Here is a 123198-nt window from a genome sequence, read left to right on the forward strand (position 1 = left end):
AAAATTCTCCTTGTGACAATGTGAGGACACCTGTGTCTACAATTAAGAACAGTGCAAGTTCCCAGTCTACTTCTCTGGTCTGCCAATGGAGAGTGTTTGCAAAAACAGAGAAGGCAAAGACAAACAGGAGAAAAAAAACCCTGTCTGGCTTTCTTTATCCATCATAGCAAAAAACAACCAAACAAAAAAGGTCATAAGCCCAATTTCCTTGGCAGGCCATCAGGAATGGAAGAGAGTGTACTGTCTCCACTGAAGAGCTAAAGGTCTCCTCAGGGCTCATTCATAACTAAAAGTGGGCCCAAGCCATAGCAGTGGCATCTTGACTTCAAACACCCCCAGATCCTAGGGCGATTGGACTCTGGGTTTGCAGTCTGCTCTTTCCACACCCAGAAGCCAGAGAAAATGTTCAGTTTGGAGCCATACTTCCCCAAAGGGTGAGTCATCCCCCTGAGTTTATAGCACCCCGGTCGCATGAGCAGAGATTCAGAGATCAGACCGCCCGTCGGAGCCACAAGGTTCACCGGCTGCACAATGTGGGCCACAGAATCGCACTGAGGAGGAGCTCCTGCAGCACGGGGCTTGTGCGTTCTTTCTACAGAAGTGACACTCCCCGGCCCAGTCACCTGTGGCTGAGCTGGAACTTGCCTTTTGGAAAGACACCCGCTTAGAGGCTCCGAGCGACGATCCATTTTCCGCTTCCCTGGAGAAGCCCTGCCTGGACATTACCCACTTGGGTCTTATTTCCAGTGTGATTGCTTGACTTCAGCTGGATGGCGCCGGATTGAAGAGCTCTCCGATGGCTGCCCTTGTCACGTCCTCCTTCAGAGCAACGCAGACCTGCATTGTGCTGCACAGCGGGGTATTCCCTGCAGGGTTGTCAGGGGGCTGAGCCTTTGGTCGAACGATGGCAAACATCTTCTGTTGCCCTGAACCGAGACAGTGCATTCAGCAAGCCGGCCAGGCTCCATTCCTATTCCTGTTTGCATTCTTGTAACATCTAGAAGGCCCCGTTGTGTTAGGCGCTGTACATGTGGGATGGCTGCTATTTTGCCCAGCACTCCAGGGACTGAATCAGGGACCTCCAGAGCGACCACCTGAGCTAATGAAGCAGGCCCAGCAGCTGGGGCTATAACAGACTGGGGACATAGGACATGCACCAAGTTGCCCAGACACAGCGAGAGCCCATCCCTGCTGCCAAGCGCTCATAGACAAATAGACAAAGGCAGGATTATTAGCCCCATTTCACAGACGGGACCCAGAGGGAGAGGAAGTGAATTGCCTGAGGTCACACAGGGAGTCAGTGGAAATGCCAGGAGCTGAACCTAGATCTCATGAGCCACAGTTTAGCGCCAGAATCGTAAGACCAGCCTTCCTCACTAAGGCTACGTCTACACTGACCCCCCTGGCAGCACCACACCGCCGTGAAAAGCAAGCTGCTGCATCCCCACTCCGGTGTGTTAGCTACACTCATCAGTGAAAGGTTCTGGCAGGGGCGAGGCAGCAGGCCGCGACGTTGATAAAAATGGCAGTGTAGACAGGCACGTAGAGAGCTCTGTAGGGTACACAGCCAAGGGTTCAGGCATGTCTTTACCCTACTCACCGAAGCAGGTGTGTCTTTACCCTACTCACCGAAGCAGTGGCTCCCCATCTACACTGCTGGGGGGTGAGGGTGCAGTGAACGTACCCGACACGCCGCCCAAAGGGGTGTACAGTGGAGACACGCTATAAATGAGGCTGTGCCAGAAGGCACTGAACTTAGTCCACTGGACACCGTACCCAAGGGCCTGATCCAAAGCAGAAGGACTTCCATATGGGCTTTGCATCAGGCCCCAGGTGATCAGGGACACAGGGCCGCCTTCAATCTCGGGGAACGTACAGATGGGCACTGGCCCAGGCCATGGCCATCTGAGCTGTGAGTTAATCCATCCCTGCTTTGGTCCCATGTGCTGCAGTGCACCCAAGGGGATGGTAAGGGTGCAGCGGCCTGTGACACCCTGGAGGGCCGTCACGAGGCAGAGAGAGAGAGAGAGAAATAAAGGAATGGAGGGAGAGAAAGGGGCAGGTGGAGCCGAGGAGCAATCTGCCAGGGCCGAGGGGTGAGACAGGTGCTGTTCCCTCTTTCATGTTCCTTTTCCATTCTCCTGCACACAGAAACGGGGCCCCACCTTGAGCCAAGCCCACCACTTCGCTGCAGGCCCAGCGCACGAGGCCAGTCCTGCAGAGCACACTAGGGCAGGGCTTCTCAACTGCTCCCAAACCGCCACCCCCGCTCCACAGCAAGATCCAGCCAGCCAGGACACCCATCCCACCCCCCACCCCAGCTAGCGGGGACCCAGCCAGGACCCCCTCCCAATAAGCAGTACAGGAAAGGCGGGGTGGCTAGTTCAGAGCCCCTGCTCTCGTCTAGGTTTAATAAGGGTACCTCCTAATTCCCCCTTGTGTCACCACCGGCAATCAAGGTCCCACCGTATGAATGTCGCTGGGAGCTGCCGACGCACAAGGCAGAATAGACTCCTGGAGCGGTGCCGGTTCTGAAGGATTAGCAGGAGCATAGGTGCTGGAACTAGGGGTGTGGGGGGGCGCTGTAGCACTCCCTGACTTGAAGTGGTTTCCATTATATACAGGATTTACAGTTTGATTCAATGGCTCATAACACCCCCGCTGTAATCATGGTTCCAGCCCCCCTGAACAGGAGCGCGAACTTGTTTGTGTCAGGGAAGCTGAGGGCCTGTGACTCAAACACACCCAGAGAACAGACCTGCGGAGGAACGAGGTGCCACTTTCTCACCCACTCACTTTTCTGACCATCGCTGCCTTTTCAGGAGTGTTAAAACCAGACCCTCGACGAACAGGTCGTGTGCAGCCCAAAATAAACAGAAAGGGGCTTTTCGACACACGTCAGCTCAGTGGCCAAGCCCTTCGCTTTTTCCCTTCCCGACAGCCTCACGACACTGAATCTCCTCGAGGGGGAGGCTGAGGACGTGGCGGGAGCCCAGCTCTGCACGGCTGTTTGTGTGCGTATATGAAACTGGTAGGGTAAACTCAGTGCTTCTGCTTCAAGGAACCGAGAGCTTCCCTGCCGCGCTCCTAGCTCTCGATTGTCACTATTGTTTGTGATTTAGTCAGCACTGGGCAGAGCAAATAAGAGACGCCGGGGGCCAGATCCTCAGCTGGTGTAGTCACTTGGAGCCAATGCAGCTTCCTCCGGCTGAGGATCCAGCCCAGAGCCATGGACTTTGTGCCATCATGCGCACAGTGAGCATTAAATGTTACCTGATCAGGTAACATTAACACAGGTGCGAATCACGACACAAGGTGCCAAGCAAGGGAGAATCAGCTACTCTCACTTGCTGGGGTGGCTTCTCAGGACCACAGGCAGCTGGGCACAAGTTAGGGCAGCCCCAAGACCCCTCTACACTGATCCAGGGACCAAAGCAGTCCCTCCCCTCCATCAGTCCCAGAACAGGGGACCCCCTCTCCGGTCCTGTGCGGAGCTCATCTCAGGTACAGCGACGACTCCCGCCCACCGTTTCCTTCAGAACAGTGTCCCAGCTGCTGGCAATGGACTCGCGGTTCCCTGATGGAGCCCTTATATTCTGGGCATCTGTATCTGTGCTCCATTCCTGCAGGGTAGACTGGCTCTGCAGCTGCCTTCCCTGAGTACAGCAGAGGACTCCAGGCCCCAGAGTCACTCCAGCACCCTCTGCCAGCACTACACGGCATTCAACCCTTGAAATAGTTACCAAGCGTCTCCCTCTTCTAGGAGCTGCTGGGAGAGCCTGGGCCACGGGACTAAGTGAGGGACAACTGCTGCTCAGGAACGGGCCAGGGGGGATGGGTAGAGGAAGATGGAAGATAAACTAGCTACGAGTCTCTCTTAAAGCTTATGTCAGTAAATGACTGATTTAAGCCAGGCTAAATGCGTCTCCAACTGGGGGTTGCATCCGTTTCAAATCTATCTAAACCAGACACAACTTTTCTCCTACAGACAAGGCCGGCGGCACCAAGTTTGGGTCTGAATTCTGCCCAAACCCACGGCTCTTTGGAGTGGACCTCAACCCACTATGGACGCGAGAGCCAGATGCAATGAGAGCCAAAGCCTGGGTGGCATTCACAGCCGGGATTTTCGTTCCTAAAGATAGTGGCTGAGGGATTTGGGGATGTTGGTCAGTGCTGAAGTTCGAATCCAGATCCCAAATCCCCGGATCGAACTGGGCTCTGTCTCTGCCATCAACGGAACAATAAAAAAGGAAGGAAGGAGAAAATTTGAAGAGAAAGGAAACGACTACAAGAGAGAAAACGAGCTAGCAGAGGCAACTGGGGGCGGGGAGGGGTGAGAGGAAGGTTGGACAGTGAAGGGCTCCAGGCATCTCATGGAAACCGCCTGGCACTTCTGCAACCTTTGTCTTCTCATGTGCCTTTCCCTTGGTTATCTGCATGAAACAGGAACAGGGTCTGCCATGTCTCATGGGACCTGCCGGTGCCTCGTGGGAAACTGTTCACTTAGACACTGCTGAGTCAACAACAGGGTTTGTTCTTCCCCTTTTTTCTTGGACATGGCTCAGGCTGTTGCCATGCAAGGGACTGGGTAATGCTGGAATGTCTTTTTCACCTCGAAGTCGCTGGTTCAAATCCAGCGTGGGTTGGTAGGGCCTGAAAACTGTCACTATCTGAAAGCATTCAGTGTCAGAACACCCCCTTCCCTTTTGTTGCATGGCCTTCTGGGTGCCAATTCCACGGCTCCCCGAAGCAGTGGCTGGTGGGAGACCTTCTGGAAGCCCAGGTGAATTGTGGGAGAAGTGACGGCTGCACTGGGGGAGGAGTAACTGAAGGCTGGGGCCTTTATGCCTGCGCTTTCTGCCAGTGTCGGCGCTGTGCTGGGGAGTGATATGCTCTGAGCAAATGGAGGAGTGCAGGCGTGCCGTGGAGGGGTGGGAACAGTTCTGTGTGCGGAGGCAAGGAGCTGCCGAGGCTGGTTTTTGCACCAGTGCAGACAAGGCCTATATGAGAAGAGCACGGGGCTCTCCACCAAAGGGAACGGGACCTCGAGAGGGCAAGGAGAAAGCTGGGGAGCTAATGGGGAAAGCAAGAGCTGGAGGCAGAGAGAGGGATGGATGTGGCGGGGGAGCAGGGCCGAGGAGATCAGTGAGAAAGGCAAGCACACTGAACCACAGTGGGAACTCACCACTTCCTCCACTTCAAAAGGAGAGCGGCGGGTGTGCTTCCCCCGCCCGCGCTCCCCACGCGGCCAGAGAACAGACTCAGCGCTTTGCTCGAGCACCGGAAGGACGGCTCGCATCTGACTTTGGGCAACCGTCCCATCAGAAGCCTTTCAGCAGCTGCAAGGAGCCTGCTGGAGCCTTTGGCAGGGCCAGGCGTTCCTACTGCCCCCGCTGCCCCTGCGGGGTGCTCTGGCGCCCGTCCTGCGTTGGCAACGCGCCGGGGATTGGAATCCTGCATGCTCCTCTCCTCACACCCTGGGCCTGGCTCCCCCAGGACTGTCCCTCTCACACCTAAGGACCAACCACAGAGCTCCAACGCACTGACCCTGGCCACTACCAACTCGCAGAGGCCTCGTCTAGTTCGTGCACGCATTCGCACCCGAGGCACACGGTGCGTGTCTCTGAAATAAAGGCCTGCTGGGCCCTGGGCAGGTGGCTGCGTCCTCCAGCCGTTCCCTGTTCCCTTTTACAGTGCAGGAGGATCCCCAAGTCTTACTGTGCAGGCATCCAGTGGTGAAGGGGTTACATTGCTCCCCAGTGAGTTAGAGAGAGCTACAGCAGCTGCAGAAAGAGCTCCTAGCCCAACCTGCACGGAGCCCTCCAGCACTACCTGGTCTGTGGTTCACACCTACAGTGCAACCTGCATTCACTCTCTTATCTCTCCTCCTGCCCCGTCAGGCTGCAAGAGGTGGTAGAGAAGAGAAACCAAAGTCAGGAGGTAAAGAAGATGCTTTCTCCAGAGAGACAAACCAAATGGCAGAGAGCCTCAGCATCTCCTCTCCAAAATTTCACGCCTACCTTACCAGAACGAGATAGCTCGAGATAGGAGGATGCCCTCCACGGCAGCAGCTCGAGAGCTTCATAAGGTGCAAGCCGCAAAAGAACAACAGAGTGAGAAGCACGGTGTCCCTCACCAAAGAGAAATGGTGTCAAGTAACATAGCTGGATCTAAAAAGCTACAGAGAAATTTAGCACCAAGCTACAACACCTTACCCAAGGATATGGTGGATTCCCCATTATCTGACATCTTTAAATCGAGCTGGGTTCTCTTCCGATCTGCTCTAGTTCAACCGCAAGTTATTGGGCTCAATGCAGGAAGCACTGAATGAAATTCTTTGGCCTGCGCGATGCAGGAGGTCAGACTATGATCACCAGGGTCCCTTAAAATCGATAGGACCATTTGTAATTGCACATGCTAAGGCCAAGCCACTCTCATGTTTCAGGGTGTATCTCGAGCATCTGCAACGGTCAGGAAGGAATTCGCCCCCATATGTTTATCATTGTACAATTGGTTAATGGCCTGATTTTCAGAGGGGTTGAGCAAGCACAGTTCAGGTATTGGCCACCATCAGAGGCAGGATAACAGGCTGAGTGGGCGAGGGTTCTGATCTAGCAGGTGTTCCAAAACAGAGCAGTGTCCCACTTTGACAGTAGAGTCCACCCAATAAAACCAAGGAGATGCCGGAAAGCACAGGCAGAGGGGCCCAGCTGAGTGGGGATTAGCTGGTGTTTGTTAATCATCAGAGTGACATTACTTGCCACCTCCAGTCCATTGGGGAGCAAGCTGACTGGAACATGCCTTCCCCCAGAGGAGAAGTGTGCTGCCTTTCGGCCTAACTGCATCATTAGTTACCCTCTAATTGGGAGCAAGTCATAAGAACATCAGAACGGCCATACTGGGTCAGACCAAAGGTCCATCTAGCCCAGTATCCTGTCTTCTGACAGTGGCCCATGCCAGGTGCCCCAGAGGGAATGAACAGAACAGGTAATCATCAAGTGATCCATCCCCTGTCGCCCATTCCCAGCTCCTGGCAAACAGAGGAAAGGGACACCATCCCTGCCCATTCTGGCTAATAGCCACTGATGGACCTATTCCCCTGGAATTTATCTAGTTCTTTTTTGAACCCTCTTATAGTCTTGGCCTTCACAACATCCTCTGGCAAAGAGTTCCACAGGTCGACTGTGTGAAGAAATACTTCCTTTTGTTTGTTTTAAACCTGCTGCCTATTAATTTCATTTGGTGACCCCTAGTTCTTGTGTTATGACAAGGAGTAAATAACCCTTCCTTATTTATCAGCGAGGTAGCTGTGTTAGTCCGTATCCACAAAAACAACGAGGAGTCCGGTAGCACCTTAAAGACTAACAGATTTATTTGGGCATAAGCTTTTGTGGGTAAAAAAAAACACTTCTTCAGATGCACTTCCTTATTTACTTTCTCCACACCAGTCATGATTTTATAGACCTCCATCATATCCCCCCCTTAGTCATCTCTTTTCCAAGCTGAAAAGTCCCAGTCTTATTAATCTCTCCTCATACGGCAGCCATTCCATACCTCTAATCATTTTTGTTGCCCTTTTCTGAACCTTTTCCAGTTCCAATATATCTTTTTTGAGATGGGGTGACCACATCTGCAGGCAGTATTCAAGATGTGGGCGTACACTGGATTCAGATAGAGGCAATATGGTATTTTCAGTCTTCTTATCTCTCCCTTTCTTAATGATTCCCAACATTCTGTTCGCTTTTTTGACGGCCGCTGCACGTGGGTCAATACAAACTCTCAGTCGTTTCCAGAGGGTGCTCACGCATGAGATGGACAGCCCCAGCCACATCCTGGAAGGTCCCCACTTAGGAGGAAGGAGCTCAAATCCCAAGCAGCTCATTCCCAGGCCAGCAGGGCCTAGCAACATGCCCTGTGCAGGGGGAGGCATGACCTTACTCTATAGCGATGCTGTCCGGCCAACGCATGGGGTGGGGCAGGTACATAGTCTTGCAGCCCATCTCCTGCCCTGGTCAGTTCTTTCAAGGGTCTGGAGACGTATCAATTCTGACTCAGGGGCCACCGCCAGTCCCACCCCACCTTCCAAGCCAGCTTGGGTTATTCATACAGGGCTTCCAGCTGGAGCTTCGCCCCTTCCCCAGCCCTGCTCTTTGGGCCAGCGGAGAGCAGATACGGTCAGGGCGCCGGACAGAGATTCCTTACAGGCCGTCTCTCCCTACCTCTCAGAACTTGGCCTCCAAGTCTCGTTCCCACCCATTAGAGACACAGGATCCACTCGCACTGTTGGGATGTGGCTCCAGGCCGGCCATGGAACCACCTGCTGCATGGAGGAGCATGCAGGGCTGGGGCCTGGGCTGTTACCCATTCGTAGCCAGGGCTCCTGGCTCCCCGAGAGGGAAAGCCATGCAGCGGAGCCCTCCGCAATCCGCTGGGACGCGGAGCTGGCACAGCTTCCTCAGAAGCACCAGCGCTGGCTGCTGCGGTGGGCAGGCCGCCGAACCAGCTGGAGCACTTAAGCAGGGGCTTAAATTAAGCAGGTGCTGAAGTCAGGTCAAGGGGGAACCCGTGCAGCATGCTTTGATGAATTGGGGACTCGGGCTCCCCACCCTGGGCCATGTAACTAGTTCATCAAAACGCTTAATCAGGAAAGCCAGAGCCCTTGGTGCTTTCATGAGCCCCCAAGACCTTTGCTGTCACACAGGCTCTCTGTTCTGGTTGCGCTTCCTACCACGCGAAGAGCTGTGTGTGGAGAAGGCTGCATGCCTGGCTTTGCACACAGCCTCAACTTTCACTTCAGGCCCAGCGCACCCTGAGGTCATGTGGTTTCTCTCACCGGGGTTTCTCTTGCTGACACAAGCGCATCATCCCACCCCAGTGACTGCAGGGCAGGTCGAGGGGGGGAAGGAGAGGAAAAGAACATGTTACCTTTGAAAGTGAGACTGTCTCTGCAGCCAGCGAAGCGAGCGGTGATGTGCGAGGGTGCCTTTCAGAAACGCCCCCAGCCCTTCCCTAAGCTTTCTCAATTCTCTCTTTCTTGGGGTTTCCAGGAAGGGCCCCAGCAGTTTAAAAATAAAACCATGGGGTTTCTAAGAAAAGGCTCCTGGGCCCAACCACTCATCAGCCACGTGCACAAGAGAGAAACGCTAGTGACCCTGGAATTTCTCAGTGTGGTGCTGTTGGGAGATCAGCCCACGGTACAGGCCTGCTCTGGGGGCACAGAGACCCCCCCGGTCCCCAGACGCTGTCTCCATGGGGGTGGCATGATTATTATTATTAACATAGCTGAAGTGCAAACCAAACTCAGGACTGATCTCAGCAGCAGCTCCCACCCAGCCCCCTGGTGCCGTCAGCTATACGGATGGAAATCTGGAATGTCCATTTGGGGTTACACCAGCGTATCTGAGAGCAGAGTTTGCCGAGGGAGGCTACATTTACTTAGCTCATAAGCTCTTTGGCACTGGGACCGTCTTTCCATTCTGTGTTTGTACAGTGCCTAGCACAGTGGGGTCATGGTCTGTGACTGGTTGCTACTGCAGTACACACAAACAGCAGTAATGTTCCACCAATAGATCTAACGCACTTTACAAAACATGTCAGTATCACTATCCCCATTTTACAGATGGGGAGACTGAGGCACAGAGAGGAGAAGTGACTTGCCCGAGGCCACTCAGCAGGCCAGTTGCAGAATTGGGAATAGACACGTGGGCTCCCGACTCGAGTCCCATTCCAGTGCACTATCCACTAGGCCTTGCTGCCTCCCTTACTGCCAATAGCTCTGTCAATATAAAAGGCCCTTTCCCTCTGGCGTTTCAAGGCCTTGATATTTCTTGGGGGAGGCCTGGCTGATGCAGAAGAAAAGAAAGATGGACACGGTGTAGCTGGTCAAAGGAGACATACTAACCCTGGAGCAGAATGAATGTGGGACAAAGGGACGCTCTGTGCTAGATATGGGACTGAACCAGAGCTTCAAATTCAGCCACCCTGGGATTTCCAGGGATGCAGATTCAGGCCCCTGAAGAAGCCAAGCCATCTCCTACAGTCCTGGCTCTGAACTGGACCCTAACCCAGAAAGGGCCTATCGCCCCTCAGCCAGGCCCAGCTGCCACTCAGGATGGTGGGAATCTCACAAGAATGACTGCGCTGATAAGATTTCTGGCATTGTGAGGCCAACATCTCAGGAGAGTTTGTCTCCATCTAATCTGGACCCAGATCTGAACAGTATCCCCTCGGCCTGCCTCTACTCTCATAGCCTGGCCCACCCCAAGCAGCATCTGGCCGCCCACTCTTGTGGGGAGTCAGGAATAGCTGCCGGGGTCAATCCTCCTGCCTGTAGGACGGTCAGTACACGGCAGGGAACCATCCCGCGCCGGTGGAGAGATGGTTTAGAGATGACTGAAATGGGTCTTCCACACCTAGCGAAAGGGATTTGGCCACTGTGGGAGCAGCCAAGGACAAAAACCAAAAAGGTTGAAACACTTACACTGCCTTGAGAAAGGGCCTTTGGTTGGAGGTGGTGGGTACCCTGTGATATTACAGGGAAGCGGTGCCCCCTGCTGGTAAAAAACCAAGCGCGCAGTCAAACCCAGCGGAGTGCCCAGACTCCCAGCCACGTTGCACTAGCTGCAGATTCCAGTGTTAAAACAGCCTCCCGGGACAAGCCCATCAAACTGTTTCAAAGCCCCTCCGAGCCGCGAGAAATGTAAATACAAATAAAACCAAACAATAGGCCATGCTGGAGTGCTGCCTGGTGCCCCGGGGCAAGCTAGCCACGGGTGCACTGAGGCCTATGGCAAGTCTATGGCTCAGTCCAAATTAGAGTTAATATCCTGCTGGCTTGCTCTGGTATAGTTTTCCAGTCCTGACTCACAGACAGATCATGAGGGGCCCTTAAACCTTTCCTTAATCTGAAGCTCCCGAGGCAGCTCATCCCAAACCCCTCGCTCTCCATTTCCTCAGCTCGGGAGAGCAGCTGCACAGACAGGGAGCTGTAACAAGCAGGCTGGGCCAGCTGTTAAGACACAGGTGTGGGACTCAGGAGGCCAAGGGTTTCTTCCTGGCTCTGCTACTGACCTGCTGCGGGACCTTGGGTAAGACACTTCCCCTTTCCCGTGTCTCTGGTTCCTCTGCTGTATAATGAGGGTTAGTGGTGCCAACCCACCTGCCAGGGGCACTGCAGGAACGTACTAATGCTTCTGACTGGCTCTGGGAGACGACACAGATGAGCCACCTCGTTGCGGGTTATTGTTACTAAAAAGAGGGTGGCAGTGGGCTGGCTCCCTCCCTGCAGCTACACAGGGTGTGAGGAAAGCAGAATCCCAAGGAGGTGACAGACCTTGTCCCAGACACTTGCCCTTGTCAGCAGCTGGAATGCCATGGGGAGGGGGGGGGGGTTGATCCCAGCTAGTTAATAGGAGGAAGGGGATATTTAGCATCTCCTTGGCAGGCATCAGCGGGTCAAGAGGAAATATTTCAATCCCCTCCAAGGGCCGGAGGGACTGCTGGACAAACAGAATCTACCCGCACATAAACAAAACTCCACCCTGGCCCTTTCACTCTCTCTTTAAAGTGCCACTTGGAAGTCACGGTGGGGGCGGGAATATCTTTTACTGGACCAGCTACTTTTGGTGAGAGAGACGAGCTGTCGGGCTTACACAGCAGTCTCCCGCTCGTCTCTCTCACCCACAGAAGTCGGCCCAATAGAAGATGTTCCCTCCCCGGCCTGGTCTCTCTAATATCCTGGGACCGACACAGTTACAGCAACACTGCCTGCGTGGAAGTCACCAAGCAGCAAAGTGCTAATTCTCTTCCTCCAAACGGCCTACACACCCACTTTCCTGCTGGCTCTGCAGCCATCAGCCAGGGCAGCTTTAAGGCCTCGGCTTCCTCTAATATAAGGCATGTCAACTTTGCTCCACCGAGCCAAGGGAGAACGGAGACAGCAGCTCACTAGAGAGGGACATTGCATGGAGAGAGATCTGTTCACCAGCTGGCTGTATAGGGAGGGGGCTCTACAGTACTAGACCCCGGGAAGTATACTGCATAGTGGAACACGCAGAGGGGGTTATATCTGGCTCAAGAAGGGGGTGCATACGTGGAAGCTGAATAGATGAGCCCACATGTCACAATTCAGAGCAACTGCACCTGTCTTCCCCCACCAAGGGCACTTACTTAAAGATTTCCAGCTCCCAGCCATCACCTTTCTTGGGAGGAGACCCGCATCTCTCTCCCACCAGACCAAGGTTTTTCTAAGCTACACAGTTGCCTGCCTACACTGTAATATCCCCAATAAGCCAGACTGCATTGCCCCAGGTATAAGATAGCACACAGCTCTTTCTAAGCAAGCACCTTTATTCTTAAGGTGAAAGCATTACAGAGAGAACAGCTTTAAAGCAACAAAAGAACCTACACACATGCTAAAAAGCTCCCGTTCAGTGCAGACGGATTGGCCTAGTGTGCAGCCTGACTCACACCCTCCCCTAGCCTCAGCTCAGACAACAGCCCTGTGCTCCCTGTACAAACACAAAGACTTGCAGATCCAGACTGGAAGAACAGAAGAGGGAATTCAGTTCAAAACACGGTCTGCATCCCCAGTTCATTCTGTTCCCTCTTCCCCCACTCTTTACTTCACCCTCCCTCCACTAGCCTTCCTCCCGATTTCTTCTCCTTGCAGACCTTTTCCTTTCCCCACTCCTCTTTCTCCTGTCAAAAAGGTATTGCCTGTTCTTGGGTGATGTATTAAGAATGTGCCTTTGATCTCAGGCTGGACAGAGTAGACTCATGTAAGCAGGTGGCCTTCTCCCTCTGCTCCAACATGATCACCAGATAGTAGCAGGTCAAAACTTATCCCTTCTTAGGGTTTGGACTTACTCATAAAAGGAGCTCAAAATAAAGCAATGCACAGCTACTCTCCAGGCTGGGTTGATCCTCCCTCAGGACTGCTTAGCCCACACCCTAGATCCTCTCTTCCCAGAGAAACCTTCTTATATCCAGGTGGGGCAATGAGCCATCTGCAATGGTGAGTCAGAAGAATATATGTAACAATTTTCAGCAGGATCATCCTGTGCAGACAAGGTAGGGTCTTCAGGCAGCCTGTTACAGACGGAGTAGTCCTATGCTTGTTTGGTGACAGCAAGTCTAGATTGTAACGTCTTCGGGGTAAAGACTGTCTCTGATATGTGTTTGTACAGCGCCTAGCATAATGGGGCTCTGATTCCTGATTGGGGCCTCTTGCCGCTGCTGTAGTACAAATAAAATCATCATAATAAAAAGTCACATGAATGGGAACCTGCAAGGACTGGTTGGGGTCATGAATGGTCCTAACAGACCTTCTCCACCAACTTCCTCACTAAGCATCATCCAGATTTGTCAGCCAGCTAATCCCCCTCCTCACAGGGTTGTGCCAAGCGGTGCAGTAAACGGAGGGCAGTCATCTTGCATGAGACGACACTTGTGTTCAAGAGGCTGGAGGTGAAGAGTGCAGCCAGAGGGGTGGGCTCCAGGCCATGGCAAGTTTAGCTCACCTTCCCGGGCCGCAGGATGAGTGATAACAGGTCATGTCTCAAGACAGGTGGGTCATGTGCCTAAATTGGGCCTTCTGGGACAGAGATAAGGACAGAGGCCTGTGGAGGAGCCAAGGGAGGCCAGACTCCAGGCAAGGAGCCTGGGAGCTGCTGCTGGATAGAGAGCAGGAAGACATAACTTCAGGGAGGAGGCGCTGGGCCAGGCCAGGCTGGGCTGGGCGGAGACTGAGCCGAGGACTCTTTGTTTGATATTTTGTTTTGTACTTAGCTGCCCCCACGCAGGGACGGACCTTTTGTTAATCTGATGAGTTAGCCAGAGGACCAAGTCCCAGCAGCAGCCCAGTGCGGCTGGGGACATTCTTGTGAAGCCCTTAGCATGGGGAAAGTGAGGCAGGGACATCCCATGCCAGAAGGGCTAGTCCGGAGGCTGATCCTGCGACACTCAGCACCTGCAATAAAGGCAGTGCTTGCTGCGTGACATGATTCAAGCACGGATGTGCGTGCACCCAGCAGGGCTGGTCTCAATCTGCACCAGCTAAGGAGCTTGATTCTGTATTTATAATACAAGGAGGAATAGGGATTATGATTATGCTCCATCCTTGCTGGGCTTTCCCACCTAGATATAGGGTGGCCATATGACCTTTTTTGGCAGGGACAGTCCCTTTTTTAAGCCCTGTCCCGGCCGTCCCAACGTTTTTGGCAAAAGTGGGCATGGGCAAGAGGAAACGGGACAAATGCCCCGTTTTGTCAAAAGAGTGGGGTGCGGAGGAACATGCAGGGGAGTGAGCGGCGATGCCAGCCCTGCGCAGGGTGGGAGGCAGGGTTTGGGCGAGCAGCAGCGACGCCAGCCCCAGCCCCACACAGGGGGGGCAGCCAGGGTTTGGGGAGGCTGGGCTGGGGCCAGCCCCATGCGGGGAGGATGGGAGCTTGGGCTAGCCCCACATGGTGTCCCGTTTTCCTTTGGGAAATATGGTCACCCTGCCTTGGTACCCCCTCCCCTCCCCTCCCTCCAGGAGAAAGGATACCCACCCCCACGTGCTAGGATCGCCATTTTGCTGGCCATCGAGCTGACGCAGGCGGCCATGTTGAATGTTTCTCAAGCTTCTGCACCAGAAATCCTATGGCTCCAACATGGCTTCCCCCACCAAGCCTCCTGCAAGCAATTTTCCCTTCTGCAGTGTCTGGGTTTCAAGGTCACTGTAAGGGGGCTGGAGTACGGGGGTGGGGGCGGTGAAGGAAAGATTGCGAGCTGCGCCTGTGAGCTGCCTGAGTAAATGGCAGGGAACTTGCAGCCAGGCCCTGGGACTGCTGCGGCCAATGCAGAGGTTGGGCTGCCAGGAATCCCTCCTCCAGCTATTGATCGCCTTTATCAGTTAGCAGGGCTACGCTTGGGACAGAAATCCTGATCGATCCCTGCTCGTCTCCCAATCAATCCTCCTTCGCTGGCCAAGAGGCGTGGGATTCCACGGGCGCGCACCGCAGTCAGGAGCGGCCCTGCATCCGGGCTGTGTGGTTTGTTCCTCCCCAGCCTGTCCCACCCATGAAGAAGTGGTATGAAGAAAGGGAAAAGAAGTAACATTTCTACACCACGTTGCCAGCTTCTCGGCCCCGCTTGGGCCACTGCCCCACCCCCATCCCTACCCTTCTCCACCAACACTGCCTTCGATCGCAACGAGTCTGTCTCCCAGGAAGGGTCACTGGTGATCACGGCAGGATAGGACGTGCCTGGCTGGTCGGCCGGGGCCAGGGGTGGAGCTGTAGAATCTCCAAAACCAAATGAATGAGGGAAAATTCATAACAGCCGCAGGAAACCGCTGTCTCGGTCAGAGTAGCAGCCGTGTTAGTCTGTGTTCGCAGAAAGAAAAGGAGGACTTGTGGCACCTTAGAGACTAACCAATTTATCTGAGCATAAGTTTATGCTCAAATAAATTTGTTAGTCTCTAAGGTGCCACAAGTCCTCCTTTTCTTGTCTCGGTCAGGGGTTCTCAAACTTCATTGCACTGCGACCCCCTTCTGACAACAAAAATTACCACACAACCCCAGAAGGGGGGAACCGAAGCCTGAGCCCTGCCATCCCAGGGAGGGGGCAAAACCACAGCCCAGGGGCTTCAGCCCCGGGCAGGGGGCCTGTAATCTAGCCCTGCTGCCCAGGGTTGAAGCCCTTGGGCTTCATCCCCAGGTGATGGGGCTCGGGCTTCGGCTTTGGCTCCAGGCCCCAGCAACTCTAAGCAAGCCCTGGCGACCCTATTAAAAGGGGTCGTGACCCACAGTTTGAGAGCCTCTGGCCTAGGTGAATCAGCGGAGTGGGAACAGGTCCTTGGGCCAACCAGAAGAGAAAGGAAGTGTTTGCAAGGTGGCGGAAGTGGAATTTGAGTTGGGAGCCGGTGGGTGTGGGGAGTAAAGCAATGGGCTCCTGGCTGAGTGTCACATCCAGAGGACCGTATGGGGACACACCTGTGTCTCTGGCGGATCGATACATCAACTCCAAACCATTTCCCCTGATGGTGGGAGGAGGTGTCCACCTGACAGTTCCTCAATCACTGCCGAGGCTCATTAGAGACACTGACCAGCACACTGGTCACTCAGGGCCTCCCATGGGATAGGGGAAGTGAGACCATGGCCTCGGATATTGATCTCCTGGCAGCCAAAGGTCAGCAGTGGGCATGGGGATCAGGGGAGGTAATGAAGGGAACAACATCAGGAACTACCTGGCGGGGGGGATGGAGCAATCCAGCGTTTGTGCATGAATGCACAGCTTTTGAGGGCAGGGCTGGTTAGAATATAGATGAATTAACCAGGGCGGCTCATCAAAGAAACCAGGACAAGCCACTGCCTGTCAGCCTCCTCCCCAGCTTTTTTCAACTTAGACCCCTGCCTACACCAGGCAGCTGTGTCTTCGGTAGACAGCATGGTCCAGTGCACTGGCCTTGGAGTCAGGAGCTCTGCCGCTCACATGCTGGGTAACCTCGGGCAAGCCACGTCCTTACCTTGTGCCTCAGTTTCCCCATCTGTAAAATGCAGCTAATGATACAGACCTTGAGATCTGTATGGATAAAAAGTGTGATCTAAGCATCACATATTATTCTGACCAGTGTCTGAGTCTGAAAGGGGGCATGCCGTTGTTTATTAGTACGCTGCTTGATCTTATATATGGATTGAGAGACATCTGTGGTTTTGTGGATGTACCATTGTGTTTGTGAGTGCATTTCTGTGGCTGTTTTCCACTGGCCGGCCCAGAGCAAGATGGTAAAGACACAAAATCACATTTTTTACCGATGAACCTTTCAGTGAAAGCAACAGTAGTCACAATTTTGGCAAAACCTGGGATTTTTCACCAGCCACACACGCTATTGTTACACGCTGCTCGACAACAGCCTGGCCACTGATCCTGCTGGGATCCAGCCCCTGCTACTTGCTACTTTTCAGGACTTGCCCCGCTGTTAGCTACAGTTAGACACCTGTCCCAGTCGGCCATGACCCACTGCCAGCCACTGTTCAGTGAAAGCTGGTGAAAGAAACCAACTTGCTCATCACGGGCACTGTCAATGCAAACCTCCCTCTCTAGCCATCGAATCTATCTAACTACGTTCTTATATGGCGCTCATCAGGGCCACCTGGGGAGGGGAGCCCACGGAACAGTTTTCCCTGGGCCCCCCATTTGAGAGAGCCCCCAAACCTGACTGGCACTGCGACACCACTCACTGAAATTTGTCCCGCAGCCCCTCCATCGTGAGCCGGACAGAGGGGCAGCAAGGCCAAACCCAAGTGACACTGAAACCCTGCACGCCAGGCTGCAACGCCCGCAGCAGGGAGCCAGGCCTAGCTGTGCGGGACAGGAGCCACTGCTGCAGGGTAGGTGTGGGGCTGGTTTGGCCTCCAACCCTGCCCTCCCCTGCCCCACAGGCCTTCCCTCAGAGGTCATTTTTTTGGAAGAGTGGAGGGCTTGGTTTCAGATTTACCATGGGCCCCCCAAAACCTCTGGGAAGCCCTGCCTATCACTGGGATATTTGAGTGCTGGCCAAGATACCACGACCCAGGTGCTGCCTCTCAGAGGGGAGGGGTATCATCTCAGGCCTTAGGCCAGGGGTGGCCAACCTGTCTCTCCGGAGCCCCATGCGGCTCTTCAGAAGTTAATATGTGGCTCCTTGTAGAGGCACCAACTCCGGGGCTGGAGCTACAGGCGCCAGCTTTCCAATGCGCCAGGGGGTGCTCACTGCTCCACCCCTGGCTCTGCCCCCACTCCACCCCTTCCCCTGAGCCTGTTATGCCCTCGCTCCTCCCCCTCCCGCTCCGAGCCTCCTGCATGCCATGAAACAGCGGATCGGGAGGTGTAGGGCGGGATGGGGAGGCGCTGGGAGCCGGGGGGGAGCTTATGGGGGGGCTGCTGAGGCCTTACTGTGGCTCTTTGGCAGGGCACATTGGTAAATTCTGGCTCCTTCTCTGGCTCAGGTTGGCCGCCCCTGCCTTAGGCTGTCTGAGAAAGCCAACAGGAGCACCAGTGAAAAGCCAGTGAGTTCTGTGATACGGACACCCTCCTGCCGGGAACTGAGCTCGTGGTTGATGGGGCGCTGAACAGTCCAATCAAATGGCAACAACCTCTGGTCAAGGGCGAGATTTAAACAGAAAACCTAACGGTGAAAGGCTCCAAATAGCACCTGCAATTCCCCAGAATTCCCTCCAGCCCGTTAGCTGCCGTTAAGCACCGGAGGGGGTAGCTGTAGCTTTGGGAATAGCTCAGTGCCACTCCAGCCGCCAGACACCACCCTCCCCGGCGGCTGCAGACTGGCACCAGGAATGTTCCTAGACGCAGCTAGCCACCGAACCCTGCAGTGGTTACACAGGAGCGAGGAGTCCGAGGCAGAAGATTTAGAGGCTGTCAGGGTGAGGGCTAAAGGTCAGCTGGGGTCAGAAAGTCCATTTCAAAGAGGTCACTGTCCACTTCTTTCAATCTAATGAAGCCATTATTTGTGCAAGTGACCGCTTGGCTTCCCGGCCCCTTGAAGCCGGGCAGCGCGCAGTGACCAGCCCTGAAAGAACAGGAAGGAGCCCCCTTCCCTTTACATTTGCCATTCTCCAGCCCAAGAAAACAACTACCCCACACACGAAAGTCTTACTTGGGGCCAGGCTTAATTTTATTAACCAAGGCCTGTGTCCAAAGCTCCTAGGGTTTCATAGCTGGATATTAAAGGGAAAGCTGCAGTGGGCTAGAAAGAGACCCTTGTCACTGTGTCAAATTAAGAAGAGCAAGACACTAAGGCCTGGTCTATAGGACAGAGTTAGGTCAACACAAGGCAGCTTACATCCACCTAGCTATGGAGGTGTCTACCCGAAAATTTTGCTCCTGCTGACGTAACCACCCCACTATGCCAACTCAATAACCCCACCTCCACGAGCGACGTAGCGTCGACGTTGACGTAGTTAGGTCAATGCAGCGTCAGTGCAGACCCTGCGTGGCTTACATCGACTGTTACTGGCTTTCAGGAGCCATCCCACAATGCCCCACACTGACAATACAATCGGTACAAGCATGCCTGGTGCGGACATGCCCAGCCGACACAAGAAGCAAAGTGTAGACATGCACAAGCGATGTGATTACTGCAGCAGCTATATGCCGACATATCAGAGAATATCAGGGTTGGAAGGGACCTCAAGAGATCATCTAGTCCAACCCCCTGCTCAAAGCAGGACTAATCCCCAACTAAATCATCCCAGCCACGGATTTGTCAAGCCTGACCGTAAAAACCTCCAAGGAAGGAGATTCTACCACCTCCCTAGGTAACCCATTCCAGTGTTTCACCACCCTCCTAGTGAAAAAGTTTTTCCTAATATCCAACCTAAACCTCCCCCACTGCAACTTGAGACCATTACTCATAAATTAGGTTGACTTAATTTCAAAGTGTAGACATGCCCTGCAATCATGCCAGGATGGTGGGGACAATCCTGTCCCCGCTGAAGTCAATGAGAATTTTGCCATTGATTTCAGCCAGGCAGGATTTCAGGCCTTACACATAGTTACAAGAAGAAATACCCAGGTTGGCAGCCCGCTAATGAAGTCTGAGCCTCCGGAAATGTGTCTGAATGCAGGAAAGCGTAACCAGACTTCCCCATCAGTGCAATGGATGATGATATTTCGTGGGAAGAGTGGAGTGATATATTTGATGCCCCCCTCCCAAATGTTCTGAATGTATGTTACCGAATCTTTGGAAATCTCCTGCTGTCCCTGCACAGTCAAGGGATGCCCTGTATATCTCGAGTCTCAGAATCCATCAGCAGGCTGGATTCCTTGCTGGGATGTAGTGTTAATGCATCAATTCTCACACCGAGAGACGCCAGCCCCACTTACAGCGATGGAACTGACAAAACAGTGACAGGCACTTCTAAGGACTGGTGCGAGAATTCTGATTTCATAGATTCTGAGGGACTAATTCTGCAAGCAGCCGCACTCTGGGGTGACCAGATGTCCTGATTTTATAGGGACAGTCCCGATATTTGGGGCTTTTTCTTATATAGGCTCCTATTACCCCCCACCCTCTGCCCCGATTTTTCACACTTGCTATCTAGTCACCCCACCGCCCTCGGAGATGTATTAACCAGTGCAGTTCTTCGGAGAGCCCCAGTGAGTTCAACTACGTACGTAAGTATGTGTCTCTGGAATCAGGGTTTGGAACCAGTTTGGAACTTTTCCTTTCCAACATTGGTAGAAAAAATGGAAGGAGAGAAGCTGAATACACAGGTTCGCCCACCCCAGCTGCACACAGTTCTTGTAATTGTTTTAATGACTGTCACTCCTTGACAAGAAAAGGAGAGTGAAAAAGAGGGAGCCGGGAAAGGAGAGTAGGAAGGAAAGATGCACTGGGGTTTGAGACAGAGAAAGAGAGAAGGAGACAGAGAAAGAGAACTTCCTCCCCCTGAAGTTTTTCTTTCATTTGGAATATGATGCAACTCACAAAATAGCAGCAGAAAATAAATCCACGCTTCAGACATGTCTCCTGATGACCAGAAGAGGTCGCTGTGTCCAGCATAGCTCTCACACAGTCACATCCCTATAGGGAATGCAGGTTGTCAGAGTCCACTAGGTATTTACAGGGCCAGGCAAGCATGCTGGGGGGAAGGGGAGGCAAAGGAAATCAATATGTTCGCACTCTTTCATGGCTGAGAGTGATGGTACTCCTCAAACGGTGAGTGTGCGAGACAGCCTGTGTGTTAGTGTGAGTGGGTGTGAGCATGTCAGGGTCAGTGTGAATGTGCGAAGATGTGAATGTGCATGGGTGTGAGAGAGAAATGAGCGTGTATATGAATGTGTGTGCGTGAGAGGGTGTGAAAGTGCATGAGTGTGGTTCCCTGGTCTATCAATTTCTTTCTCACCAGCGGACGTTTTCAGCCTCATGCAGCTTTCACGTGGGATCTCCTCATCTTGCGCTCTCAATCTGAGACATGTGGCATTTTCCTGCACCAATAACGATCTCTGCTTCGGGCCTGAGCTTGTCCTCACTGAAGTCAATGCCAATGCTGATTACAATGAGAGCAGCATGACCCTGTGGCTGGTGGGAGAGTGAGGTTCGGTTCCTACTGTGCACCATCTCTGAACTTTAGCACAAATTCCTAAAGGAAAAGCCTAATTCCTTAAAGGCGCAAATCCCTGCCTTATGTCCTGGGGGATGTCACCAGGGCAATAGACTCTTGTGCACATCTCTGGACAGAGCCACGCACCAGAAGCAGGCTCTAGTGTCTACTTGCCAATCCTTGTTCTGCATCATGGACTTAACTTTCTAATAATTTTAGCCTAGGCTAGGGTCCCCCCCATCCCCACCCTGAATTCAGACAATGGACATTTAACTGCTAATTTATTTTGTTCCCCTGGGAAATCCCTCACTGAGCTTTTATTAGCATGATTCAGGCCGTTGTTATCATTGTATGTCCACCGTATAGCAGGCCTGTTACTGCAGCATCTGAGCACCTAATGTGTGTATCTGCACAATGCCTTGGTGAGGTAGGGCAGTGCTATTATCCCTGTTTTACAGATGGGGAATCACAGCCCAGAGAGACTGTGTGACTTGCCCAAGGTCACACAGGAAGTCTATGGCCAAACACAAAATCGAACTCCCGTGTCCTGAGTCCCAGGTTAGTAGCCTACCACTGGGCCAGCCTTCCTCCTGTTGCATACCAGAGCACCCCTGGCAAATCTGCAGACACAGCCATTACTGGAGGGGAACCCTGTAGCTTTTGCAAAGAATCTGCTCAGCTGGGGCTGCATATCACTGAGCTGAGGTTGCCTGTGGCCTAAGGTTTAGGAGCCACACATATATTGCACACATATATAGGGACTGAGCACCCAACCACTGAAGTCGATGGAGATGCCGGCATTCCATACCTCACAATCAGGCCATCAATGGGTTGACGAGATGGGTCCAGGCCACAGCATTCAGATCCCTCTTTGGATTCTGATCAGCCTCCAGTTTGGGGTGCTCCGATTAGGAGCTGTGGTTCTGCCCGTCTAGATGGAGAGGGGCCATTTGCTAAATCTGGATTTGGATCTGAGTTCTGAGTTTCATTCCCTACCTGGTGCCAGGTTTCAGTTTGGATCCCTCTCTGCTTTAACAGAAGGGGAAGTTCTCAACAGAGCTCCCCAAACCCCATCCCACTGCATGTCTACAGTCTACTGAGTGTGGCTCTGCTCTGAGGTTAGTTACTTCCTGAAGAGAAACTGAACATGACGCATGATGCAGAAGGGGAGGAGAACCATGGTCCTCACGATAATGCTTTGACTGTATGAAGCACCCTTTAGAGCTCAGTGAATGAAGCCTCACAACATCTCAGCAAAGGAGGCCTTCTCAGCCCTGTTTAACAGACCTGGAAATTGAGGCACAGATTGGTTAAAAGCCTGATTTCCAGAAGTGATGTGTCCAAGGTCACACAGTGAATAGTGTCAGAGACAATAGCAGAACCCAGGAATCCTGACTCCCAAATGACTACTCTAACAACTAAGCCACAGTCTCCTTTTAAGCCTCTTGGGTGGGGTTGGGGGTGGGAGATGATCTGGAAACGGACTTCCTAGCAGACACTGTAAAGCAGCCGTAGAGAAGATATGGTGTCTGCTGGGCTCCAGGACCAGGGAAGAAGCTGGAGCAGGTGGAATCAGGTTACTCCAGTACATGGTTTGCAACAGACAGTCCCAGAAGGCTGTGACAGGCACTTGTCCAGTTCAAAGATGGCTCTTACAGTTCAGCTGCGCACTTCGTGCATCTCCTGGATGGTGCAGAAAAACAGGAGCCGCTGAAGTCTATTGTCTTCCTCCTCACTCAGTGTCAAGGCAGCTTCCTGGAACATTCCAGCCCCTCCTCTCAGCTTAGGGCTGTTTTAAGGAGGCCACAAGACTGGCCTGCAGGGCAGTGCAGTTTGACCACAGCAGCTGCTAAACAGGGCCTCGGCTGCCAGGCCAGATACCACATCCCTAGCCCTGGCAGCTTGGGCCAACTGAGTTGTCAAGACCAGAAAAGTTGCCAGGTGGCGTTCGCCTGAGTCACACCGTGTGGCCTGTGCACATGGATTTAATTCCCGTCTCCAACTGGTGAGATGCTGCAGGGCAACTCACTGCAGAGCTAGATGTGACAAAGGGAAGCAGCGGGTTCTCGAGCAGGATGCTCAAGCCAGCCTCCCCAGAGCAGATGCCAGCCTAATACAAGCCATTGTCCAAGGGGACCGGGCACGTCCTGCCTTTGGTAAGACACGTGCTGCTCAGAATGACACGGCAGTGAGATCGCAATGGGATTCAGGGGTGTGGCCAAGTTCTCCTCTTACAATTGTTTCAATTCCATGTTAATCTCTTAGGCTCATGGGGTATAAATGGGCCCGGGGCAGCAATGGAGGGAAAGGGAAAGGGCTGGAGGGTGAGGCTTGCAGAGCAGCATCCTTTGTTTACTCTCAGTGTTCTGGCCTGTCTGGTCACCTAGGTAACTGGAGAAGGGAAAAGGCTGATGTGCTGAAAAATTATATTACATTGGAGAGTCGGCATCGCAATCCACTTTCGTCTCAGCACCTCCATCCAGGCATTTCTGTGGCTGGGAGTTCCAGAAGCCTTGACGAACATAGCAAACAAGGGGGCAGCAGGGAGAGATGTGCCACGGGGGCTCTTGTTAGGCGAATAGAGAGTCAGGGAGAGACTGAGGTCTTAGTAGGAAACGTTCCCCTCTGAGAAATCAGAGTAACCAGGGATAATAACCAAATCAGCCAAAACTCTTCCATTTGGCTTCACCATGACAAAGAACTTCCTGTGATAAGCCGTAGCCTCCAGGCACTCTCCTGCCAAGGGAGTCAACCAGACAAGAGTGAGACACTCAGATCTATAGAGCTCCCTTTCTACCAGAGAAGGTCTAAGGAATGCAACTTTCCAGGTATTTCCTGATCTGAAATGAGTCAGAGCTGAACAAGAGATCCAGACATAAGGGACCTTCCTGCCAAAGGGATCAGAAACATGCAAGGAAGGTGGCCCCAGACCAAGTAAGTCTCCTAACAATCACAAGCTGTCTGTGGTTCTCTACACACATAAGGTATTGTTTGGTATTCAAAGTCTAAGGTTTGCCATGTATCCCATAGAGGATTGGAGATGCAGGTAAGCACCTACTGGAGACGCCTCTCAATATGATGGAAGGAGAAATGGATTGTTCAATTCGAAGACAATAGGAAATGGCTCTCTTCCTTTGAACTCCTGATGGCATGACCAAACAGAGATCTTGCAATGTTGCAGCTGGATTTGCTGAATTGAAGTATTCCTTTCCTGCAGAGGTAAGTGGCTGGCAGAGCACAATGACCTTGGGTCACCCAGATGCTTGGAGAGACTCTGATGAGAAGTGAAACAGAACTGAACAAAGTTAGCTCCCAGCTGAGTGTGCTCACTTCACCTTTCATCAGGATGCCCAGCTTAGCGACCCCAAAAACCATGTAACAGCAAGAGTGTGAGGACCACACAAACTGTATATCACATAGCACATTAAATGCACATGGCCATAGTATTTGCTTGTGGTTGTTTCACCTTGATGAATGAATAGAAACTCTCTGTCTGCAGAGATTGCCAGTGGTGAGAATTTACAGGTGATCAGCTTTGTCCTCACCCCACAGTTACCTAGAGAGAGCTGCAGTTTAGGGAGCAGTTTGTTCACCTGGCTCTGCAAGAAATTCTCTCTCCAAATTCTGTTCTCAGGTATAAATCATGGGTGACTCCATGGAAGTCGATGGACTTATTCTGAATTTACCCCAGTGTAACTAAGAGCAGAATTTAGCTCCCAAATGAGATCTGGTCTAATAGATTGTGCACCGGTCTAAGAACTAGGAACTCTTGTGTTCTCTTTCCAGTTCTTCCACTGATTCGCTTTGTGAACTTAAGCAAATAGTTTAACATGTCTGTGCCTTGGTTTTCCCAAGCTATAAAATGGGGGAAATAATATTAACCTGCATTACAGGGATCATTATGGTTACTGGTGAGATAATGTCCATACAGTGCTTTGAAGGAATGAAGTGCTATATAGGGTCCTATTACTCTCCCACTGAAGTAAATTATAAAATGCTGATTGAGTTCAACAGCTTCAAGATCTGGCCCTAGGTGCTAAGTATATTTATTACCTTAGGTTATATATTGAGAAGGTCAGTAGTTGTTGAATGCACATATCATTTCAGCAGCTGAGGAGCTAAATTGAAGCTGTGGGGGATGGCTTGATAATTAAACTGAAATTTAATTAGAGGAAATTAACTGATTATATTGTTGTTGAGCTCTTTTGTGGTTTTTATATTTTTCAAGGCAAATTGTCGGTATAGTTCATTCTACTGTATCCTAGGTGGAAGTGAAGAATTCATCAGGAATATTTACATCAGGACAGCCTGGCTCAGGAGATTGCTAATTAGAGATGGAGCTTTTCACCTCTAGGTCGCAGGTTCATACTGAGCCTAGGTCAGTAGTAACCAAAAGTCATTACCATCTGATAGCTGTTCACTGGACTATGTGAAATGAATTGTGGGGCTCATTTGAGTTCCCAGGGGACAAGCATGCACATCACACACACACACACAACAATACTCATCCCAGTTGGCACTAATTGTTATCCTTGTTGGTAGTGAGAGCAGAGAGGTTGAGGATTGAATTGGTGTGGCGATAAATCTTCTCGCTCCTAGAGATGGTACCTCACGGCCCTGATTCAACAAAAGCATTTAAGCTTGTGCTTACCCTCCAGCATGTGCTTTGCTCATTTGGGTTCCACGTTGGGGATGGGACAGGGAGTGGGGGATGCAAAGGAAAATTGCCCCGTCTGCTTGTGGGGCCTATTTTATAGATACAAAGAGGACCTCATTTTCCAAGGCTTTTCATCTGCCACTTTCCACAAGCAGTAAAGTTTGGGTGTGGCTTAGATGTCATTGGGAAGCTAGTGTGTTCTTACAGAAATCTGCTGAGCCATTTTCTGATCTCATTAACCCCTGTACAAATCAGGTGTCACTTAGCGGATGACAGTGGAGTTACTTTGAATGTCTATCATGTACATGAAACCAGAATAAGCAAATTACAGAATATTTACTGTCAAGAGAGACATTACAAAGTCTTTACTAACAGTTACAAAGCAGACAGACATATAGCCAGGTACAAGGATAATGGTATACAAGGCACCAAGAAAGGGGAAATGAAGTTCCAAAGTTAGAATGTAGAGGCTGGATCCTGCCAGGGGCTGAGCATTCTCCCTTTACTGGCCCTTCACTTAATCATGTGAGTGGTTCCTTTGAAGCCAATGTTAAGTTTAAAGTCAAGCACATGCTTAAAGCGCTTTGCTGGAGCTGTGTCAAAGCACTGGGCATTATACAAGATTAAGCCATAGGAGGGAATAACGTGTCTGATGATTTAGAAAGGTTAATGAATGTATATGTGTATTCAATGTTGCTTTCTAGTAGAGACAAAAGGGGGATATGAAAAGGAAGGGGTGACACAAACAGTATACCAGTGAGCCATTCCTTCAGGAGCTTCTGAGAGAGCCAGTTCTATCTTATCTATGTAAGTTCCTATGTTGATATCCATCCCCATGATGTGAGCACTAAGCTCCGGTTCAGGCTAAGTTGCTCTCCATTTAATTATTGATGATGTTTATTACAGTAGTGCCCAGAGGCCACCCAAGATCCCAGCCCCATTGGGCTTGGCACTGTACAGATATAGGGTTATTGACAATCTAAGCAGAGAGACTGACAGACAAGAGGATATGACAGACAAGCAGAGAGGTCCCCACTCAGTAAAGGAGGCAACCCATCAGATGTACAGACCCCTTCCCCCAATGTCTAGTCCATTAACTGACATGTCTGGAGTGATGCCGAGCCCACTGGCATCAGTTTGGACAGAAAGGGGGGACCCAGAGGCAGTGCTCCTCCCCAACACTTACTTTGTGCTTAAGCAATTAGGTGCCGGGGCTCAAGCAATTTTTTTTACATTCATAACTTGTGCAGCAAGCTCAGAGCTGCTGGGGCTATGAACTGACAAGCCCAGAGGTGCCAGGGCTCAGCCCTGGCAAGCCCTGACACAAATTAAGCAGGGCCTAGAAGGTTTCAGCAATCCTCCTGCTGAGTTGTACTCTGTGGTCCAGTGCAGGGTGTTGCTGTCCTGTCCCCATCACAAGAAGGCTTGGCCTGGCTTCGAAGATAAGCAATGGAAGCTGTTGGTAAAGAATGACTACAGGGGCTTCCTGGGCTCTCTGAGCCCTGCCCAGCCTCCAGCACTGATTTCTTGGGCAGTCGCTGAAGTGGCCTTCACTCTGATACATATTTACATATTTTTGTCCTGCACAGATTGGCCCATCTCCCCCATGCTAGGAAGATGAATGCTCTGACCATCAGGTGTCACCTCCCCATGGCAGGTTAGTAGATCCCCTTGGACTTTATATTTTCTCTCCCAATCTCTGTAGCTATCCTTCCTTGATCCATGTCAGCTACAACTTACAAATGCAACAACATGCCAAGGAAGATGCTTACTAGCTTATGTAGCTGGTGCCAATCTCTCCCTGTATCTGGGATACACTTATTCCTGATAGTGATGGGGGAATGAGAGAAGAGAACATAAGGGTCAGAACCATCCCTGCTTAAATCCATTCTCTTTGACTGAGTTACATCAGAGCTATTTCTGAATGGTCCTTCATTTTCATACTGAACAATGGGTCCTTCTGATCATAGTGTCAAGGGGCATATTTCTCCCCTAACTAGGCTCTGCACAAATCAAGAGTCACAGGTATTCCCCCCCCCCCCCCGGAAGTTTATTGCCTCAGAAATCTACTGTCATAAAACCACCCTTCCGAATCACTGCTGGGAAAGTTTGATCAGTTCCCTAGAACTGCATTTCCCTACCTGCTTATCTGCTCTGGGAAGATGAATCTGAAAGTTTGCAACAGTTGCATGGTGAGACTCGTGGTGCTTGTTCTTATGAGCACGCCTAGCGTGTCCTGCAAATTAAATACACCTCTGACTTTGTGAGTCATGCCTAAATAGGTATCCATTAATTGGGTAATAATTATTAATAACCCAGATTATTAAAATATTACAACAGTGATGCAACATAATTATTTAGAATAATAACACTTGTTCAGATGTCCTAATATCTCGAGTCACATTACATGATATTCAATCCAAAAAGTGAAGTTAAGGGGGAAAAAGCGGGGGGCGGGATTATTCAGGCCTTTCTTCCATTATTTTATATTGTGTCTCAGAAATATTGAGCAGTACCCGTAGTTTTTCGATGATCAAAATACACTCCACAGACTCCAGCCACTTCCTATAATCAAAGACGGCAGTTAACACCTAAAGAAAGCTTTGCATTGACTGCAAAACTGGAACTATTAGAAATAACCATCAAGGCAAGATTTAAAGATAACCGCGTTGAGATGTTAGCAACGCAACTGAATTGTCCTTTCCCTCATAATTATGGACACGCTAGATAAAAGAGGGGCGGGGCATGGAATGTTTAACAAGTTAGATTCGGTTTAAGAAAAAAAAACTGAATCATTTTTCGTGTGTGTTTCTGGGCTTGTCTAGAAAATGAAAATCCCCACTCAGAGCCCTGGACAGCGTGAGGCCGATCTGCCTTTCAGCACCAGGGACAACGAAAGGCGGCGCTGACCCAGCAAGTCAGCACCCTGGACAGAGCATAGGGATTCCGGTTTGATCCTGAATTTTCTCTTTCTCCCCCCATCCTAGTCTAAACTGGACGCGCTTGGCTGGCCCCCCGGTGAACGGGGCTACTGAAGGGTTTGGTAGCCCACAGACAGATAAGGTACTGAGCCAGAAGCACTGTTTTAAAACCTCCCCACTTGCCCCTTCCAGCAGGGTGAGTGTAGCAATGTGCAAATCGGTGAATGTTGAATGTGAATCCTAGGCTAAGCAGGAATCGAGTTATTGCAGAGCCCAGAGAGACGTCAAATGTTGCCTTGGCCAAACTCGCCAGCTCACCGGCAGGATCCCTTCGGGAAAGGAAAGGGGGAACCAGCTTTAGAATCGGCACCTAACCCAAGAGTTCGAGTGACTTGGGCGAGAGGAGAAAGCCCCAGGAAGCGGGGTGGCGGGTCCTGACTGTGCAATGAAGGGACAGCCGGGGTTAGCGGGGCTCTCAGAGCCCCCCTTTCTGCGGGAGTTCCCCCAGCCTGGGCAGAGGGAGGAGCGGGGAGCGCTCGGCCAGGCACTGTCCTGCGCTAGCCTCGGAGACCCAGCCCCAGGCTCTGGGGGTGTCAGTTGCGGGGTGTCCAGGCCCCTCCGAAACGGGAGTGAAATTCTCGCCTCTTGTCAGTCCCCTCGGCTGTTCCCCCCTTTAACTCCCGCGGGAGAGGTCAGTGCCTGGGTGCCGACAGCGCCCGGTTCAAACCCAGCTGCTGAGCGCGGCGGGGCCTCCTGCCAGTTCCCACTTTGGGTCTGATCTCTCTTCGCCGCCGGCCTTTGGTCCTCCTTCAGGCAGGGAAAGGCCGACCCGCGTCCCCTGCACAGATCGCAGCCGGCTCGGGGTGAGGAAAGACCAAGGGCTCGGCCTTGATCAGTGCCCGGGAGGGAGATTGTCTCTTCTCCTACACACCCTACAGCTAACCGCCGCTTCCCTGAAACGGAGCCACTCCGCTGTTCGGCGAGTCTCGGCTTAGCGCCCATTTCCCACGCGGGTGGTTTTAATGAATGAACAACAACCAAAAAATGGAAAATCTCCAGCCAGCCTCGCCATTTGAAAATTAAAAATAACAATCCCCATAAAAGTGACCTGGCGAGAGCTCGGTTTTCCTGGCCGCCAGGAATGATCACTCATCAGTGTCAATCGTTTTTAATTTACAATTAACATGTTTTTATTGGGGGGGGGGGAAGGAAATACTAATTCTAGTTTTGAAGTCCCGCCTCCAGCCCCCAAAACAAGCAAGGGAAAGGGACCGTGTGAGCTCTTTGGAATCGGAGGAGCCAGGGGGACGGAGCCGTGGGTAGAACCAGAGGGAGCGCTGGGGATGGACGGAGAGATAGAAGAGTGTGTTTTCTTTGAGCAATCCCTATATAGACCATATAACGGCCCACGGGCATCTCTGTGCATTGGAAGCGGCCTGTAGCCGAAGGAACCGCATTTCAGAGCAGGGTGTGGCAGGTTTGTTATGGGGCGGTAGAAAGAGACACCGGTTTCCGCGGTCTGGGGGTGCCCCCCAGGAAATCGGGACGGGGGGGGGAATCTTTTGTCCCTGCTCGTGGGCTTGGAAGGAACCGCTAGGAGATCACCCACATTGTCGCCAGGAACAAGCAGTCCCTTTACAAATAAAAGAGGCGAGGACCGGGCGGCCGGGGTGGGCTTGGCCGGAGCTGCTCTCGGAGTTGGGATAAGAGGCGCTGTCCCTTTAAAAGTTCAGCCTTGCTCCGGGGGAATAGCTCGCTGGCATTGTCCAGTTTGAACTGAGCGCCGGAAATGGAGCCTGCACTGGTCACTCAGCCATTGTCCTGGGCCAGCCATGAAATCTCTCCCCGGGGGGGAAGGGGGGGAGCTTGGAGATACCCACCCCTGCGAAACTCAGCTCCCTCCAGCCCCCACCCCTTCAGGCCATGCAAATCGGGACCCTCGGTTGCAAATGCAGCCCCCCCCCCAGCCAGCCCCTCCCCCAAGCCACTATCAGTGGAGGGAAGAAAGCGCCCCCCCCCCCCGAATAGCCAAATGGGTCATTTCCGCTCCAGATATGTAATGCCAAATATGCTGGCCAGAGAGAGCCTAGAGTTCACACCCCACTCCCGGGGCGCGGGCGGGGAGGAGGGGGATTAATCCCGGGACCCAGCATTTCACGGAGAGCAAGTGGATTTCCCAGACAAGAACCCCCTTCCTTAGGGGTCTCTCCTCTGCTGTGCGCCCGGGAACCCCCACCCCCGGGCGTCTCCAATCCCATCCATCAGCCCCGATGAAGCATTGATCGCATCTCATTTGATCTGATTGCCTTTTAACCAGCTCTCAGGCTTCGCTTCCAATCCCCCCTGCCCACCCCAGAGGCCCGGCTGTAGTGGGGGTAGAAAATAAGATCACCATGTTTATCCCTGAACTTTACATGTATGAGGGGCAAAGATATTTATGCCCTGCCTAACTTATTGTGAAGGGGCGAGATCGGAAAATACTTTATAAAAAGAGTGATTGGAACAGATTTAATTCCCAGGTTGTTATGCAACGCTTCCCAAAACAACTCTGTGATTTGGGGCCAAAAGAACCGTTTACAGGGGATTCGATTTGGGTGACTTTCATTTTAACATCCTGTTTTTCCTCTGGCTGGGGGACATGGCTTCTGTTTGCTGGCGTTTCTACCCCGTGTGCAACAATGAAATTTACAACACTGAGTGGAGCTCCCCAAATTGTTACCACCAGCCTTTGATTTTAAACCACGGAACAGGGGCGGGATCTCTTAATTCGTCTTCCACGTGATGCATCGAACCACAAAATCGGTTTGCTCCCCCCCTTCATAAAACATCCCTTTGTGTTTTCTTCTCCGCCCCCCTTAAGACTTTGTTTGTTTGTTTAAAAAGAAATCTTCCCGGGGAAATTTTAACTAAAGCCCAGCATTGAATAAATAACTGTGGGGGGGGGGGGGGGGGTTGGTTCAAAAGCAGGGTTGGGTCATTTCAATTCCGCTCGAATCAGAAATTTGGGAAGCCAGATGACTCCAATCGCAGGTGGTTTGAAATTAATCCATCACCAGAGAGCAATAAACGGGAAAACAATCAAAGGCGCCCCCCACCCCATTAATTTCAGATCCTCCTAGGAGCAACTGCCCATGACTGAGTATTTTGGGAGAGGGCCCCTCACGAGTCCCTTCCTCTGCCCCTAGCAGTGCTACCCCTGCTCTCTCCTCTCCTGGGGGAGGGAATTGGCCGAGAAAGGTTTCACGTGCCAAGCAGGAATGAAGCGGGAGAGCTCTCATTTTAAACAGGTCAGCTAGAGTCCTGCCGATCATCTCCCAGCCAAACTGACTAGAGGCTGGGGGGGGCGGGAAGGGTACAGCGGTTAATAGTGTCCTGAAGGGGGTGGAGTGGAGTGCAAAGGGGGGTTGGGAGGGGTCATTCATTTTTTTATTTTTTTTATTTTTTTTTGGTCTTGACAGGTGGTTTCTGTCCGTGATTGGCCCGCTGTGGGGTTTGCACTCGCAGGCAGCCTTCCCCTCCCTTAAAACAAAAATCCCTCTTGGAATGTATAATTATTAGCAAGGGGGGAAAGTAACTGAGTCAGGTGGGGGAGGGGGAGGAAGGGGACACGTGAAACCCACACTCTGATAAAACAGAGCCATGGATGTCTAGGCAAGGCGCCCCCCCCCCCCCACCCCCGGCTTCAGCAGGCGTGATGAAGTAGGAAAAGGAAGAAAGTGAAATTAACCAGGGCTGTCCCGCAGCAGGCAGCATGGCAGAAGGTGACTCCCCCCACCCCCACCTCCGGGAGGGGGGAGAGCTCAGGGGTGTTGTCGAGGCGGGAGAGAAGGAGGAGGCATGGCTCTAGGGGTTGCTATTGTCTCTTAGAATTTGGGATCCTTGGAAAGCCCTTGGGCCCTCCCACCGCTATTGTTGGAGTGAAGATGTAGCACGCTGAGTCTTCTTTTGGGGGCTGAGCTGTGGGGACACCCTCCCGGCTGGCTGCAGAGCGGAGGGGATTCCGGCCGCAGCTCGGGCTTTTGCAAAGGGGGTGCAGGATGGGTTCCGTTTCTAACCAGCAGTTTGCAGGTTCGGTGCCGCTTCATTACAGCCTTGGTCGATTTGTGGAGGGGAGGGGGGAATTCGCCGCTACCAAAAATGATCTGTTTTGTTTGTTTCAGCTTTGTGGGAAGAATCCACCCCTGGGTGCTTTAGATCTAGCAACTCACTAAACGAATGATTGCTTTCTCCCCCCCCCCCCCGCCTTTTTTTCCTCCGGCGTGCGGGGGGTGGGGGGGGATAGTAAATGAAATCAGTGCATCACTGCAACATGTGCTTTCCTCTGGGGTGAGAGTTGGGACGTTGTGGGCTTTTTAGGGGATTTTGCGAAGACTGGGCGAATCTAGCAGCTGGGAAGGGGGGCGGGAGTGGAGAGGGTGCCTTTTAAAATGGGAGATCAGCTGATTTCTAGAGGCAAAAACTTTTCGGGGGGGTTTCTTTTATTTTGCACCATTTGGGGGAGGAGGGGGTTCAGTCCCTCGGTCTCTTAGATCTAATCGAGGTTAATTGCAACTGATCAGCATAACAAAATTATCCTTCTAGGGACGGGAGATTGATTCCCCCCCGCCCCAGCCCCCTTTGCGATCAGACTTGGGTGACCCGTACTTCATGTCGGGGTGGGGGTTCGGTGTATTTGCTTTAGATTTGGGGGAGAGGGAGACTCCCCCGCCCCCCAAAGGAGCAAAGGCTCTGGCGGTTTCTCTAAGGCGAGTGTGGAGCCGCCTGGCTTGGTGCGCGCAGCTGGATTGCAAGCAGCAGCCGTCAGGAAGAGTCCTAGGGAATCGGGGGTCTCAGTAGTGGGGGCCCCCTCCGGGGGGAAGGGCAGGGGCTGCAGAGGGAGCCTCGATCATGCTTCCATGGGCGCCCCAGCTGCTGGTCCCCATCGCCGCACTATGGCGAAGGCGGCTCTCCTGGTTCCTTCTCCCCTAGCTCAGTGGGTCTGGCTTGGATGTTTCCAGGTGGCTGTGCGAAGACGGGCGAGGAGCCCGCGGGAGACTCCCCCAAGCCAGACGGGGAACCCCAGCCCCTCCACGGCTCCGGGATCTGCAAATGGTTCAACGTGAGGATGGGCTTCGGTTTCCTCTCCATGACCAGCAAGGAGGGCACTGCCCTGGACGCCCCCGTGGATGTCTTTGTGCACCAGGTAAGACTGGGGGGGGGGGGCTTCTCTGAGGCCAGCGTGGGTCCAGGGGCTTTTCAGCCTCCTCCGCCGGTCCCTGGGCAGGGCGGTGGGGCTGGGCGGTTTACGGCCTAGGACGCTGGCAAAGATTTCAGCTCAGCCCTGGGGGCAGCTCGCCCTGAGTGGGGTGGCCGGGGGGAGAGGTGCGTTTGGACACGGGGGAGTCCCCTGCATTGGGGCTCCTGCTTTGTGAAGCCTCTTGGGGAGGGGGTAGCTCCAGCCTGTTTCTGAGGCTCCCTCCTCCCCCCCACATCTCAGGCCAGCTTCATCAGCCCCACGAGTGGGGGGAGGGGGCGGGGAAGGGGATCCCCATGCCACGCTGGGCCTGCAGGGATTGCGGCCTTGCCTCGGGAGCTTTGGGATTAGCGCTTGTTTCTTGTGATTGTTTTTGCCTCCTCTCTCCCTTCCCACTTCCTCAGCCCCGTGGGGACCGGGGGACTGGTTCGCCAGGGCCAGCTAGTTGGGGGATTTGGGGACGAGCTTCCCCTCCGGAGTACCTCCAGGGAGCCAGCCCTCCTGCAGCGTATGTAAAAGGGATACCTGCTTGATCCCATTTTCTGTCAACAATGGCTCATGTGGGAGCCCATAAGGCTGGGCAGGGAGCTGCTATAGGCTTTGAGAGGCTAGGGGTGGGGGCTGGCTGGAGAGGGGTTTGTAGGCAGGCACCCTCCTGCTTAAAGTGGGGTGGAAAGTGCTCCCCTGCGGGTACTGGAAGTAGAAATAATGTCCGCGGGCCTGCATGGATTGTGGGAGGGGGAGTGGATGGAGGAAGAAGTGTGCTGAGAGATGGGGGGCCAAGACAGTGAATTAGAATAGGCTTCCCACCCCATTCCAAAATGATGGAATCACTCACAAGCTCATTGGGCTACAGGGCACAGGTTAAAACACTTTGTGCCCTGACCGTGGTATGATTAGGTCCCATCTAGGAGAGAATCATGTTTTTAGAAACCCCGACCCCCACACTGTGGCTGTTAACAATGGGCACTGCCCGTTGACCGTGTCCACATGGAAGTTAAAAATCATCCACCTTTTGATCCCTCTGGTGTAACACGGCTGTGTCCTTAATGTGCTGTCAAATGGGATTGGAGACAAAAATCTAAGCTGGTCAGAGATGGGTTCTAGCCCTGGCACTACCTAGGCTGAGACTATTTCTTTGCGTGGTGTGTTGGAGTCGCCTTTCTCTTGCTCTAAAGAGGCAGACAAATCTTACAACCCCCACCCCCAGAAAAGTCCTCCTCCACAGTATGGAGGGAACGGGGTGCAGGCCCAGTCTCGGTTTGCATCTGCATGTGACAGGCCTATGAAACCTGTGATACATCTGATGAAGTGAGCTGTAGCTCACGAAAGCTCATGCTCAAATAAATTGGTTAGTCTCTAAGGTGCCACAAGTCCTCCTTTTCTTTCTGTGATCTGGGTGAATGCCAACCTAGGGAAATGGTCGTGGGCATCTTCTGTGGCACCAGCTTTTAAAATCTCCCTGCCTGTGCGGGGCAGTGACTCTGGTAGCCTCAACCATAGGCGCTGGAACTGGGCGGGGTGCTGCACCCCCTGGCTTGCAGTGGTTTCCATTATATCCAGGGTTTCCAGTTTGGGTTTAATGGCTCTCCGCACCCCCACTGTACAAATTGCTCCAGCCCCCCTGCCCGCAACCATTTCTGAGCATTGTTGCAGCTAGAGTTCTGGTCCAGGAAAGCGCTTTAAAGCATGTGCTTAAATCCCCTTGAAGCCAATGGGACTCAAGTGCTTTGCTGAATCTGCCGTACACTGAAGCATAGGTGGTCTCTGGGGGAAAACCCTGGGGCCTGGTTCTGCGTTTCTTAAAGTGTGTCTACACTGCAAGTGAAGGCGTGATTGTTACACGGGTAGGCGCACCCCGGGTAGCTTTAATCTAGTGATCATGGGTAACAGTAATAATATAGACATGGCACATAGGCTAGCAACCAGGGTATGTACCCAGGATCCTCAATCAGCTTATAGTCTGGATACTAGCCTGTGCCATCATGTCTACACTGCAGTTGTTACCCTAGATTACCCTAGCTAGATTAAAGCTAGCACAAGGATGACTACCCATGCTGCAATCCACCTTCACTTGCAGGGTAGACATACCCTTAGAGATGTCTGCATGATCTCTGTTCTGGTTCTGCATCTTTCAAAGGCCTTAGCTACCCTGGGATACAGGCTGACACAGGTTAAACACAGTCTGCCCAGCCAGTGTGGACACAGTATAGCTGGTTAATAGTAGGGCTGAAGGGTAGCTGAATATGGATTGTGTGTGTTGTTGTAAACAACATGTTTGCTATTTATTCCTAGATGGCACCAAAGAAACTTGTTCTCTTCATTGAAAAGTTGGTGTGGTGCTTGTAGTGTAATATCCTGCAACAGAGTCGATTATTTAATGGGCGTTACGTTATGTGAAAACCACTGAAAAAGCGGAACTTAGAAATGGACATATTGATGGCTCCTGAATGTCATGAGACCTCCAGAAAAGAGGGTTCCTTCCGGGGGTAGGCTGAGTGCCATTGTTTAAAGAGTTCAGAACAGGGCTTTCCCAGAGTTCAGGGTGTTTCAAATGCAGAGTTTTGGTTATAACCTATCCCTGCCGTTGAGGAAGCTGTGTGTTGGAACCACAAGACTGAATGGAGGTGGGGTATGGGTTCTCTTTCATCTTCTGCTCCAGGAGGGAATGGCTCCTGCGGTCATGGCTGATGGAATGATATGGCAAATCCCAAAGTGAATGAACGTGGAAAACTGAATTCTCTCAGCCTGGGAGAATGCAGTCAGGGATGTGGCGTGGTGTAGAACAGAAAGGAAACTGCTTTTGCTCTAATTACACAGCCCTTTAGATGCATACTAAACATTTGTTTGAGTATGGAGGAGGTGGATTCAGATTGGCTGGGAAAACCCGGTTCCTGGAACTAGTCATTAGATCCAGTAAATGACAGTGCCAAGTTCTCTGTTAGAAGAAGCGACTGGATCTTTTGTGTGTGTGTGTGTGAGAGAGATTCAATGTGACTCCCGGTTAATGGAGTCTGGTAGGAATGCTCTGTTCTCCCCAGCATTTATTGCCCCCAGTCAGTCTAGTTTTCTGATTGCAGTCACTAACATTCCTGCACAAAAAAGACTTAGCCAGGGTGTGTCTGCTTGTTGTATCTCTCACAACCCACTATCTAGGAAAAAAGAAAAGGAGAACTTGTGGCCCCTTAGAGACTAATACATTTATTTGAGCATAAGCTTTCCTGAGCTACTGCTCACTTCATCGGCTTACTTCATACACTTCACTTCATACAGCTCACGAAAGCTTATGCTCAAATAAATTTGTTAGTCTCTAAGGGGCCACAAGTCCTCCTTTTCTTTTTGTGAATACAGACTAACACGGCTGCTACTCTGAAACCTGTCTAGGAAAAGGCCACAAACTTCCTTAAATCACCCAAGATGGGGTCTGGAGAGCCCTTAATCTGAGCCAGTGGTTCTCAACCTATTTACCACCGCGGGCCCTCTTTGTTATGCAGGCCACATCCACACAATATATATACTACCTGTATGGCCCTGAGGATGTCACATGGGCCGCAGCTGTGTGCTGATTGGGCCATGGGTTGAGCAGTTCCTGTGACTGTTCGCACACTTGGACTATGTCTAGGCTACCATCTACAGCCGTATAACTTATGTCACTCAGGGGTGTGAATAAGCCACTCCCCCCTTGAGTGACATAAGTTACACCGACCTAAGCGCTGGTGTGGACAGCACTAGGTCAGCAGGAGAGCTTCTTGCACTGAGCAGCTACTGCCTCTGGTGGAGGTGGATTAATTCAGTGGAGGAGAGCACTCTCTTCTGTTGGCTGAAAGCAGCTGTACTGGAGAGCTTACAGTGGCGCAGCTGCAAATTCTCCAGTGTAGCCATAAACTTAGAGGGAGTTGGTGGAGAGCTGGTATGTTCAAGAAACTTATGTAAGTGACTGAGTAGACTTTTTTGGAGGGGTGGAGGGGGAAATAGGGTCAAAGGTAACGTTGATGTCCAATTCGCTGCTCCCCAGCTTGCATGCTTCCTGCTTTAATTGTGTGTTAGCATTCAAGGGAACAAGACGCTTCCAGCTTAGCCTTGGAGGTGACAGAGTTGTGCCTGTGGGGCAACTAGGTGGCTTCAGCTTGATGATGATGGTCTATCGAGCCGTTCATCTCAAGGTTACTGGTTCAAATCCAGCCCCAGGTTGGTAGTAATAGAAAGTCATTACTAGCCAGTGGCTACTTGGCCTGTGTGAATTTAATCTGGAACTCAGTCCAGTTGTCTGGCTTCTCCCAAAACACCACTGGGATGGCACAAATTGGGGGCCCCTTGTTCGCAGCCCCAACAGAGAAGCCAAGGAGAGCATGGAGAATGAATGTCTCCTCTCATCCCCAGGAGTCATCCCTTGGGACAAGGTTGAGACACGTTTCAGAAACACAAAGGAAACTTCTACTTCCACTGTTTCAGAGGAACAGCCGTGTTAGTTTGTATTCGCAAAAAGAAAAGGAGTACTTGTGGCACCTTATTAATAAATAAATTGGTTAGTCTCTAAGGTGCCACAAGTACTCCTTTTCTTTTTACTTCCACTGTGTATGCTGTGCTATGAATAGAGGATGTTGGGGCTGTCAACCCAGCACCTTTCTTGACCACTACATAGCTGTGTATTTCGAGACCTTCACCCCAAGGAATGGTGTGAGAGTCAAGTCAGTGATGGGCCATAATCCAAAGTATCCAGAGGAGGACAGACAAATGGACAAATCCAAGCAATGAGGTGTCTGGGGAGGTGTTGAGAATAGGGGTGGTATCAGTCTGCCATGGGGTACCTCCACAATGCCCCAAAACCAGCTTAACCGGCTGCAGTGTCCTGGATAACCCGCTCCTTCCCCTCTTCATTTACATATGTGAATGATGACCCACAGGAAGTAACTGTGGGAGAAAGAAGGGAATTGGCCTCTTTAGATCTATTAAATCACTTTATTACAGGAACCAGGTTTGAATGGCCCTTCCCGGCAGGGGGTGAGTCTCCCTCTCTCTCTCCCCCTTTATCTGATCACAAAGAGATTAAAATCTCTGCAGGACAGGCGACTAACGGGGCTCCTCCAGGGCTGCCTTGTGAGCTTAAAATGAGGCATTCAGGTCAAATCTCCCAGCCTTCCCCGGGCACTGGAGATGGATTCATTTGGGGGCCTCCGAGGAGGCAGAGGGGATGAAGCACGTAGGAGCAGAGTTGGCCTTCAACCAGGATGCCAAGAACTGAGATGCTGGGTCCTTTCCCCTGCTGGTGTAAATCAGCAGACTCCATTGAAGACAATGGAGCAGCACTGATTTACACCCACCGATGAGAGAGCTGCTCATGGGGACCCTGACTGGCTGTAGAGTCCCAACAGCAGGGTTTAGTTTGGGAGTTTTATTTGGAAAGGTGGCTGGAATGGTGCATCCCCAGCTGTGGTTAGCACTCCCCCGCAGAAGGGGTGGGTTGGATCCACCTGGCAAGACCAATTCAAGCCCAGAATAGAAAGGAACCCATGAAATAGCCTCCTGGGGGAAAGAATAAAACACAAACACATGGAACTTGAAGTGGGTGCACGCCCAGGGTAGTCCCCGCTAGCCCCCAAGGCAGCAAGAGTTACCAGCAAAAGGGGAATTGAAACACATTCAAGGCAAATGCCCTGATTGGTACCATGGTTTGCAGCCTCAGCTGAGAGTCCAAGGACTGAATGGGCCATGGAGACTGAACTCCTTTCCCAAGCCACAAAATAGTCCTCATAGCACAAGACTGAGGCCCGTTGGCAGGGCACTAGGGGGGAGGCTGGCATTGCTGCCCTTCTTGTGGGGGCTAAAGATTTCATCTCCAGGCTGTCAGTGGGGCACCCTACCTACAACAAAGAACCGGGAGTCCCGAGCTCCTCTCCTGCCTTTGTCACTGACTGGCTCGGTGAGCTCAGGCCAGTCATTCCCCTTCTCTGTGCCTCTGTTTCTCCATCTGTAAAAACAGAGAATAGTTCTCTTGCAGGATTTTATATCCCATCTGTTGCTATGCATCCGATGAAGTGGGCTGTAGCCCACGAAAGCTTATGCTTGAATAAATTTGTTAGTCTCTAAGGTGCCACAAGATACTCCTGTTCTTTTTGCGGATACAGACTAACACGGCTGCTACTCTGAAACCTACCTGCCTGCCTGCCTCTTAGGGTGTGGTGAGGCTTCATATTTGGGAAGAGCTTTGAGAGCCTCAAATAAAACTAGTGAAAGTAAGCTCAGTGTACTACAAAAACAAACCCACTCGAGTCTTAAAACAGAAAGCTATTTAAAAACGGGCTCAGAGAAAAGCCTGAGGAATGTCTGGAAGCCCCAAATTAAATTCCCAAAAGGAGAGAATAGAAAGGGAATAGTTAACTCTGGGTGGGGGGGGGAATTAAACTAACCTGAACAATTAACATTTTGTGGGTCCCTTAAAACAACCGCATTAGAAAAATCATCCTGGTCCCTAACCCCACATCTCAGAGTCACTTTCCCAAAGAAATCACAAGGATTAATAATCCCCTGGAATTTTATGTACTTTACTGTTACTGATCTGATAGCAGGGCCCCCTATTAGCCAGAGAGTCGGGACTCTGCAGCTCTCTGGGGACCCTCAGCTTCCCAGCATGCCGTATGATTGGTAATGTGGTTTGAAGGGCAGGATGCTGTACTCCGTATAAAGCAATTCCCACCTCCCCTGATCTTGAGGCTCCATGTAGAGGCTGAACTTTAAATTAAACTCGGAGGTGAGTGTGTAGGGTGGTGGATCCCGTGGATAATTCATCCGGAGCTTCTTTGGGTTGCTGATTTCTAGGCTGCCATGGCCTTATAAAGCTCAGTCTTGAATGGGGGCAGGAGCGTGTCCTGAAAAATCAATAGCAAAACTCTGACTTATTTAATGCTGGTATTACGGTAGAGTGCAGAGGCCCAGCCAGGATCCTGGGCCCATTGTACCGGACACCATATATACGTGAAGATGTGGTCCCCACCCAAAGAACTTACTATGGGAACAAGTTCAGGCCCTTAAACACAGGGCCTATTGTTATCAGTGCTGGATTTATTGCAGCTTTGTGCCAAACATGTTCTTCCACTGCCGGGGAAAATAGTCCCTCCCCTGAATACTGCTGTGGTTGGAAGAGTGGAAAATACACGTATTGGATTAGCAACGTTACTGTGGAAAAATGAAAGCCTGTTGGCCAAGGATACGTGAGTGTTGAGAAGCTGCAATGAAGTGGAGGAACCTCTCGGCATGTTTATCAAAGGGGAATGCTAATGCGTATCCAGAGAAACTCAAGTGATAAGAATTTTAAAAGAATTTGGTTCTTGCTATCTAATAAGGATAGCACTTTGGCCGTTTTGTTTTGTTTTTTACCTCCAGAGAACTCTTCCTGGCAGGGCTTTGTGATATTGTATCATGCGGGCATCTGAATCCCATTCCTATGGTTCAAGGAATGGCAATTTTTCCCTGCAGTTCAGATCATGGGTTAGACAGGCATGACCTCTGGAAAGGAGACAGTGTTGTCTAATAATTAGAGCAATGCGGAACTGTGAGTTGGGACTCCTGGGTTCCATTTTTCCAATTTCTCGCTCTCTGAGAGCGTTGAGGAACCTTGTAAGATGTGCCACTGGAGGGCAAAGTATTTATTAATTTGAAAAAACTATATTGTATGAGGCCGCTGATACTGGGGTCCATTTGTGCGAGGCGCTCTAGGTGCACATAGAAAGAGACACTCCCTGCCCCAGAGAGCTTGTAGTCTATACAGACAAGACAGATAAATGGTGGGAGAAAGGTAGCCCTGTTATCCCCATTTTACAGATGGGGGAATTGAGGCTCAGCAAAATTGTAAATTGACCACGATCACAGGGGAAGTCCATGACAGGAGACCGAGGTTGAGCGGTCAGCTCAGAGTTCCAGCCCAGCGCCTTTACCACAAGACCAACACTGGGGCAGTTTACGCTATTCAGACTGAACAAATAGATCTGCATTCTTTTTTGGCCTTTGTTCTACCTTACAGCTGGTGTTATTTGTGGACGGGTGTCTTGCTGTAGACACTGGTGGCTTTTGATGAAAACGTTGCACCAGAGAAGCTCCTCGGTGCTAGCCATGGGAGCACTGGGGGAGCCCGGCTGTCGCGTCCTGTACGATGGTGTCGTCTACTCTTACTCCATGCCTTCCTAGGCAGCGCAGTGGTACAAATGGCCGAGTCCTGTCTGCTCTAGCACTTCCACTTCCACTGGGGGCACCAACGGTGGAACAGCCCTGATAACTCTTGGTGTAGAGGAGACCCTGGGGTGCATTGGTAGCAGGAAAACTGAGGCCTATCGTGGTCCGTTAATGGCAATAGCAGTGTAGACAGGGCTCAGGGGTCTTTACCATGATATTGTCTATTCTTGCTCTGAATTGGACAGAACCTGTTACGCTTTGATTGGAGCATTGTTTCCTGACCCAGTTGTGGAAGACGCTGGCCCACCCGTTCTCACGATCACACCTGTCTTAAAACCTGCTGCCTCCAGGCATGGCCGGCTCCTGTTGTGGCGTGCGTGGTCCCTTACGCAGTATGCCAATATTCCTCACTGCTGGCTTGGGAACCCTCCATTCTTTCTATTTAAATAAATATATAAATAAAAGGGACAAACTACCAGGTTGGTCCAATAGTAAAACCAGTCCCAGGGCAAGCAAGCTCCGTGGAGCAGTTTGTTGTGCCCCGAGCACATAGGCCCCCCCAGACCAGGGACCCAAGGTCCTACTGTAGTTCACAGAAAGCCCAACCTGGAGCGACGCTGTGCTTAACTTTCCATGAGTCTGAAGCCAGTGACCATGCAAGCTCTTACACACCTGAGTAACTTTACTTCAGCGAGTAGTCCCATTAGCCTTGTAACTCCCAACAGGTACAGCTCTTCTAGCGGAAGCTGTCGTGTGGATAAGGCTTGGGTCTCTTGTACAATAGCACCTAAAAGCTGCAGCTCAGATCAGAGCCCCGTTATGCCATGCACAAAATAGACCAGCGAGACACAGGAATATTATTCCCATTTTACAAACTGGGGGTGGGAAATGAGGCACAGAAACTGACTCACGCATGGTCCCACAGGGGCATGCAGAGACATGCCAGCAGGAGCCAGCTGCTTCTGGGAGCGTTGTGGGGCCATGGCAGGCAGGCAGCTTGCCTGAGCGCCCCACTAAACTGCTGGACTTTTAGCGGCCCAGAGATTGCGAGGGGACAGCCAAAGAGCCTGGCAGGCTGGACAGAAATGTTAGACGGGCCGGATCTGTTCAGTGTAAATAACCTGGCTGGGATCGTGCCCAGAATTAACAAGGGGCATCTTACCAGGACAGATTTTTCAACAGCTGATTTTGTTTTCTGGTGGCCCCAGCTCCTGATTCTACAGCCTGATGGTGCTTAATAAAGGTCTGGAAATGACTAATGTCTAGTGAATGGAAAGGGTTAGCTTGTAATCTTAACTCATGGTTGTAGTTCGCTAACAGGGAGAAATGATTCCCAAATAGGCATTTGAATTCTGAAGTGAATTTCCATTTGGCTGTGTTGTGACTCTTTTGTGATCCCCTTCTGTGAACATTTAGGGCTGTGGTTCTCAACCAGGGGTACATAGATGTCTTCCAGGGCATACAATCATCTAGATATTTGCCTAGTTTTGCAACAGGCTACGTAAAAGGTACTAGTGAAGTCAGTACAAACTAAAATTTCATACAGACAATGACTTCTTTATACTGCTGTATACACTGAGATGTAAGTACAATATTTATTTTACAATTAATTTATAATTATATGGTAAAAATGAGAAAGGAAGCAATTTTTCAGTAATGTGCCGTGACACTTGTATTTTTGTCTGATTTTTGTAAGCAAGTATTTTTGTAAGCAAGTAGTTTAAGTGAGGTGAAACTTGGGGTACCCAAGACAAATCAGACTCCGGAAAGGTGTACAGTAGTGTGGAAAAGTTGAGAGCCACTGATTTAGGGGATCAAGCTTTCTACCCTGAGCAGGGTTAGAGAATGCAGTGATGTGATTGCCAGAACTTTGTCTGCGCTGCCAATGTGGGTCTGCCACGGGTGGAGCTGCAGCCACTGGGAATTATAGGGTGTAAAGATTGCAGATCAGCCTCCAAGATGCCAGCAAACACCTAGTTCACTCCCTTGCAGAGTCCCATTGTGCTCAGTGGCAATGTGCCAAGTTAGACTTGGAGTTGTTATAAGGGAATCTGCTGATATCCAAGCTATTCTGAATGGGGAAATGCACCTTTGTACCTCTCTATTTTGTTTGTGAAGTATTGCTGGGATTAATAAGGCAGTGTGTTGTGTTCCAAAAAGAGCAGACTTGTCCCATTTCAAAAAGAGCTCTGAGCTCCTGTTTCTGTCTAAATTTTAAACTGATCACTGCAGGCATCTCCCTTCCCCCACCACAAACTCTCAAACCCCTGGGGGGTGGGAGAAAAGGCCCTTAAATGTTCTCCAAGATAAAATGACCTCCAAACAAATGGAATCTCTTCACGCCTCTTTTTTTTAGAGCAAGGCTCAAGTCAAACCTAGAAAAGTCTGGATGTGTTTGAGATCTGGAATGGACTTCTTGGGTCATAAAGTGCAGGTCCCCCTATGCCAGGAATTCTCAAACTTCATTGCACCGTGATCCCCTTCTGACAACAAAAATTACTGCACAACCCCAGGACTGAAGCCTGAGCCCACCTGAACTCTGCTGCCCCATGGGGGAGGACCAAAGCCCAAGCCCCGCCCCAAGGGCTTCAGCCCCAGCCAGGGGGCCTGTAACCTGAGCCCCGCCACCAAGGGCTGAAACCCAAGGGTTTTGGCTTTGGGGTTCAGGCTTCAGCCCTGGGCCCCAGCAATTCTAAGCCAGCCTTGGCAATTCCATAAAAACAGGGTCACAACCCACTTTGGGGTCCTGACCCACAGTTTGAGAGCCCCTGCTTTATGCTAATGCCTCCATTATTAACATACCCCCAAACCCTGACTTAAAAGTCAGCCAGGTCAGCACCCAAACTGGAACAGAAATAAGTAGATTGGTGGTAACACACAGCAACATAACTGAAGGTACAAGTATGTATTTGTGTGGACGTTCTTATTTTGAAACAAGGATGCCCTATCTTTATTTAACTTAAATCAGTTTACAAAAAAAAAAAAAAAAAATCGGTGTAGGGCTTGTCCATAGGGGGAAGCTATTTTGGAATAAGGAAGGATGTGAATTTAAATGCTATAGCTATTCCAGAAAAATTCCCCATGTGGACATTTATTCCATAATAGATATTCTGGTCAATTTTCCCATTCGGGTAAGCCCTTGGGTTACTCAGAATAAGGCGCTTGCTCCAAAATAAGTGTTTGACACACAATTTTCACCAAAATAGCTAAAGATGCAAACTGAAAGTGTTGTACTTATTTCTGTCCCAGTCTGTGTGTAGACAAGCTCTTAGAAAGAAGCTGCTTCTCTCTCTCAGCTCTATATTCCCTCAGGCAATGGAAAAATTTGCCAAGTGATTCAGGGGAGACATTAAAAATCCTATTCACATAAATAATCCCTCCTTGCTTATGCAGCCCATGCAGATGAACACCCAAATCATTCCTTAGCCATGGAAGAGAATCGGTGGCAACATTTCAGTACCGAGTGCCGGGGCTGAAAATACAAACGGGTTGTGTTGAATGGACTGATCTCACATGCAGGTTTGGTCTAGGCTAGGCAGACCGTGGTTAACGTTGCTTGTTTTCTTCCTAGCATGACTGTAACTTCTGTCAGTGGTGGTACAGTTGTGCTACGTAGCCTATGCTATGTTGGAGGGTTAACCGTATCACCGGCCCCATGGAAAATCATGAGTCCGATCCCCAAAATCTTCATGATTTTTAAAATCTATTTGGGGTGCTTTTTATTTGCCTTCTGTTTCTTCAGCCTTTAGGGCTCACTTTTTCAAACTTTTCTCCACAGCCAGGGGGTGGGAAACTTACCTGACCATACATTAAATTTGAAATTGTCACATAATCTCCTGACTCCGGGAGCTGGAGCTTTAAGAAAAAAACACAAATTTCACAAGATTTGAGATAAAACTGTGAGTTGGCAACTCTGAGTCAGGCCAGCGTGGGCTGCTGTCGCTGTCCTGCTAGCCCAAGCAGTGCACATTTCAGAGCCCACAGTTGCGGTGACGAATCCTGACACCATGGTCCTAAAACGAACAAACCTGTGTAAGTTGATCTGGACTCTCAGAGTACATCTGTGCTGCAGTAAAACACCCACAGCTGGCCCGTGTCAGCTGACGCAGGCTGTGGGGCTATCGAATTGCAGTGTAGATATTCGGGCTCGTGAAGGGGGAGGGCCCCAGAGCCTGGGCTCCAGCCCGAGCCTGAACGTCTATGCTGCAATTGTATATCCCCGCAGCCTGAGCTTTGTGAGCCCGACGTGGGCCAGCCACAGGTGTGTCGTTGCAGTGTCGGGGCACCCTGGCATGCTCTTGGTGCAAAGCATGAACCCCACAAATATGTGACAAGTGGAATAAGTTTCAACAGCGATGTGGGATAAGAAACAAGCCCCTCTTCAGTTTACCCACCCAAGCCAGGTGGTGAACACGTTTGAGGAAATGAGGAGCTACCTTCTGGTTCTGAGATTAAGAATGTGGTGTGCGCCCAGGAGTCATGAGAAGCTCTTTCTAGGGGCTTTGCAGCTCAGACTCGAGCAGGCTTGGGCTACCATTTTCTCCACTGCAGGGAACAATCCTGCACTGAGTGATGAAGCTGGGCCGGCTGTGGCCAAGCAGGTATCTCCTGTGGCTTTCTCAACGTCCTTGTCAGAAAATTAGTGGCATCCTTCCTTGCTGCTGACGCTAGAGAGGGGGCTGTGTCTGAAAGTCATTTCTGGCATTTATCATCTGGGTGGGAGTAGGGCCTAGGAGCCCCACATAGACCAGGGCTCCGCTGTGCTAGGTTGAGACCAAGGGCCAGTTGCAAAGTGGGGACTTTGATCTGAACTTTAAGCATGGGAGGAGCAGGGCGGGTCTAGATCTGGATCATTAGTCTGAGCCCATCTCCTCTTCAGATTGCCGGTCAAGCACGGCTTCCCTCCCGGAGCCGGCCTTGATACAGTCTGGGCACCAGCGGGGGCAGGGCCATGCTGTTCCAAACCAGCCTGAGCCCTGCTCTGACACAGCTTTTGTGTACATTTCCCTCGAGCATGAACCAGGGCTGTGTAGGGGAAATGGCCCTGCCTCGCCCCCAGATTGAAGGGTCTTTCTGCCTCCTCCCCCCAAAGCGAGGGTTTGTGTGCCCTGTAAGAAATGGGGAGAGGTAGGAAGAAATCCTGGCTGTCCACAAGAGCTGGAGCGCAGTCCCGCGCTTGTCTCTTTGTTCCTTCCCCAGCAGGCCCTTACCCCGGTGATTGAACAGCAGGAGATGGGAAGGCATTTAGGGCTCACAACTGGCACAATTCTCATTAAAGCCTCCTTCCTCTCTTAGGTCTCTTCCTATCTCTCTCTCTCCCGTTCCTGCAAGGTGGGGGGAATGGGGTTGGGTAATCCATGGCCCCGCTGACTACCTACAGATTCCCCCCACGTCAATCTGCTCACCCACAGGGTTCCTGGCTGGGGTGGGGAGCCGTTGAAAAGCTCCTGTGGGAGCCTGCCAAGACTGAGCTGTATTTGCTCTGAGTACAGCTCCCCTTCCGCCTCCATCTGCAGGACTATGCACACTGCCTCTAAGTCATATCTTTGTGCTCCGAGCTGGGGCTCAGAGACAGTGGTGGGACCCTGTCTACACTGATTCTGGAACACTGGTTTAGAAGGAATAAGGCTCTGGGATTCTGGCCAAGCTGGTGGAGCTTACCAAAGCTGTCTTGGTTCTGTAGCTAAGCAGGGTTCCAAGACCATTGAACAGAGGTTCTCTCTGCTCTTTTCTCTCCCTCTGGTCCCCATGAGAGCGTTCAGCAAATGATTGGTTTCAGAGGAACAGCCGTGTTAGTCTGTATTCGCAAAAAGAAAAGGAGTACTTGTGGCACCTTAGAGACTAACCAATTTATTTGAGCATGAGCTTTCGTGAGCCACTGTGCACAGAGCGCTGTAAGGGTGCTTAGCCCTTGATAGACCAGTAAGAACAGGTCCCTGCAGAGTTTGTGATAGAAATTTAGACAGAATGCGACGACCAGTTGTGGTGAGGGACAGGAGGAGGACAAGGCTGTATGTAGAGCTGGGGCAGGGAAGGACTTTTCTTATTAATGAAAACTTTCAAGATTCCAAAAATTTTCCTGTCCTGAATGGGGCCAAAAAGTCAATTGCAAACTTTCACCAGCTGAAAATCTAGGGGGAGGGAAATCCTTCAGGTTGGGTCAATCAAGATGTTTTGTTCACATTTTGATCTTTTACTATAATTAGCTTATTTTGAAATGAAAAGTTCTTTTGAACAAGAAAACTGGATTTTTTTTTGACAATTTCAATTTTTTTTTCAAAATCTTTTTTTTTTTTTTTTGAGTTGAAAAATTCACCAAAACCAACCTCTTCCTGGGGCCAGGTTCTGAAATCGGCATTTTCCAATGGGGCAGGGGCAAAATGGCTTCAAAAAATTGCATCCCATAAGCTTTCATGTAGCCTTAGAAATTCCTGTGCTAGATATAGAGACCTGCTTTGCATGCATTCTCGCTCCATATTTAATTTTATTTATTTAAGGATTTTAAGGGGTTGATTGTTGTATCTATATTCTGGATTTACACAGGACCGTTTAATCCAGAGCCTGTCAGCACTTTGCAAAGCACCCTTCCATGTGAAATAGGGAAGGATTATCTTCAATCGGTAAACTGAGGGGCTGAAATGTAAAGTGCCTTGCCCACGTCCTGCGGCAAGTCAGTGGAAAGCCAAGACTAGAGCCCAGTTGGCTGATTCCCAGTCCTACACTCTGACTGATGGAAGGTTTAACATATGCATGCCTTGCAGTATTAAAGGGGGAGATGGGCTGAGAAGCGGCCATGCCAGCAAAGACTGTTCAGGGGGTGGGTGAGTGCTGGGGGTGTATATCCCTGCAAATCCTTTAGAGGGTTGTAGGCGGGAGAATTCTGAAGATCTGTGTAGTGGGGAGGGAAGGTTTGGGATGTGCTAGGGTAGGAGAGAAGGAGTCAGGGGGGCAGCGGGGGGGGAGGGGGTGGTTCCTGAGCAGTGCAAGGTCTGCAGTTTTGTATTCTCCCCACTGCTGTAGGTGGGTATAAGTAATAATAATGCATAATGCTCTACCAATTAAAAAGGCACATCCCAGCTCCAGGAAGCCTGCTTCTACTCCCATTGAATTCAGTGCGAGTCCTGCTATTGGCCTCAGCTGGTGCCATGAACAAAGGGATTGTCTCCTATGTTGAAAAGCAATGAAACGAGAAATAACTATTTTTCCTCACTGGAGCTACGCGCTTCCACCTACCATGACACTGAAGAGGTGCAAGAGCTTGGCCTTGTCTGCAGACTTGCTCTGCTTTAACTAAAGGGGTGTTTCTTAAAGTGATGTACTCAATCTACGCAAAGCCTGGTGAGGGCACTCCTTCAGTTTGAGAGGCTTATCTCAATTTAGCTTAAATTGATCCATACGCTAAACGGAACGGAGCCACTCTTAACTTTGGCTGCGTTTACACTACAGCCAATGTCGGCAGAACTTATGTTGCTCGGGGCTCTGAATAAACCGCCCTCACATCCGAGCGACATGAGCGCTTCTGTCAGTGTAACTTACGTAGCTTGTGCAGCTGGTGGAGGTGGTTTTATGACGCTCTTCTGTTGGCACAGAGCATCTGCACCATACACGCCGGATCGGTACAGCTGCACCCACGTATAAACGTGGCCTCAGTGTTTAGAACGGGTTTTGCATGGGTTTAACCAATCTTAAATTGAACTGATGCAATTTTCTTGTGTAGATAAGGCCTTTCCGTGCAATTGACTTCTTTGCTTGAGGCCCCCACATGGCCGGGCTAATGATGTCTTGATTAGCTGAACGGTTCTCAGCGCTGTGCTCCCAAGAATGTCTCCTTGTGTCGAGTTGACTCCATGCCCTTGGGGGATGACTGCACTGTTGTAAGGCTGTGAACAAAGATGACCCTCTAGCATTAAAAGGCATCTCTTGAATGCATGTCAATTGATAATAAATGGTTGGATTAGAGCAGGGGACTGGACTCCTGAGTCAAATTGCCACCTCTGCCACTGCCATGCTCGGCAGTCTGGGGCAAGTCGCTTACCCTCTGTGCACCTCATTTGTGAAGTGGGAACAAATCTTGCTGCCTTTCAGGGATGCTGCGAGGATTCGGGTTTGTGAGGTGCTCTGAGACCCTCCGGCCAAAGAAGCAATAGAAGCACAGGCTGCAGTTTGTTTCCACTGCACCGGGACTCTCTAAAGTAATTTTAAAAGTTTTTTGTTTTGTTTGTTTTTTGTTTTTTTGTTAATGAAGAAAGCACCTTGGTTTTAATGGAGGGGAAAAGACCTCTCTTTAGCGGCCGGTTGGGAATCAACAGTGAGCAGAGAGCTGCTTTTGTAGATTAGACTGTGAACTCTTCAGGGCAGGGGCTGTCTTTTTGTTTTGTGTTTGTTCAGCACCGAGCGCCACGGGGCCCTGGCCCATCGCTGGGGGTGCTAATGTAATATAACAGGAAGTGCTTCTGTGAGATGAGGGCTCTTGATCACCAGCCAATGCATCCAATAGTAAGGGAACGCTCACACTTCCCACTGCAGCTGGGGTTTTTGGCAGAGGGGTGTGGGGACACAAGAGGGAGAGTTGACTGAGCCCCTTAACCCCTGTGTTTAAAATATCAGTTTAAATCCCAGGAAAAGAAAAGGACTTGTGGCACCTTAGAGACTAACAAATTTATTTGAGCATAAGTTTTCGTGAGCTACAGCTCACTTCATCCGATGCTCTAATAAATTTGTTAGTCTCTAAGGTACCACAAGTCCTCCTTTTCTTTTTACGGATACAGACTAACACGGCTGCTGCTCTGAAACTTTAAATCCCCTGGTATGTCTTTGTATAACAGAGTGATGCCAATCAGAGGGTTGGGAGGACCCCTACTGAGCTGATTATTAAACTCTTTGCTAGCCACCTAGTTGCACTGATTCCCTGTTCATTTCAGGATCCACTTCAAAATTTGCCGTCTTTGGCTTTTTAAACCTGAAGTGGCCTTTTCTCCTGATGGCCTCATGGCCCTCGTTTCTGCCTTCCCTTCCTTGTTCATCCTAGCACTGACCACTCCTCCATGCAGTCCCACCCTCCTGGGGGAGATGCTCCTGCTATGTAGAACAGCCTCCCTGTGTGTCTCTGGCTCCCCTGAAACTCCCATCTTCGCTTGACTGTGCCTTTTAGGCTCTCACTCTGTGTATTGTAACAAGCTGCACACGCTGCCGATTCCTTCTGGATCGACTCGGAGCTGATCAATTCCATGTGTCATAGGCCCTGCACTGCTAATAGTTAATGGAGATTCTCCTTTTAGCTCAAGTGGCAGTGGCCTGTGCTTTTGGAGCACGAGGATTTGATTTCTATCCCTGATGCATCCATGAAGTTCCAAGGCCTAAGGATAGCATCCTGTTGCTATTCTAGGCAGCTGTGAATTAGTGCAAACATTTTCTCTCTGTAAAGATATGCTATGTACTGTGAGAGTGCAGCATGTTAGTTTCTAAGGTGCCACAAGTACTCATGTTCTTTGAGACTCTAAGCGGCACTCATGTGGCTATCTTTCTCTAGCAGGCTCTCCAAACAGGTTCCATCAGAATTCAGCCTTCTGCAGTGGCCAAGTGAGTGACTTTCCTTCCCGTAATCTGTATGTAACTCACCGAGTGAATCTGTATCCTGTGACAATCCTCCATCACAGTACTTAAACTGTCTCCTCCTTGGATGGGAACCTGAGTGCTTTGTGGAGCAGCAGGACCATGTTCTCTTCCACTGATGTTCCCTCTTCTCATCCTTAAGAGTGATTCTACCATGCCTCTGAACTGTTATTTTAAAGCAGTCATTGTTGGGTAATTCTGGTGGCCCTCTTGTTTCTCACTCTGCTATGGTGGGAAACCTGGGTGTGATCTTCTTCCTACGCTGGAAGTTACATAGAGTGGAGTAACTGTCAACATGTAGCAGGGCCTCCCTCCCAGTAAAGTTCATCTCTCCTGGGAAGAATGGTGGTGGTGGCGGCATTTGGGGGTGAGGAAGCTTCAGGGACAGGGAATAATGGTGGTGGGGAGGAAAAGCAGGGATAGGTGTTCAGCCAACCAGAAAACCTTAGCATGTCAATGTGAGCATGACCTGTAGAAATTCCTTCCCGAAGGAGAAGGACTTTAAAATGACTTGGTGTCGGCTGTTGAAATTATTAACTTGTATAACGCTGAAACGGTCCTCTGGACTCTACAAAACATGAGTAGGACACATCCTCTCTCCTGGAGAGCTCGAGGTCCTCTTGGCCTGGCCTCTCAGGTTGCTCAGGAAAGGGAGCATGTGCCGAGTTTACAAAAAGAATCCGTTTCCTGGCGTGTTAAGGGGGAGAGGGCAGGTCCTGGGTGGACACGAACTGGAGGCACCGGGAGGGGATTGGGAGGTATGTGAGGAGCAAGAGGAGGGAGGATGAGAACAGATTTAAGGAGAGGGGGGAATATAGAGATAAGGATAAAGTGGCTGAACTTGATGCTAAGGGGAAAGTGAGGGGAGGAAGCAGGTAATTGGCTATGTGATGGGTGGGATAGTAAGGAAAGGCCAAATGTTCTCCGCTCCCAAGTGGGTGACTGCAGCGGATGCCTAGGTAGAGCTATGTTTAGCAAGGAGTTGGACAGGGAAGGAGGCCAGGTAGATCTGGGCATTATCTGCACTGAGGTGGTGGCTGAAATTGTGGGAGAGGATGAGGGAGGAGTCTGAGGACAGAAGCTTAAAGGACCCCAACAGATACAGGGAGTTGGGGGGCAAAGGCAGCTCTGAAAATGCTGTCGGCCAGGAAGGGAGAGCCAGGAGAAGAGTGGTCAATATTGCTAAAGGCACCAAGGACTTGGATTGGGCCAGTTGCACCAGGTCAGTGTGCAGATCCCGTGTCCCAGTAGCTGCGTCTTGAACCCTTAGATCCTGGTGGTCTTTACAGACAACAGCACCCCACCCCCAATTTTCTAACCCTTATGGTGCTTGGGGAAAGTGATGCAGTGACTTCTACCTAAGTCTTCAGAGAGCCTGGAACAAGAGCTCTGAGCCGCTGCCCCTATGAACTGCATTGCATGTTGACTCTGAAGCATAACAACGATTCTTTAAATGTCAGTGTTCCCTATTTGACTCTGGAGTTAAGCGTGCTGTGAAATTGGGGTATTACCCTATTGCCCGCAGGGAGACTGCGCAATCTGAGCGTGACCTCACGAGTGGGTGGAGTTTGGGAGAGCCCCATTACTTATCTTTTTCCAATATGACCTTCTGAGGACACCAGGCCAATAAAAAGAACAGAGCACATCACGGGTGGGAGAGGAAATCTTAGCCCCAGGCACCATGGTGAGAAACTACCCGGTAGGCTGTTGGCAGGATGTACTGCAGCAATGTTGTTTGGGTTACTTATTTGCCTAGTGACCGATTTGCCAAAGGACCCAGGAAGGGAGGCTGCTGTGGGGTACGGGAAGGAAGGGTAGGGTCTGTCAGCTGGGGCTCTGCTGGGAGAAGTGGGAGAGCAGAGAGTTGTCTGAACAATCCTGGTTCATAGCACAGGCCCGGTGTTCCAGCGAGTGCATCATCGATGCATGTGAAACTGTTCCTTGCTGGGCAGGGCTGAGTATGCAGCGGGGCGAGGTAGGGGGCTGGTGGGGAGAAGAGAGCAGTGAATGTGGGGCTATTTGAGCGGGAGTGGAAGGGATCATGGTCCCAAGCTGGCGCTTGCTTGCGTACACGCTCATGCTCTCTCACACACACACGCACACAGAGCTCTGCCTTTAGCCTGCGGATTCTCAGTGTCCACTTCAGCTTCCCTCCCCCCATGGAGACCCTGGAACTCCTGGAATTTGACCAGCGGGAGCAGTGGACAGGGACAGCTCTTTGTTCTCTGGGTCCAGCTTTGGTGACTAAAAGCAGAGCCCGTCCCCTCCCCCCTTCCAGTATCTCTCTAGGCTCCTACTCCTCCCCCTCCCCTTTTTTTTTGGGTGGGGAGGAATGGCCGAGGCCTGGGAATGTTCCTGCTTTGTGTGTGGTGTGGGGCAGGCTGAGAGGAGGAGGAGGGGGCTTTGGGCCCCTTCCTTTCAGATGCAGGAGGTATGCAGCTAATTCAATGGGCTTCACTTTGATTACCTATCTGATAACAGAGGAATTTGAACAATGTGTGTGTTTTGGGAAGGGGGAGGGGAGGATGCTCTGAGGACCACCAGCCTCTCAGCAGCTCACTTCAAAAGGCCCAAACGGGGAGGAGGGGGAGTCCATGCCCTGTTGTTTCTTTCCCCTCCCCAGGGAGAGAGGGTTTCCTTCGCCTTTTGTTGGGGGTTTGTGGTTTATCTGTAGCACTCCTGGAAAATAAACAGAAATGTGTCACGTTTTGGGTGGCTCTTCCTCCTCTTTCTGCACCCGTGTTGCTGAAATGCAGCCACCTCTGGGACTTGGAGGGCAGTGCCCAGCACAACATGGCAGAGGAGAGACATTGTGCCCAAGGACACAGAGGCAAGCCGTCAATACAAGAAGAGCGATGGAGAAAGAGCAGCTGGTTTTCTAAAGGTCTTGCTGAAGGATCTGCAATGCAGCAAGCTGTGGGGAGCTCAGCCACTTCTTGCTGTGTAGCCTTGTACAAGTTATTTTGCCTCTCTCTGCCTCAATTTCCCCACCTGTAAAAAGGGGATAAAACCCAGCTCCAAAGGGTACTATGAGGCCAAAATTGATAATTATGATAGACTTTGATGCCTGGGGGTGGAAGGGATGCAAAGAACAGGGCAACTCACACCAATAAACAATGCAACTCGCTGTGTAGTGAAGTTCCTTCCTGACCCCAGCTGTCGATCAGTTTCTGTCTGGAATCATGACGATTCAGAGTCCTGAGGATTTTCCTCTTGTCCAGTGTGCAAACAGCTGCTGCTCCTGTTCATATAAACCTCTAATGATAAAGATCTTGCATTTGCATCAGCTTTCATCTCAAAGGGTCCTGATAGGCAAAGGTTCCCTTCACCTCTTACTGAAACGCATCCACTTCTGGAGTGAAACACGGTATCTGTTCAACAGCAGCACCACACATTTTGGGGCAGGAAGTAAAGGGCATCATTTCCTCAATGACGCTTCAAGGGGAATTTAGGGAGGCAGGAGGTAATTGCCCTAATTAGAGTCTGGGACGGGGAATGTCCCAACTCTCTCAAAGAAGGAAGTGGAATCTAGAATAATTTTTAACCTTGTGGAGGTGATTCTCTGTGAGATGCCCATTGCACAGGCAGGGGACATGAATGATCGCTGGGACTGGCGGGATACCCGCCGGGCACCTTTTTCGCGCTAAGAATGCTCTGAAGGGAAGTCTTACTGATTCATCATCTTGTTTGGGTCTTTGCTCTGAGGAGCTGCTCCCTATTCATCCAAAGAGAAGGGCAGTGCCTTGTGAGGAGGCATTTTAAGAAAGGGGGTGGGCGGAGTTTGCCTGGCAGGGGGAAAATGAAACCCTGTCAGGCTTAAATGAGCTGCTTCGAGCCCTGCCATGAAGGCAACGCACAATCCTGCCCATGGCAGCCTGCACTCCTCTTCCTCGGCAGCCTGGAGCTGGCAGCATAGGGAGGGAATGTGAGAGCGGGCGCCCGCTCCAGATCCTGACACCATGAGGTGAGGGTCACATGTCTTCTGAGCCAGGCTCAGTGAGCAGTACACTCAGAAGGAGCTGGGCTCATAGGTGGAAAAACTAGGGATGTGGGGGGTGCTGCAGCGCCCCCAGGTTTTATGAGGGGCTCCAGCTGCCAGCCCCACACACGGGATCTTGGCTGCGGGGTGTGCTCCCAGACACTGGCCCCATGCCTAGGGCTCTGCACCCACCCCAGCTATGGCTCCAGCCTCAGCTCCCTTACCCCTGTCCGTATTTCTCCCTCCCCCCAGAGCCATGGCCCTGCTCCTGGCCCCAGCTCTAGGGAATGGCGGGGTCACAGCACCCCCAATATAAAAAGTGTTCCAAGTTCATGGGAGGGAATTTGTTACTTTACTGTGGACTCTGAGTCTGTACGAGTGCAGCTTGGAAGCCTCTTTACGCTGCAGGGAAAGCTGGCTAGGAGTTCGCTCGGTGCCACCAGGGAGGGATGTTAATTTCCTTTTCCAGCTAAACATCAAGTGTACAGATGCTGGCCAGGATCAGCAAACGGTGTGTGCCCCTTCCTGGAGTAACAAGTGACCCAAGTGGCTTGCAGCTCTTGCCCCTGCTTCTTGGATCTTCCCTTTAAGATGGTGACTCCATGAATTGGATCTGGTGAGAAACCTTTGTTCCATTTAAAGGGGACCTTGCCCACTTGTCAAACCCCTCGCCCCAAACACACGGGCTGCTGTGAATTCCTGTCCTGGTGAGCCAGCCTGAGGCCACAAGTGGGCCCCTCCCCTCCTAAAGCCTGCTACTGTGGCCTTGAGGGTGGCTCTGTTCATGGATAGGGCCTCGTTTATTGCCATGAGGGTTTCCCAGAGTCAGCCCTGGAATGGTGCAGTGGCAGGGGGATCTGGAGAGCGGGCAAGCTGGGAAAAAGCATTGGGGAAGGAGTGGCAGGGTTGGGGACATGAGAAGCCCAGTAGAAAAGAGTAAATTTTCCTTTGAAATTGGAGGGTCCTTCCTCTAGCTTTGTCCAAACCCCACCCCAACCTAAACCTTCCCTTTCCCATTGCGCGCCACAAACACCCTTGTCCTGGCCTGAAGAGCAGTAAAGATCTAACAAAAAAATCTGTCTTCTTCCTGATTTTAGTATTTTTTCCATATTCAATTCCTTGCCATCATGTGTGGAGAGAGTGGGAGGGTGAGGTGTTTCTCTGTGGGGATAGGGAGAGGAAAAGATGTGAATTCTCTCCCCTTAGGGTGTGTTTAAGTCTAAATGTGGGCATTTTCCTACAACCTGCAAAGAATGGGCTGTGGGAGATCACATGACCTGGGTTACTGAGGAACACATGAATGGTGGGAATGCTCCATTCATAAAAAAATCCTGTTCCAAAGAGCAGCATGAGGACCAGATGGGCAAGGAGCTGAGAGCAAGGCTGCTGGCAGGAGAGAGGAACTGTCTGAACAGGGCCTGGGGATCACCAGCCACAAGGCTGTTGCAGGATAGGTGGAGTTGCTAAAATGCTGGGAAAGTTATTTTAACCCCCCCACTTCCCCCAACAGATTGCAAATTAACTCTTTACTCACCCCTCCCCCTGGCCAAAAGCAGTCATTTCCATACGAACTGGTAAATACCTCCTTGGCCCATACAGACTGGTATCAATAGCCTTGCATCATCTGGCGGCCCCTCTGGCATGGACCAGCTGGGAGTGGTGGTGTGTAGCTGAGGGTGTCAGTCTTGTTCAAGGTGCTCAGATATTATAGTAGTGAAAGCAGTACAAATGCCTAAATTACTACCACTAGAACTCCTCATGATCTTGCTTTCCTAGAAAGGATGAAACCTAGTGGGATGGATTATTTTCATACCATTGATGGTTTTCTTCACCATTACGCAAACAGCTGAAATTAAGTCTCTTATCAGATTCTTGAATTGGGTTTCACTGAGCTGACAGTGAACCCAGTCTTGTCTGACTGATAGCCTGCCTTCTTCCCACTGAATCCACAGAGATTATCAACCAGCAGAGACCATCCTCCCCCAAACAGTTGTGCATTTATTGTGGGCTACTTGTTAACTGACTGCAGAACTGTGGTGAAAAGGACATGTATAATTTGGGTTCAGCTGTGCTCCTGGCCAGCAATCTCATTCCAGTGGAGCATCTTTCCATAAAACCCCTTGGAGGAAAAGGATCACAGAACTGGGACAAGCTGAATTCATAAATGAAATTCCTTTTGCATCATCCCTGTCATGTCATACTGGAAAACTGCAGCCACACACTGCCCCAGGGAAAGTTTTCTTTTATTGCTCCGTTCCACTGAGAAACTGCTCGTGGAAACATTAGCAAATACACCCCTTCGAAACCTGCAATCAGGCAGTTCAGTGTAGGACTCCTGTTTTACAATGCAGGCTGCTGGGAGCCCATGATTCCAGCTGACATCTGGGAAACTTGCAGGATTGCAACCTTAATTCCCCAAATGGAGAGCAGCAGGTGAAAATAAGCAAGGGTCTGGGGAAAGGGGTCTATAATCACTTTCATGGCATGATTGACTAGTACTGGTAGCAAATCTACCTGAATTCCGCTCTTGTCTTGGCTTTGTTGGATCTGTAGCTACCGAACTGACAAATCCTCTGTGGCTCCGTGTGTATCTGCATTCATCAAAGGCTCCAGGTTATTAAACAGAGAGCTGTGGAAACTAAACCCCAAAAACAGGTATAGTCTGGGCAGTGCCGGTCTCCCATTGCAACGACTGTGTCTCAGTTCTGATCCTAAAGGGACGTCCTCCGGGGGTGAAAGAGCTATTCAGTCTATGTGACCTATTGACTCCCCTCTGCTCTGTTGAGACTGCCAGCAGGGGGAGCCATCCAACACACTGTGTGTTCTTAGTTGTCTATGACCGTGATTCTTAATAGGGCTGTCGATTAATCACAGTTAACTCGGGCGATTAATTTTTTGAGTTAATCTCAATTAATCGCAGATTTAATTGCACTGTTAAACAATAGAATAACAATTTAAATTTATTAAATATTTTGGGTGTTTTCCTACATTTTCAAATATCTATTTCAGTTGCAACACAGAATACAAAGTGTACAGTGATCACTTTATATTATTTTTATTAGAAATATTTGCACTGTAAAAATGACAAACAGTATTTTTCAATTCACCTTATACAAGTACTGTAGTGCAATTTCTTTCATGATAAAGTGCTACTTACAAATGTTGGGGTTTTTGTTACATAACTGCACTCCAAACCAAAACAATGTAAAACTTCAGAGCCTACAAGTCCACTCAGTCCTACTTCTTGTTCAGCCAATTGCTAAGACAAACAAGTTTGTTTACATTTACAGGAGATAATGCTGCCCTCTTCTTATTTACAATGTCACCTGAAAGTGAGAACAGGCATTCGCATGGCACTGTTGTAGCTTACATGCCAGATGTGCTAAAGATTTGTATGCCTCTTCATGCTTCGGCCATTGTTCCAGAGGACATGCTTATAACACTGGTTTAAAAAAAAATGTGTTAATTAAATTTGTCACTGACCTTCTTGGGAGGAGAATTGTACGTCTCCTGCTCTGTTTTACCCATATTCTGCCATATATTTAATGTTCTAGCAGTCTCGGAAGATGACCCAGCAAGTGTTGTTCATTTTAAGAACACTTTCACTGCAAATCTGACAAAACGCAAAGATGATACCAATGTGAAATTTCTAAAGATAGCTACAGCACTCGACCCAAGGTTTAAGAATCTGAAGTGCCTTCCAAAATATGAGAGGGACGAGGTGTGGAGCATGCTTTCAGAAGTCTTAAAAGAGCACACTCTCATGCAGAAACTACAGAACCCAAACCACCAAAAAATAAAATCAACCTTCTGCTGGTGGCATCTGACTCAGATGATGAAAATGAACATGCGTTGGTCTGCTCTGCTTTGGATGGTTTATCAAGCAGAACCCATCATCAGCATGGACGCATGTCCTCTGGAACGGTGGTTGAAGCATCAAGGGATGTGTGGAGCCTCACTCTGGGGAGACTAGCCCCCAGCTCTGCCCCTTCTGCCCACCCCCTTCCCCTCAGCTAGAGGAGCCCCGGGCCAGCCGCAGCCCAGAGCGTTTCCCCGCCCCCCCAATCTGGAGGAGCCCCAGCCGGGCTGGCCAAAGCCCCGAGTCTTTCTTCTATAATTCTACATTTGTAAGTTCAACTTTCACAATGAAGATATTTTTAATCGCTTGACGGCCCTCGTTCTTAACCAGGGGTACATCAACTCATCTAGATATTTGCCTAGTTTTACAACAGGCTACATAAAAAACACAAGCAAAGTCAGTACAAACTAAAATTTCATACAGACAATGAATTATTTATAGTGCTCTATATACTATACACTGAAATGTAAGTTCAATATTTATATTCTAATTGATTTATTTTATGATTATATGGTAAATATGAGAAAGTCAGTGATTTTTTTCAGTAATAATGTGCTGTGATGCTTTTTTGTATTTTTTGTCTGATTTTGTAAGCTAGTAGTTTTTACGTGCAATGACACTTGGGGTACGCAAGACAAATCAGATCCTGAAAGGGTACAGTAGTCTGGAAAGGTTGAGAGCCATTGGTCTATGAAGCAAGCATTTCAGGTCAACATATCTTCCAGAAGTGTCTCTGGGGAAGTAAGCACTCTGGCATCCCTGTGTCTGTCCATCCTTTGTCAAGCTCCGCGGGGGAAAGAGGAGAGCACCCTTGTTCCAGTGAGCCTGCAACCTGGTGAATGTGATTCTTTTCTCGTGTGCCACAGGAAACTGGGTCTTCTTGCCATGCCTAACCCTTTTTTCCCTTCTCTGGCCTCCTAGAGCAAGCTCCACATGGAGGGATTCCGCAGCCTGAAAGAAGGCGAGGCAGTTGAGTTCACCTTCAAGAAGTCATCCAAAGGTTTGGAGTCCATCCGAGTGACTGGCCCCGGGGGTGTGTTCTGCGTTGGGAGTGAGAGGAGACCAAAGGGGAAGAACCTCCAGAAACGCAGATCAAAAGGAGACAGGTAAGGGCAACAGGCCAAGGGATGCACAGTAATCAGACAGCAGCACCTGATCTCCAAGAGCTTTGTGATCAGCCTAGCACCTGACCTGAGCCATATGGGAGAGAGCCTCATGGCAGAGGGCAGGGTGGGAGGAGACACATAGTCAAGACTGGTTTGGGGACTATGTTCTGATGTGGTAACATCCCTCCCCACCCATCTGCAGCCCACCCACCCCTTTGTTTGTATCGTTCCTTCCTCTGAACCATTTGTTCTGTGTCCAGTCACTTGGCACCTCTTCATTTCCAAACATGCTCCCAGAATCTTCTGCCTCCTTTGGGGCCTGGGCCAAGATTCTGGCATTTATCCAAGACCCAAAGGCATCCACTTCTGCAAGGAAATTTCCCTGTCGGAGAAGGGCAGGTCGTTGCCACTCTGCTTCTGAGGGGGTCACCAAGGTAACCCCAGTTCTATACTGGTGGCACCCAGAGGAGACCACCAGTGTAGCTTCTACACAAGGCCCTAATGGACAGACACCTCATATGGGTGTCTGCTGTGACCCGGCAGGGGAGCTCTGCAGGACAGACACAGAACTGTTAGTTTTCAGAGGAACAGCCGTGTTAGTCTGTATTCGCAAAAAGAAAAGGAGTACTTGTGGCACCTTAGAGACTAACCAATTTATTTGAGCATGAGCTTTCGTGAGCCACAGCTCACTTCATCAGATGTGTACCGTGGAAACTGCAGCAGACTTTATATACACACAGAGAATATGAAACAATACCTCCTCCCACCCCACTGTCCTGCTGGTAATAGCTTATCTAAAGTGATCATCAGGTGGGCCATTTCCAGCACAAATCCAGGTTTTCTCACCCTCCACCCCCCCACACAAATTCACTCTCCTGCTGGTGCTAGCCCATCCAAAGTGACAACTCTTTACATAATCAAGTCGGGCTATTTCCTGCATATTTCCTGCATAGCTGGACATTACTGTTATTAAGGGGCTGATAAAGGAGCTGGGCTGGGGAGACCCCATCTGGCTGCTGGGCCTTTGGGACACAGCTGGGAAGGCATGAGGCTGAATATCACAGAGCCATTGGGAACAGGAGAGTTCTTGCCACAGGGCTCCTGGGGGTAGGAGGGGCAGTGGCCCTTCCCTTGAAAGATGCTTCCCTCAGCTTTTAATGAGTGTCAGATGCAGATTTCTGGGGAAAGGGCAGAAAACCAGAAGTGAAAGGCCAGAGGTCAAAAACACCCAGGGCTGAATGGCATGGACCAATGCTCCCTTTCTGTTTGTGTGTGTGTTCAGGATGGAGGTGTAGCCACACAGCAAACTGGGGGAGGGAAGGGGTAATTTTCTCTAATAAAAGCCCAGCGTTGTGAGATCAGTGACTACTCAGGAAATGGCCAGACAGCCAAGCAAAGTCTCCCACAGCAGCTTTGCAGCCCAGAGGCGAGGCTCTTGTTAGCACCATGTAGCCTTCCCGTCCCACCCTGAGTTCGCAAGGCGGTTCCTCAGATATTTAATTTCCAGGGACTTTCCTTACATCCTAGGCTAGCATCAGCATGGCTGCATGCAAGTGTTGCCCCCAGGTGGTATTTTGAAGTATATTTCACAGGCTGTGAAAAGCATAGCCTGTTTGCAGCCATCCATTTCTGATAAGTGGCTTCTGCAAGGGGATTTAAATCCATTTGGGGCATGCAAAATAAATCCAGAAAGGCCTTTTTTTGTTTTGTTTTTGTTTTCCTCTTGGCTTTGGTAATTTGATCATAGAGATGCATGACTTAAAATGGAAATGTGGACAAAAGCCAGAAAAATACACTGCAAGTAGGCTTGGCAGAATTTGATTTGTATCTTTTTATGATTTCAGTGGACAATATCCATGTTTATCTTTAAGCATTTTTATTTATTTTAAATTTCCGGAGTTGTGCAAAATTAAGGAGTGGGGAGGAGGGGTCAGACAATGATTTAATGACCGTAAACCTCAAGATTCAAAAAGTTAAAGCCTTATAACCATTAAAACACAAACTGTCAACATCACATGTCAAAATATACAACATAAATATCTTTAAATCAACCTTGTAGGTTCTCAAGCAGAATTTTTCTTATCTTACCTATCTGTACATTTTGATTACCAGTGGAAATATTTTTTTCATCAGTTTGTGTGTGTACAGAGAACTTGATGTTTACTGATCAACTAATCCTTCCAAGCCTAACTAAAAGGGAGGCTAGACATGATGTACTGTCCATGGGTCCAGTACGCGCTCTACTCCTGAGGAAATTCTGCACCAAAAAATTCAATATTCTGCGCCTCAAAATTAAGCGCACATTTTAAAATTCTGCAAACTTTGTCAGTAAATAAATGTGGCTCCAGCATGGCAGTGGGGAGCACAGGCCATTGGCTGCATTCAGGAGGGAGATCACCCTGAAGCCCACACCTCCCCCAGTACAGGGACTCGGCCGTGAGGCTGCACATGACCCTGACAAACACCCCGGGGCCCTGCCCCTCTGCGCCAGGTGCAGCAGGTGTGGGTGGCCAGCCTCAGCCCAGCAGGATCCAAGTGTGGAGGGGCTTAGTGTGGGGGAATCCAGGTGCGGGGTGAGAGGGTTCTGTGTGGGGGCAATCAAGGTGCGGGCGGCTCAGTGGGAGATTTAAATCACAGGGGCTCATGGGAGGGGCAGGGGGCAATGGAATTCTGCAGGGATCCAGGTGAAGATGGTTGGAGCTCAGCGGGGGGGGGTTCTGGGTGTGGGGAGACGGGGCTCGGCAGGGGGTTCTGGGTGTGGGGGGCTCCGGGTTCTGGGGGAGTGGGGTTGATGGGGTGGGGGTGCAACTGCTTGGGGATCAGTGGGATGGGGTGGGGGGCTCATTGGAGGAGGGTAGGGTTGTCAGGGTGAAGGTTCGATGGCCCTGTTTAACAGGGGAGCTCCAGCTGCTGCCACGGGGATGCTGCAAGCCAGGCTCCCACTTTTCCCCGCAATTCTCCTATCCTCTTTTTTTCTTCTTCATCCCTGTCCCCTCACTCCTACATTCCCCACTTCCTTCCCCACTGCCTCTCCCCTCCCCTCCCCATCTCTTTACTGCCCCTTCCCTCATTTCCCCCACCCACCCGTACACGGAAAACAGGAAGGCTCCCAGCACACAGCAGGGGAGCTCAACGGGAGGCAGTGTTCAGCTTCAGAGTCAGCGGAGCGAGTGCTTGCAGAAATGGGGGGGCCAGCAGCACATAAGCCCATGTGCCCTCATGCCCCACCTCTGCTGTGGGGGGGGGCAACCCCCCCAACTTAGCCATTTTTCTGCAGGCGGGTAGTCGCTCGGATTCACCCCCCCCCCCCCCCCGGAGTAACTCTCCTGGATGGAATGCGAACTAGTCAGCTGTCTCTTACAGGCTCTATAGAGATTTTCCTCCACTTTTGGAGCAGGAGGATTTGAGTTCTGTTGCAGTCTGCTGACCACAATGTCTCCATAGATTCACTACCGCAGTAATGGGGATGCCAGTCAGGGCTGGGAAACAGCTGGTTCTCCCCACCCGTGGGTCCCATGTTCTGCAGCTCATGCGCAGGGTGTAATAAGGTGAGGCAACTTTAAGCAGCCCTGGCAGTTGGAATGACCATACCCTAACGCACTGATTTCTCTCCCTGGATCTCCATCTCTCCCCTTCCTCTTCCTAGATGCTACAACTGTGGTGGGCTGGACCATCATGCCAAAGAATGCAAGCTGCCGCCACAACCAAAGAAATGCCATTTCTGCCAGAGCATCACCCACATGGTTGCCAACTGTCCCATCAAAGCACAGCAATCGCCCAGCTCTCAGGGAAAGCCCGTCTACTTCCGGGAGGAAGAAGAAATGCACAGCTCGTCCCTTCTTCCTGAAACCAGAGAATGATGGTGGGAGATTGGGGGGTGGGAGGGGGGAGATTTCCATCAGGATCAAAAGGCTTCAGCAAGGAATCGGTCAGCAAAGGGGGAGCAGCGAGCAGTCTCTGCCGTCATGATGTAGGGGGGTTGGTGTAAAGCAGGGATGGGTGGGAGGGTGGCAGCTCAAACTGTAGGATGTAACCTGCCAGGCGATGGCACTGGTATCTGGACAGAGGGACTGAGATGGTTGTATGTGGGCTACAAAATCCCAGCACAGATCTCATCCACCACACACACTTTGAGTGGGAAGAAGCCGGTTACCCCTCTGTCCAGATGCCCAGCTCCAAAAGCGGGAGAGGGAGCAGCCCCATAACCCTGTACCTAACCACTTCCTCCAACCAAAAGCCACATGCCGCTCTAGTTTCTTTCCCTGTGTTTGGTGATTTTTGTGTTTTTAAACCAACCTTCCCAATAGTGTTTGTGAACCCCTGGGTCATTTTGGAGACAGGTGTCTCCATCCTAGCAGGAGAACAGAGACCGGTTGTCAACGGCAAGCTAGAAACTAGTGAGCAAATTTGTTCTCGCTAGACACAGGCGAGCCAAATGGATCTCGCCCAGGATTTCTCCTTGCCCAGGAATATCAACTGTCCCCTGTTTTTGCGACCTGCAGGGGAATAGTGGAGCAGCACACCCCCTGCAGGGGAATGGTGGAACAGCTTGCCTCTCTTGAATTAAGTGTTAGCTGCCCCTGAAATAGTTGGGAAGAGCCTCTTTATTTATTTAAGGCTTTCCATGCTGGACTGAGGGTTTTGTAGCATTGCTGGGACCTGCTCCTCTCTGAAGGCCCTTAGTTTCAGAGCCATCCAGACTTCATATCTCTCTCCTCTCCCAGTTTGTGGAGGAGGGGAAGGGAGTTCATGGTAGAAGCTGGGCTTTCTATGCTCCAAAATTAACATGAAAAGTCCTTTTTCTAGAGGCCAAATCCTGGGCCTGCTAAAATGATTTCAGTGGACTCGGACCTTGGCTCCTAGCATTTAACTAGACTCAGGGTTTCTTTAATTGAAGGCCATTGTAATGTAATGCTGACTTTTGAAAATGTCTAGCTATATTAGCAAGAGACAGATCAAAGCAACACATGGCCTAGTTGGAAGGAAACTATGGTGACATCAAAACTGTAACAAATGGGGTAGACGCAAAATTTGGGGGAGGAGTTCTTCCAGCCCTGCCAGAATCCGCTGTCCTGGTCTGCCACTCGCTGTCAGCATGCATGCTGGCGCACGAGCAGTGGCATAGCCTCGGTGGCAGGAGGCATGGAAGCATGTGTCTTGGTACAGATCATGGTGGGTCCTCGTTGCCCAGGGGCTGCAATCCAGGGTCTGACAGAGGAAGAAACCATATTTCCACCCCCCACTGCTTTTAAAGCTGTCACAGTTGAGAGCACCTACAGTGGAATATATTTCATGTAGCCATGTGTCTATAGGGGCTGATCTAGAGCACAATGAAATCAGTGGGAGTCTTCCCATGGACTTCAATGGACCTTGGATCATACCTATATTGTATACAATTTGCTTCTGTTCGTCCGTTTATTAGGGCCCAATCCTCCAGTCCATATGAATCTGTAATGCCCTTTTTTTGAGCATAAGGGCTGCAGGCTTGGTCCTTTCCTTTCCTGTAGGAACAGGGTGCTTTCTGTCAGTTAAAAGCTGCTGCCTTCTCTCCCCACTTTGTCTTCCCCAACCCCTCTATTCTGCCTTTATTTATTTGTTCCTGCGGACAGCTGCCCTTGCAATGCAAGGCCCCTCCCTCCACCCCATCCGTGCTGAAGCCGATGTGATGTGAAACCTGCACTAGGACGTGCGCGTATGACGTATCTTTGGGTTTGTTTGTCGTTTGTTTTTTTTAAAATATAAATATTCTGTTTTTTTGTATTTTTGTATATTTTAATCTTAAAGAGAGAGAGAGAGGACATAACTACTGCAACTTATTCTCAGGTATTTGAGCAATCTCAGGGATGAACAGCCTCTGCAGCTCCAGTGCTGGACGGAGTGGAATTTTGTTTTCTTTGCTTTTTAACAGCACAAAGACAGAACAAAGTTTGTATTTTAAACTAGGTCTACCTCGCTGGATGTTCGTCAGGTGGACTGATTATTTTTAAAACTGTATTTTAATAGATTCTCTTCTCCCTCTCACTGTATTTACATGGCATTTGGGACTTTGTGTCTGCGGGTGGTTAAAGAGAAGTCAGTCAATGTTGCAGAGGAGGGTACGGCCGCCTGTATCTGTATTTTGGACTCCAAATTCCCTCCCAGCCTGGCCATGTTCCCATCTCCCCTCCCCATTCCTGTCCATTCTCAATTCCACTCACTGGCTGGAAACGTTCCTGTCTCCCTAGTTTTTGCCCCAGTCCAATTTTTAATGACTACCATCACTCATTGTTCTGCCTCCCCAGTCTCTTTGCTGGTGACTTCCTCCTGCTGTAGACACTGGGGTGGTATAGATCCCCAGTTACCTAGCTCAGTGCCCGACTTCAGATCAGAAATGGGAGGCAATGACTGATTGGATGTCACTCCAGCACTGGGGGGGGGGCGGCATTAACTTGGATTGGAGGCATAAGGAAGCCTGCTGCCCTTGCACCTGGTTATTCCTCTCTTTGAGAGAGCAAGAGCCTTTCAGTGCATATATTAAGGTCCTAAACGGGCTATAACATAAATACCTTCTTTTAAAAACTCCTTTTTCTCTGCATGGCTGTGAAATGTTGGCTGTGAGGTTCTCGTCTCCTTACCCCCACCTGGCGTGTTTGCATTTCTAGGAAACCTGCAGTGTAACCAGAATAAATGTTACAATGCTAACTCTCCACAAGAGGAGGCCTTTCTGGTCCAACTATCTCTATCTAGTGCTAATGTGCTTTGACTCCAGCACTTCCTTGGGGGATGTGACTGGAGCTGGGCCCGTAATGTGTGCTGCAAGAGTTCCCCAAAGCCAGCCCTATCATCCATGTTTGTAGCAGATTCAGATACAATTGCTCCCCCTTTCTCTTCCCTGCCCCCCCCCCCCCCCCCACTTCTCCCCTCTCCGCTTTCCTCAAATGCTAGCCAATAATTGCTGGGTGGGACTATGGAGTCCTGTCCTCGAGCCAGGAGCTGTGACACTCCTGTGTGCTCTGTAGCCACAGGGCCTGGCCGTACCACCCCTCCCCGGTATAGGATAAGGCTGACGCAGTGGTATGTTTCAGAATGTGTGTGCAGTTTCCACTATAAGTTTTAGATAGTAATAGAATAGATTTAGATCAGGGCAGGAAACGTCGAGAAAGAGAGATCTCTAATCTTCCAAACAGGCACCAGGGGGAGATTAGGGGGAATCAGAGGCACTGTTCAAGATTTCCCCCCTCCGAGGCTTCCCTCTGCTGCTAGGATGTGAATTTGGACAACAGGAGTGCTTAAAACAGTTGGAGTGAAATGTTCACCTCTTAGAACCCTGGGAGCTATTATCCAAGGGACTGATTCAGCTCCCATTTAAGTTGATGGCAAAACTTCCCTTCTATGGGAGATGAATTAGGGGAATGAAAAAGGGGGGCTAGGAAGCATTGTGTTTGTAACACGCTGCCCTGCTAAATAATCGTGAAAAGTGACTAGCCTGGTCAGAAAATGTACTTGCCTGCCTTTAACAAGTCAGAAATTTATTGTGGTAATGAACAATTAGCCTCGCAAGGCTCCTTCACACACACACACACACACACACACAAAACCCTGGTACACATGAGAACCGCCTAGATGAGATGCCACAGTCTCCGATGTTGCCTGTAGCTAGGCTTGGTGGGTGGAGAAAAGCTCTCGGGCTGGCTTTCTGCCCTGCTGCAGTAGTGAGTGTGGTGAAGTGGTGGTGGCCCTTTAGAGGGGGGAGGAAAAAAGGAAATTTTGGTTTTTAAATAGCTATGGGATCTACACAAATCTACCTCAGGATAACTTCTCTGTCTGAACGGGGTAAATGCAATAGAATGCATTGGGTTGTGTGCCTCTAACCCTGGGTTCCAGTACCCCTATGCGACCCACAGAGGGAACTGTTGACCATCCTTTGGCACCTTAGGTGTGCCAATGGGTAAATGCTGCCCCTTCTAGTTTTGTATCTGTCTTGAATTGTGTAGAACTTTTCCAAGTAATCAGTTTGGTGATTTGCTAGGTGTCTAGTATGTGTAAATATCTATGTAAATCTCTCCACTTTCTTTCAATATTCTCCTTGATTATTGTTTACAAACTTAAAAAAAAAATAGCCAAAGCATCTGATGGGTTTTTGGACCAGGGAGATGGGATCCTCTCTGTATGCTCTACCTGTGCAGGGAGGTGACTTAGGTAACCAGCCCCATCCTGGGGGCTCTGGTGAGAAAGTGAATCATAAAGCCCTCAGGTTTTCTGCTGTCAATAGAGCAAATTGCCTCCCAAGAAACCAGTGATTGATTTGTAAGGAGAAGCCACGCTAGAGAAGATGGAAGTTTACAATATTCAATTGTATCTTCTCCTTTTTTTCTGTGGTTTGCAGTATCCTTTGCCACGTACATTACAATGCTCTATGTACCTCTGCAGACTGCAGAGATTTGTTGTGGCTTTTTCCATTCCTTGATGATGATCTTGCAGATAAATTGCTGCAAGAGACTTACTGTCCTCACCTCCTCTGCTCATGCGTGGTTTGCAGGCAATGGACTCTATGCATTATGGGAAGCAGGCAGACTATGCCAGGCTCTCTTTGAGCTAGGAACTGAACCCAGGTCTGCCCTGTCCACTAATCATCCTTCTTACACAAGCGCTAAGTATCAGTCCTATCCAAAAATATAGGCTCATTTGAATGTTAAGGGGATAAAATATCCTTGGAGGGACGATTCTCCCCTGGTGCAAAAACTTGGGAGTCAAGTGGCCACAAGATTGTCTACTGTCAGACGGAAGAATGTAACTCCATGTTTACTGCTAGCAACCAAAGCTTGTTTGTGTCAAACTCTTGAATTTTTATGACGTGGGAAGGGGTGGGAGGGAGGGAGGAAGAGGGTGAATGTGTATGATTTTGGGGGTTGTCTTAAGTGCAGGACTGTGCTTTCTGGAGAGCAGATTTCCTGCTGAAATGTCTGCAGTGAGATCAAAAAAATCTCACTGCATTTTTTCTCCTTTTCATTTTTGTACCAATCAAGGAAAATGTTTGATTTTTTTTTTCTCTGCAAAATAAAGAATATGGGTAATGGTGGCTGGTGCTTTTCCTTTCATCACCAGAGATCTGTCATGTTGAGAAGCATGTTCCCAAAGCTACAGACACTACCTGAATGATAACTGGCTCCAAGAGTTCTGGAGCAGAGGTCTGGGACTCAGGAATTCTTGGTTCTGTTCCACAGTGACTTAGTTACTTATATGGCCCTCATCACTCTATTTGAGCACTAAGGCTATGTTTACAGGAGCTGCGCTGTAAGGTCTCCCATGAAGCTGCTCTATGCCAGCGGGAGAGCGTCTCCCACCAACATAGCACTGCCCACATCCGCACTTTTGTCAGCGAAACTTTTGTCGGTCAGGGGTGTGTTTGTTTTTTTCCCCACGCCCCTGACCAACAAAAGTTTTGCGGACAAAAGTGCTAGTGTAGACAAAGCCTAATTGCTCTTATCCTCCCAATGCCCTCTGAAGGAAGGAAATGTTAACCCCATTTTACAGATAAGAAACAGAAGGGCACAGTAGATTAAGTGACTTTCCCAAAGCAGCACAGAAAATATGAGCCAGGAACTGAACCCAGGTCTGACCAGTCTAAAAATCATCCTTCTTATGCAAGCTCTAAGCATCACTCCCATCCGCAAATTGACTGAATTCAAATCTGAACGCTTCCCAGCATTGAGAGATTTTGGTTTGGTCCCCTTTTAATCATTTTAATTATTTTCCAATTAACTTTACCATCTACTAAACTTTGTATCTAAACCTTTTAAATAAGAGTGAGATATGCAGTTACATTGAGAAAGTACAAGGGCTTTTAATTCTCATGTACTAATCACCCACTTGCATCAGGAAGCGATCCTCCTTTGCTGGTTGCATGTAATGTAGACCGCCGTCAGTCTACAGAGTAGACTCTGTACTCACAGGTTTGAGTCCTAACAGCATCAGCTCAGCCTTTCTCTTTCCATTAGGCAGCACAGACCATAAATTGTCTCTTTCCTATCAGAGTTTTTAAAAATATTCAAGGACCTATCTGCCTTGCATGGTAGGTTTGGTAAGAATAAAAGTTCTGGGCGGGGTCCTCTGTGCTGTCTGCTACCTCTACCCAAGAGGAGGCTGCATTTTAATGCCTTAATCAGAGGCTGTGTGAAGTGCTTTTGGATGAAAGGTGTTATAAGAGTGGTCTCATTACCATCCATAGACCCCCTCCACTCCCAGTGGTTTGCAGATTAAATGCTTGGAGCAGCTGGGATGGAAATAGTCCATGAAAATATATTTTCCCTTTATCATGTCCTCAGAACCCTACCCCTTTTCTAAGAGTTGATAAGGTCCCAATCCAGAAGTCAATGGGGCTGCATGTGGGTGCAGCAATCTGCCCACAGATTCAATCAGAGTTTGACTATTTGTAGCCATAATTTTGATTGTACAATTGGTCACTTATTTGGGTAGGGACCATTTTCATCCTGGTCTGCTGCAAACTAAGCAAGACTCTTAATTTCGTTACACAGGGCCCTTTGTAACTGTTTGCTATTTTAGACTATTCTCAATTGCTATTTAATGCTATTCTAATGTGGGGAACCTAATCTGTTTGCAATTTCCCCTCTTTTTTTAAAAAAATATTTTTTGCCCTGACACCCAGCTTTAATGGTGCACAGTCTAATCATGTAGGGGTCATCTTCCACTGTAAACATCCCAAGGTTCTGTACTGTGCAGAAAGATTGAGAGGGCTTGGCGGCAGCAGCTATTAAAAAGCAAAGTCTCATACTGCTTTCAGAAGTAAGGTGAGCAAGTGTGCCTGCAAATATAAACCTCTCAGGCAAGAGTGATCAGAAGCTAGTAACCTCTTTTTAGGAGCCATGCTACTTGCAAACAGGAGGATACCCTGTGTACATATGGAAACTCGGATCCAACTCCATCAAACTCAACATAGAAGCACGTCAAGCAGTAGCATGCATAGGTAGAGGACTTTGGTTTGTTGCCCCATGGAGCACAGCAGGGAGTTCCTTTGGTGAGCCAAGCAGCTCTCCTTTTGAGCCCCTCTATGTAAGGAGAGCTCATCTGTCAGGACCTGCTGTGCAGGGGATGTGCTCTTCCCTGTTCTGCTGGAAGCAGCAGTCTCCCACACACACCACCTCACTTCCCAGTCCATACCTTCTTCTAGCAGCAAACATCTTAGGCTTGTACCCACCATTGCTTGCTTCCCTCCACTCAAAACCATCTCATAAAGCCCCAACGGGTTGTACCCTTTCTGTGTTACCCCCATCCCTTTCCAGCCTGTCCATAATGTTGCTACTAAACCCTTCTTTTGTCGCTAACCCCCACCCCTTTGTGGGCTTCCTCTCACTATTATCAGATTTAAGCTCTTAACCTCTATGTTCCTGGCCCTATAAGAGTTTTATAAGCGATCATCTTGCTTTATCAGTGAGCTCTACTAATAAACTCAGTCTCTAATGGCTGTTACCACATCATTGGACTATGTTCTTCAATCATTTCTGCTGCTCAGTGGCATGTGGAGCAGCAAAGCCTGCTAGGTGTCCTAACCTAATTGCCTCCAGCTATGAGTGAAACAGGTAACAAACAGAGACAGGAGCTACCTGGTGCACCCAGGAGCAAAATAATGTAGCTAGCCCACGCTAACAAAAGGACGGTGCGTGTGAAAACGGTGTTAACTGCATTTGTGCGGCTATGGCCAAAAAAAAATCAGAATTAACACTCAGGCCCCACTTTAAAATGTCACCGGAGTGGTGTGTGAATTGCAACAGCTGACGCTGGGTGCTGTGCCTGGGGATGTGGGCATGGGCATAGTTTAATTTCTATATTTGGTGGAAGCAGCTCCAGTCAGGCCAATGGAGCTACGGGGGGAGGGAAGGGTGGCAAATTCTGCACCTGTCTGAAGCTTGCAGTTTTGGGGGGTAATATGTCGTCCCATCCCGCCCCCATGTCTCCCTAAACACCCGTGGAGGTGGGGCAGGAACTGACAGGCCTGCATGCTACTTGGGTGGCCAGGGGCAGGATTTTGACGGGCTGTTATGAAGAGAGGGAGACATGGGGGCTGTGCCCATAACCGTCCCAGCCCAGCAGAGTGGGCCTTGCTGCCCCCTTCGCAAGGTGTGAGCTGCCCTGGAACACTGTGCCAGTCAGTTCGGGGTGTGGTCCCCAGAGCATCCCCCCAGGACAGGGCCCCCCTCATGGGAGGGCGGCCCACTCTACCCTCAGCACCCGCCGACCACGACAGTGCGGGGGGGGACCCCTGGGCGGGGCAGGCTGTTCCCATCTCCTGTTACCCCCCGCCCCGCCCCTCAGCCGGGTCCTGTCGCCGGCCCCCGGGCCGCGTTGGCGGGAAGCCGAAAGGGCGGGACCATTAAAGGCAGCAGCTTCAGAGCGCGCACGGCGCGTGCGCGGGAGGGGCCCCCCCCTCCCTCCGCGCGTGGTGATGACGTATGCGGAAGGACACGTCACCCTGCTGGGGAAGCTGCGGAGAGGCTGGGTGCCGGAGGGAGAGGTAGGATGGGGAGCGGGCCGAGGCGCTGGGGAAGGGTCTGGGGAGAGCCTGTGGGGGTGGGGAGTACCTGACGCGGCTGGGGGAAGCCCCGGGCTGGTGAGGCAGCGTCGCCTAGTGGGCAGAGCACTGGGCTGGGGCTCAGGAGAGCCGGGCTGGACTCCTCTGCCCTGCCGCGTGCCTCAGTTTCCCCATCTGTAGCACAGTGATAATGATCCTTGGTAAAGCGCCTACGGGTGACGTGGGCTGTCTGAGAGCTGGGTAGTATTGTTAGTGGCCAGGGAGGAAGGCTAAGGTCTCGGGAGCCGGAGTCTCCTATTGAGAGGGGGTGGGGAAGTTCTGGTAATAAAGCCCAAGTTCTGGGAGGTGGCTGAGCTGCCCTGAGTCCCTGGCCAGACTTCCTCTCTGGAGGAGAAAGGGGAGGGAATCTAAGTGAGGGTGGGTGAAGAAACCATCCCCTCTGTTCACCTCGGGCCCATGATAGAGTCAAAACAAGGCCTGGAGCGGCATGTATTAAACAGCTAGGTGGACTATCCTCCCCCACCCCCAGGCTCTTTCTCCATTACTGCTTTGTCTGCCCTTAGCTGAAGGTGGATTGCTCAGAGCCCTAATTGGGAGAAAGTAAAGGATTCTTTGGGAGCTCAGCAAGTTGCCACAGACATGATCAATGGGCTAAATGTACATGGGACCTATCAGCATTTGATGTGAGTTTAGTGCTGGTGAAACTTTCTGCCTTGATGACTGGAGGCTGAAGTCCTCTTTTTCTACAGAACAGAAATAGCATGAGCGGCAGCAGGTGAGAGGGGAGTGCAGTCTCCAAGATCAGTTAGCCTTTGTCTTTGCTGATGACAACCATGGTGGTGGCTTTTGTAATGTGTGTGCTTATTCTCTGAAACCTGTGCTGAAACCCCACAAGTCTTTTCACCCAGGCCATTGAACAGTTATCAGGTGATATCAATTTTTTCTTATTACCACCCAGTGCTGGCAATATAAAGCTAACAGACTCCATATCCCATTCCTAAGCTATCCAGTCCAGCGATTGCATGTTCTGTTTTTCTAACCTTAGTATAAATTAGTAAAAAAAAAGCTCTTAGAAGGTAACTGACTAAAGCGTACTTTTCCAAAGTGACTGTTCTTACCGCTTTGGGCCAAACAGATCCTCCTGATTCATTTGCCCCTTTTCTCATCTTGCCCCCGAAAAAGAGGCCACTGTGGGTAAAGCCATGTCGTGGATCAAAGAAGGAGAGCTGACCATCATAGAGAGATTTTGTGCCAACGTTATAAAGGTAAGACAAACCTCTGTGCTGCCTGTGATGACTAAGCATTTTCAAGATTGCTTCTCCATATTATAGAAAAGAACTATCACTGTGACTGCTTCTGTTATTAATAATAATAATAATAATAATATTTTTAAAAAGCGCCTTTGTATAGGAACGCATGTTAATACTAGTACTGAATGTACATTCCAAAATTGTATTCAGGGATGGAAAATTACACTGGCTTGAATCTTGTGGATGAGCAGGGCAGTAATTGATGCTTGTCAGTAGCAAGCCGGGATTCCCAGGTTTCTAATATTTGTAGCCCTGGCTGATCAAGAGATAATGAATCTTAAAATGATGTATCTTGTCATCCTCTTGCTGTTTCTCTCATTTAATTTCTGATAACCAGCATCATAAGAATCGCTAGAGCTAGAAATTATTTTTCCATCTGAAAGCAGATGGAAACCCTAGTTTTCAAACGGTATTACACGTTCATGTCTGTCTAGTGGTTTGAGAAATAATGGCTGTTTAAATCATATGAGAATTGAAGAGGTCATGGGAAGGATGCAAGATAATTAGAATATTTTAGATTCATATAATTCCAATTCTTTTTTTAAAAAATATTTATATTGAATGTAATATATCCCAATAGTTCCAGAAAACTGTCTGTCATACCCTCTGCAAGCAAGTTTTGAGAAACTTATGCTGTTGGTAACATAAGCATCTCAAAAAGAGCTGTAGATACCTATTGACATTAAGGGGAGGAAATATCCATCTTCGGAGTGAAAGTCAGATTTTTTCTCCGTGTAAATGAGTTGGGTCTGTAGTTTCTCTTGAATGCTGAAATTGGAAATGCTTACAATACTGGCAGCGTGGGACTTGGAACACTTGCTGAGTCTTCACTGACAGAAGGTGGTAATCACTTCATAGTGCTGTTCCAGGCTCTCTTGTATCCTAAATATGTTCAGTTCTCTGCCACACAGCAGAGTAAGGGAGAGCCAAAGGCAGTTAATGGTGAATGCCACTGTCATAGTGCTTCAAATGGACCCTAAGTTAGGGTTACCAAAGAACCATATGTACATCTAGTAGCCTGTGTTCTTCTGTCTTTCGCTATCTTGTCTCCCCTTCATCCCCAAACTTTACAGGGACTCCATTAGATGGATTCTATACTAAAGGGGAGGCACTGCCAGGAGCTGGATGGGTTAAGCTAATTGAGGTGGGACTCCAAGTTGGTTGTTAGCTTTCTAGTCTGTTTAGCCTTTCTTTTTCTTGCCATTTAGGCAGGTCCAATGCCCAAGCATGTCGCATTCATCATGGATGGGAATCGCCGTTATGCTCAGAAGTGTCACGTGAAGAGGCAGCAGGGGCATTCAGAGGGCTTCGACAAACTGGCACAGGTGGGGAGGACCTTCTAAACAGGAGCTTCTGGGTGACAGAGGTTTGGATGTTGGATCCCTGGTTCCAATTTTCGTCAGCATTGTCTCTCTGAGTGCATGGACAACTGCCCCCTTTCTTAAAGGGAGTGAAATCTGGTATTTAGACCCCGGGGCTGGGAGTCAGGATTCCTGGGTTCTGTTCTACCATTGACCCCTGTGGCCTTGGGAAAGTCAGTTAATCTCTCCTATTTACTCATCTGTAAAACAGGGAAATAATACCTACCTCATGGATCATGACGCTTAATGTTTATAAAGCACATTCAGATCCTTTAGTGAAAGATTCCAAAGTACACAGTGTGATAGATATGACAATATCCTGGACAAACCTTACTGAATTGAGTCCAATACCTTTGAGGTCCATTGGATTAAATATGCAATTGTTTGTGTTCTTCTGAGATTGTATATAACTTCTCTAGGAGGAGCGGGGGTGCTAATGTAATTCCTCCAGTTATCAGCCCTTTGAAGTCACCCCCAGAGAGGCTCATATATACTAGTTCAAACTGTGTTCTTTAGGGACCAACATCCAAAAAAAGGATTTTGGGATAAATAGCCTGTTTTTAAATAGGTTTCAGAGTAGCAGCCGTATTAGTCTGTATTTGCAAAAAGAAAAGGAGTACTAGTGGCACCTTAGAGACTAACCAATTTATTTGAGCATAAGCTTTTGTGAGCTACAGCTCACTTCATCGGATAAATTGGTTAGTCTCTAAGGTGCCACTAGTACTCCTTTTCTTTTTGTTTTTAAACAGGCTCAGAGCTTTTGGTTCTGATCCTGCAAATGGACAGGACCTCCGATCCGTGGAGGTCCCCAGTCCTTAAGGAAAGGTTAGAAGGACTGACAGCGACCAGACTTGTGGAGATTGCTGGGGGAGGATCTCTGATAAGATTATTAGCAAGCATTTAGGTTCTTTTATTGTTTTGAATGTTTTCTCGAGTGCTTTTACCTTAAGAATAAAATATGCTTCCTTAAGAAGGTTTGTGTGGTAACTTATACTGTGGGCTGCTGTTAGTCTCAGAGGAGAAAGCAAGCAGGCTTATTTAGGCAGTCTGTCTTTTATGCTGGGAATAACACAGTGAAGGTAGGGAACTGTTTAGCCTGGAAATTCTGGTCAGAAGGGAGAGAGATGGGTGGGGGGCTGAAAGCTTGAGAGTCAGTGCCCAAGCTGAACCACTAAGGGGAAGTACAGGTGCACTTGACGTGAACTGACACATGCAGTATTCTATTATGTATAATCTTTTCTCTTGTATGCTACAAGAAGTGGTTTCCCTGGGTGGGTTACTACTCTGTCTGTTCTGGCATTGACCTCTCTGGTTTAAATACTGTGAATGTTTTCAGCCCCCTGTGAGCCTTCTGCTGGATGTTTATTTCATGAAGGTTGGCTCATCCCTACTCCCTCCACCTAGACTTCCAAGATTCTCTGCATTGTTATAATTTCTATGGCTACAAAGAGTTCCTGGCCATAATAAGTGGCTATAGGAAGTGTTGGTTTATTATGAGCATGTGCAGTGTACCTCTGCACTGAAGGTGCTCAGATTGGAACGTTAATGAAATTGAAAGGTGACAAATTCAAAACTGATGCAAGGAAACACTGTTTCCACACAGAGCATAATTAGACTGGAACTCATTGCCATATGACGTTGAGGCCAGGAACTTTGCGAGATTCAAATAAGATTTGGACATTGATGTGGATAACAAGAATATCCAGAGTTTTAACAGTTGATGGTTTGGGGGGCGGGGGAGGGGGGTTTTGTTTTTTGTTTTGTTTTTTTTAAGGCTCTGGAAGGGTTATAAAACCTCATGAGTCAAGGTTTATGCCAATCTCTAACTATTAGGGGTTACGATGAGACTTTCATGGAAGGTGGGCTATCTCACATCTGCCTACTGAAAGTTTCTTCTGAAGCATCTGTCGCTGGACACTGTTGGAGACGGGACGCTGGACTAGATGAATCTCTGGTCTGACCCATTACAGCAATTCCTGTGTTCCTAAATGCTCCTTCTGCTTTACTGGCTGTTCTTGGAACACACTGTAATCTACCCTGTAACAGACCCTACAGTTACTCAGTGTTTAGGTTCTGTGCAGGGGTAAAGAAAGGGTATATTTGTTCAAGCCAAGATTCTTTTCCAGAGTCCTTTGAGGTGAATCAGGAATCTTTATAGAACTAGGAGCATTGTAGACTCTTCTTTTTCTTTTCTTTTCTTTTCTTTTTGTCCCAGTCATTGTTAGCGTAGTGATGAACTTCCATGAAGTTCACACGCTTGCTGAGATCTGGTGCTCTGAGTCAGTGGTTCTCAACCAGGGGGTACATGTACCCCTTGGGGTACACAGAGGTTTTCCAAGGGGTACATCAGCTCATTTAGATATTTGCCTAGTTTTACAACAAGCTACATAAAAAGCACTACCAAGGTCAGTACAAACTAAACTTTCACACAGACAATGACTTGTTTATACTGCTCTATATAGTGTATACTGAAATGTAAGTACAATATTTATGTTCCAATTGACTTACTTTATAATTGTGTGGAAGAAATGAGAAAGTCAGCATTTTTTCAAGTAATAGTGCACTGTGACACTTGTGTATTTTTGTGTCTGATTTTGTAAGCAAGTAGTTTTTAATTGAGATGAAACTTGAGGGTACCCAAGACAAATCAGACTCTGAAAGGGGTACAGTAGTGTGTAAAGATTTTGAGTCACTGGTCTGAGTGACTACATTTTTCCTCTTGCAGACACTGCGGTGGTGCTTGAATCTGGATATCCGGGAGGTCACGGTCTATGCATTTAGCATTGAGAACTTTAAACGCTCCAAGGAGGAGGTGGATGGGCTGATGGAGCTGGCAAGGCAAAAATTTAGCCGCCTGCTGGAAGAACAGTAAGATCCTCTCAAGCCCACACTGAGAGGGCGAAATAAATGTGGGGCAAAGGGAGAATGGCAGTAAGGGATGTTAAAGCGATGTTGTGACATGTTAATCTGCATTAACTCAATTAAAGTAGCTATAGATCTCTCCAGCTGTAGACCTGGATTCGGTGTGGATTTAGATGACCACAGAGAGGCATTTTAATGGTTCCACAACTTGGCACATTTATTTGTGTCTGCATGCAGCGTGGGACAAAAAGAATGAAAGCCCTGACTTTGTGACATCAGAAGAACTGTCGGGGGACAGGGTTAGAATAAAGAGGGCTCGGTTAGTGTAGTTCAGTATTTGGGTGAATTGGTAAAGGTAGAGAGGGTCTGGAATATTAGAGTGATGCTGTAGGTCAGGACTGAAGTAGGCTGAAAACTTGCATGTAGCACTGGTTTGCATTGTACTGGACTTGAACCAGCGTTGTCATTCTCCACTCAGGAGCTGGTACTGGAATACAAAGGTGGTTGTTGATTTCAGGATAGAGCTAACAGGAGAGTGTCTTTTCTGTCCAAAATAACTATATAGTGAGCATGTTTCCTGTTGGCATTGTTTTTCCCTTGTTGATGCACTAGTCTCCCCTCCAATTGGAAATTAGTGATATGTGAATAGCCACTACTAATTCGAGCTGCCCATACCCCTCTTAATTTCTGCTTAGCAAAATGCAGGAAAATAATCACCTTATATAAAAGTCTTTCATGTGATTAATTTCATAGCCTCTAAGTATGGCAAACCATGCACAATCCCACAACTATGATCCTTATCTTGGTTCTTTTTTAGACAGTTACTGAACGATTTCTGTGTGTCAGGAAACTGGGGGTTATTTTTATTTTTAAATTTCCCTTGAAGAAATGGCTAGAGCTCTAGCAATGGTCAAATTCAGGCTGCCTGGAAACAACTTCAGCACAACTGTCCTCACTGCCAGTTACATCAGGTCTTAATGTCACCTGTGATGTCATGACCCTCTTCTTCCATAATAGATGTTAGGAGTGCCAGATGTAATTTACAGGAAATAGGTAGGGCCCTACCAAATTCACAGCCATCAAAAACGCATCACAGACCGTGAAAACTGGTCTTCTGTATACTTTTACCCTATATCAGCGTTTCTCAAACTGAGGGTCCTGACCCAAAAGGGAGTTGCAAAGCTATTGTAGGGGGGGGTCATGGTATTGCAACCCTTACTTCTTCACTGCCTTCAGAGCTGGGTGGCCAGAGAGCCGCAGCTGCTGGCTGAGTGTCCAGCTCTGAAGCCAGTGACCTCACCAGAAGCAGCACAAAAGTAAGGCTGGCATGGTATTGGGGATGGGGGGGTGTCATCACTCTTTGGGGGAGATTGTTGTGGGTTTTACATAGTCATGCTTTCTTATAACACTGTGAAATTCAAGATTTTTAAAATGCTATGACCATGAAACTTACGAAAATGAACTGTAAATTTGGTAGGGTCCATGGCAGTAGGGTTTGGCATGCCTGCTGTTGATCAGAGCCCAGCTGCTCTCCTCAGCCTTGTTGTTCTGTGTAGGGAGAATTTGAAGAAGCATGGTGTGCGTATCCGTGTCCTTGGGGACCTGCCACTTCTGCCACTGGATATTCAGGAATTGATTGCCCAGGCTGTGCTGGCCACCAGGAACTACAACAAGTGAGTAGTACACAATTCAAAGTTGCAGAGATACTGTATCCATCCCATGCCCTTGGAAGTGGAGGTTCAACAGACACTGCACATTGTCCCTTTCTGCCTTTTTCCCCATAAGCATGCATCAGTGTTCTAGATAGATTCTTCTCTCTGTTACCTGCTGGGTCCTTCCTTGAGTTAGTTTCTTTCACATTTTTCAGATGTTTTCTGAATGTCTGCTTTGCATACACGTCAAGACATGAAATCAGCAATGCAGTGAGAGAGATGGCCTGGGGTGTGGAACAAGGACTACTTGAACCTAGGTAACTTGTGTATCTCACTCTAATGACTCTAGTCTACCCACGTCCCCCTCACAACTTCTGGAATTACTGTGTAGTCTTCCATAGGTGCAACAAAATAAGACCCATCGCTTTAAAATCCAGTCAGTTTCTGGATGTCACCATTAGGACGCTGGCATGAAATAAAGCAGGGTGGATTTGATTTAAATCAAATTGATTTAAATCACTAGTCAGGAAGACTCCATTTAATCATGGATTTCTACCTAAAAGTGCATTCTTGTTATTTGTTACAACCTTAATACATGTTCTTCACAAGATAGTTGTAGGTTTCATTTTTAGAAGGTACACACTATACATTTTTAAAGTGACTTATTTTGAAAACTTTTCAGATTAGTTTTACAGCTATATCAGAAAATGAATGATTGTTTGGTTATTTCATTTACCAAAGGTAATTGAAGCAGATAGTTCACCTCCCAATGACTTCATACATATCTCCAATTCAACAGGTTAATCATTAATATTTGGAGGATTTTCTTGCCATGCTGTATTAGGTGGAGAACATCACCAGACTGACATTTTAAATTGTTTTATTTAACTAAAACAACAATATTATGTATTCTGGATTGTTTTCTTCAACAGCCAACGTATAAAATTTTAACGAAACAAACATATGAATTTTTGAATTTAGTTAAACATTCAAATTTTTTAAAATCGGGTTTTTGTTAAAATTGTTTTAACTAAAATAGTTAAATGACTTTTTTTTTTTTTAAAGTGAAATTGACTCTGTCAGCCAGGTCAACATGAGAAACTTAAAATATTGGCTTCTGCAGCTAGCTCAGTCATCTTCACCTTCATTTTCCTGTTTGTTCATAATCTGGAAAAGAAAAACAAATTTTCCTGCTTTTTCCTGTCCCAAATGATTTCTCAATTTGGAATGAATTAGTCCAAAGGAAGAAAATATTCTTTCTACTCCAGCAGAAGAAACTACTGCTGTTAAAAGTGAGATTATCACTTCAACAGTCTCTGAGTCCAAGTGCTTAAGTGACTTCCACCAGTTCACTGGTGTGACTTTCTTTAAAACATCAGAAAACATATATTTCTTGAATGGTTCACCCTGAGCTCTGAAGTTTATTATAATTGGCATTATGGAGGGATGGTTGCTGGATGTCCATGTCACAGCCAACTCTTCTTCAGCAGTTAAGGTTTGACCCTGGTACCGAATATTGAGAATATTTGCAAGAAAATGAGCAGGAGATAGCTTGTCCCATTTGTTTTTTTTAATGCTTGTAATTTAATTCTGTCATTGCATATTTCTCTTTTTAAGATCTCACTCCGTTCCTTCCAGATTTCAACAGCATCAGCAATAAAACAGCTGTTTCCCTGCATTTTGTTCAAGGCGAGAGAAACAGGCTTCAGGGTACTCAGCACGTGTTCGACATTTCTCTTAAGCCCAATGTTGAGAACTTTGACTGTGACAGGGCCATCTATTTTTTCATGATTTTGTTCACAAACTGTCATCAGATTAGGCCAGTTCTTGATACAGTGCTCAGAACAGTCCACTACGGAGTTCCAGAGCAGGTCTTGTGGGAGCGTTAGCTTGGTTCCTTCCACTTTTTTCAGAGCAGCTGTTGCAAAGTGGTGGTTGTGGTAGTATTTTGCAATTTCATAGATTCATAGATATTTAGGCCAGAAGGGACCATTATGATCATCTAGTCTGACCTCCTGCACAATGCAGGCCACAGAATTTCACCCACCACTCCTAAAAAAGACCTCACACCTATATCTGTGCTATTGAAGTCCTCAAATTGTAGTTTGAAGACCTCAAGGAGCAGAGAATCCTCCAGCAAGTGACCCGTGCCCCATGCTACAGAGGAAGGCGAAAAACCTCCAGGACCTTCCAATCTGCCCTGGAGGAAAATTCCTTCCCGACCCCAAATATGGCGATCAGCTAAACCCTGAGCATATGGGCAAGATTCATCAGCCAGATACTACAGAAAATTCTTTCCCGGGTAACTTGGATCTTACCCCATCTAAAAACCCATCACAGGCCATTGGGCCTATTTACCATGAATATTTAATTACCAAAACCATGTTATCCCATCATACCATCTCCTCCATAAACTTATCGAGTTTAATCTTAAAGCAAGATAGATCTTTTGCCCCCACTACTTCCCTCGGAAGGCTATTCCAAAACTTCACTCCTCTGATGGTTAGAAACCTTCGTCTAATTTCTAATCTAAATTTCCTAGTGGCCAGTTTATATCCATTTGTTCTTGTGTCCACATTGGTACTGAGTTTAAATAATTCCTCTCCCTCTCTGGTATTTATCCCTCTGATATATTTATAGAGAGCAATCATATCTCCCCTCAACCTTCTTTTAGTTAGGCTAAACAAGCCAAGCTCCCTGAGTCTCCTTTCATAAGACAAGTTTTCCATTCCTCGGATCATCCCAGTAGCCCTTCTCTGTACCTGTTCCAGTTTGAATTCATCCTTCTTAAACATGGGAGACCAGAACTGCACACAGTATTCCAGGTGAGGTCTCACCAGTGCCTTATATAATGGTACTAAAACCTCCTTATCCCTACTGGAAATACCTCTCCTGATGCATCCCAAGATGACATTAGCTTTTTTCACAGCCATATCACATTGGCAGCTCATAGTCATCCTATGATCAACCAATACTCCAAGGTCCTTTTCCTCCTCCGTTACTTCTAGTTGATGCGTCCCTAGCTTATAACTAAAATTCTTGTTATTAATCCCTAAATGCATGACCTTACACTTCTCACTATTAAATTTCATCCTATTCCTATTACTCCAGTTTACAAGGTCATCCAGATCCTCCTGTAGGGTATCCCTGTCCTTCTCTAAATTAGCAATACCTCCCAGCTTTGTATCATCTGCAAACTTTATTAGCACATTCCCACTTTTTGTGCCCAGGTCAGTAATAAAAAGATTAAATAAGATTGGTCCCAAAACTGATCCTTGAGGAACTCCACTGGTAACCTCCCTCCAACTTGACAGTTCACCTTTCAGTAGGACCCGTTGTAGTCTCCCCTTTAACCAATTCCCCATCCACCTTTCAATTTTCCTATTGATGCCCATCTTATCCAATTTCAACAACATTAGCCTTTATTTCTGGAACACTGAAGTCTTTGGCTAGGAGGTGCATGAAATGAGCACTGCAACCCTATGTTATTAGCTTGGGGCTCTCTTCTAAATTTCTTCTCATCTTGGATACATTTGCAGTGTTGTCTGTGACCAAGTTGCGTACGAGACATTTGAATATTTTTTCACAGTTTGTTATACCTTTTACTGCTACTGTTTGTAGGTATTCTGCTGTGTGTACATTTCCTGATGTATCAATTGTTTTTGTAAGGAAGACATTCCCTTCTTCTGTTGTCACACAAGCACATACGACAAGATTATTGTGGACATTGCTGCACCCATCACGACTCAGGTTAACAATTTCACCCTCTAGACCTTTTGCACACCGCTCAATTTCTCTTTCATACACTTTTTCCAGCAATTTGCCTGCAATATCTGCTCTGCTGGGTGAACTGTATCCTGGTTTTAATGGCTGAACCATGTTAATGAACTGTGGGTTCTCAATCATATGGAAAGGAGAGTTTGTTGCATAAACAAACTGAGCAATTTTTTCATCAATTACCTCTTTTTGTAATCTGCTGGTTCTTACCACAAACTTATCTATGGTTGTTTCTGGATGATGGGGATTTATTTATTTATTTATTTTTTGCTACAGGTGATATACTGTGGCTATGTGACATACATGATATGACTGAAACATGATCATTGGCAGAATAACGCTGAAACTATAGAAAATGATGGTGATGTTGAAGGTGGATAGTTTTCAGAACCCTGTATGTTGAGGATGGATTCTCCTAAACAAAATAAGTCAATGCAGTTATTTAATTATTATTACCATACTGCTCATTTAGTAGTATTCATCGCATTCACTGACACTCAGTACTACTTGAAAGGTGAAATTGTAAAAGGAAGATCTGACTATTTCAGCTATTTTTTATCACAACTGCATCTAAAATGACAGTACTATAGAGTAACAACTATATTTTTTGCTCAAACATGAGAATTCAAGAATAGTCCAGAAGGAAGACCGGCAGTCCTTAAGAAAGAGGTATGAAATAAAAAAAAGTTTACCACCCTGAAGATTCTGCATGTTCAGACATGTTCCTTTCATCATCTTCAATGCGGCTTCCTCCTGAGAAGGAACACTTCTCATGATGTTGTTTCATTCGGGCAACCAGGCCTTGCATTTCTTTGTTGCACTGTTTGCATTTTGCATGCATGCCTGCCTTACCCACAGGTAGAGGAACTTCATTAAAATATTCCCAAACTGGGTCTCTTTTATGGCCTGCTGCCATTATAGGTTTTCCCTTCTAGTGAGAATGGTATGGTAGATCGCAAATCAATGAAGGCTACACTCAGACCTCAAGACTTCTGGAATATGCGGCTCCAACAGTTTCACTTTTGTTTCTACTGCCTGTCCCTCCCATCTCACATTTATCTCCAGACTTCTTCTCCTTGTCCAGATCTATTCCGCCCCGCAACAATCTTCTATTCATTAAAGTTTTTGAAACTTGGCACTTTTAGAGAGAGGTAAGGGATTGACTCTGTGTACACAAATTTGCAGCGGGACAATATTATTTGCAGCGGGTCTGTTATTTCGCACCTCAATTTATTTATTTATTTTAAAACATTTTTGCTGTTAACAAGCATATTATCTCTGGAGACACAAATCCACAGTTTGAGAACTGCAAAACTAAGCATCTGTGATGGTATCTAGACTGAGCACTGAGTCCCATTGGGTAGATAGAAAAATTCACCTAAATAATCTATAACAAAGCCCCTAAAACCCAACAAGATTGGATCCCTAATCCATGAATTTTTGAAACTCATTTACAAAACTTTTGTTAAACATTACATGAATATATTATCTCATACTATGGAATTAGAATTTATAATCCCTATTCCATGATGAGATATATACATTTGAGCTATAATGTATCTTAATTAAAACTATCTTTAGATCGTTTTTTCCTCAAAAAGCATTTTATCAAAAAAATCAGATTTAAATAAAAAAAATACTTTATTCCAGGGTGGATGAAAATAAATGAACAGGGAGAGCAAGACTGCTTTTGATCAAAAGACTTCAGTGTGGAATGTTCTATATATGGTGATAAAGAATTCAGGGGTGATGGGTTTACAAGGTCTTTCAGCAAATAATCAGTCCTTTCTTTCCACCACTGCTAACCACACTTGATGGGATAATGAGTTGCTCTTTAAAAGGGTGCTGGATGCGATTCCAAAACTGGTCCCTGGAGTGCTTGCTTGTGGCTCACAGAGAGCTGGTTAGTCATATGATGCTGGCTTCTCCTTATTTTCAGCTGCTGGACTGCATAAAAAAAACCAACTACAATTATATCAAATACCTTAATATTGAGACAGATTCTTTGCCACTTTCCATCCCCTTTGTGCTACGGGCCCTCGCCCTTTTGTAAGGGGATCCCCCAGCATGGAGAAGTCCCAACAGCTGTGGAGCTGGCATGGCCAGCTCCTACTCAGCCTTCTCCACAATCTCCTGGCACGGGGGACAGAGGAGGTGCGCCCAGGATACGCTGGTGCTGTGAAGTGAAAAGGCCAATACCTTCCCCTGGATGTTCAGCAGATTGCTTTGCAATGTCCAGTCTTTCAGACTTGAACTGAGTCCTGGTTTCAGATAACCCGTCTATGCTACGAGTACAGACATGTAGGAGACCATGTTACAATGCAGCTATCTTAAACTGGTTCCATCACACTTCCCGTTGTAGTGTCTGGGATCTTAACTATGTCTCATAACGAAGCTAAAGCTTTGGATACACCCAGCAGGAATTTTAAGGTCTGACCTACGCTGTAAATTTGAACTGTGTTGTAACTAGTTTAGGGAGCAAACGTGGTAACCTGTAGGGTATATAGGCCCTTACTTTACAGGTTTTGATAGCTACACAAAACCTTTTTTTTTTTTTTTTTTTTTTGGTCCCAATACACCCATAAATGCCATTTTAAAGAGACAGTAACACCACAGCACCTTGACTTGGTAAGTGGTTTAGTCCGTCAGTTAATGTATTGTAAAAACAGGATGATTCCTTGCAAATTTCACCCGATACTTTGTCATATTTTCCCTAGTGGCCCTTAGGCATTCACTGATTCCAATCAGACTGGTTTATAGTGACTTAAAATTACTATGTGAGGGCCTTTTTGGTGGCCTTAGGTAACATGGTGATGAGTATGGTACAAGAACCTGAACAGAACGGAAGTGAGCTAGAGGGTCTCAATTCAGTTCCAGTGTTTATGGCATAAAAGATGCCTTGACAGTTGGCTTCCTTGCTGGCAGTCTCAGTTGTGAGGTCAAGTAACAAATGGATCATAGAGACTGAACTCCCCTCTCCATGCTGGAGCCAGAGTAGAGTTGAGATGGTCAGGAGAGGGAAAGGAGCTTACACTGCCACTGTCTGTACTGTAGGTCTCTTCAATCTCTGGTGTTCTCTGTCCAGAACAGCAAACTCATACCTTTATAAGTAGGCCTAGTAACTCTGATTTCATGGTGTTATCACTGTCAGGTTATGAAAGTGATCTTATTAATGAGATGTCTCTCCGTCTGTCTCTTTCTCTCTCAGCGATGTGTCAGAGTCATTGCTCGATAAATGTCTCTACACCAACAACTCCCCCAACCCAGACCTCCTGATACGAACCTCTGGAGAGGTCCGACTTAGTGACTTCTTGCTCTGGCAGGTAAAACCTCTGTCTTGTTCTGAAAATATTCCGTATTTGCGTAACAGGCCTTTCTTCTGAGCCCAGGAGTCAGCTGAAGTGAGAGAACCTCTTTGGAAACCAATCATGCCTTGGCACCAGCAATTCGCTGGATAGTCTAAGAAGTCCCAGGGAAAATCCCCATATGAGATTTTTCCATCTCTCCTGACTTCATGGTGCTCTAATGCACTCTAGTGCCACAAACTGGAGATTTCAATGGTCTTGAAAACACTTAAAATAAGAAATCACAGTCTAGTTCACAAGTTGGTGAAGAGACTGATTCGTACCTTCCTTGTTCATTCTCTCACTCATGTCAGTCCAAGTTTTAGATTATCTGAAACTGAGAACTAACCAGTCTGGCAACATATACCCCTGGGATGTGTGATGTGCATCCACTCTTAGCTATGAATGTTCAGAGGGAAAGGTTTAAAAGGCCGTTATCAGGTTTAAAAATAATACATTTAAGACTAGTGGGAAATGTACATTCCTACAGCACTTCTTATAAATGGAGTTCTTCATTTTGTCAATCTGGCATCCTTCATCAGCACGTTTTCCAAAATAGCAGTTTCTAACAATATTAGAGGTGGAGGTTCTTACAAGCTGAATCCCTGCTTTCCTTCGTTCTTGCTTCTCCTCATATTGTGGTCCTGTAATGTAGACCTACAACAAACTGAATAGCAACACAGAGAAGGGCATAACAGCTGTCACCCAAACATATATGTCTGACAAATACCTTTATGCCATGTATCTGCGCAGGTAAAATGAGTTTGTTCAACTTCTAGTCTACATTGGAGAATGGGAGGAAGTGGCCAAGAAATGGATCAGACATTCTGGAGAAGCTACTAAATGGTCTGAGGGTTGTGTGTCCTGTACACCATGACAGCCCTGAAACAGGAGTTATTCTGATGTTGATGAAGCTAATTTGAAATGTTGAAAGGGAATGTCTTAATTGTTATATTTCTCTGTAACAAAATGAGAACTTAAAATTCTTTAGAATCATAGAATATCAGGGTTGGAAGGGACCCCAGAAGGTCATCTAGTCCAACCCCCTGCTTGAAGCAGGACCAATTCCCAGTTAAATCATCCCAGCCAGGGCTTTGTCAAGCCTGACCTTAAAAACCTCTAAGGAAGGAGATTCTACCACCTCCCTAGGTAACGCATTCCAGTGTTTCACCACCCTCTTAGTGAAAAAGTTTTTCCTAATATCTAATCTAAACCTCCCCCACTGCAACTTGAGACCATTACTCCTCGTTCTGTCATCTGCTACCATTGAGAACAGTCTAGAGCCATCCTCTTTGGAACCCCCTTTCAGGTAGTTGAAAGCAGTTATCAAATCCCCCCTCATTCTTCTCTTCTGCAGGCTAAACAATCCCAGCTCCCTCAGCCTCTCCTCATAAGTCATGTGTTCCAGACCCCTAATCATTTTTGTTGCCCTTCGCTGGACTCTCTCCAATTTATCCACATCCTTCTTGTAGTGTGGGGCCCAAAACTCCAGATGAGGCCTCACCAATGTCGAATAGAGGGGAACGATCACGTCCCTCGATCTGCTCGCTATGCCCCTACTTATACATCCCAAAATGCCATTGGCCTTCTTGGCAACAAGGGCACACTGCTGACTCATATCCAGCTTCTCGTCCACTGTCACCCCTAGGTCCTTTTCCGCAGAACTACTGCCTAGCCATTCGGTCCCTAGTCTGTAGCTGTGCATTGGGTTCTTCCGTCCTAAGTGCAGGACCCTGCACTTATCCTTATTGAACCTCATCAGATTTCTTTTGGCCCAATCCTCCAATTTGTCTAGGTCCTTCTGTATCCTATCCCTCCCCTCTAGCGTATCTACCACTCCTCCCAGTTTAGTATCATCCGCAAATTTGCTGAGAGTGCAATCCACACCATCCTCCAGATCATTTATGAAGATATTGAACAAAACCGGCCCCAGGACCGACCCTTGGGGCACTCCACTTGATACCGGCTGCCAACTAGACATGGAGCCATTGATCACTACCCGTTGAGCCCGACAATCTAGCCAGCTTTCTACCCACCTTATAGTGCATTCATCCAGCCCATACTTCCTTAACTTGCTGACAAGAATACTGTGGGAGACCGTGTCAAAAGCTTTGCTAAAGTCAAGAAACAATACATCCACTGCTTTCCCTTCATCCACAGAACCAGTAATCTCATCATAAAAGGCGATTAGATTAGTCAGGCATGACCTTCCCTTGGTGAATCCATGCTGGCTGTTCCTGATCACTTTCCTCTCATGCAAGTGCTTCAGAATTGATTCCTTGAGGACCTGCTCCATGATTTTTCCAGGGACTGAGGTGAGGCTGACTGGCCTGTAGTTCCCAGGATCCTCCTTCTTCCCTTTTTTAAAGATTGGCACTACATTAGCCTTTTTCCAGTCATCCGGGACTTCCCCGGTTCGCCACGAGTTTTCAAAGATAATGGCCAATGGCTCTGCAATCACAGCCGCCAATTCCTTCAGCACTCTCAGATGCAACTCGTCCGGCCCCATGGACTTGTGCACGTCCAGCTTTTCTAAATAGTCCCTAACCACCTCTATCTCCACAGAGGGCTGGCCATCTCTTCCCCATTTTGTGATGCCCAGCGCAGCAGTCTGGGAGCTGACCTTGTTAGTGAAAACAGAGGCAAAAAAAGCATTGAGTACATTAGCTTTTTCCACATCCTCTGTCACTAGGTTGCCTCCCTCATTCAGTAAGGGGCCCACACTTTCCTTGACTTTCTTCTTGTTGCCAACATACCTGAAGAAACCCTTCTTGTTACTCTTAACATCTCTGGCTAGCTGCAGCTCCAGGTGCGATTTGGCCCTCCTGATATCATTCCTACATGCCCGAGCAATATTTTTATACTCTTCCCCGGTCATATGTCCAACCTTCCACTTCTTGTAAGCTTCTTTTTTATGTTTAAGATCCGCTAGGATTTCACCATTAAGCCAAGCTGGTCGCCTGCCATATTTACTATTCTTTCGACTCATTGGGATGGTTTGTCCCTGTAACCTCAACAGGGATTCCTTGAAATACAGCCAGCTCTCCTGGACTCCTTTCCCCTTCAAGTTAGTCCCCCAGAGGATCCTGGCCATCCGTTCCCTGAGGGAGTCGAAGTCTGCTTTCCTGAAGTCCAGGGTCCGTATCCTGCTGCTTACCTTTCTTCCCTGCGTCAGGATCCTGAACTCAACCAACTCATGGTCACTGCCTCCTAGATTCCCATCCACTTTTGCTTCCCCCACTAATTCTACCCGGTTTGTGAGCAGCAGGTCAAGAAAAGCGCCCCCCCTAGTTGGCTCCTCTAGCACTTGCGCCAGGAAATTGTCCCCTACGCTTTCCAAAAACTTCCTGGATTGTCTATGCACCGCTGTATTGCTCTCCCAGCAGATATCAGGAAAATTAAAGTCACCCATGAGAATCAGGGCATGCGATCAAGTAGCTTCTGTGAGCTGCCAGAAGAAAGCCTCATCTACCTCATCCCCCTGGTCCGGTGGTCTATAGCAGACTCCCACCACTACATCACTCTTGTTGCACACACTTCTAAACTTAATGCAGAGACACTTTAGATTTTATATAGCGTTTTTTAAATCTTCAAAGAACTGTACAGACGTTAGCAGTCCTTGCAATGGCCCTGGAAGGTAAAGCATTATCCACATCTTTCAGAAACCCTTGCAGAATAATTATATAACTTTCCCAAATCTTTAGAAGGAGTTGATGGCAAAAGCAAGATTTAAGTGAAAAGATCCTAGCTCCCAGTCCTAAGATGTTACCCACTGTGTCTCAAATTCAAGGTGCAGTTACAGTGACATTAAGAGAGGGTAAAAAGGAATCACACAAGATGTCCTATGATAAATGGTGGTCCAGAGGTCATGTTCTGATCCCTAATATGAACCTGTCATCCATCCCTGACACAGGCTCCAGTAGTCATGGGATGCTGTTTTAGTTTTGCTGTGTGGCTTGATGCTTAATTTACTAGCAATAGATTATTTTAAGACTGATGTAGCAGTCTAACCCTGCCTGCAGATTGTAATAAGGATGGAAGATCCTTGCACTACCAACAGTAGAAACAAACGGGTGCAAATAGAACAGTGTTAAGCTGACTCTGAATTTCCTGGCTGTTGTGGTTTTAATTTAAACCCCCTTCATCCAAACGGTATGTTATCATCCCTCAGAGGGATGATTGTTGCTTAATGCTTCCTAGCCTTTTCCTATTAAAATTTCACACAACCAATCCGATAAAGCAGGCTGTGTTGTAATTCTTAGAATACTGTATTGGACTGCCTCATGTACACATGCAGGCAGGACCTGATAAATCCTATGAGAGCCGCTGGCTGGGAAGCTCTGGCATAGTTTGTGACTGACAGAGCCACTTCTTGATGATTTTTCATCCCTAGGATATTAAATTCTTGGTGATCTTGCTTTCTGCAGACATCCCACTCATGCCTGGTGTTTCAGTCTGTACTGTGGCCAGAATATTCCTTCTGGAACTTGTGTGAGGCTATCCTTCGGTTCCAGATGAACCACAGCGCTTTACAGGTAAGAGCACGAGATAGGATGAGCCCAAGATATATTGTCTACAGTAAAACAGTAATAGGCTGGAAGTCAGGAGAGCATGTGTGTAAAGTAGCCTAGTAAGTATTAGAAACATTGCAATTAACCATGTTTGGATAAACTAATGATATGTCTAGTCAGATGCTGTTTCAATAGTGGCGTTCAGTAGTGGGGTGAGTATAATGATGCACCATATCACCACTTGTCTGGTGGCTGGGGTGGTTTCTGCAGAATGTTTCACAAAACAATTTCTAGCCTTTATAATAATGAATAATGATGGCATAGAAAATCTGAGCCAATGCTGATCTGACCTGATCTAATACCGTTTGCCTGAGTTTTCAGATAAAAGAAACAGCTCTGACAGCTGGGATTCTCCCCTGTTCATCTCATTAGGGTGTTCATTCTGAAGCATAATGACACATTGCAATACAATTAACTGATTGATCGATGATCATTTTAATAGAAGTATCCAGACACTTTGGGATTCTGGGCAGCGCTGAAATACCACAACTTCTTCCATAAGCAATGAGAAGGTGAAAAGCCCCAGTACTGCCTCAAACTTCTTATAGGCTTGTCATTGATCATGTAATTTGGGTTGCACCTCAGTGATAAAAACACACAAAATTTAAACAAATTCCCCTAATCTCACTAGATTGCTTTAATGCCTCATTTATTTTGAGGGCATAATAAGATTCGATTACAATGAGACGGGTTAAAATGTCACCTAAATGTACTTAACCCCAACTTCAAGGTATTAACATGTAAGTTCCCAACTCTCTGGGAGCATTCTGATCCTATCCCTTTCAAACATGCAGATTGCTGAAAAATAATCAAATTAATGTTTTTACTGCAAATCTATTCATTTAATATTCTCTGCTTTCCATTTAGTTTTCTTTCTGACCTAGATCGATTTAACTAGGTAAGGAGGAATTTCCCCATCAGTGCTACAGCTTAAGTGTGGATTACTAAAACAGCCAAAAGTGAAACTGACTGCGGCTAGCTGTCATAATAGCTTCAAAACTGTTAGCCCCATACATACTGAGATTAGGCCAACTATCAATTGAGGGTGTTTCTGCAGAAGTTGGTTAGAGATCCTAGCCAAAACTTGTTTGAATTTCTAATTTTTTTTTAGAGTAACAGCCGTGTTAGTCTGTATTTGCAAAAAGAAAAGGAGTACTTGTAGCACCTTAGAGACTAACCAATTTATTTGAGCATGAGCTTTCGTGAGCTACAGCTCACTTCATCAGATGTATACCGTGGAAACTGCAGCAGACTTTATATACACACAGAGATCATGAAACAATACCTCCTCCCACCCCACTGTCCTGCTGGTAATAGCTTATCTAAAGTGATCATAAGAATAGGAGTACTTGTAGCACCTTTAGATAAGCTATTACCAGCAGGACAGTGGGGTGGGAGGAGGTATTGTTTCATGATCTCTGTGTGTATATAAAGTCTGCTGCAGTTTCCACGGTATACATCTGATGAAGTGAGCTGTAGCTCACGAAAGCTCATGCTCAAATAAATTGGTTAGTCTCTAAGGTGCTACAAGTACTCCTTTAATTTTTTTTTGGCTTTATTTGTTACTTGTGTTCCCATGTATTACAAATTATGGTCAAATACAAGGACTTGTTTTTTAAAAAAACAAGTTACTCTATTTAAAATGAGTTACTGTTGCTAGACCAAATTTTATAGGAACTCAGCATTTTCTAGTTACTAGCACTGTCACTTGTATTCTCGTTTATGGAGAGTCGCTAGTGCCTTAATTAAATGAATAACCAAGATTACTTGGGGCAGCCTTAATCTTTGGATAGTGCTCCACATTGCTACGTAAAAATTGAGTTAGATTTCCAGGCCTGTTCTCTTTACAGGGCATCAGGGGTTGTACATGCTACTAAGTGTGCATTTAGGAGGAGAGCTGCTTGTGGGAGGAGAGCTGCTTTGTCACTCTAAAGCAGTGATACTCAGACTGGGGCTTAGGAGCCACAAGTGGCTCTTTAATGTGTTTTCTGTGGCTCTTTGCAGCATATGATATTAAAACACTGATTTAATTCTTTACTGATCAGGATGCTTTTACTATGTTATTAACCAATTGTAGAATACTTGGTCAGTCATTTTGCTGTGAGAATAATATATCAAAATAATAAACGAAGCAGTGAATTCAAACTACTGTGGCTCTTTTGGGTAATGTTGATCGCTAATTTAGCTCTTGAGCCAGTGAGGTCAGAGTATCACTGCTTTAAAATAATCGCTGAAGCTTCAGGAGCTGGGATGATGGCACATGAAGGAAAGTCTCATCCAAGGCCAAGGAGGGTCCACATAGGTGTGGGATGAATTGTGTTGAGAAGGAAGTATGTCAATGAAGATGTGGTAGGGTTTTGGTGGCTTGACTTCTGCTGCTAGATGACAGTGAATTTTATCAGCTGAGGAGCTTTATTTTGGGATGGGATTTCTGCACTGTGGGAAGCGTTGTGGAGACTCCTAAATCCTTTGGGGTTTTTTTTTTTAAAGTCTCCATGTAGCTTTCTAGTATTCAAACCTACATGACTGCAGACTTCAAAATGTGATGTGGAGAGAAATCAAACTATTTTTATACTGGAAAAGTTCAATACTTAAATCTGTTACCTTTCTATAGCCCCCATACTGTGTCTTTAAATCAGTGTATTAAGTCCAAAGTGTCATCTGGATGGTGGTGAACCTGCTCTCACTTTCTGCTGAAGCAGATTACTTTGGACAGCTGGTCATCAGATGGTAGACTTGCCCCATAAACCATTGTGCTGACTCCTATAATACCACCTTTGAACTGCTTTGAGAACCAGTTCCAAGGATTCTGGGATTGCTTTGACAGGGACTGTTTCGGTTACATGGGTTCGTGGTTTGAGAGCTGTGTTGTAAACTAGCTTCTTTAACTCTGATTCAGATACTCGAGGTTTTTCCACTGGCAGTCACAGCCTTTGTTCCCATATTAAAAGTGAGTCTGTGACCAGATCTAGGTCTCTGTGAAGGGTTCCTCAAGGATTTCCCTGTATCTTTTCCAGCCAATCTAACAGCTGCCTAACAGTATAGGATATTCGCACAGGGCCTATTTTTGGTTTAATCTACAGATTGATGGCTAAGTAAGCAGAGACTTATTTTTGCTACAGCCCATTCTGCCATGTATCTGCACCACAAAAAGAGGAATGAGCTGAAAGAGCCAGTAAAATGCTAATACTCTCTTGCTTTTCACTTCTTCAGAAGGCCAGAGATTTGCACATGGAGGAAGGGAAGCGGCAGCAGCTGGAAAGTGACCAGGCTTATGTGACAAACAAGCTGCAACAGGAAGGGTCTGCATCCCATGGAGACTCTCAGCGCCGACGGACACTATTGCAGAAATACACTGCCCTGCGGGAAGAGAGAATCCAGAGTTTTCTGCAGGCTCTGGAGCACAAAAGAGTGGACTTCCTTGAAAGGTTGTGTACAGTGTCTGCATGACCTGGATAGGCCTTGTGACAGTGAATATGAGCAGTGTTAGAAATAACACTATTGCTAGGCCAGAGGAATTCACTATGTGGCAGGGGGTTCCACACTGGTGATGCAGGACTGGTACAAGATTTTATATCCAAAGTGCCACTATCCAGAGGGCAGATCTAGGCTGAGTACTATGTGGCTTTCTAGTTCTGTAAATGCCACTGAGGAAGGTAATGTGTCAGGATGGTCTTGCCTCCTGCCACTAAAAATCGAGAAAGGAATGCAATGCCCCCTCTCTTATCTCTGCTGCCTGACACTTTGCATCTCTGGGTATTTTTGCGACAAGCAATTGACTAGAATTAACTTAAGTCCCCTTGTGAATCAGCTGAGGCAAAGCTACCCAATTCTCCCTTAAATCTGCCTTGGACTCTGTGCTTCAATTCCTACTGCCACTTTTGGTAAGATTTGTTTATTATAATAACATGGGTGGTCAGCTCTTCCAAAGAAGCATGCTATTCCCCTTCTGTGTGGAAAGAATTGTTTGTGGTGGGGACATGCTATGAGCTGTGGCAAAAAATATTCTCCATAAATCATTTTCTTCTTTGCCCTCCTTGCCTTTTTGTTCCAGGTTTTGATACAACTGCTGCTGGCTTTCAAAGAGCTGTAGCAAAATATAGACTGTCAGCCATGCTGTATAGAGGAAGAAGTTGTTACTGGCCCTTAATATAATCTTGTACTTGCATTGTTGTTCCATCATCCTTTCTACAGTCTTGAAGCAAGGAAGGGCACAGGTGTCTTCCAATATCAGGCACAATACTTCTATTTATTTATTTATTTATTTTAGAGGAGGTGTGGAGAAAGAACCTTACCTGAATCTAATACCTTGTTAAAAAGAACTTGTCTGAGGCAGGGAGAGAACTTAGCTAAAGCCAGCTATGTTATGATCTACTAAATGAGTGTAAAACTCAACCCACATGTACAGCTTTCCCCTTCTGCTTCAGAGTATTGGGATGGCCTTAGCTCAAGTACATAGGGACTGAGATCAATCCATGTTTCCTATTCAATACAGTTTAAAGATGACCTGTAGAGGCTCTTAACAGGGATGGTTTGTGTGGCTGTGGAGTAATTTGATGATGGGGAAAGACTCAAATAGACACTATACTACCTGTTTTGAATTCCCTACTGGCAGGGAGATGGGCTAGCTGACCTTCTGTTTTTTCGTCTCTGATTTATGTGCTTTTGTATGGTCAGAACCAACTGAACATGTCTCCACAACTTGTTCCTGAGGCACGTTCAAATGCAACATCAGCTTTTGCTGTTTTTAAAGTGTTCCTTTTACCTCTTGATAAAAAAATGCAGATTTAAAAGATTAAGTGCTGTAAACAGCACTCTGAAAATTATTGTGAAGATGATTAAAATGCTTTATATTAAAAAGTAAGCTGAAAATTTAAAACTAGAGGAAGCTGCTTTTCTAAGATTTAATGAAGATGATGCCCAGGTATAATGTAATGTTGTTGTTCCTTAACCAATGTGTGACTCCCCACTTCATTTTAACAGGCATAGAGTGAATTAGCAGATTTTCTGATTTATTCTGTTTGGGTGATGTGCTGGAAACCTGAGACATTGGCTGAATAAACCACTTTCCAGTGCATCCTCTTGTGTAAATAGCTAATGCAACTCCCCAAATAATGCATTGTGAGATCTATGGGTGATGGAGGCTGTCAATTTGATAGTGTTTATCCAGCTGCATTTCATTTAATCCTTTCTTTACATTTCATAGGGTCTTCTGTGGAAATAGTTCTTAAAATCTGATCTCTCTTATCCTTAAGGAGCTGGATTTCTCTGTAGTCTAAATTTTACGGGGCAGATAGAGTCCTAGCACAGTACTTGGGAGCCCTGTTCCCTTGTACCCTTCAGGAACTAGAGAATATGTTCTGTGCAATAACCTGTTTTTTTTGGTCAAATAAAATTATATTTTCAGGTGTAAAATGAAAACAATGACAGCCTGAACTGCAGTGGTATGCTTTTTTAAAATAAGGAAGGGGTGGAAAAACAGCACCCAGAGCTTGTACATATATACCTTTTAAGGAATGGGTCTTTCCACTGAAGTTTTTGAGCTAAAGCCCCAGGAATAAAGTTGCAAGCCTTTTCAAGGGAGAGTCCAATTTCTGTAATTTAGAATGGTGTAAAAGCCTTGAGCAAAGGTGGATATAATATGGATTATCATCACTGGAAAGTTTTCTGGGAAGGCTTGCTGTGTAGTTGAAGAGCCCTGTCACAACCCAAAAAGCTGTGGGCTGCTATTCTTCTAGAGAAGGTACAGCTAAAAGGACAAGCTTGACACAGGTGAAACTGTACCTAATAATCAGAGACAAAGTGTAGCAAATATACATGGAAGAATAGGCTCTGGGGTCTCTTTCTCTGTGTCTTCCTAGGGATAGGAGCAGACTTTACAAGTCATTTACAATCAATAATGGTTACCGGCACTCAGACTTTCACCGTTTGAGTTGTTTAATAGTCCCTAATCTAATTTTTTGGGCTTTTCAAACACTAAATGATTAGTTTCCCTATTTCTGTTGGAAAACCTGGAATTTTTACAGGTTTAGGGGGTGGGAGATTTGTTTTATCCTCCCTGTAGCGAAGCTTCTAATCCATTTCTGTTATCAGCCTAGTGTTGATCTGTTTCCGTGTGGCCAAATGCATGTCCTAAAGCGCCCAGTTCCACCCTGTTGCTTTAACTACGCTGTCCTTCATGGATCAAGTCCTGCTCCTTCCTCTGGTCATTGACTTGGCTGTTTCTCTCTCATCGTTTTTGTTGCCAGGGTGAGTGATTTCGTTTTGTAATTTAGAAAAAAAAAACAAAAAAACTTCTTCGATTCATTTTCCCGTTGTAGCCTGGACCGTGGGGGGCGTTTAAAACTCAGGAGCGATCCCTGCGGGTGCGCTGGGAACCTGCCCCGCGCGCTCCGCCTTTGTGCGCCCGGGCTTTGGCTGGCTGGGCGCCGCTGCCGCGAGCGGAGCTTTGTTCCCCGTGCCAGGCGCCAGCCGCCTCCCGGCGCACGTGGCTTGGCTTTAGCAGGGGCTGGCTGTGGGGTGAAGGGGTAGCGGCCACGGGGGTCACTGAATCCCCGGGGGGAGGGGGGTCCCCACGGGCCTGCACGCTTGTGCCTGGCGTGGGGGGGATAGGCTAGGAGGGCCGGCGGGTGCTGAAGGGACAGCTCCTTAACCTGCCCACTCGCCCCCAGCAGACAACGAGGCGGGGGGCTGGCTCCAGGTGGCAACAGCCCCTGACCCTCGCGTGTGCGGTGCAGGGCAGACTGCCCGGCCGGCCGCCCGCGGACCTGCTTCCCACCTGCCTCCCGGCCCGCGCAGGGGCGGCAGCAGCGCCCAGCCCAGGCGGAGGGAGGCCGCGGGGCTCCGCGGCCGCGCTCCGCCCGCCGCCCCCCTCTTCAGCCGAGCAGCTGTTGCCGTGCCCGGTCTGCGCCCTCAGCCGGGGGAGGGCGCCCGCAGCCCCCGGGCTGGGCCCTGGGCGGTTCGCAGGGGCCTCGCCTTTCCCCTCGTGGGCGACCGCCGGAGGCGGAGCTCCAGCTGAGCCCGAGTGGCCCGCGGGAGGGCTTCGCGCAGCCCCCTTGCACCGGCGTGGGGCGATGCACAGCGCCGCCCCTCAGTGTGATTGCGTACAGCCCCCCCCGCCCCCATTGATCTGGAGGGCCGGAATAGTGAAGCTTCCCCTTCTCCTCCTTCCCCCCGGATATCTGACAGGTATTTGCTACGCGCTGTCCGCCATTGGGGCAGAAAGTAGGCTGTGCAGCCCCCCGCTGCCGTGGGGACGGTGAACAGCCCGGCCCGGGCTTGCTCGGCGGGGAGACGGTGGGGGGAGGGGGGCTGCAGCGGCAGGCTCGCACGGAGGCGCGAGGCGGGCGCAGCGCGAGCGCCGGCATGGCGGGGACGGGAGAAGAGGGCAGCGCTGCGCGCGCCACCTCCTCTTTTTCTCCTCCTCCTCCCCCCGCCCAGTTTGGCCCCTTCCCCACGTGACCCGTGCTGGCCAATGGGCGGGCGGGGCGGTGGGGATCCGGCTGGAACCGGTTGGGCCGCGTCCGGCTCTATATAAAACTTTATAAACACCCGATTCAAATTAGTGGGGTCGGGAGAGAGACCAGGGAACCTAGCGCCAACGCCTGCCATACCGTCCGACCTAGGCGAGACTCCCCTGCCCACACCGCCCGGTCCGGACCTAGCGAGACCCTCTCACTCCGCCCAGCCGAGCTCCTCACGCACCGCCCGGAGACATGCCCAAGAGAAAGGTACGTGGCGCGGCCGAAGGGCAGCCACTTCACCCTCTACCCATTTGCGGGGCTAAGGCCCTAGGCCCAAAGTGTTTTCCCCCCCGTTGCTGAGGGGGGCGGGACCAATCCCTCTTTCTCCCCTCCCCCCCTTTGGGGCGGTAACGGTTGTGAGGCGGCGCGCGGGAGAGGCCCCAACGGTCGCGGGGGAGGGGCGGGGCCGCGCGAGTCACTGCGTGACCGTTACCCGTCGCGCGCGGTTAGCGGCCTTGGGCGAAGCAGCCTGAGTCGGGGAACGGGGGCGGGCTCGAATGAACAGGGTGGCGGCTGGGCCTGGTCGGATTAATGGGCGGCCGAGTGGAGCCGGCTCGATCCAGTTGGTTTTGGCGGGAGGGCGGCTAGATGCACGTGCCCGCGGGGAGCTAGGGAGCGCGCGGGGGGAGGAGGATGTGCGGGCTCGCCCCCTCCCTCAAGTAGGCGAGAGCGCGCGGGAAAGGGCGGGAAGCGGCCGCGCTCTGGGTCTGGGGCCGAGTTGCCGCCAAAACCAGGGCTCTGGCTGGGCCCTTCAACGGGAGCAGGGTCTCCTTAGGGTAGCCCAGCCGCCGAGCTCGGGGGAGACCCTTCGCCACCTCCCGGGGGGGAGGGCTAGCCTCCTAACCGTATATATCCCTTTCCTGCAACTCCGGCGGGTAGAGTGGGGGGAGAGTGTCAGAGAGTGCTTCTAAGCTCAGCTTTATCATCGTGAGGCCCCCATTACACCCAGGGGCAAGTTTGGTACCACCTTTCTGCAGGATCCCGGAGATGCGCTGCCACGGAGTCCAGGCGCATTGTGTGGCTCCCTCATCTCTGCCCAGATCTCTTATGGCATGGCAATTCCTGCTATTCCAGCTTTGTTTAGCAAGTCTAGGGATGCTAGGTGTCAACACTGATTTTAAATAGCGTGTAGCCACACCACACAGTGTAGAGGGCTGACAATCCAATAGCTGGGTGGAATGCTATTGTGAAATCTACAAGCTTGAGAGAGGATGGTGGGCACCCCTGGAACTTGACTTTATCCCTGAGATAGAAGGTATAGTTCAGGCCACCTCCTCCCGAGTGAGAGGTCAAATTAATGTATTTGCTTGATCTAACTACCTGAACCAAACAAACATACAAAAATTGCATCCTAGCACAGTGTCTTGGGACTGATAGTTTTATCTCTCATTCAGCCCCTTTAGTTCGGTGCTGTTAATTTCTTGGTGTAATTAGTACTTTTCATTGTAGGCTGAAGGAGATTCTAAGGGCGATAAGGCCAAAGTTAAGGATGAGGTAAGAAGATTTATGAATGTTTAAATTTCAAGATTACAGTTTTGATTTCATCTTGGCAAATTGTAAGGAGCAAATCATTCTTCATATATACTAACCTTTGAAAGACTTTAGTTGTAAGTCTTTTAATCTTAGCCCTTTGTCAGCCTAGCTAATAGCTGTATCCCCATATTGTCCATCATCTAAGCCAGGGGTTCTCAAACTGGGGTTGTGAGGTTATTGCATGGGGGGTCGTGAGCTGTCAGCCTCCACCCCAAACCCCACTTCACCTCAAGCAGGAAGTATTTAAATTTATCAGGGAGGAGGGGGGTTGCCCTCAGAGGCTTGCTGTGTGAAAGTACCAAAGTTTGAGAACCGCTGATCTAAGCAATGTGTTCTGTTCTTCATGGTAGTGTGAAGAAAGCAGGTCAAATGTTCTAGTGTTAACTCTTGAATCAAATTTATTTTGTGGTCTTTAAAGTAGATAATTAATTTATACTTTTAAACTGTTCTGACAGTTATATTAATTTGTTTTCTTTTTTTTTGATAGCCACAACGGAGATCAGCAAGGTTATCTGCTGTGAGTATTTTGTTGGGATGAGATATGGTGCATAATAAACACTTTTTTTAAATACTGGTCTTTAATATTAACATGGAAGATCGGCTGGGGGTAACATCAGGTGTTATTCTAGAATGCTCATTAGTGGGAGAAGGTTATCCGCTCACTGTCTGGTGTGAATATTGTGCTATATTACAAGCTAGAGGAATGGTGTGGTAGCTGAGACAGAAACCCACCCATATGGGCAAACAGCCCAAGTTTCTTCTGCTGTGGAAAAGCAAGGCATCGGGGAAAAAAATACAAGAGCTCAAAGTGCTTGTCATTTTGTGTCTTTGGGTTCTATACTTCAGTTGTTTTTCTCACTTCTAGAAACCTATTCCTCCGAAGCCAGAGCCTAAACCTAAAAAGGTAGCTCCAAAGGTAAGCTGATACCATGGGAAGCGAATTAATGTAAAATATCATGAATGTCCTGTGCAAAGTATATTTGTGATCTGTTTAGTTTGAGACATGGCCTGGTGGTAACAAGTAATTATGGCTTAAATGCTCAGTTGTCAGTGCATTAAATAAAAACATTGTGTGTCTACTTAAATCTTTTTGGAAGGGTTGATGTCCCTTCCGTTACATAAAATATTTGTGTGAGTTCTGATCAAGAACTTCAAGACAGTATTTTCATTAAAGCTGTAAATTTGGTTGTCTGATAACTAAATGCTTGTGTGTGTCACTCTATTCCCCCACTTACATCTAAATTCCAAATAGTGTACTGTTACCCCATCTTGCCAGTTTGGGGCTTTTGCAGGTACATAGTTGGGTATTGAGAAGATGCTTGTCCTTCTAACAATATTAATATCTTCCCACCACTTGGCAGAAGGGTGAAAAATTACCCAAGGGAAAGAAGGGGAAAGCTGATGCTGGCAAGGATGGAAACAACCCTGCAGAAAATGGAGATGCCAAAACAGACCAGGTATAGTCTGGTAGCGTCAGTTACTCAAATGAACTGGGAAGTTTTCCATGTTATTAGGTAAAGGCAGGTCTAGGCCTGTGCTGTAAAAAGAGGTATTGATACTTGATTTGATTAGGCTACTTGTTTATGGCATAAGCCATGTGCACACTTACATTTAAGAGTTTGCTCTGGGCTGTTTTGTTCCTACCATTCTCAACTGATGTGTACTTTAAAACGAAAGTTGTTTGTTTGGTGCTAGTTGAAAGCAGCAGTGCTAAATTGTCACTTATGTTATGCACTTTTATTTTAATGCTATTGATGCATAGAAAAGTAACTTCAGGCTAACTTCTAAGGCTCCTCTAATTCTTCATGAATATTGTGATCTGATTACTGTAATAAAGCACATTTTTAAGATCCTCAGTGGTTGGGGGGATATAATTTGTTTCCTCCCAGATTCTGTTATGAATTGCTTTGTGCAAAGTGAGAAGTGAGTGTAAATCTGCACAGTGCACTGACTAGTTCTCCTTTTTCTTTCAGGCACAGAAAGCTGAAGGTGCTGGTGATGCCAAGTGAATTGTGTGAATTTTTTGATAACTGTGTACTTCTGGTGACTGTACAGTTTGAAATACTATTTTTTATCAAGTTTTATAACAATGCAGAATTTTGTTTTACTTTTTTTTAAGCTATGTTAGCACACAGAATGCTTCGTTGTTGTGTTTTTTGGGGAGCAACAGGGGCAAAAATGTCACTCTCTATTTCTCAGAACCCATTTTAAACAAGACAAAAAAAGTCCCCTTGTTTTTTTTTGTTTTGGTTTTGGGTGTTTTTGTTTTTTTTACGAGAGGGCTCTTCCTGGACATGAAAAGGAGGGATTCCCTGATGCTGCATATGAGTTTAGCTTTGTGAAATGCATTGGAGTGAACATTGAAGGTCCCAACCTGTCTGCTTGCCAATTTTAAAACTGCAGTTTGTAATGCCCTCTGTTTTCTCATTCCCTTAGCCATTTGCATATAGCTTATCACTCCTTTAAATATGGCAAAAGGCATTTTGGGACTTATCACCCCAAATTGTAATGCATTGTCACTGTCAGGCAATCCAGACTTTCAGTGTCCAAATTGGGATGTGCAGGCTCTAAAAGAAGCTACATTTCCTCTTTTATATTGTGGATCTTCAAATTAAAAACTCTGCAGTTTTAATTTTTTTCTCTAAAAGTCAGGGTAGGCTTGTGAAAAGTTGTTAAACAACATGCTAAATGTGAAAGTGTCCACCCTCACTCTAAACTTTTCCTTGTCCAAGTATGAAATGAAGATTCTTCATTGGTTTTATATAGTAACTTTTACGTTTTGATAGTCCATGGAGGGAGGGGAGTTTGAAGTTGTTGTAAAATGTTGCAGATTGTAGCCCATGTCCTGCCTGAATTACCATGATTGTTTATGAAAAGTACCTTTAATAAAGCTGGATACGGTTTGGCTCGGACTGTTCTTAATATTTTTTTTTTCTGTTTTCTATGGCCTCTCCCACCTTTGACATGGCAACATGTCTGAAGAAGAAAGCGATATATGTCAAGCAGTCTATTAGGGCTGTCAATTTTATTGTGGTTAACTCCCATGATTAGTTCAAAAAAATTAATCGTGATTAAAAAATAAGTGCGATTAATCACACTTATAACAGTAGAATACCAATTGAAATGTGTTAAAATATTTTTCTACATTTTCAATATTGATTTCAATTACAACAAAGAATAGAAAGTGCACCGTGCTCACTTTCTATTATTTTTTTATTACAAATATGTGAAAACAATAAAAGAAATCGTATTTTTCAATTCATCTCAAACAAGTACTGAAGTGTGCAATCTCTTTATCATGAAAGTTGTAATTTCCAAATGCAGACTTTTTTTGGTTACATAACTGCACTCAAAAACAAAACGGTGTAAAACTTTAAAGCCTACAAATCCATTCTGTCCTACTTCTTATTCTGCCAATTGCTAAGACAGACAAGTTTGTTTACATTGATGGGAGGTATGATGCCTGCTTCTTATTTACGTCACCTGAAAGTGAAAACAGGTGTTCTCATGGCACTATTGTAGCCAGCGTTGTAAGGTATTTACATGCCAGACATGCTAAACATTCCAGAGGACGTGCTTCCGTGCTGATGACGCTTGTTAAAAATGTATCAATTAAATTTGTGACTGCATTTGTTGGGGGAGGAGGGAGAAGTGTACATCTCCTGCTCTGTTTTACCTGCATTCTGCATATATTTCATTTCTAGCAGTCTCGGATGATGACCCAGCACATGTTCATTTTAAGAACACTTTCACAGCACTTTTGACAAAACGCAAAGAAGGTACCACTGTGAAATTTCTAAAAATAGCTACAGCACTGGAGCCAAGATTTAAAAATCTGAAGTGCCTTCCAAAATCTGAGAGGGACGAGGTGTGGAGCATGCTTTTAGAAGTCTTAAAAGAGCAACACTCTGATGTGGAGACTATAGAACCTAAACCACCAAAAAAGAAAATCAACCTTCTGCTAGTGGCATCTGACTCAGATGCTGAAAATGTACATGCATCAGTCCGTATTGCTTTGGATTGTTATCGAGCGAAACCCGTCGTCAGCATGGATGCATGTCCCCTGGAACGGTGGTTGACGCATGAAGGGACATATGAATCTTTAGCACATCTGGCACGTAAATATCTTGCAACGCCAACTACAACAATGGTATGCGAATGCCTGTTCTCACTTTCTGGTTACGTTGTAAATACGTAGTCAGCCAGCATTATCTCCTGCAAATTGTAACTAACCTTGGTTGATTGGCTGACCAAGAAGTAGGACTGGGTATACTTGTAGGCTCTAAAGTTTTACGTTTTATTTTTGAATGCAGTTTTTTTTGTACATAATTCTATATTTGGAAGGCAACTTTCATGGTAAAGAGATTGCACTACAGTACTTGTATGAGATGAACTGAAAAATAATTGTTTTGTTTTTTACAGTGCAAATATTTGTAGTAGACATGCAAAAATATTTAAAATAAATGGTATTCTGTTATTTAAATGTGACTTTTTTTATTGTATAGTTAATTTTTTGACAGCCATAATACATACACATGTACACTAATAGGATAGCCTGTTCACAAAACAAAAGCTGTATTTAGTCACCTCGCCCTTATAGTACAAGTACATACACCTGATAGCTCCACTGCAAGGTTGTTTGGGTCATATCTGGTCCCAGATTGTAATCTGGGATGGTACATGGAGGGGGTGGTTCCACTACAGGTTTTTTGGTCATATGTGGCTTCAGGCTACATTTTTGGGCGTCTGTAGGAAAACATACTAAACTAACAGTTCCCGTCAATATCATGGTCTAACATACAATGAGTGCTTCGATTAGAATAGGGAGAACTAATATTTTAACTTCCTAGATTTTTGCAGTGAAAAAACTAACGTTGTAATAGGCTCTGCAAAACACTTGCCAGCTGAATTTTGTTGGCTGCAGAGATAAGAGCAAAAGCTTACTTTGCCAAGTTAGGAACTGAATACGCACAGAGCAGATTTGTTGAGTAAGAAAGTGTCACTTCTGTTTAGTCATTTCTCAAATAGAGCCAAACTGAAAGATGCATGCTAATTTAAATTAGGGCTGTGGATTAATCGCAGTTAACTCATGTGATTAACTCGAAAAAAAAATCGCACTGTTAGTAGAATACCAATTGGAAAGTATTAAATATTTTTGGATATTTTTCTACATTTTCAAATATTGGTTTCAATTACAAAATACAAAGTGTACACTATTATTTTTTATTACAAATATTTGCACTGTAAAACTAAAAAATAGTATTTTTCAATTCCCCTCCTGTAAGTACTGAAGTACAATGTATTGTGAAAGTACAACTTAGAAATGTAGATTGTTTTGTTACATAACCACTCAAAAATAAAATGCAAAACTTTAGAGCCTACAAGTCCACTCAGTCCTCCTTCTTGTTCAGACAATCACTAAGCCAAACAAGTTTGTTTACATTTATGGGAGATAATGCTGCCCATTTCTTATTTACAGTGTCACTGGAAGGTGAGACCAGGCTTTCACATGGCACTTTTGTAGCCGGTATTGCAAGGTATTTACCAGATATGCTAACCATTCGTTTACCCCTTCAAGCTTTGGCCACCATTCCGCAGCACATGCTTCCAAGCTGATGACACTAGTTTAAAAAAATAATGCATTAGTTACATTTCTGACTCAACTCCTTGTGGGAGAATTGTATGTCTGTCTCTATTTTACCTGCATTCTGCCAGATATTTCATGTTATAGTAGTCTCAGATGATGACTCAGCATATGTTGTTCATTTTAAGAACACTTTTGCTGCAGATTTGACAATGCAAAGAAGGTACCAATGTGAGATTTCTAAAGATAGCTACAGCACTCAACCCAAGACTTAAGAATCTGAAATGCCTTCCAAAATCTGATGGATGAGGCGTGGAGCATGTTTTCAGAAGTCTTAAAAGAGCAACATTCTGATGTGGAAACTAAAGAACCTGAATCACCAAAAGAGAGAATCAACCTGCTGGTGGCATCTGACTCAGATGATGAAAATGAACATGTGTTGGTCTGCACTGCTTTGGATTGTTATCGAGCAGAACCCAACATCAGCATGAATGCATGTCTTCTGGAATGGTGGTTGAAGCATGAAGGAACATATTAAGCTTTAGTGCATCTGGCATGTAAATACCTTGCAATGCCAGCTTCAACAGTGCCACACAAACCTGTTCTCACTTTCAGGTTACATTGTGAAGAAGAAACAGGCAGCGTTACCTCCTGCAAATGTAAACTTGTTTGTCTGAGTGATTGGCTGAACAAGAAATAGGACTGAGTGAACTTGTAGTCTCTCAAGTTTTATGTTTTATTTTTGAATGCATGGGTTTTTTTGTACATAATTCTACATTTGTAAGTTCAACTTTCATGATAAGGAGATTGCAGTACAGTACTTGTTTTAAGTGATTTGAAAAACTTTTTTTTTACAGTGAAAATATTTGTAATCAAAAATAAATATAAAGCAAGCACTGTACACTTTGTATTCTGTTATAATTGAAATCAATATATTTGAAAATGTAGAAAACATCCCACAAATATTTAAATGGTAATCTTTAATTGTTTAACAGTGCAATTCATTGCACGATTCATTGCGATTATTTTTTTTAATCATTTGACAGCCCTAGTTTAAATCTATTTAATGGTGAATTAATGTAATTTTAAGGGGTATATCTGCCCCTGCGTCCCCTTAACAATTCCTGTGGCTCTATAATCACATGTTCTTATTTTTAAAATGGTCAGTTATTGTAAATGCAGCATTTTAAGAGGTTAAAATCAGACAAGGATTTGTTTGCATTGTGCTACTTAACGAGTTAAAGTGCTCCAAGTCACCTTGAACCTAGTCTTCCCTTAGTATTCCATTCAGTTACTGTCTGCATCAGTAATTTTAGTGGAACAAAATCAGTGTTTTGTAAACTTTCCTGAGCCATGTTTGTGTATTGTAATATTGTACAGTCATATGTGAGCAGTGACATTATACAGAAGATTCCTGCCTCAAGGAGGTGCATCTACAGAGATTGTGTGTCTGAGGAGGGCCAGAGGAAGATTCTAGCTTAATATTTTATTTGAAATCTTACTTTTTTTTAAAAGGCATTTGGTGCTGAGAGAGAGGTAGGAGTCAAACTACCTGGTGTATTACTTTTTGATGTCTCTTGAGCTAGAAAAGTGCAGGGATGAATTACTTCTAGTCAGCTATTACTGCTCATTGTTACTATATATTTAACAAAATTGTATAATCTAAGTAATAAAAGGAAAGACTACGCCATATACACCAGCTGTACATAGTATATGGTAAGAGAAATGCAACCATGTGCTTTAGGTAGCACTCAAATAATGAGTTGCAGTTTGCCAATGTATTACATTCTCTGTTCTTTTTTACTATATGATCTATGAGCAGAATAGGATTTCACATTCACAGACTATCCTGTTCATGCTGTCCAATTCCGATTTGGTTCTATTCTACGTCTTTACTGTTTTTTAGGTTAGTTTTACCATAACAGCTAGCTCTCATTTTACTGGAGCTGTTATAAATATTAACTGGGATACATGCTAGAGAATACAGAAAGAGCCTGAAATAGTTGTAGAAATGCCTCTTCCTCCCTTGATAAAAGCCTGTTATACTTTCCCTTCCAGCAAAGGAGAGTTGGAGTAAGCTTTCAGTAGAACCAGTCACAGATGCTCTGAGTGCGAAAGGGACTTTCTTCAGTGTAATGTCTGTCTACTCAAATGCTAAGCCAGGTGCATAATGTTCTTAGGCCTTCTGAGAACAACTGATATATTGATGGTCAGAGTTGCTATATCTCCATAAAAAGAAATGAGGGTAAAACTGTGAAGCTGAAGCTCCTTAAACAACATTTATACCTTTTGACATTGTACTATATAGCCTTTTCCAATATAAAAAGTATGTAAACGGGTATACTTCTGCTATGTCTACCTTATCTTGTGGAATGTTTCTTCTAGACCAGGGGTTCCCAAACTGTGAGGGGTATGTGGGAGAAATGGCATAATAGTGAATTTTATTTATTTTATTTCATTTTTCTAATTGGCTTTAAAACTCTAGGAATCTGTTTTATAAAATATGGTCATTTATTTAAGATGTACCAATAAGAACGCAAGTACACAGACGCTGATGTACCAAGCCCTCGCCTCCAATCACCAGTTCAGTTGCCCAGCAACTGTCCAGTCTAATTGAGCTCAGAACTTAGAAAACCAAAAAAACCCTCCTATGTCGCACTATAACTATATCTGTACATAACAGTGAAATATGGATGGATTGCTAAATACAGGTACTGTTAAGTTCACAAAGTATCAGTGAGGAGAAGGGCTGGAGTACGCAGCAGCTGGTAGATCTGGAAGGGGGTATAAAATAAGAAAAGTTTGGGAACCTCTGCTCTAGACAAGCAGGAAAGTAATTTCTCGAATCCCTTTTAATTGGTGGCTAATATCAAAGTTTAATTTTGATAACATAAACATTAATACATTGCAAATTCAACTGTAGTGGCAGACTCCATGGATATGTCTACACAGTGCAAACAAACGAAAAAAAAAGCCCACGGCAGTGTCTCAGAGCCCGTACACCTCTCCCTGGGCTTCAGCCCCAGCCTGAATGTTTACACAGGCTATTTGTAGCACTTTAGTGTGAACCCAAGTTTGTTTGTCGGGGCTGTGAGACTTCCTGCTGTAGAGTTTTGGGGTTTTTTTGCTATGAAGACGTACCCCATTGGGTCCCAGCTGCACTGCAAGACAATGCTGCTTTACCATATCTGTGTCAGGCCAAATGCCTAACTAGATCCCTTTAGCATGACTGAATTTGGAAGTGACCAGGTACTCAAATGGATTCCAGCTGCAAAGCTCTTATTTTTGTGTTCCCCTTCATTGCAGGTTAGACTTTGCTTGCTGTTTATTCCTTGTACTTTGTCACTGCCTACATTGGAAGAAGATTAGGAGTCTTCTCTGCCCTGTCGTCCTTCTTACTGGGTGCTAGTGAGTAGTTGTTATAATTTCCTAAATGATCCACATCCTCGCTACCTGAGGGACTGACCGTCTCTCTTCCCCACTTAATGGTGTTGCAGGAATTGAGATAGCTGGGAGATTTGAACATCTGCGCTCTGGATACTAGAACATTCTTAGTGGAGGGTCCTTGACATTGGAATTCCTTTTCCCCATTACAGTTCAGTCTTGTTGTAAAGCTCATATATTCACCCAGGGGAATTGGACTGCATAAAGCAGGGGTGGGCAAACTACGGCGGCCCGTTAGATCTTTTTATCTGGAGCTCGAGCTCCCGCCAGGGAGCGGGGTTGGGGGCTTGCCCCACTCTGCCCACCCGGCACTCCTCAGCCCCCGACTCACAATTCCCTTGATGAGCACCATCTTCTGGCACACAGAGCCACACTGCGCAGGCATGAGTTCACCCCTCCCCCCACCTCAGTAACATCTCTTATAGAGCCCCCACATGCTAAACCCCATAGAGTACCCCTCCCGCACGGGGCATTCATAGCCCCCCCCCCTACAATTTCCATACCCAGATGCGGCCCTCAGGCCAAAAAGTTTGCCCATCCCTGCCATAAAACCTATTTCGGGATGGAAATCTGTTTAGTAAGATATTATTCATGTGGTTTTTATCAAAGTCTGTGCGCTTAGAGGTTGTCCAGTTAATCAGTTTTGTAAATTGAATAATAAAAGTTCAGAAGTTCCCTCAATGATCCATGGAGTCTTGGTGAATGAAATAAGTACCCTACCTTTTTTCCAACTGCTAAAATTCATTACAAGCTAAAAATGCATTAAATCATTTCCTATGATTCCATGTAAACAATTGTGATTGCCGCATATGATTGCAAATGGGAAGGAAGGGAAGGTAGTCCACGCAGTCATAAATGACTAGAGTTGATCCTTGAGACAGTCTCTATATTAGAAAGTTATCCATGCTGTGGAAAAGTTTAAGAACTCCTGAAATAAAAGAATAATTACCAAATAAAAATGTAACATGAATGTTGAGGTTCTATTTCAAAAAACCCTAATCCTCTCTCGCTTCAGGTAAATTAATGGTTTTGATGCACCTGGAGGATAATAAATTTACAAGGAATAGCTAGCCATGAATTTCTCAAGAACAAATCTTGGCAAACCAATCTAATTTTCTTCATTGACAGGGTTACTGTTGTAGTGGATGGAGGGGAAGTAGTAGATGTGATCTATCTTGATTTTTAGTAAGGCTTTTGACGCAGTCCCACATGACATTCTCATAAGCAAACTAGGGAAATGCGATCTGGGTTAAATTACTATAAGATAGGTGTACTACTGGTTGAAAAATTATACTCAAAGGGTAGTTAATGCTTTGCTGTCAAACTGGGAAAATGTATCTAATGGGGTTGCACAGAGGGGTGAGTCCTGGGTCTGGTATTAATATTTTCGTTAATGACTTGGATAACGGAGTGGAGAGTGTGCTTATAAAGTTTGCAGATGACACCAAGCTGGGAGGGGTTGCAAGCACTTTGGAGGACAGGATCGGAATTCAAAATGACCTTGACAAATTGGAGAATTGGTCTTAAATTAACAAGATGAAATTCAGTAAAGACTAGTGCAAAGTACTTTACTTAGAAAAAAAATATCAAATGCCAGAATTACAAAATGGGGAATAACTGACTAGGAGGTAGTATTGCTGAAAAAGATTTGGGGGTTCTAGTGGATCACAATTTGAATGAGTCAACAATGTGATGCAACCATGAAAAAGGCTAATATTCTAGAGTGTATTAACAAGAGTGTCGTATAAGACACGAGGTAATTGTCCCACTCTACTTTGCACTCAGGAGGCCTCAGCTGGAGTACTGTGTCTAGTTCTGGGTGCTACACTTTAGGAAAGATGTGGACAAATTTGAGAGAGTCCAGAGGAAAGCAACAAACATGATAAAAGATTTAGGAAACTTGTCTTATGAGGAAAGGTTTAAAAAACTGGGCATGTTTAGTTTAAGACAACTTGTCAGGGGGGTGGGGGTGGACCTGCTAAATCTTCAAATATGTTAATGACTGTTATAAAGAGGACAGTGGTCAATTGTTCTCCATGTTCCCAGAAGGAAGGATAAGACGTAATGGTCTTAATCTGCAGCAAGGGAGATTTAGGTTACATATTAGGAAAAACATTCTAAAGCTGTGGAACAGGCTTCCAAGGAAGGTTGTGGAATTCCCATCACTGGAGGTTTTTAAAAACAGGTTGGACAAACATCTGTCAGGGATGGACTAGGTTTACTTGATCCTGCCACGCACAGAGGGCTGGACTTGATGACTTATCAAGGTACTTTCCAGCCCTACATTTCTATGATTCTGTAAGGTAAGTGCTGTCAGTTGTGTGGTTTAAGAAAAAAAAGTGTAGAAAACTCCTTGCAAAAACTTTGGGCTTGTGTTCTATCATCAACCTTTCTTGTTAATTTTTGTTAATGATATTTAGAATGGCATCTAGCTGCTGAGTTGATTTTTGCTTGAGAGTACCTGCTTCTGAAATCTTAAACAAATAGCATTACAGTGGTGTGATTGATATAAATAGATATAACTGTGATCCAAAATGTCAGTGACTTCTTTCATATGGCAAGAGAGGTGTAAAAAGCAACATTCAAATAAATCCAGATTAGAGAGCCAGTGGTTAGCTTCGGGAGTGGCTTGATGTAAGTTTGAGATGCTACTGGCAAGCAATCAAAGCAGAAACTGCTTTACAGTGTGGTCCATAAAATTGTGACTGGTGTTTACTACTTGGAGAATTCTGCACCACTGCACACACACACAATTCATTTCCAGAGCAGAATTTTTCCCCCACAAAAAATACATTCTGCACATAAAGTGCTGCAGTTCTGCCTTTCAGCCATCAGAGGCCGCTGTGGTGCCAGAACAGCCAACTGTCCAGTAGTAATGGCTAGCAAGCAGCCAGCTATCTTCATCACAGCAGCCTGCCCCTGTAGCCAGGGTAGGAGGCAGAGTGGGGCACATGGGGCTGCTGGGGGGAGGGGGTCACAGACGTGGGGCACAGGCTCAGGAGCTAAGTGGGATGACAGTATTGAGCCAGGGGCTGAATGGGAAGGGACTCCAGGGTCACATGGGGGTGGAGAGTGCAGAGACACACGGGGACAGGGACAGATGTGCCTGACTGAATGGGGGAGATTCGGGGTCAGCCAGGGTCTGCATGGGGGAGGCTTCCTAACAATCCCCTTCCCCCCCAAGAAACTATTTCATACTTCTACCCACACCCAACAACCCTCCAGATTCACTCCCAGGCTCCTTCCATCTCCCTCAGCTCCTTCATTACCCCTGACTCCCCCAAGCCTTTGCACTGCCTCTTACGGGTGCGAGAAATACATTTCTGTATCATAGTGTAAATGAATTACACAAAGTTCTGTATTAATATGCCTAGTAAGGAATCAGTTTGTCAAAAAAACATTTCCTGAATCTTTTTTTATGGTCTGTATTGCTTCAGATTGCTGACAGGTATTCTGAAATAAATTACCAAAATAATTGAATTATTGTATTATTTTGAGAAATAAAATATGTAGAATTTTGCAGAATTTTAAAATATTGAGCACAACATTTTTAATTTTTTTGGCACAGAATTCCCCCAGGAGTAGTCTACAGCAGTCACATTGTTCATTGTCTCTGATCTTCCAAAGTTGTAAGAGGTGACAGCATCTGCCATGCACTGTTAAATGGTTCAATGCAGACCACTGTTTTCAGAGTGGATTGTAGCCTAGAAATTCTTTTGTAGGGTTGGCAATCAGGTGTGTGTTTGGAACGAACAAACAACCACAGAATTATCCCAGAATTCTTTCCATTCTGCCTCAGGATTGAATGAGGATATTTTAATAGGTTTCAGAGTAGCAGCCGTGTTAGTCGGTATCCACAAAAAGAAAAGGAGGACTTGTGGCACCTTAGAGACTAACCAATTTATTTGAGCATAAGCTTTCGTGAGCTACAGCTCACTTCATCGGATGCATTCAGTGGAAAATACATTGGGGAGATTTATATACACAGAGAACATGAAACAATGGGTGTTACCATACACACTGTAACAAGAGTGATCAGGTAAGGTGAGCTATTACCAGCAGAAGAGCAGGGGGGAAAAAACCTTTTGTAGTGATAATCAAGGTGGGCCATTTCCAGCAGTTGACAAGAACGTCTGAGGAACAGTGGGAGGGGAAAAGGGGGGAATAAACATGGGGAAATAGTTTTACTTTGTGTAATGACCCATCCACTCCCAGTCTTTATTCAAGCCTAAGTTAATTGTATCCAGTTTGCAAATTAATTCCAATTCAGCAGTCTCTCTTTGGAGTCTGTTTTTGAAGGTTTTTTTGTTGATGAATTGACACTTTTAGGTCTGTAATCGAGTGACCAAAGAGATTGAAGTGTTCTCCGACTGGTTTTTGAATGTTATAATTCTTGACGTCTGATTTGTGTCCATTTATTCTTTTACGTAGAGACTGTCCAGCTTTGCCAATGTACATGGCAGAGGGGCATTGCTGGCACATGATGGCATCTATCACATTGGTAGATGTGCAGGTGAACAAGCCTCTGATAGTGTGGCTGATGTGATTAGGCCCTATGATGGTGTCCCCTGAATAGTTAATAGTTTTAGCCCAATCCCAGAAAGGTTTGAGATTTCATGCGTCTTTGGAATCTTCTGGAGTTCGTCATGAATTGGCAAGTTAAAGTTGGCCATGATTCAACTGTACTCACAAACTGCATGTGTCTCTCTGGATTTTGGGTGGGCAACCTTGGGCAGACGTTGATTCTAATGTTCCAGTTACGATTGTCATCGTGGCATTAGGCTGTGCATCTAGAGATTTGGCACATGAGCTGCCCACCCAGACTGGTGCGCAGTATTCAGCAGTGGAGTGTGCCAAAGCTAGAGTCACTGTTTGAAGTGTGTGCACATCAGCATGCCATGTTGTGCCCATGAGTTTTCAAACAAGGCTCATTCTTGCTTTTATCTTTTCGCATATCTTTTCCAGGTGGGCTTTAAAAGTCAAGCTCTTCTGTCAAAGTTCTTTGGACAGGGCTCATTTCAGACCTGCTGACTGCGAAAGGTGACATTAAGTGTTTGTTGTTGGCTTTGTTGTTTAGGTGAAAGGCTGTTGGCATGGAGCTTCCAGTATTGAAATATTGTGCCATTATGTTGAATTCAATGGAGAGGGTGATGAGACCTTTGCCTCGTACCATTTTTTGCCGATCTCCCTATTCAGAAGAATGCAGTATATTCTGTTGCGCCACATTGTGGCCAGAAGTTGCATAGTGCTATGATACTTGATGGCCATAAATGCCTTGAGCAGTGGCCCATATCTCCTTACCATATTGTAAGTGGCAAATAAATGTATCAGTGCTGTTGTGGTTTTTAGATTCCCCTGGAAGCCAGTCTCAATATGAATAGCAATGGTGAGAACCTGGTCACAGCAACTATGGCCTGGTCTGAAACCAGCTCTTCAGCAGGACGACGTCAAAAATAGGGTTGAGACCAGCCAGTGAAAGAAGTGATATTGGGCAATAGCTGGCATTATCATTTGAAGAGTGTAATGACTTATCACCTCATACCAGCTTTTGGGGATCTTTCCCATTGAATGTATAGCAATCATTAGGTCATCCTTTCCAGAAACGTTACCACTTTTAGTGGCCATAAGTGCCTTGTTTATTTCTTGTATAGTATATGGAGATGATAGTGGTGAAGTGGGGGGGCTTTCTTGGATGTTTAGAAAAAGCTTCTTCTGAACTTAAGATGAAAACCTTCACATGGCGCTCCTGTTAGATGTTACTGATTAATGCAATTAACTTTGTCAATTTGTGGATCTTCTGGTATGATTAGCAGTGTGACATTTGTGAGTGACTGTCCCCATCTGTTGTAACACTATAAAACAAAGGCCCTGGAAAACATCAGGAAAATTGTCGGTGATTTTTTTTCTGGTTTTCCTACAGTTTTCTACTGGCTCGATCTCTATGAAAACACAGCTATATCTATTGAGTGCTTTGCACAGGGATGTATGCCATGTGATATGCAAATAATTGAAGAGATGGAAAAAATTTAATGAAAAATCAATAAGCAGTCCACTCTACATGTTTAAATAGTCTTTAATGCATTTTTCCCAAAAAACTTTATACTGGGGAAATCATATTTATAATATATTTTTGCCCCCTCAAAGATCCCAAAACACTTTACAAATAACACATACAAAAATCACTTTGGCTACCGTGAATTGCAGCCAGCTTTGGGTGGAACATGCCAGTTTAAGGCAGAAGTTCAGAATACTATACTGAATTGAGAATGCAGTGGAAATTAGGTAAACAGAATGTACTTACCCTAATTTGGATTTGTCTAGGACTGCTGTTAAAGTTAATCGTGCAAAATGCCACCGGCTCTTTAATCACCCGTTTTATGTTACGTGGAATAAGGGGGGGTAGACAGGTAACACTCATAATCCTTTTAAAAATTATTACAGTACCTTAGGGACCACCTATGTTTAAAGGAAACCGACTACTGCATGAAAAATATGGGACAGCTTATTTTTAAAGGGCCAGCACCTTTATAATGTTTCAGTTGTACAGTATCCCAATATACAAATATTTGACAAAGCATTCTGTACAGATTCAGAATGCATTACTTGGGCAACCAAATAACTCCTCTTCAAATGTAGCACAGGTAGTCTCCCTGTATCTGGTGGCTGCATTCGTGGCAGAAAGGCGAAGAATTGAACTGGCCAAAAGATATAACTACTCCTAGCTCTAGGGGTGGGTAGTCCTGCCCCACAGAGTTAGGTTGCATTAATTGGCACTTGCATTGCCTCATTGATACTTACCCCGACAGTTCAATTTCCCCCTCTGCCTGGCAAGGAGCTGAGTGCCCTCACCACTGGACTATGGAGTGATTCTCTCTCTGGTGCAATTAATATATAATAATTTAATTAAAGTGGAATGGCTTCAACAGAGAGGCTGAGGGAGACCTACATAAGAATATCCTATAGTTCAGGGGTCGCTATTTTGTGTGGAGTTAGATGTGCTCTGAGCATGCCTACAGGACAGAAGTGCAGGTGGAAGAATGCCTATCTTCATCTGGTTTGTGGATTGCACTGGGGCAAAGATAGTCAATTATTTTTTCTCATGGTCCAAATTTCTTGGTCAAGGTACAGACAAGGTCCAGACTCCAGAGAATCATTTTTCACACCACAAGTCCCCTTGTTCAACAAACACCTAAAATGCTGTGTAATATACCCAGGGCCTACTGCAGAAGTAGTCAATAGGTGAACCATGGGCCAAATCCAGACTGCAGAGGCTTTTGACTGGACCAGGAAACTCTGGAAGCTGTGGGCAGTTCGTGCAGGTGGGGGCAGCTAATGCAGGTAGAGGAGTGACTGGCTGCATGCTGACAGGTTTGGGGGAGCTGGTGCCCAGGGCTGACACATAACTCAGGGTGGCAGGTGCCTCTCCACCCTCCCTAAATGGAGCCCCACCCCCATGGGGCTCTGAGCAAGAGCCACGGCAAGCACCTGAGGATGACTCAACTTTTGAGGGGACAAGTGTCCCACCCTCCTGAAATGGAGTCCCGCCCAGCTTGCCCAGCAGGGGTTGAGACCCCAGTGCACCCAGCATGGTTCCATTTAGGGAGGGCAGCAGGGGACACTTCAGGCACCTTCAGCTTTGGGCACCAGCTCCCCCAAGCCCGCCAGCACACAGCCAGTCACTCCTCTACGTGCACGAGACTTCCTCCATCCCAGCACTAACTGCCCACAGTCTCCAAGCAGTTTCACGGTCCAGTCAAAAGCCTCTGGCGGTTCAGATTTGGCCCACAGTCTGCCTGTTGACTACCCTGCACTAGGGCTTAAGAGACCAGATGCCTAGAAGGAGGCAGCAGTGCACTTGCCCAGAGGCAGAAATGTAGGGGCCTATGGAACTTTTACAGTAGAAATTTAGGCTCCAAATGAATGTAGGCGCCTAGAGAGAGGCAGCAGCCAAGCAGGGGTTTTGTGGATCTCAATGGTGCCTAAAACTGAGACTTAGGTGTCTAAGTGGATCTTAGACTAAAACTGAGACTTATGTGTCTTAGGTGTCTGTATGGATCTGGGCCTATATGGAAGAAAAACTTTAGTAAGAATGAGTTTGGAAGGTCTGTTGCCTGAACTGAGGGGCAAGGTAGTAAGAGAGCCTGGTGCTGACTTTTATTGACTTCTGGCTATGAGGAATTGTTTAGGGTGCTCAAAAGTGGTATAACTGGGAGCAACATGATGGAATAAAGGTATGTCTACACTACAAAATTAAGTCAAATTTATAGAAGTCAGTTTTGTAGAAAGCGTTTTTATACAGTCTATTGTGTGTGTCCCCAAACAAATGCCCTAAGTGCATGTAGTCAGCGGAGTGTGTCCACAGTACCGAGGCAACCATCGACTTCCGGAGCATTGCACTGTGGGTGGCTATCCCACAGTTCCTGCAGTCTCTGCTGCCCATTTGAATTCTGGGTAGAAATCCCAGTACCTGATGGGGCTAAAACATTGTCGCGGGTGGTTCTGGGTACATATCGTCAGGCCCCCGTTCCTTCCTTCCCTCCGTGAAAGCAAGGGCAGACAATCGTTTTGCACCTTTTTTCTTGAGTTACCTGTGCAGACGCCATACCACGGCAAGCATGGAGCCTGCTCAGCTAACCATCGCTATATGTCTCCTAGGTGCTGGCAGACGTGGTACTGCATTGCTACACAGCAGAAGTTTATTGCCTTTTGGCAGCAGACAGTGCAGTATGACTGGTAGCCGTCGTCGACATAATCCTGGGTGCTCTTTTAACCGGGCGCCCGGGCAAACATGGGAGTGACTCAGCCAGGTCATTTCCCTTGTTTTGTTTCGTGGCGATTGAGTCGTACCGGCAGTGCACTGTCTTTTAACCTGCAGCTAGCAGAAGATGATGGCTAGTTGTCATACTGCACCGTCTTCTGCCGAGCACCCAGGTGTTGATGATGGCTAGCGGTCGTACTGCACAGTCTGCTGCCAGCAAGATGTATAAAGATAGATGAAGTGGCTCAAAACAAGGAATAGACCAGATTTGTTTTGTATTCATTTTCTCCTTCCTCCCTCCCTCCCTCTGTGAAATCAACGGCCTGCTAAACCCAGTTTTGAGTTCTATCCTTGAGGTTTTGAGTTCTATCCTTGAGAGGGCCATTCAGTTTCTCGCAAAGCCACCCCCTTTGTGATTTTAATTCCCTGTAAGCCAACCCTGTAAGCCATGTTGTCAATCGCCCCTCCCTCCGTCAGGGCAATGGCAGACAATCGTTCCGCGCCTTTTTTCTGTGCAGACGCCATACCACGGCAAGCATGGAGCCCGCTCAGATCACTTTGGCAATTAGGAGCACATTAAACACCACACGCATTATCCAGCAGTATATGCAGCACAAGAACCTGGCAAAGCGATACCGGGCGAGTAGGCAACGTCAGCACAGTGACGTGAGTGATGAGGACCTGGACACAGACTTCTCTCAAAGCATGGGCCCTGGCAATGTGGGCATCATGGTGCTAATGGGGCAGGTTCATGCAGTGGAACGCCGATTCTGGGCTCGGGAAACAAGCACAGATTGGTGGGACCGCATAGTGGTGCAGGTCTGGGACGATTCCGAGTGGTTGCGAAACTTTCGCATGCATAAGGGCACAACTTTGTGACTTGCTTTCCCCTGCCCTGAAGCACAAGAATACCAAGATGAGAGCAGCCCTCACAGTTCACAAGCAAGTGGCAATAGCCCTGTGGAAGCTTGCAACGCCAGACAGCTACCGGTCAGTCGGGAATCAATTTGGAGTGGGCAAATCTACTGTGGGGGCTGCTGTGATGCAAGTAGCCAACGCAATCAAAGATCTGCTGATATCAAGGGTAGTGACCCTGGGAAATGTGCAGGTCATAGTGGATGGCTTTGCTGCAATGGGATTCCCTAACTGTGGTGGGGCCATAGACGGAACCCATATCCCTATCTTGGCACCGGAGCACCAAGCCGGCAAGTACATAAACCGCAAGGGGTACTTTTCAATAGTGCTGCAAGCACTGGGGGATCACAAGGGACGTTTCACCAAAATCAACGTGGGATGGCAGGGAAAGGTACATGATGCTCGCATCTTCAGGAACTCTGGTCTGTTTCAAAAGCTGCAGGAAGGGACTTTATTCCCAGACCAGAAAATAACCGTTGAGGATGTTGAAATGCCTATAGACAGGTTTCAGAGTAGCAGCCGTGTTAGTCTGTATTCACAAAAAGAAAAGGAGTGTTTGTGGCACCTTAGAGACTAACCAATTTATTTGCTCACATAAATTGGTTAGTCTCTAAGGTGCCACAAGTACTCCTTTTCTTTTTGCAAAATGCCTATAGTTATCCTTGGGGACCCAGCCTACCCCTTAATGCCATGGCTCATGAAGCCATACACAGGCAGCCTGGACAGTAGTCAGGAGCTGTTCAACTACAGGCTGAGCAAGTGCAGAATGGTGGTAGAATGTGCATTTGGATGTTTAAAAGCACGCTGGTGCAGTTTACTGACTCGGTTAGACCTCAGCGAAACCAATATTCCCACCGTTATTACTGCTTGCTGTGCACTCCACAATATCTGTGAGAGTAAGGGGGAGACGTTTATGGCAGGGTGGGAGGTTGAGGCAAATCGCCTGGCTGCTGGTTATGCACAGCCAGACACCAGGGCGGTTAGAAGAGCACAGGAGGGCGCAGTGCGCATCAGAGAAGCTTTGAAAACCAGTTTCATGACTGGACAGGCTACAGTGTGAAAGTTCTGTTTGTTTCTCCTTGATGAAACCCCCCGCCCCTTGGTTCACTCTACTTCCCTGTAAGCTAACCACCGTCCCCTCCTCCCTTTGATCACCACTTGCAGAGGCAGTAAAGTCATTGTTACTTCACATTCATGCATTCTTTATTCATTCATCACACAAATAGGGGGATAACTACCAAGGTAGCCCAGAAGGGGTGGTGGAGGAGAGAAGCACCAGGAGGAGTGGTGGAGGAGGGAAGGACAAGGCCACACAGCACTTTAAAAGTTTAAAACTTTAAAACTTATTGAATGCCAGCCTTCTGTTGCTTGGGCAATCCTCTGGGGTGGAGTGGCCGGAGGCCCCCCCACCACGTTCTTGGGCATCTGGGTGAGGAGGCTATGGAACTTGGGGAGGAGGGCGGTTGGTTACACAGGGGCTGTAGCGGCGGTCTGTGCTCCTCCTGCCTTTCCTGCAGCTCAACCATACGCTGGAGCACATTGGTTTGATCCTCCAGCATTGAATCCTGCCGCCTCTCATCACGCTGTCGCCACCTTTCAGCTTCAGCCCTCTCTTCAGCCCGCCACCTCTCCTTCAGGTCATTTTGTGCTTTCCTGCACTCTGACATTGTCTGCCTCCACGCATTCGTCTGTGCTCTGTCAGTGTGGGAGGACAGCATGAGCTCAGAGAACATTTCATCACGAGTGCATTTTTTTCGCCTTCTAATCTTCACTAGCCTCTGGGAAGGAGAAGATCCTGTGATCCTTGAAACACATGCAGCTGGTGGAGAAAAAAGAAAGAGACCGTGGTATTTAAAAAGACACATTTTCTAGAACAATGGGTACACTCTTTCACGGTAAACCTTGCTGTTAACATTACATACACAGCACATGTGCTTTCGTTCCAAGGTCGCATTTTGCCTCCCCTCCCCATGGCTAACGGCGGGGAACATTTCTGTTCAGCCATAGGCAAACAGCCCAGCAGGAACAGGCACCTCTGAATGTCCCCTTAAGAAAAGCACCCTATTTCAACCAGGTGACCATGAATTATATCACTCTCCTGAGGATAACACAGAGAGATAAAGAACAGATGTTGTTTGAATGCCAGCAAACATACACTGCAATGCTTTGTTCTACAATGATTCCTGAGTACATGCTACTGACCTGGTGTGGTAAAGTGTCCTACCATGGTGGATGGAATAAGGCTGCCCTCCCCAGAAACCTTTTGCAAAGGCTTTGGGAGTACATCCAGGAGAGCCGCAAATGCCAGGGCAAATTAATTGTTAAACATGTTTGCTTTTAAACCACGTATAGTATTTTAAAAGGACACACACCAGAGGTTCCTTCTCCGCCTGGCGGGTCCAGGAGGCATCCTTATTGTGGGTTCGGGGGGTACTGGCTCCAGGTCCAGGGTGAGAAACAGTTCCTGGCTGTCGGGAAAACCGGTTTCTCCACTTGCTTGCTGTGAGCTATCTACAACTTCATCATCATCATCTTCCTCGTCCCCAAAACCTGCTTCTGAGTTGCCTCCATCTCCATTGAAGGAGTCAAACAACACGGCTGGGGTAGTGGTGGCTGAACCCCCTAAAATGGCATGCAGCTCATCATAGAAGCGGCATGTTTGGGGCTCTGACCCGGAGTGGCCGTTTGCCTCTCTGGTTTTCTGGTAGGCTTGCCTCAGCTCCTTAAGTTTCACGCGGCATTGCTTCAGGTCCCTGTTATGGCCTCTGTCCTTCATGCCCCGGGAGATTTTGACAAATGTTTTGCCATTTCGAAAACTGGAACGGAGTTCTGATAGCACGGATTCCTCTCCCCATACAGCGATCAGATCCCGTACCTCCTGTTTGGTCCATGCTGGAGCTCTTTTGCGATTCTGGGACTCCATCATGGTCACCTCTGCTGATGAGCTCTGGCCAGCATGGCAAGCTGCAGGTGACCATGCAAACAGGAAATTGAAATTCAAAAATTTGTGGGCCTTTTCCTGTCTACCTGGCCAGTGCATCTGAGTTGAGAGTGCTGTCCAGAGCGGTCACAATAGAGCACTCTGGGGTAGCTCCCGGAGGCCAATACTGTCTAATTGCATCCACAGTACCCCAAATTCAGCCCAGCAAGGCCGATTTAAGTGCTAATCCCCTTGTCGGGAGTGGAGTAAGGAAATCGATTTTAAGAGCCCTTTAAATCGAAAAAAAGGGCTTCGTCGTGTGGACAGGTGCAGGGTTAAATCGATTTAACGCTGCTAAATTTGACCTCAACTCCTAGTGTAGACCAGGGCTGAGGAAGAGAAATTGGGCTAACTAGGACAAAAAACTTCCTGTTGGTGAGATCTGTTCAAATGGAATAGTCTCCCCAGGGGAAACAGTAGAAACCTTCATATTTTGGATGCT

General features: G+C 47.5%; 3 protein-coding genes and 1 long non-coding RNA gene across 8 annotated transcripts; all 4 read left to right on the forward strand.

Moving 5' to 3' along the window:
* The first annotated feature begins 32698 nt into the window (after positions 1 to 32698).
* LIN28A (lin-28 RNA binding posttranscriptional regulator A) lies at positions 32699 to 64476 on the forward strand. The gene is made up of 4 exons (XM_048825941.2): positions 32699 to 32729; positions 33659 to 33843; positions 60432 to 60616; positions 64263 to 64476. Exons 1-4 carry the CDS (start codon positions 32699 to 32701, stop codon positions 64474 to 64476), a joined length of 615 nt encoding a protein of 204 aa, XP_048681898.2.
* Positions 64477 to 73041: 8565 nt separating this feature from the next.
* On the forward strand, positions 73042 to 97096 carry DHDDS (dehydrodolichyl diphosphate synthase subunit). 5 transcript variants are annotated; one of them, XM_075121335.1, is made up of 10 exons: positions 73074 to 73124; positions 73892 to 73917; positions 74325 to 74407; positions 75661 to 75777; positions 78539 to 78681; positions 80232 to 80348; positions 80543 to 80644; positions 87313 to 87427; positions 91876 to 91983; positions 95233 to 97096. In XM_075121335.1, the coding sequence occupies exons 3-10, from the start codon at positions 74345 to 74347 to the stop codon at positions 95467 to 95469; spliced, it is 1002 nt and encodes a 333-aa protein (XP_074977436.1). In that variant the 5' UTR covers positions 73074 to 73124; positions 73892 to 73917; positions 74325 to 74344; the 3' UTR covers positions 95470 to 97096. The 5 variants fall into 5 exon arrangements, with proteins under 5 accessions (XP_074977433.1, XP_048681896.2, XP_074977436.1 ...); XM_075121332.1 differs by lacking the exon at positions 73892 to 73917 and having other exon boundaries at positions 73042 to 73124; positions 74278 to 74407; XM_048825939.2 differs by lacking the exon at positions 73892 to 73917 and having other exon boundaries at positions 73042 to 73124.
* A 2399-nt stretch (positions 97097 to 99495) lies between these two features.
* On the forward strand, positions 99496 to 103987 carry HMGN2 (high mobility group nucleosomal binding domain 2). Its single transcript, XM_048825944.2, has 6 exons — positions 99496 to 99749; positions 100992 to 101036; positions 101563 to 101592; positions 101941 to 101991; positions 102437 to 102532; positions 103049 to 103987. The coding sequence occupies exons 1-6, from the start codon at positions 99735 to 99737 to the stop codon at positions 103082 to 103084; spliced, it is 273 nt and encodes a 90-aa protein (XP_048681901.1). The 5' UTR covers positions 99496 to 99734; the 3' UTR covers positions 103085 to 103987.
* A 3498-nt stretch (positions 103988 to 107485) lies between these two features.
* LOC142069595 (uncharacterized) lies at positions 107486 to 115990 on the forward strand. The gene is made up of 2 exons (XR_012665510.1): positions 107486 to 110067; positions 115069 to 115990. It is a non-coding gene; the product is annotated as an uncharacterized LOC142069595 (long non-coding RNA).
* The last annotated feature ends 7208 nt before the right edge of the window (positions 115991 to 123198 follow it).

This window comes from Caretta caretta, chromosome 19 (assembly GCF_965140235.1).
Source record: "Caretta caretta isolate rCarCar2 chromosome 19, rCarCar1.hap1, whole genome shotgun sequence".
In the NCBI taxonomy this organism is placed as follows: Eukaryota; Metazoa; Chordata; order Testudines; family Cheloniidae; genus Caretta; species Caretta caretta.

Excerpts from the sequence above, each read along its gene's own strand:
- LIN28A (XM_048825941.2), top strand. The coding sequence starts at position 32,699 with ATGGGTTCCGTTTCTAACCAGCAGTTTGCAG. Across the intron at positions 33,844-60,431 it reads TGGATGTCTTTGTGCACCAG|AGCAAGCTCCACATGGAGGG; the intron begins GTAAGACTGGGG and ends CTGGCCTCCTAG. Across the intron at positions 60,617-64,262 it reads CGCAGATCAAAAGGAGACAG|ATGCTACAACTGTGGTGGGC; the intron begins GTAAGGGCAACA and ends TCCTCTTCCTAG.
- DHDDS (XM_075121332.1), top strand. The coding sequence starts at position 74,345 with ATGTCGTGGATCAAAGAAGGAGAGCTGACCATCATAGAGAGATTTTGT. Across the intron at positions 80,349-80,542 it reads GCCACCAGGAACTACAACAA|ATGTTTTCTGAATGTCTGCT; the intron begins GTGAGTAGTACA and ends CACATTTTTCAG. Across the intron at positions 80,645-87,312 it reads CAAGGACTACTTGAACCTAG|CGATGTGTCAGAGTCATTGC; the intron begins GTAACTTGTGTA and ends TTTCTCTCTCAG.
- HMGN2 (XM_048825944.2), top strand. Across the intron at positions 101,037-101,562 it reads AGGCCAAAGTTAAGGATGAG|CCACAACGGAGATCAGCAAG; the intron begins GTAAGAAGATTT and ends TTTTTTTGATAG. Across the intron at positions 102,533-103,048 it reads GAGATGCCAAAACAGACCAG|GCACAGAAAGCTGAAGGTGC; the intron begins GTATAGTCTGGT and ends TTTTTCTTTCAG.